This window comes from Phlebotomus papatasi, chromosome 1 (assembly GCF_024763615.1).
Source record: "Phlebotomus papatasi isolate M1 chromosome 1, Ppap_2.1, whole genome shotgun sequence".
Classification (NCBI taxonomy): Eukaryota; Metazoa; Arthropoda; class Insecta; order Diptera; family Psychodidae; genus Phlebotomus; species Phlebotomus papatasi.
In genome coordinates this window covers 21056295-21200473 of record NC_077222.1, presented here as the reverse complement: position 1 = coordinate 21200473, position 144179 = coordinate 21056295, and the positions used below count along the sequence as shown (strand labels likewise).

The window sequence follows — 144179 nt, the reverse complement described above, 5'->3', positions numbered from 1 at the left end:
TTGTTGTTGTATGTGTAGTACTTGACTTAACCGTAAAATTCAATGAATTTACTGTGTGAATTTGAGACTTATTTACGGCGAATCGAAGCACAATTAACCATGATTAGTTAGAAAAAAATATCGAGGAATCCACTATTTACTCAAAGTATACACCTTCCTCCTTAAACAATAAAATATTTATCAGTCTTATCTAAACATATCTTCCACAAATTACAGACAAAGAATAATTATATTTATTTGTTAAATTTTCCCCGGTTTCTCCTACAAATTACCAAACCTTCGGATGACCAAAAAACACTCGAAAAAGTTTGCATCTTTTTGTTCGCTCTCCTTTTTCTTTGCCTAACTGAAAGAGTGTGAAAGAGTAAAAAAATCTCAAAATCCAAAAGGAAATTATGTTCAAAATTAGTCCATTATTCCCTATATAATTTTTTTTAATACTATCGTTCAATAATGTTTTTTTATACCTTTTAATTTCGTATAAAAAGCACTGAATTATTTCTGTTTTTCTTTCGTTTTTGTAAAACACAAAAATTCATATTTAGTAATATGTATTTTTAGAGTAAGTACATTCAAAAACATAGCTTTGAATAAATTTTAGTACAACGCTCGCTGATACAATCCACAACATTTTTCAAAGTATTTGCAATCTAAATCGACGCAGAGTTATATTGAATAGAACCATAATCACAATTCCTCATTTTGAAAATAAATTTAAAAAAAAAATCTCAATTAGAATAAATGAGTTTCTCAAGTTTCCTAATGTTTCTGATGATTTTTACATTTTGAAACCTCTACGAAACGAAAATAATAATAGGATTCTAAAATAAAATCACTTTACACCGGGATTAATATTAAAATTTAGCACCTACATATGTGCTTAATTTAAACTAAATGATTGATACATCTCCACCTGAAAAAAATTAAAATTATAATTATCAAGTGGGTAATGAAGGTTCTTAAAACCATTAGTTACCTGCACATGCGACTACAGCATTGGTATCTGCATCTATTACAGATACTTCTACTCTAACTGTGACACCAGAAACAGGTGATTTGGCCTCTATTGTAAGTTCACCGATCCTTTCCCCTGAACCTTGGAGAATAGGACAGCCTCCGATGACATGTTCACAGAGATTCTTCAGTTCTTCCGGCTGCTCTATTTCGAATTCTATACCAAAGAGAAAGGTCCTCAGAGTTCCTTTAAGACTATAATGCGTTGTCGGTGAATTGAATCCTGTTCGTAAGGTACGGCTTGATCCGTTGGGTACAGAACAAGCCGTCTTATCACATCCCTCAACCCATATCCAATTTGGCACAAGAGGTCTAGGTTCAGAATAAGAGTTCACACCTTTTGATAAAACAATTTAAAAAAAAATCTTTAATAAAGTAGGTTCAGTAGAATCCTTCTATTTTCAATAATTTATTACACGGATAGTGAAGGATATTTCCCGCTCTTGCAAGAACTGGTAAAAGAAGTAGCACAAAGCAAAATCGAGACATTCTATCGCGTCTTTTGCAGAATGGTAACTGAACTTCTTTCCAAAGGTGTCACAAAATTTATAGAAAAATCACGGTAGTGTTTGGGCATGATTGTGTACCGGAAAAAAATCAATGTCGACGCAGGAAATAAAAGCAGTACAGCAAATTGCAAGAATTATCCGCAGTGCGTGAAAATCTGTGGAATTGAGAGCTTATTGAGAGTGGCGGAAAATCCATTTAAATAAAAATGAATTTTCACAAAAAGACACACTCAATGAAATTGCTATGTATTTGACAATTCACCTACTCAGAGATTCACCATTAAAAATTGAACAAAGACAATGGATTTGATAACATCGTTGATTGACCACAAAAATATTTCCGCAGAACCATTTAATTTCAATGTGAATTTTTATCAGCAGAATTTTCAATTTCTCACTTTGTCTGCTCCAAAAAAAAGGATGAAAGATTGTTGAGTATAAATACACATGAAGGCAAAATATATAATGGCTTGTTCGAAATATAAGAGGTTTAGCAGAGACACATTAAAATCACATTAAATATGCAGGAAGCATATGAATCCACAGCATCATGATTACGAATGAGCGAGCAAGAGGTAGATACATAAGGGCTTACCGCGCTCCATTATACCAGGAAAATCCAGGATGTGGGGGAGAGAAAAGTACCAGGCTCAACAGGCGAAAGGGCAGAGAATTGGGATGTCACACAAAATACCCAGGCGGAGATGCAAGGTTGTTCATGCCCAGTATAAATCGCTTATACGAAATATACTCAGAATAATCAGTTCTTCTTACCTTGGGCTATATTCTAAAAAAATTAAGATTCCTAAAAATGTCGCACAACCTTAATGCTAAAGAGTAAGTGTGCCAAACTTCGGCATAGTTGCATGCAAGCGTCAAAGTCTCAAGTTTGAAATGTAATATTTTAAATTCAATTTTTTTTTATTCTTTCTTCTGAAAGAGTGTTGCTTGGAACCTTGTAAAGACTTTCCCCTCTTTATTTACTCTAAAATCATTCTTAATACATTTTAAAATAAATAATAATGTAGACATAGCTTTGGTGCCCTATTTCGGCCACCTTCATTCTCATAGTTCCTTGCCCTTCGGGAATTCTTCCAATATTTTTTCACGTCATCTCGTTTGTCGAAGCTTCATTTTTTGTTATTCTTTTGCATTGTATAATCACTAGAGTACGTAAAAACTTAAAGGTTAATGGAAATTTGAGGAACAAAAAAGGTGGCCGAAATTACAAGCTGGCCGGAATTTGGCACACTTACCCAATGTATTTTTCAAAGTTTTGTAATTTTATATAGATGCAACAATATTATACAATAAGAATTTCAGGTTATTACAACAGTCTGCAGCATATTGAGCAGTATTTTGATAAAAATGCGCGAAAACATCTAAATTAAAACAATTTTGAAATTCAATTTTTTAAATTTTACATGGGATTTAGTCTAGGTAATGAAGCTCAATTGTATAATGCTAAGATCCATTTACAAATAGAAGAAAAAAGTCTAATTAGCTACACCATTTCAAAGGTAGTCCACTTCCACCTAAGGGAGACCAGTAGGGGTATTCTGTAGCGATATGACAATATCATATGACAAATTTTCGTAGCAAATTCGGAAGCAGGATAACATAAGAGCCCTATAAGCATCGAATGGCTATTGCAAAGAGCTCTGTGAAGCTCTGAATAACGGATATAAGTCTTATTTTGAATTGAATTATCAGAATTGGTCACCCAAAAGTTTAAAAATTTGCCATATGACATTATCATACTGCTTTAGAATTGCTCTACAGGGAAGAATTAGCCATAGTAAATGACACTTTTCTTTGCCTATAACTTGTGAAACACTTATTTGATACAGATTGATAAATATTTGAAATAATAGGGAAGGGGTTAATAATGAATAAATAGTATTTTGCTTAATATTCTTTATAAAGAAAACTAAATAACCCTCCGTCTTACTCTATTTCCATGACTACTTCTGGCCCGGTCGTACCTAATGTAAAGTGGTAGTGAAATGGTATTGGAAAGACGAAAATTAAGAAGTTATAATATCATTCGACTTTTTTTCTGACCATAAATGATTATTTTACTAATCAAAATCGATTTGTTTTTCTTAAAACCTTTGCTGAATAACTAACCGAAATTATTCCTCTTGTTGTCGGGATTTTCCACCGATAGCGAAATGGAGCTCGGCTGGTGGATACCCTTCCTAGTTCAAGGGAAATTCATATTTCCCGCCTCTCGCTCCAAGCAAAGCCTTTTACTAGCGGTATAGTTGTGTTTCCAGCCTTGGGGGAATTGGCTGACAGGAGACACTGTCATAGTAACATGGTCTGAAACCATTTGGATGGAAGCACAGAGCTGGGTCGCTGCCGAGGAATTGATCACGATAAGCCTTGGTCTCTATAAGGAATCTTTCAGGGCAAAATGCCGGAATATAGGGGAAGTGTGCCAAATTTCGGCCAGCTTCTAATTTCGGCCACTTTGAGTGTAATTTCGGCCATGGAAATTAATTAATTAAAATTATGTATGGTATATTCGAATAGTCAATGAATTAATCTTGCTGTTAAATATTTATTCATTTTAGGATGCATTAACACAAAGACCGTTAAATTTTAGGTATCATTTGAATTTAAATTGCGTTGTAAAAACTCAGTGTGGAAAGAGGTTTACAAAAAATGTGACAGATCGATTGTGTTTCTAGCAGTCGATTTGTGGTGAAGTGCAAGAGGTTTTCCTTCAGAGTTTTTCATGAAAATTGATTAGTTTTCATTAAAGATTATTTTTATTTATGTTAATAGTGAATCAATCTTTAAATTTCGGGTGAAATTTCCCAGCTGGATCCTGTATTTCGCGTAAAAAACTATATACTTTATGAGCGTCTCTCCGGTGATTTAGTGTTGCCTATTCCGGCAATATCTTTTGCTTTCCTAAATTTCTTATTCATTTTATGTTTTTCTTTCAATTTCTGAGTTCTACAATGTCCAGAAAAAAAGAGGACAAATTGCTACGGGAATCTGCGCGTTAATTTGAGATGCTACTCTTCAGATCTTCAGGGCAAATTACACGGGAGATCTCAGGGCTTGTGGGTCATATGTATTAAACTAAATATTAAACTCGTTTCGTTTGACGTTTTGAAATTTTCTATACGTTTCGTCACAAAAGGTGGTCAGAAAAAGGTAGGCGGTATTTCACTCAAAGTGGCCGGAATTGTACCCAAAGCAATGTCCATATTATTATTAATTTTTCAATATTTTAGGAAGTGATTTAAAGAAAACAAAGATGATAAACTAGTTTTCAATGTTCCACACAACCTTCCCGAAAAGGAAGTAACAAAAAATATCAATATGAATTAAAAATATTGCATTTCAAACTTAGGACTTCGGTGCTTATATGCAACTATACCGAAATTTGGCACACTTACACTACTCTATTGAAAATTTGAAGCCTAATACACTAGTTTAAAACTAAAAAAATAATTTTAACCATTAACTATGATATATTTCTCATATTTCATATATAAATAATAGTAATTTATTTTAAAAATTATTGTAATGTTCCTCTAAAATCTGACAATTATCATTTCAATGATTTTAATTCAAACCCGATTTGAACCGAAAAATACCCAAAATAGATTAGGAGTGATAGAATTTATTTTCGAACAAAAATTACTTATCGGTTAATATCCGGCTCAAAATTGCCAAAAAATTTCAAGACCCAAAGCCCAAATATTACCCCATCCTGTTGAGAAATATGCTCAAAATATCCGTGAATCATAGATTTATGAATATTTTAACAAATTATTGAGGTACGTGGGGCAATAGGGCAAAAAGTAGTTGGAACTTTTATCATTATTTGTTTGTCTAGTCAACTTTTTCGAAAGAAATGTCCTGCGGGTATGCAAATTTTCTGGATGTACAACAGGGGAAACTGGGGCACCACCGAACACGGGTGACACTGAACCCATCGAACACCGCGACTTTTAATAAAATATTAGACTTCAGGACGAGAGCAATATATGAGTTCAGATACTGAAAAAATTGCCATCATAGTCCAAGTTATTTTGGAAATAAAAAGAAGTTTGGTGATGCCCCAGTTTTTTTGATCTTGACAATGTACATAATCTCGGGATCTCCTGTATTTATAAATAAATAAGCTGGTTCCTCTTCAAAGACTTTCTTATTGATTAACTTGGGGAAAAACACCTTCTCAAGAAACTTTTAGCAATTAATGCAAAAAAATAATTTTTCACGGAAGTAAAACTTATAATTATAAATTATTTTGAACTCAATATTAAGCTTTTATTTTTTAAGCCTAGTAAAAACATTTATGTAAAGTTATATAAGTATAGAAGTCTTTTGCATAAATTTCCCTCACCAAATCCTTTATTGCGAAAGTTTACAAGCTAATAGCTAAATATTCTAGAGTGCTAACCTGAATTAATTTGGGGCCTTACTCTTTTTTCGGAGTGCAATTCAATCTCTCATCTCTTCGATATGTATTGGAACCTTTTAACATATTTATGAATTTATGACAATGCTGAAATTTGAATTTCTCAGTGATGATGTACCGAGAAAATGTTTTTGCCATCCACCCTAGAATTTTCCTTTGATGGGATTTCTTTTCTTTCAGCCATTGATCGTTCTTTTTTCGCAATATGTTCCGAGTGGAAAATGTCACAAAAATAGCACAGATGTACAGAAGCAGGAAATTTTATCATGTTGAAACCCCAAAGAGTATATTCTCATCTTTGGTCCTTGGTGGATTAGGTGAAACGCTTGACTAACTGTCAACAATCACAAGGATTACCTTCAAGTAATTCGACCACGACAATAAGGATTATTAATTCTTCTAATGAATTTCTCGCAGAAGCCACATCAACGGGGAATTTTTGCTATCTAATCGGACTATTCTTTTATCCACCCTTCGACATTATGTAACCTTCTTGGTGAGAGTTATGTCCATTTTCTTTGGATTCAACCCTCCTTTCATATACCAAACAAAATCAATTACACGTGAACATTCCGATGGGTGTTAAAGCACCAAATAAAATCGAGATATCTCTATTAGAGAATGTGAAATAACACTCACAAATAGAGACATTTATTCACCCCATCCTAAAGCCAAACCCTCACCAATCTATATCCTCAGAGAGGGATTGGGAAAAAAATCTGAGTGAGAAAATAGGAAAGAAATTGCTGTGAAGCCCTAAAATTTCCATCTTCGTGATTTTGAAGTACGAAATTGGGTTACGCAGATTTTTTTTACAACACGCGCCGAAATTCACTCTTCCTCAATTGATATCAACCCCTTTTGTATTTCATTGAATCTCTTGACTCCTCTTTTTTCTTTTAGGATTTCGGGGTATACAACACCCCTCCTCGAGTACCAGAAATTGTTAGACAAAACAGCCAAGGAGGGTTGAATATCGGGGACTATGAGCTGAAATCTGCGCTATTTGGATTTAACAGCCAAACCTCTAATACACTAAATAAACAGATGGTAATTTACATTTCATGGTCGGTTAGATTAATTATGAGGTCGGAATCTTGCAGTAATTCGATACGTTAATGGATAAATTTTTGTTATTATTCGCCTTAAGTTACTCCCTGTTGCAGCTAGTGGTTTAGCCATCAAAGTCAAAACTGTTTAATGCTATTTCGCTGAAGAAGAGTGGCAGAAATATTAATTAAGGGTTTGGCATTTGTACACAATTAAGTGATTACATTTCCATTGAACAATTTTCATACGTTGAATAATTTAGAAAACTTGTAAAGGAGTTGCAGAAGAAGTTCTGCAGAATTTTATCCTTAGATAAAGATCTTTATAAAAACCACAGTGTTGGATTTGTATCATTATTCTATTATTTGAAAAATACATTAGCTTATTCAAATTACTGGATTTAATATCTTAAATATGTTTTTTTATCAAATATTTCATTTAATTTTTTTTAAATTTTATTTTAAAGAAACAGACAAAAATGAGACAAAAATGCTATATTGTTTAAAATTGAGGCATTTTTATCGCAATTCTAGGACAGAGATGTCTGTTGGTAACATATATAGAGAATTCATTAGTAAACTAAAAAATAATAATATTAATAATAGTTGACGAAATATTTGCCAAGACACCTTTAACATCATATACTAAAATGGAAAGAAATATCTTAAAAGCATTTTAGAAATACAGTACGACTCCGATAGAGTCAACTCCTAAAAATTTAAAACACCGTGAAAAAAATCTGTAAAATTCCTGGTTTAATGTCAAACTTTTACTGTGTTATCACACTTGCGCATTAAAATTTTAATATGATTCACATTAATTGTCGCTGGTAGGAGTCTAAATGTGTAATTTGTGTTTGAATCATTTTATATTCAAAATTTGATCTATTTGTTGATAAAAAGGTAGACTTGGCCCGCAAAATTTGATATAAATTGATTTATAGCATTAATTGCGAAAAATTAATGCGATTTTCTCTTTAATTTTTTAATGTGAAAAATATTTATGCTTTAGGTAAATTTGAACTTAGTTTTGCAGGCCAAGTCCACTTCTTTATCAATACCCCAAATATTAAGTGACTCAAAGCCACAAATAACATATTTGGGCGCTCACAAAAGCGACAATTAATGTGAATCACATTAAAATTTTAATGTGCAAGTGTGATAACGCCATGGAAAGGAATATCTTAAAAGCATTTTAGAAATACAGGACGACTCCGATAGAGTCAACTCCTAAAAATTTTAAATACCGTGAAAAAATCTGTAAAATTCCTGGTTTAATGTCAAACTTTTAAACTAATTTTGTTAAGTAGGAACTTGAGAAAATTTTAACGAGTGAAATAGTATATCAACAACTATTAATAACTTAGAATATTGAGTCGTACTACCGTCAAGTGCGCTAATCTGGGCGCTTCGCTATGTCGATCGTTTATGACTACGCTATCTAGATAATCCACCTAAAATAATATTTTTATTTTTATTTCCGTAATATAGTCACTACAGTAACATAATATAACTATTCAACTTTGAGAAAAAAAACAAAAATAATATTTTTATCCGTTAAATAAGTGAGTGTAATCGACCCATTTCAAACTTGTGTCAGCTGGGTTCTGTATAATAAAAACTTTCTTGCAGAGATATTTTCGCTTGCGGTTGATTGAAAATATTTATTGTTTTTTTCCTTGTGAAAAAAAAATCCAAAGGTTTAATTAAAAGTGACGTGCAATCATACCCCTACAAGTTGAGTAAATCGATGTTCATGAAATAATAATATTTTATAAAGAAATTAGTGAATTTGTGGCTGTTTACATTTTGCTCCAAAATGGGCACTTCGCAAATCAAGATTTCTTTCCAGGAATCGCATTGTTCAAAACTGTTTTAGTACTGAAGGAAAGAAAGGAATAGATTCCTAAGAACAAACATTATTCTAAAGAAGATCTAAAGAATGCCTTGAAGTGTATACGAGAAGGTTCTACCATAACCTATGCATCCAAAACATTTAATGTATCAAAGGCGACACTGTACAACAAATTGACTGGCAGATACCCGGAAGAGCGCACCAATTGCAGGCCAAAGACGCTTATGCCCTAGACACATTTACGACTTAAGCCAAGAAGGGACTTAGTGGAAAATGACCGAAATGCACTTTAACCATAATTTTTAATATAATTACACTAAGCCGTCTCGCGGCTAATCCTCATGTCTATCAAGGCCTTTACAAAAGAACACGAAGAACTTGTCATGTGGATCCTGGGATGTGCGGATGGTTAGCATCCCATCGGGAAGGAACAAATTCTGAACAGCGTCAAAATTATCTGTGAGACCTTCAAAATTCTAAACTATTTTACGGATGGAGGGCCTGGAGGTGTTTGGTTCAGGAATTTTCTCAAGCATCATCCAGAGCTCAGCATACACAAGCCAAAGTCTTTCTCATTGGAAAGGGCTGTGCTTACTGATGAAGATCTCACGGAATGGCTTCAAAATTGTCGAGAATATTTCACAAAAAACGATCTGCTGACAATTTCACTAGACTGGGCTTTTAATTTCGACGAAAGTGCCTTTTTCTTGACACCAGAAGATGGAAATGTATTGACCAGAAAAGTTCATGTGTTGTGCCAGCTTTTAAAAATTCTGGATCGAAGGAATGTGCCACAATACTCTTCATGGTGTCTGATACTGGCCAACTTGTTCCTCCAATGATTGTTAATAAAACTGGTATTACACCAAAGACTGCCTTTCACATTAAATATCAAATGAAATAATCCAATAAAAATTTTAAAAATGTAATAAAAAATTATTTTCTCGTTTTAATATTAATTATATAATAATTATTTATATAATATTAATTATTTTATTCAATTAGCGAAAAGGCGATCCACTGAGTGAACTCTAACTTATTTCAGTATTATCATTATTTTATGAATTTTCCTTAATATTTTTAATCAACCCCAATAGGGATAAGCGGTTGAAAATGAATGAATGAATTTTTAGTAATGTTTATGTATTGTATTTCTGAATGAAACAGTGAATAATTTTATGGATTTAGAAGAAGTAAAAAAGAATATCATCAGTCCAAAAACAAGATTTAAGTAGCACTATACAGAAAACGATCCAGTTACCGCACCTTACTATATATACCAAAATATAGGGGAAGAGGAAGAGTAATATAAAAAGCAAAAAGACTGTCTTATAGGTTTTGTAGAATACTGACTTAAGAGAGGATCATCGCAGAGAGCAAGCCATCTCTAACTGTTTAGCTTCTACTGACCACAAGCTTTCGAATAACTAAAAAAAATAATTTTCAAAAAAGAAAGAAAGAAAGTAAACAAATATAATAGTAAATAATCAGTATTCATGAAAACTGTACCGCTCACTCTGCTGATCATAATGTTTCGTTTATTTGAATTACTTTTAGTCTCTTTAGTTAGTCCGTATATAGTAAGGCCATGTAACTCCGACGATTGCAAAACTCGGATGCCGCGACCGATTTAACTCCGATACATCCACTTAAAATATAATTTATATTTTTATTTCTGTAATTAATTACTGAAGTATCATAATATAACTATTCTACTTTAAGAAAAACCAAAAATTATATTTTTATCGGTTTAATAAGTGGGTAAAAGAAATATTTTTTTAAGCTCGGGTCAGCTGGGTTGTGTACTAAAAATTTAATTTCTGAGAAAATTTTGCTGTTGACAGCTCGTCGCTGGAAAAAGTTTAGTGTTTTTTCTATATAATAAAACATTATTTGCAATCAAAATTATCAATAAAAGTTAGTGTAGTTATTGATCTACAAGGTGAGTAAGAGTTTATTGATAATATATTAATAATTCATACAGAAATAAGTGATTTTTGTGAATGTTTACATTTCGATGCAAGTCGGATGCGGTGAAAGTCAATGTTTTGGTTCAGAATTTGCATTGTTCAGGACTCTTTTTCTGTTTCAGATGCCAAAGGGAACAAAAGAAAAGACCTATAAGGACAAGCCCTACTCTAAGGAAGGTCTTAGGAATGCCCTGCAGTGTGTACGAGATGGTTCTACCATAGCATATGCATCCAAAACATTTAATGTCCCAAGAACAACACTGCACAACAAATTGACTGGCAGATACCCAGAGGAGTGCCCCAATGGCAGGCCAACAATTCTTTCAAAAGAACAGGAAAAAGAACTTGTCAAATGGATCCTGGGATGTGCGGATGGCTGGCATCCCATCGGGAAGGAACAAGTTCTGGACAGCGTTAAACTCATCTGTGAGGTCTACAAAATTCCAAACCATTTTACAGCTGGAAGACCCGGAGACGTTTAGTTCAGGAATTTTCTTAAGCGTCATCCAGAGCTCAGCATGCGCAAGCCAAAATCCTTCTCATTGGAAAGAGCTACTGTTACTGCTGAAGACCTCACGGAATGGTTTCAGAATTGTCTTGGATATTTCACAGAACACAACCTTCTGAGCATTTCACCAGACCGTGTTTTTAATTGCGACGAAAGTGCCTTCTTTTTGACACCGGAAGATGGAAATGTCCTGTCCAGGAGAGGTTCACGTGTAGTTCCATCTCTTAAAAATTCAGGACCGAAGCAATGTTTCACAGTACTCTTCATGGTGTCAGCTACTGGCGAACTTGCTCCTCCAATGGCTGTTCATAAAACTGACATTACTCCAAAAATTGCCATTCACAACGCAGAAGGATGGAAAATGGGAACGTCACCACAGAGTGGCTGGATAGATGGGCCACTTTTCTATGCTGGTCTTTATTTCCCGAAAATTGTTTTCCAACATTCAGAGGAGTCCATTATCAATAACCAGCACGATCAGGCCACCGACAATAATCCTTCAAATGATCCAGTCATCCCTGGAAACCAACTCTCTGCAACTTCTGAGACTCAACCGATCTTCGACACACTAAAACAATGCTATTTCTGGCCAGGAGAAATTCCAAAACGTCGTCAGAAGAAGAGGGTCAAAGCCAGCAATGTCAAACACCAGTATATTGTATCTTCCGAGGAAATTATCGCGGAACAGGAGGAAAAATTGAGGCAGGATTTACAAAAAAAGAAAGAAATTGCTGAACGGAAGTTGACCAGAGAGAGGAACAAAAATATAAGGGCAGAAGAAAAGGAGATAAAACTAAAGGAGAAACACATGGTAAAGGAAAAGGCTCAAATGCCAATTGAAGCTGAAAAGAAAAAAACGTGGGAGGAAGTCAGCCAAAAAAACCGAGGAAAAATCAAAGAATTGAGTGCAATCTTAAAATAAATAAAAATATATATAATTAAATAATAAATTAATGAAATTAATTGATGGAATAAAACTCTAAAAAAATGTTTTTGAAATAATATCTTCTCATTTTTATGCATTAAACTTTTCCTTAAAATGAGCATCCGAGTTTCATCGAATTCAACGGAGTTACAAAAAAGCATCGCAGTAACATTCTTGCGCATATATTAATATTATCGTAATTTTATTAATTTTCATCAATATTATTGCTAAAATTCTATTTCTATTATGATTCTAAATTAAACAAAGAATAATTTTATTGATTTGGAATGGCGAAAAAAATATTTCATCAGTCCAAAAACAAGCATTAAAGTCGCACTCTATGAAAAGTATCCGGATTACCTCTCTTTACTATATATAGAATTTTCAAGTTTAACAATTAAATATCATAAGAGACGTATTTAGCATCTGAAATGTAACAAGTTTAGATACAGGTCTTAAGATTGTGGACAAGGTAAAATTGATTGTGAACTAGATTTTTTTCTTTATTTAATTTTTATCTGTTGCAGTGTTCATCAGAAACTGTTTTTTCTGCAAAATTAAGGCTATCAACTTCTTCCAAAAGCTACAATCTTTAACACAATCTGTCTATATAACTCAGAGAGAATCTTTTGAACCTTTAGAACAGAAAATGTTCTACGTTAATCTAATGATATAGAGTGAAAGGTACACCTATTGACACTTTAAGAACTCGTATCAGGACCTATTGACGTCCTATTCTACCATTTGGAATATGCAATTTGAACACTTATCCTTATCGAAAAACGTAGATTAATGAAAAAACGCCATATTACTTACATTTTATTAGATACATTAAATAAATTTCAACATTTTGACAAAAGTGTCAATAAGGATATTGTATTGTATTGTATTTTATTACCAACCCTGTCGAAGAGGTGTTCATTCGACCCTAATTGTAGCCAGAATTTTTTTTCTATATTTTCGGGATAGCCTTTGATTACTATAAATTATTTTGCTAACTTCGTCATTTTTTTAAATATCAGTAATGATTTCTCTTTCAGTGACATTGTATTTATTGAGTTTAATTCATTTAATGAAAAAGTTTTTTTTAAAGAGTTCTTTAATTCATTATAACTTGCTGAACTCTTAAATTTTATTATTTCTTCTATTTTCTCTTTATTAGGGTAAAGTGATATAATTTGGAATTAGTGTTACAAGTTGGACAATTCGCCGGTACAAGTTGGACATGGCTTTTTTCTTGACAAATACAGTACAAAATTTATTTCTAAGCACAAGGAACCAAATTATAAAACTAAAGCATTAAAAAATATACAAATAAAAATGAAGTACTAAATTTATCAAGACAAAAAGCCCTATCCAACTTGTACCACTTTACCCTATTTCTGTGATTTAAAAACTTTTAAATTCAAATGGTTTCAAAGCAAGTTTGGAAAAGAAGAAGGGGTCATTATCTCTTAACTTACTCGACTATATACGGTCTAGTGGAGTATAAACCTTAAATACCTGAAACTTCCTCATGTCGATTTATCTAACTCCGGTGTTAGAACATTTGGGTATTTCCTCTTAAAATACTTTAAGTTAAATATACACAGAACTTTCAGAACAACTCAACTAAAATCTTTCGCAAATAATTTATTGCGTGTTTGTTGAAAGACTTTGAAAATATACGCACTTCCGGGAAAATACTAACAGAAAGGTCAATGAATTACCCTCAAGAAGACTCTAATTGCCATAGTGTCTCTGTCTTTAGTCAGGACAATTATTCACATGGATTTAATTGCGAAATGCATCAGAGTTATTTCTCAGGAAGTTGTCAACTTGCAAATGCAAATACAATTTCTAACAGGTTGACACATTTTATTCCAGGAAAATGTACTTGTACATCAATTCTTTACCACTTTGCCAACCTACATTTCCTTTGAACTAGAAACTCTAGTAATGTGGTTATCTTAAAAATTTTATTGATAGGGGGTTTTTGGGGTTCGTTGAGTTGCTGGGCGTTTCAAAGCGATAGGAACATTCCAAAAATGGTAAACCCGGGGAAAGATACAGCTTGCATCAGGAGATAGTGTCTATGGATTTGTGCTGTGCAATTCAGGATCAAATGTTGCATAATTAAATTGAAAACTCTGTATTGAGTACATTGAGCATGAATGCACAGCTTGATGATGCCACTTTTACCCACTCTTTTGCTTCTAGGACAAAATTCTCTGGGTGTGCGGAAAATGTTCTACTATTAAATAATTCAATTACTCAACACGACATTTAGCTGGATGGTTGAAAACACTGCAAATGAATAATAGGAAAATTAATAGACAATTGAGCAAAATGCTGCCTGGGATATTTGTATAAGGGAGTACGACAGGTGAAAGGGATGTAATATTTAATAAACTCGTGTTGATTGAAATACCAGAAAAATTAACACCCATTTTGCACACGAACTCAATCATTTTTCTCCTCTCAAACATTTTCCATTAGACTTTTTTTTTGCGTAAGACTTTTCACATCCAGCACCAAACAAAAGAGAGTGGTAGAGGGAATATTGAAGACATTTTAGTAACAGGGAAGATCTCAACCCTATTGTAATATACTTCTTAACGAGGCACCGTTGAGAAGACTTTTTAATCGTGCCTTGTCGCTTGCACTCACCTCATTAGTATATTGTATACAGTATCCTCCTTCATGTTTTGGGTAAAAATTGTTAAGCACCTCAATGGTATGGAGGTTCAAACGATGAGAACAGACGACGTTTCACATGGAATAATTGCATTCCATGGAAAATTCTTCTTTGTGTACCTGGCCAATGCAGATATTTCATTAAAATTTCATCATTCACTCCTATGGTTCTGTATCAATTATGCCTCGTTTCCTCTGCTATCCGACAATTAGTTAGGACATGGGATCAATTTTGATGAGTGGAGAAAGTTTATTAAGACATCGCTAAATAATGAGCCGAAGGATACGAAAACCAAAGGGGAAAATCTTTTAAAATTCTCATATACTGGTAAATAACTCAGTTGAATTTAAATTCATAATATATAATTTTAATTTAATTAAAATAAGTTGTTTATTTTTATTTTTTACTTCAAGTTTACAATAATATAAAATGTTTTTTAAACAAAACTATATTTTTTAAATAAATAAACAAATAAAATCTATAAAATATTTTAAATGTCTTAAGGTAAAGTGATATAATTTGGAATTAGTGTTACAAGTTGGACAGTTCGCCGGTACAAGTTGGACATGGCTTTTTTCTTGACAAATACAGTACAAAATTTGTTTTTAAGCACAAGGTACCAAATTATAAAACTAAAGCATTAAAAATATACAAATAAAAATGAAGTAGGGTCGTAGGAACGTCTTTTCGACAGGGAACCCTATTGACACTTTTGTCAAAATGTTGAAAATTATTTAATGTATCTAGTAAAATATAAGTAAAATAACGTTTTTTCTGTAATATACATTTTACTATAAACAGAGATGTTCAAATTTCGTATCCCAAATGGTACAGAGTAGGGTGTCAATAGGTGCTAACACGAATTCTTAAAGTGTCAATAGACATTCCTTTCACCCTACAAAATTTATCAAGAAAAAAAGCCATGTCCAAATTGTACCATTGTCCAACTTGTACCACTGTCCAACTTGTACCACTTTACCCTATGCCTAACAATTGTTTTTTCATCGTTTTGTTCTGGAGGTTTCATATCAACAGTAAGGTAGCGGTGGACCAATTACTAATTCACAAATTGTCAATCTATATAAAATTTGAATACAAGTATCAGCATCAAATATTTTCAAAAAGCATTATTTAGGAATAAAAATTAAGAATTGTAATCAGAATTTATTGTGTTACGAATGTTAAAAGTTTTGTATATTAAATTACAAAATAATTTTGTTACAAACTAAGTATAAAACATATTTTTGGACAATGAAGATCAATACGATGGAACATTTTACTTTTTTGGTTAATAAAATATTTTATTTTATTTTCATCTGTAAAAATAAGAAATTTAATGTAAAATGTTTTCTAACCTTGCTTTAGCTTTTAATGAATTTAAACATTATTGAAAATTTACAATTTCCTTTTTTATTTGTGATTAAATGATCCCGTGTACTAAATTTACATTTAAATTTAAATACAAATCTAAATATTACAATTTAAGATCTTGCCTTGGAGCGCTTTGCAATCGAATCCAAGCATCTTTCTGATGTAGCGGAGGATGGACAAGCATGAGTTGTTATCACAGAAAAAAAATTTTGTAAAATTGTTCGTAAATGTTTGTGAAATCCTATGGCAGACGTACGGAATGATCGTGAATCGTATAACCCACAAACAAGTTCGTAAAAGTTTGTACTTTTCTCACAAACATTGTTCGTAACATGATCATTTGACGAACATTTTTTGTACTTTTACAAACATTTGTTCGTAAATGTTCGTAAACACACAAAAATATGATCGTAAAATTTTGTCATTTGTTCGTAAATTTTTGCCAGACAAACAAAAAATTACGAACAAATTTACGCTAAAATTTAGCATTTACGAACAAATGTTGCTAAAAGTACAAAAAATGTTCGTCAAATGATCATTTTACGAACAACGTTTGTGAAAATAGTACAAAATTTTACGAACTTGTTTGTGGGTTATATGATTCATTAGCATTTCGTAAGTCCTCCATAGGATTTTACAAACATTTACGAACAATTTTACAAAATATTTTTTTCTGTAGGATGTCATGGTTTTGAGAAATGAGAATGATGATGATGCCAGACAAGAATACTTGAACCAAATTAATATTTCCTACACCGTATACATAATTGTCTCAAACTTTACATAATTAGGGGAAAGTACTCTCCCTTCGAACGTCCATGCCTTCGAATAATGTGAATTATCTTTTATTTTTGTTAGAGACTTATACATAGGGTCGGAGGAACGTCTGTTCGACAGGGAACCCCTATTGACACTTTTGTCAAAATGTTGAAAATTATTTAATGTATCTAGTAAAATATAAGTAATATAACGTTTTTTCTGTAATATACTTTTTACTATAAACAAAGATATTCAAATTTCATATCCGAAATGGTATAGAGTAGGGTGTCAATAGGTGCTGACACGAGTTCTTAAAGTGTCAATAGACGTTCCTTTCACCCTAATTATAATATAATTTTCAATAATTGATAAGCTAACTAATATTTAATAAAAATGTGTAAATCTCTTAGGGAAAATAAAAGAAAATTCACATTATTCGAAGGCATGATCGTTCGAAGGGAGAGTACTTTCCCCTATTATTAAGGGGAAACTTTATTTAAACTGTTTCATTCTATTCATTCTTACTAATCAAATTTATATTTTTGAATTTATAATTTTTAATATCCGCAAACTTTTGTGCCTAGAGATAATCCAATTTCAAGAGCTATGTTGAGAGCCAAACCTTCAAGTCTTTAAAGAAAAGCCTGTTACCTTCTTCGGACGACTTAAACTTGGAACAAGTCAATTTTAACTGCTCGAACTCCAAGAGAGAGCAGTTTCCATTTTCTACAGTAGGTGTCAAAAGTTTGTTGCTTCATGTGTGATCGGAAAACCAGGTGCGAAAAATGATAGAAAAAATTACTTTTTCGAATTTTTCTTTATGGAAATGAATTTCTTGTAATCCGTAGACCTTATTTATGTATTTCGAAAAAAATAATTAATTTTATACCATTTAAAAAAATATATTCTTTTCCAGACGTGGATCATTTTTAATTCGTCAAAAGTTTGTTGCCTAATTTGAAAAACTAATTCAAAATAGTCAAAACATGCAACCAACTAAATATAAACCAGTTACATTTGAGGTTTATGTCATTTGAGAGGCAAATGGTGGGTTTGAACATTTCTAAACTTGTCAATAGGAAATATATGTGTATAAAATTATATAAATAACAAGAAATAATCTGTTTTTTGATAATTTAAAATTTAGGTTAAAAATTGAAAATTACAAAAAGTTGAAAGAAGGGAAATTGTCCAGATATACTGCCGGAATGAATCTTGGTCATCAATTGTTTAATTTTATGGAAAATCTCTACAGGATATACATAAAATCGTCAAAATATATGGTGATAAGGAACGACCACATTTAAAAAACGCTACTGGCAGACCTAGGGTTTCGACTCAGGGGGTCGATAACAGCATTATAAGTATCTCTGATAGTGACCCTTTGATGTCTGATGTATGATCTAACAATAATAGGTCAATTATTCTATAAATAAATACGAATCAGTGACAATTTTATAGAAATTCACCATCAAACATTCAAATATTGCCCACCGGTCGAGTCGAGGAACCGGTCGACTCGAGGGCACTTTACCTTATAATGGGTCAATTTCATTTAAAAAAAAAATTAAAATGAATTGTTCGCGGCTTAAGTCGTTTGAATGTATCGCACTTTCCCTTACTGCTTAAACATTACGCCACGCCCTAAATAATTCTAGTGTAATTATTGCTTAAACCTTTTCAAATTTTCTTGTAAATGGAAAATTAAGCTTTTTGTAAACCTATCAAAAAATAATAAACTTATTGTCCTATAGCACCTTCCTTAGTATACATTGCAATCAAATTTAATTATGAGCGTGGTCTATTTTTCAGTAGAAAGAATACTTAACTTTTGTTGCAATTAATACAAGGGTTGGTAATTTTCTTATATAATGGAGAAATATATATATTTTTAAAATCATTGCAAATTAAAAAAAAAATCAATAATTTAGTAGTTAGTCACAGGCGTGGAGGGTATTCAAAATTGTTTTCAGGTAGAATAACTTAAAATTTCAAAATTATAAAGTTATGAATTTAAAGGTTTATGCCAAATTCTGAAATATATTTTAAATTAAAAACTGTAGGGGAGACTGGGGCAAAACTTGTCAAAACGCATATTTAATTTTTCCTCGAGCTCTGAGAAAACTTAAACGTTTTATTTTACATCATTCATCCTCGAATCCCTCGTAACTTTGTAAGTTTAAGAAGGTTCATGAATTTTTCATGAATTTTTTCTGTTGATATATTCATATCACTGAATTTTCAATATTTTTAATGTAGTACACATTTGATTAAAGGTTGATTAAAATTCAATTTTATTAAAATCAATATTCAATAGATTAAATACCAAAATAAATATGAACTTTCAGAAAAATGGTGCACTCATTACCATACAATAAATATCTGAAAATGTTCAAAAAAAAAAAATTAAATTAAATACCAAGAAATATCAATCAGATTATGATTAACCCCTTAATTCCACAGGATATCGTTGGGAATATTGAATAAGCATCTTAGTCGATGAAAAATTTTTCAATTAATTCTCTCTTGAGAAATTTTCCGAAGTCATCGAAGTATAAAAAAGGCTCAAAATGAAAAAAAAAATAAGGCAAATGGCAAGAGGTCATCTTCAGTCAGCCCTCGGAACACGATGAGATTCTCTTCTGTGAAGAGATTTCCAGGAAAATTTATACTCAACCTCAGACAATGGTCTTCCTCATGTAACACAAAAAGAATGGAAGCCCTCCTTTCTCGAGATCATCCCACCATACTCATCATTCCCTATAATTTTTTTTTCTAATTCCAATAATACTCATGTGAGTCACGGATGGGGATGGCAAATCTCCTCAATAATCTTCTTACGATGACAAAAGGACATATTTTCGCTACAAAGTAAAAATAAAATTATTTATTCTCATCCCCTTGCAGGAAGGAACCTTAACATGTGAGGGATTGGAGGAGTGACGGAAATTTGCGGGAAATTCTCCGAATGTGTCTGCAGAGAGTTGGAAAATGTGAAAATTTTTGGGGAGACATTTCAACAGTCTGAAGATCTTTGGGGTGTCTCGTGTCAATGATGGAAAATCCACTCTATGGTATTCAATTTGTCGCTTTTGTCGGCAGCAACTAATGTCATCAACCAAAGAGATTTTCCCACACCTTTCCTCCAACCATTTCAATCACCCACTGGAGATATCGAATTTTCTATTTTCCATCATTGGAAATTCTTTTATCAAAGTGATCCCCGTGAAACAGGAAGATGAAATTTACTGCACTATATCCTACGAGAGAGAACATTGGAGAGGAAATCTAAGGCAGGGTAAAGAAATATGTATAACATCACATCCTGAGTGCAGGAGTAAAATTTTATTGATTTATTGATTAACTGGAGACATAATAAAGTACCTAAGAAGAATGCAGGAGTCTCTTGAACAATATGAAAAGTGTTCTTACCAAATGATAATGCTTCACAGTTTGCTTTTTGTGAGTTTTATTCTTACTCAAAATAAATCTCAAGCGTTAGAATCGAAGGAATAACTGTTGAAATAACTGTAAAAATGTTGAAATTTATTTATTGCATTTAATAAAATGTAATAGGGTCGAAGGAACACCTGCTCGGCAAGGAACGCCTATTGATAATTTCGCCAAAATATTAAAATTTAATTAATTATCTAATAAAATGTAGGCAATATGACGTTTTTTCATTGATAACGTATGGCCAGTGAAATCTGCACAAAGTTCAAACACAATTTTCTAATATTTGTACATAGTTTTATTATAACCTTTTTACATGTTTTGAAAGGTATATGTATGAACTTATTTCAGGAAAAAATCCGGTCCGATCCGATGAGCTTTTCGGCACAATCGGGGAACTTCCGCCATTGATGTCGAAAATGTAGATGTTGGCATCTTCTTCAACTCTCGTTTTATTTTTCCCTTCAGCGTGACTTCGGTTTTGGGTCGAAAGTTTCGGGCATACACCTTTCACTTAATATTAGCCCAAAATGATTTAATAGGCCTCAATTGGGGGACGTTAGGGGGAGCTTTCTTCCTTCTTGACAACAGGTATGTCAAGTTCCTTCAATGCGTTCATTGTCTTCCTTGAGTAATGGCTGGGTGCTAGGTCTAGCCAGAAGATCACATTGTCCCTTCGATGATACTTATTGATGAAAGCTTCCAGCTTAGGCAAGCAATCTCTGATATAGACGTCAGAATTTTGCGTTAGACTCTTTGTGAGGAACACGGGCTCAGACATTCCAGCAGCACTGATTGCAAGCCACAAAAGGACCTTTTTTGGGTACTTAGTATGCTCAACGTACTTATCTTTCTTGTCTACATTGTCGTCACGTACATAATAATACTGGCCCTGCCACTTATTACCATCCATGGTGAAATAGGACTCATCTTCCATGACACAAACAATGTCGTTCTGAGCGTGAAAAAACATTTTGAATCAAAAGAGGCAAACGAATTTTCTGAGTCTTTTCCTGAGTTTCTGAGACAGCTGGCTTCGGTTTTCTGGTTCTCCTCTTGATTCCCATAGACTCCAGATACTTCTTCACAGTTGTTTTGCTGCATTCAAGTTTGTTACCAATCCCACGGTACGACTTTGCAACTCTATTGGATGTTAACTTTGAAAGTCGATCCCTTAGCTCGTGTAGTGATTTTTCGCTTCGCATAGTTCGACAGGATGCTATAAATACTCCTTCGCGATATTCCCATAGTCACAAAATGTTTTACGACTTCAGATTTATTCAATGTGGGATGACTGTCCTGAAAATTGCAAACTAATTGTCGTCTATACTCTTCAGTATTATTTGTGGGAGCCATGTTTCCTAACTAAATCTAGCAAAACTTTTATGTCATGTTAAGAACACATCTGGCAACACTGTAAAGTGGTATAAAAGTAACTGGTATACATTTTAATTTTTTTAAGCCTTCAAAGTTTTGTGCAGATTTCACTGGCCATACGTTATTCCATTTTCTCTAAGAGTAGATGTTCAAATTTAATATCTTAAATAGAACAAAATAGGGTGCCAATAGCATACAATACGATTTCTTAAAGTACCGATAGGTGTTCCTTTGACCCTAATATGAATTTTTTTTGTAATCTACCGTTTCCTTTAGAGACAGAAATTCAAATTGTTTATATCCTCTAATTAAGAGTAACAATAGGTAGAGCATAATCAATTCTTAAAATGTTAATACGTGTTGTTTTCACGATACTACAAAATTTTTAATGAAGTTTTTTTTAATGCACAAACTCAAAGAGAGAACAAGACGTATATAGGGCAAATGTCCTAATACAAAACCACTTCTAGATACTTTAACTTTGACAGAAGCTTCAACACATTAAGTTCATATTTTTTCTGAAGAGAATTACATAAATTTGCTCCTTGATTCATCTAGAATGTTACTGTTTAGTAAAAATTCTTTGGATATAATTTAAAAACTTCTCAAATACAAGAAAATCACACAAGTGCAAAATGCTTCCTTTGGAAACAAATTAATCCAAATGGAGACAAGAGAAAGTTTCTAATTGCAGACAAACAGTGCAAGTGAAACCGTGACGACAAGCTTCCAAAACCCTGTTAAGTTGCTCTTGTGTGCAGGATTTGTTCTTATTCCTGGTCTTGTCTCCTTTCCCATCTAAAACAATAAGAAAATCTCTCCAAAAAACTTATATTTCCGGGGTTTCATATTGAACCATTTGCAGACACTTCAGAAAAAAACCCTTTTTGTTCACGAAATAGGTAGGGGAAAGTCGTCTGCCTTCAAACGAAAAATGGAGTTCCAAATATAAGATTTTTTTCTGAAGAATCCACAAAATGGATTTTATTTTCTACTACATCAAAAAATTCTCTTGTTCATTCGGCGTATATGATTATCTCATTTAGCACTTGCAAGTCCTCAGTTTTTCCTTCTGAGGAAATTAAAAAAGTGATGTCGATTTGTATGAAGGCAGCTGGCATAGTCTGCCTTCAAACGCGAGGCAGCTGCCTTTAAATGTTTTTTTTCCACTGAGAATATTGAATCAATAAAACTAAATGGGCTATAAATGATTGGATTGAAGCCTAACGCACTCACTAAAATCATCACTGCAGTCAAAAGACATTAAACAATAACTTTTCTTCACATTTTTCTGAAGCACTGTTTTGCACATGAAAATTTGGAAGAAAAAGCCATTGAAGTTGAAAATTGTCAACTTGAAACATCCCGGCCGGAGCAAGATAGCAGGTTATAAGTATTTGTATGACGTTCGTCAGAGAAAAGTAGGAGTTCGATTTCACATGTTTTGATGTATGGAAAGATGGGATTTAAAGGCACACGACATTTGCATTTAAAGGCTGCTGCAGGGTGATATTTTCAAATTTTTGCCACCCACAAAAATTGTGTCATCTGAACCAAAATGTATTAACAGAAATATTAAGCCTGATTAACCTTCTATGTGTCACAATGGAAGATTTATTTGTAAAATGATTTTTACTATGAAAAATCACATGATTTGTGGAACATCAAAATTACAGTTTAGAGCTCATTTTCATTTTTTTTTGATCTAGGATCTAGGAAATAGGAGCTAGGCTCTCCTTTTTTGATGATTTGTGAGGATGATGGATAGCTACCTAATAGTTAATAGAATATAATTTATGCTTTTGAGAACAACGAAAAAATCGCAACATTTGAAGGCTGCTGCATTTAAAGGCAGACGACTTTCCCCTAATTATTTCATTTGAAAACTTCACGTACCGTTAACAATGAAGATTTGCACTTAATTTAACTAAAATTTGCCAGAATACGACATAAATGTTAAACAAAATGAATAAACAAAAGTCACCTCATTGTGTTTTTCATTGGAAAACATGGTCGATCGATGAAAAATTCGATGGCGAAAAGGTACACTTTTCGCTTTATTTGGAGAAAAATTAACTAAATAATGAAACTATCGTATTGAAAATATATAAATTAGTACTTTATTTATCATGAAAACAATGACGTTTCCATTCGGAGCATCGAAAATTTCCATTTGGAGCAGGTTTTGAATTAGCATAATTTACCCTACTGCCCGCTTTCTTTTAACTTGTCACCGCCCTGGAACTTAAACGGTAAAAAATATCAACTTCCGATCTTCGGTGACCTCTAATACAAAAATATCATCTCTAATCTGTCCGAAGTTCTTTCAATGGTTTTCGGATATGTTTTGGAGATAACCCAGGTTTACATTTTTCTCATATTCGAATTTTCTTGAATTTTCGAAGGTCAAAGTTCAACCACTCTGAGTCTTAAGGACCCTTTTTTCAACCGATTTGCTTAAGTTTAAATTTTTGGAAAGGTCTTAAATTTTCAAATCCGGATGCATCGGTATTAATTGGTAATCAATTGGTCAAGTAAACGTAATTCTTTAATATTTAGATATAGATTTTTAATATTCGTTTTTAATTGTGTGTAAGTATGTTAGATAATATTAAAATCGTTCTAATGTATATCACTTATAATTCAATTTTCTAGTTCCAGTTTTGTACTTCGTTATTCAATTTAATCGATAGTAAACGGGTATACACCCAAAGATATTGAAAAAAATATTTGACGGACAGCTCCATCTCTTTCAAGCATTCCGCAAAGCTAGGACTCTTTGCCATCTTCTTTTTTTTACTTGTGGCATTTAGTAACTTGACCAAAAACTAGACGACCACTTCTCGTTGAATTATTTTCGTTATTATTTGAATAAAAAATTAAATTATATTGGGTTATAATTTTAATTATACATATTGTTGAAGTCTATAATTTTATGAAGGCCCCTTTTTGATGTTTGGTATTGATTTAAATATGTCTGAGGATCTGAACTCTTTAAGGACAATGGGACACCGGTATCCTAAAAACAAAATCAATTTTTTGACAATTTCGAAGACAAAATAACTTTCTTCAGTCAAAAAATTGTATTTGTTCTTAGGCACCACTCATCCTTAAAAGATTAAACCTTATTAAAAATGGTTAAAGAAAAGAGGAACCGAAAAAACGACCGAAACTTAATTATAAATTGAAATATTTTATGAACTCCGTTACATAGAGTCAATCTATCATTCAGACTATTCGTGCAATTTATGTTAAAGAAAGTATTAAAAAATATCAAGAGATTTTCCAATCTTTCATGATGTAACAAAAATTAAAAAATATATATCTTTTTAACAAGAAGAAATCTAATATTCTCTGTAAAATGTTTTTGTTTAAAAAAAAACTAAACTAATTTAGAAAAAACTCAAAATATTAACAAATTATTAGTCTTATTCTATACTGAAAAAAAGAGGGTGCGATTAAGTTTCTTTTCCTCAGAACTCAAACACTTTTTAAGTGTAAAAATATATCAACATTTTTTAATGTTAATTTTACATTTCTTTATGGGTAAAATTAAGATGAAAAAGGGTTATTTTAACACCTAATATAACTAAAAAGGGTAAATTTACACCGATTTTTGATCAATACTGCAGGGTAAAATTAACATTTCCGGAATGTTATTTTAACTTTTTCAGATCTCTTAAGTGTAATTATTGTTAAAATTTTGAAAAAATGTCATTCAAAGTGTGGTGTTTAAATTCCAAAAAGGAAAATTACATGATTTAATAAAAAATACATGATAATTTCATTTTATTTTAATAATACTTGTCTTATTTTCTCCTGAACTCAAATTTTAGAAATACAAATACAAAAAAATAGTAATAATTTAAGAAAATCAGTGAACATTATTTTAATAAAATGATCTCTACTTATCAAATTATTTATAGAAAACATATTTAAAAAGGTAATCAAAAATTACAATAATTTATAGATTCATGGTAAAATTATTATTGAGTTTTATCAAAACAAAAGCAATGAACTTTTTTTTATTTTAAGAAACGCTTTGCGTGCATAAGCATTTAGATTTTTCATTAATCAAAAATTAAAATTTTCTAAACTTTTGCATTTATTTATACTATTAATATTTTAATTATTTATAATTTTCTTTTTATCCAGACTGAATATTTTATTGTTATTAAAATTCTTTACAATTTCATCCACACAATTTCTCAAGAAAATTAAATACTGGGAAAGTTTGACAAAATACTGTCTGGATTCAATTTTCAATAAAATAAACAATATCAGCTAAATTAGATTATGTAATTTGGATATAGTTCAATTGAAATGATATTAAATAAGTGTATAGTCAGTGTATGTAAATAAAATAATAATGAAATTGGGATTCTTGTTTTAAAATTAGTCTGTAATAAATTTGTTTTTGCACAAAAAGAAGAATTCTCTGCGAATTTATTTAGGTGAAACATCCCTAGTTTGTCCAAAAGGTACCACGGGTACCACATTGTTAAAAGAACATCACTTGGATGACCAAAGCAAATGAACAGAACTGACCATGTAGGGACTTATGCCTTGATTGTCAAAGAGTGTTTTTCCACCTTCAAAAATTCAGTTCATCTCTTTGGGGGGTGGATTTTCGAGTGGAAAATTGGTACAATTTGCTGCAATGCAAAGAACTCTCCAGCATCTAATTGTTTGTGTTCTCTTCATGGGAAGGAAAAATCTTCACACTCTCCCCAAGGGACTCCTCCTCAGCTGACCCAAACCTGGAATTTTGGCTGAGGGGGAAAGCGAATTTTATTGTGTTGCTGAAAATCATGTCCCCTCGTCAATTTTCATGCCATAATAGACATTCACATTCCTGATGCTATTTCAATTTTCCCACTCGCACTCTAAAGAGAAGGGAAATGCCATCAGCGACCATCATAAACGAATTCTTCCATTGAGGGTTGGATACTTCAGGAGAACTAAATGACAAACAGGGGTGGATTGTCGACCAAGTGAATGACGCCAATTATGAATCTCAGTTAATTGACACAAAATTAACTTTCAGAAGAAATTGACACTCCATGTAAATTAGCACAGTTCACTAATTTGAAGACCTTGTCCTGGACCCGGCGCCAGGGTAAAAAGCTATCGAACATGGTACTTGAGCTGCTCCACAGATCCTCTCAATTGAAATTCCATTAGGCTTAATTTATATGCATAGCCAATCTGTTGAAGTTTTATGCGATTTTCCACGGTACTTGACTCACATCAGCCACTCAATACGGAAGTTTAGCTTCTGCTGCAATTTTCCCGGATGTCGAACACGCGATTCCAGAAGGGCTAGAGTCACCCTTGGCAGAATGCTTCGGTAAATATTTTTCGATTACATCATATTTGTATGTAAATTTTTTAATACAATAACTCACCCCTTTTATTTGATCAGCAATTATCAACAAATTTATATTTTCAACTAATATTCCGCATAAGGGAATGGGATTTCGAAGTTTGAGGGGAAAACTATACAAATCAGAATACACGGATCACATTTGAATTGCTTTTAAATCGTGAAATTGATTAATAAAATATTACATAGTTACAGTATGTGCACAAATTAAAAAAAATATATTTTTAAATAATATAAATTATTTAAAATCGGATTTTATGTTATTTATCTTAACAATTTTCTACATTGTAATGATTTTTCTTGAAGATTTTTTACATAAAATACAATGTTACTGTATCAGCCAAAAGTTTATTGACAATGCTATGTTGAAGAAATCAGGTGGAACATCAATTAATCAGGTCTTTTTTAACATGTTTTAAGTATAAATGAAAACTTTTATCTAGATTGGACTAGATTACACACGAAATCTTATAAGCTGCCCATTTATACTACCACTTTCTCTCAATCTACGCTTAATTTTCGTAAGAGTAAGACCTGTAGGGGAAACTGGGGCATCACCAAACACGGGGTAGCACCAAACACTGCAATTTTTTAATAGGATATTCGACTTCAGAGGACAAGACTAATAGAAATTTTTAGTCCAAGTAGTTTAGAAATAAAAATTAGTGTTTGGTGCTACCCCGTGCTTGGTGGTGCCCCAGTTTCCCCTATCTAATCCAGTAACCAACTGATGCTGAATATTTTGAACAGACATCACGCGAAGACACTATCAGAGGTGCTTACAGTACAGTTAACAACCCTCTAAGTTGAAATCCTGGGTATGCCAGTAGCGTTCTTCCCTCGTGCTTTATCACTATAAAAGAGAATAGTCCAAAGTATATATGGGCGCTTGTCCCGGAATCGACACAAACGAGAGTATTCGCATTTTGTAGGTACTGAACAAGATTTAAAAAATGCCAGAACCCAGGACGATAAACGCTGGGAATCCTTTCTTTATAAAAGCCTTTATGCTTCCAAAAAATCGCTGTTTTGACAACGAATTGTACAAGAACTGCTAAAACGATCTTGATGAAATTCGGTGTAGGCTCAGTGTATGACTTAAGCTTTTTATTCATGTATACCACCCCCTTCGTCCACACTCCATTCTGGTATCCTCCATACGAAAAAAGAACACTTTACCTTATGACTTCTTTCTGAGAGGAGGTAGGAAGCTGAAATAAGGCATGGAAACAAGGCTTAAAGATGACTTTTTAACCATGCATACCAACCCCTTCATCCAGCACCCCTTCTGGTAGCTCCAATACAAAATGAGAGCATTTTTGCCTTATAACTCCTCTCTCAATGATCTTTATTCAAGCATTTTCAACAATTTTCACAAAGATTTCTTCGATCGAGCTTGACTGATCCGCATTAGATTGGGATTTGTTTAATTTTTCTCGATGTAAACTATGTTGTAATTATAGAATTGTCTTAACTCGCACTCTTTCGAATAATTTAAAAAAAAATGGAAAATAATAAAAAATAGAATCTGTACTTTATTCGTCTATATTTCGATAGATAGGGGAAAGTGCCCATGCTTGATACCATTGGAAGCTTCGTAATGACTAAATTTTTTCTATGTTTCTCAATAAATATGACTCCGCAATATATTTTAAAAACTGGCCGCTTTCCCATAGTTTTTAAAATATAATTGCAATGAGTCACATATATATTGTGAAACATAGAAAATTTAGTCACTACGAAGTTTCCTATGGTATCAAGCATGGGAACTTTCCCCTACTTTTAAAGACACTTGAAGTTTCCTCGTGAAAAATTTGAACTAATTTACTTACTTACTTCAAACAAATCCACATTGCAGAAAACTAGGCGTCAATATCTATTAGAATACGCTAAACCTAATACGACAAAATTTGGCACCCGTGGATTGACGTACTCCTCTATTAAAGCATTCAATGAATTCTTAGCAACAAATCCACAAATAAATGAAAGAAACTTTATTCAACACTTAATGATATCATCTGCCAATCAAACGCTAAATTAATAATATTAAAATTTAAATATTTAATTAATTTTTATCACAACTCTGTAGCACTTCCATTTTTTTTCTCGTCTTGTTAAGCATCTGATTGTATGTTCTAAACATATCTGTCTTTTATATTAAAATGTATAATATTGTATAGTCCCAACTTGTTGCATTCAACCGGGGCATTAACCAAATAAATATTCTATTCTATTCTATTCTACTTACTTAACCGGCGCTACAACCAATTACTGGTCTTGGCCTGACTCAGGACCCGTCGCCACTCAAACCTGTTACGCGCCACTGTTCTCCAATTCCGCACCCCTAATGAGCTGGCGTCGTGGTTCACGCGGTCAGTCCATCGGAAGCTGGGTCGTCCACATCCTTGCGCACCAGATGACTAGCCCACCGGAGTATATTGAGGCGTTTTTGCCTGACGTCAGTTACCTCTCGGTAGCGCTCATACACCTCATGATTGTATAGGCTCCGGAATCGTCCCTCGCCACATATTGGGCCAAAAATCCGTCGTAAGATCCTCCTTTCAAACGCGGCTAAAAGTTCGCAATTCTTTTTGCCGAGGACCCACGTCTCAGACTAATACGTGAGGACTGGCAGGATCATAGTCCTATACAGCAATAGCTTAGTCTTTATACTTAAGGTTCTGGACCGGAAATCTCACGATAGACTGAAATAGGCTTAGTTGGCTTTCAGCATCCGTACGCGGACTTCTGATGAGATGTTGTTGTCAGCCGTGATTATTGACCCAAGGTACACGAAGGAGTTGACAACTTCAAAGTTGTAGTCCCCCATCGGGAACCTTGTTTGACCAATGCTCTCCATAGATGTTGCTGGAGTTGCTGCTGACGAGACCACTATGTACTTTGTTTTGTCTTCATTTATCTGTAGCCCCAGATTTCGTGCCGCATGCTCAATGTGGATGAAGGCCTCTTGTACAGCTCTGGGATTGCGTCCCATAATGTCGATATCGTCAGCCTCGTCAGCATAGGCTAAGAGCTGCGTGGACTTATTGAGTATGACCCCCCTCATGGTCACGCCGGAGTCACGGATCGCTTTCTCCAGTGCCAGGTTAAAGAGGACGCACGATAGTCCGTCCCCCTGTCTGAATCCGTTGTTCACGCGAAACTCTCGTGACAGCGATCCGTTCGCCTTTACTTTGCTCCTCACATCGGTCATGGTCATCCTAGTCAGTCTAATCAGTTTGTTCGGGATGCCGAATTCTCTCATGGCTTCGTACAGTTTTACCCTGACTATGCTATCGTAAGCTGCTTTGAAATAGATGAAGAGATGGTGATTTAATTTTCTAGAGATTTGTTTTATTAAACTTGAAGACAAAAGAATATTCTACTAAATAATGAAAAAAAGATCAATTTGATTTTTTTTAAATAGTTTAATTAAGGAAATGTCTTAATTAATCCTTAATAAATTTCTGACTTAATAGATTCAATATAGTAAGTCTGTATTTCAATTTTGAAATTAAACCAATGCATTGTCGAAAATCTAACAATATACAATAAGTTTGCAAACCTCGACTTGAATTTCCGATTATTCCTTGATTTTATAAATAACTCTTAAACGACATAATTCTTTTTTGTTTCAGGAAATAAAATAAATAATAGTGAAGGTCAACTAATGGAAATATGTTGCATGAAAATCAATATTCCTTCAATCCATTATAGTTTCTTACGCTCGTGTTTATTTCATGAATAATAATAAATTATTAACAATAATTGAACAATTAAAGAATTTATAGGCTGCATATGGCCCTAGTCGCCTCGCAGCCAAGAAACTCGTTTTGAAATTTATAAGCAAATATGTCAAACGATTCTTACATAATTCAAATTTTTAGCAAGAAAAATCTAAATAGAAATACAAATTTGACTAAGAAAGTCAAAGAGAAATATTTCAAAATATTGTCAATCTAATCTAAATCGTCTTTTAAGAACTTCAGCAGATTTTTTTTAATGATCAAATTATTATTTGCAAACAACTTATTGGGGAAAGTACTCTCCCTTCGAACGTTCATGCCTGTAAAATAATGTGAATTTTCTTTTATTTTTCCTAAGAGACTTACATATTTCTACTAAATATTTATTAGCTTAATATCAGTTATTGATAATTATGTTATAATTATCTGTTGGTCTCTTATGGCGTCTACACACTAGTAGAAATTTCTTTAAAAAATGCTTTTTTAAAGAAATTTCCCCTATTCTTGTAGGCAAAAAAGGCAAATTTAAAAAAAAAAGGTGATTTTTGACGAAAATTGCTTCTAGTCTGTAGACAAGACACCATTAAGAAATATAAAACAAATTCAGATTATTCGAAGGCATGAACGTTCGAAGGAAGAGTACTTTCCCCTAGTAGAAAAAGTTCTTTAAGAATCAAAAGTTTTTTATTTATTCATTATTGTACCTGAAGACGAAGCTTTAATCTAGTTTATTTACATTTAATATCTGCAAAAAATTCCACCAAGGAAACCTCACTTGAAAAAGTGTACAAAATTTAGGAAAAAAAAGAAAAAAGTTTTCGGAAAGAAAAGGAAAAGAACACTCTTAGAAAAGTTTAGACGTGATTACTAATGAAAATTAGTTGTTCGGGCGATTATTATCAAATCTATTTAAAATAGTTCTTATATTCTTAAAACGTTATACTCATAATAAATTTATTAGTAGTGAGAATATAAGACAATATTTACGTGGATAAGTTGCGGCAATTATTTCATAATGCTTTCATACAATTATATGTGATTGTGTTAATTAAATGAAATCATTATCCCAACTAATATTGGTCACTAATGCCTTTTAGTTCTCACGACCAATGTAAATAGATGGGCCTATATTTTCATAAAGTTATGACTACTTTTCCAATAGTAAAGAGTGGTGTTTATTTTAGTAATGCGTTGAAGCTCTTTCAAATTTTAAGCAACTAATAAGAAATATGCATCACAATGAATGCTATATAGTAACCACAACTAATATGATATAGTTATTACAGCCAATAAGATGGGTATCAACCCCATTTATTTAGTAATTGGAACTAATATGTTATAGTACCCATTACTATTTTGATTTAGTTGTGATAACTAAATGAAAAGGATACTTTAACTAACTGTGGTCAACTATTTCATTTAGTTACCCAAACTAAATATATAGTTGGGTCTATATTTACTATATTTTATAGTTCTAATAACTACATATGAGCTTATACGAACTAATTTTTTCTAAGAGTGAAAAAAGAGCAAAGGAAAAAAAGTGAGAAAATGTTTAAAAATTTGTATTTGAATTTAAAATACTCAAAGAAATTCACAAGCCTAATCAATTCTTACTTGGATTTCTTTAAGTATTTGTTTTATGTTGAAATTCACTGGTATAATAAGAGTTTAAACACTTATCTTCTAAATTCCAAGAAGAAATTTCTGGATGATATTGGTGTCTAAGGACAAAATGTCCATCTTGGTAACATCTAAAACATATCCAAAAATGAAAAGTATCGATAGTATGGTTCTTGAGATATTTCCAAAAGAGTGTTTTCCGAAAGATCCAAGAAATGGAGGAGAATGCAAGGAAAATCGCAATCAATGACGAAGAGCTAAAATTCCAGTTTTTGGTCCTTATGCACAAAATACGGAAAACTTTAAGATTGGAAAAGGACACGCTTGTAAACGAAGTACAACTCAAAAGAAGTTTTTATAAAATACATAAAAAAACAGCTAAAAAATGAAGCTTTTTATAATAAGAAAAAAGATAAAGAAGGAAAAAAATAAAAGGAAAAAAAAAGAAAAAAAAAGAAAGAAAAAAAGATGTGTACAAAGTTCTTGAAGTGATGTACCCTTGAATTCCATTAAATTTTATTTTCAATTTTGCATTATTTATCAATAAAAAATAATAAACTTGGAAGCTTATTTCTCTATGAAATATTGAATTCACTTTTTCCATTTGCTAAATTACAAATGTATCATTTTGATAGGTGCACTTAAATAATAAATATTGTATTTCATATAATGGGCCTTTAAATAAAATGGTGTTTTAATCATTTTACAAATTGTTTCCTAGAAAGTACTTTCAATAAATTTTTCAAGCTTCGTCGACATTTTTTTTTTTACTTTACCTGACAAAAGTGGCATTGTTAAGCATTTTCTATTAGCCTCAGTTTTTCTTCTTAATACCTCTAATTCCTTTTTCTGTGGCAGTTTTGTCTTGAGACAAGATAGCGCACATCACACATGTCAATATCCAATTTTCGCTCAATTTTCTTCGGTGCCAAATCCAATTTTCCAACGTGAAAATTCTAAATTGATTCTGACTCTACTTCCACAGTGAAAACAGCTACTTCAACAACAATAGTGCTGCATCGAATATTTCCAATATATATCGTCAGGTGGGAGAAGGTGAGTATTTTAGGGGTATGGGATATTCCTTGGAAGAAAAGCTCCTTTGAGCGGGAAGGTGGTTAGATAATTCCACTGTGTCTCGACCCACGGCAAGAAATGGGATGGGGCAAGGAAATCCTAAGAAAGACAACATTTCTGTGTTTTGTCTGATTAACAAGATTAGATGGAAGAATTAGGCTACCTCCCTCACTTATTCATAAGCTATTTCGGTGAGGATTTTCGGTTAGTCAACTTGACTTTTTCCACAAGGGATAGAAAGCAACTTATTCAATTACCTAGCACCACTCTGCCGACCTACACTAATATGAAATCTCGTCCTTCTCTGCATTTTCCCATATTGATTTACTCAAGAGTGCACTTTTACTTCTTCAGCACAGAGCTTTTATGCCTTCGAAGGCTCTCTCTCTGCAAGTTAAATTTTTATATTTTTTAGACAAGGCTTTTATAGGAAAATTCATACAGAATTTTCAATGTAGACATTGTCAATTATAATTTTAAAAGTATTTTATTGATTTTAGCAAGCATATTTCAAAAATGTTTCATAAGAGACAATACTGAAAAATAAAGGGCTTAGGGTAAAGTGATATAAGTTGGACATAGTGTTACAAGTTGGACATGGCTTTTTTCTTGATAAATACAGTACAAAATTTATTTTTAAGCACAAGTAACCAAATTATAAAACTAAAGCATTAAAAATATACAACTAAAAATGAAATACTAAATTTATCAAGAAAAAAGCCCTGTCCAAATTGTACCATTGATTGTCCAACTTGTACCACTTTACCCTACTCTAAAAAAAATCTTCAAATTAATACGAAAAATTTTGTCAAGGCGGCGGTCAATTGGATCTTACTAAAAGTTTGTTAAGAAGCTTTTTTCCCTATTTTCGTCAAATTGATAAAAAATATTTCCTTTTGACAAAATCTTAACAATATCCATTTGCCAACTTACCAAAACTTTCTATTCAAATTCTATTAAATAATAAGTTTATTGAAGATTATTGACTATAACAAGGTGATTGAATCAAATTCAGAATCTTTCCTTGGAGCGCCTTGGGATCGAACCCGAACATCTTCTTGAAGTGGCGGAGGATCAACAAGCGTAGGCTGCTAAATTAGAGGTCATCGGCTCGCGACCCCAATAGCGATAAGCTATTGAAAATGATGAATAAGTTTATTACTAAATTATTAAATTAATGAAATATAATATTGAATAATATTATATAAAAATTAAATAATAATAAAATAAATAAATAATAAATTTGTGGCAACAAACAAAAGATGGTTAGTCAATCGATTTTGATTAATAAAATAAAACTTTAATGGGTAAAATATTGAATTTTAGAGAATAAGTCAAGTTTCTTAAATTGGGTCACTATTTATTCCCAGTACACTGAAAAAAAATTGTTTGTAAAATTTGTATTTCTTCGCAAACATTGTTAGTAACTTGATTAGGATTACTTTTAGAAACATTTGTTTATAAATGTTCGTAAACACACAGAAAAGTGTTCGTAAAATTATGTCAGACCATCAAAAATGTACGAACAAATTAAATAAGGGTGGCAAAGCGTCTCAGGCTTTGCGAAATGATCGAACTCATGACTTAGATACTATAACGCAAAAGTACTTTCGCATCATTTACCGTTTACCGGTTCTCAACTGATTTGAACCGATTCATAAATCTCTCAAAAGATTACCCAAAATAGTTTTAAATGTAATAGGATTGATTTTCAGATAAAAATTTTTTATCGGTTATGAACCGGTTCATTGCTGATTCAAACCCGATTGGAACTGGTTCAGTTTTGTCGGAAATTCCAAGACCTTTCCAACGACCCCAAACATGACCCCATTCGCTTGATAAATGCGCTCTTTAGTGTCTTTTCAAACTTTGACTTTGAAAACCGTTATTAAAATGATTCGACGCTATTTCCGTATATGGACGAAATATTCGCCTGGGTAATCTTTAAAACATATCCAAAAATTAGAGAAATCGCACAACGCGTTTTCGAGCAATCTAAAAAAAACATAGTTTTGGAGGGAAAGGGGAGGGATGGGGGGAAAATGAGGGGCATATTAACGATCCTTGGGTCGCCTTGGAGGTCCCCCGAAGGTCCCAAGTCTCTATCTCTAACCGTTTGGCCTCTAGAGCTGGCGACACCCGGACGGACAGACGGACAGACGGACAAAGAGCGTAACGACATTTCTCAGAAATCGTCTGAAACGTGAATATTTGTTGAGAAAAGTGGTAGGGATTATCTACTACTCTCTCCGTAGAGTTCGAGCAGTAAAAACAAATAATGATCGTCAAGTGATCACGTTACGAACAATTTTTGTAGTAACAGTTGAAACTTCTAAGAATTTTCAGTGAGTAATACCATTTAGAACCATTTATACTAATTACTAATAATATACTAATTTACTGATTTTTCTAAATATAGAATTATTAACACAAAAAGTCCAGAAGCCTATTAATTTTTTAAATGAGTTTTAGCGTTTTTGTTGATCAACGAAAAAGAATCTCAGCTGGAACTAAAATCATATGGATAATTTATGAAGAAAAAATGTTTAATTATGCAGATGTAGATAGTAATATTTTATTTATTGACGAAAGGTTCAGGAGTAGGGGAGACTGGGGCAAAAAGTCACAAATCGAAAATTTTAAAATTCAATATCTTCCAAGATAAATAAGATAGCGGCTTACAATTTTTCTATTTTAGAATTTTACAAAGATTCTTTTCTCCAGAAATCCTTTTATTAAAAACGCCCACTTGGGGTAAAAAGTAACAAAAGTTATGGAGCAAAAAGTAACAAAAACCGAAACAATTTCTGATGTTCCACGGTGAAAAGAAACGTCAATGCTATGTGTCTCCGCTTGTTGTTTGCATTGGTCAAACGATTTGCAGTCTTTTGTGTGTGTGTGTTTTTTTTTTGTAAAATAGCCTAAAAAGCGCTTTTCTCGCTCAGATAGAGAAAACGGTGCTTTACAAAGGTGTAGAAGAATAAATTTCCAATTAAAATATTCAATCTAGGTATTTTACTTAAATTTACGCAAACCCGTAATAAAGCGAATCAAAATGTGATAGTATCTTATGCCTGATACTATTTGCCCCAGCATTTTTGAGAATGATCACAAAATTACCTTTTAGAAAACGGCTCGATAGATATATTTCCTTACAAAATAGAAGAAAATGACTTTCACAGAGTTGTAGAGCGGTAAATTTCCTATAAAACTGTGCTAATTAGAAATTTTGGAGGTACTCGGGTAGCTTGTAAAAAAATAAAATATCCGTTTTGTGACTTTTTGCGCCAGTCTCCCCTACTATTTTTTTACAGCGTCCATAGCCGTCTTACTGTCAATAGAGTACTCCAAGGCTAAACGACAGGCTCTTTATAGATCATATAAGCTAAGATACAATAAATTGATCCAGTTAAGTTTATTTCCAGCTCTACAAAGAATTGTGAGCTCTGATTCATTTATTGGAAATATGTAAAATCCATTTCGGAACGCTCTAAATTTAGTTTATGGACACGCAATGAGTTAAGTGCTAAATCTCCCGCTTTCTGGTTCGTAGATTCCCGAACTACATTTTATAATTTTTATATAAAATTAAACCGTTATAACTCAAAACCCGATACTTGATTAATGCAAAAAATATACCTATTAGATTTAAAAAGTTTAGTAAATTTGTAATTAAATTTTCAGTAGTGCACCAAGTGGTAACTTTACTAAGTTTAGGACTTCGGATTCCTTTTGAAATAGAGCCAAATGCAATGTGGGACATATATAAATATTAATGTATGCATAGTGCTTTCCTTATTCTCCTTTGGGACTTTGGCAAAGGAGTCAATGAAGAAAGAAGTCTTTGGAAATACTACCTCTAGGGAAAGATGCAGTGGAACTTGCATCGAATCAGGGATTAAATGAAATATTGAGGAGTGTTTTATTCACTATTGATAGATCAGAGAAAGCATGGAGGAAGTATTTGGAATTTCGAGTCAGGCAATACGTCTCAGAATGCATAGAATAATCGTGGATAGTCTTTTGATCAACACCCACATTGGAACATCCCTACATCCCGAATTGCTCCATTCTCTTGGCTCCAAGCTAGAAAATAGCTCCAATATGGGGAATCCACAATTGAGAGGGAGACCCCGAATCCGTTGAGGCGGGCACAAGTCCCATGCAATTGGCATCCACCTGTTGCTCCTGTGGACTTTTTGGGATACTCTCGCTCCGACGCTACGAGGGCGTTCCGACTATGCGCATCGACGCAGACTCCTGCTGCCAAGGGGTTGAACAATTTCACAACATTCAGCCACTCACTGAGGATGCCCTCGAATGGGGGTGGAAAGTGCATCAACAGCAATTTTCCGACTGACATCCCGCCAGTGTGCATCGGAGTGCGGATGACGGTAGACGTGACCAACTGAAGACTCCTTGGTGACCAGTGTCTAAATTCTGGAGATTCTGAGTGCGAGTGAAAATGTTCTCCTATCAAACCATGCAAGTTCCCCCTTTGGAATCATATTTGGCTCCCATGACCTATCGTACCAGTGATGTTCAAGCTCCCCTGGATCTCTCTCTGAGATCTTCTGGACCCATAACACCTCCATCAACACCTTCACCACCTAGAAAGCGAATGCGGGCCCAGGATGCAAATCAGCAACCAATTGCTGAAGAGAGTGAAACTCTTCCTGAGGAATTCTGGCGCCATAGATTTGGCTACTTCGACGAAGAGAGCCTACGCCCAATCCTAGGCAATACCTCTCTCAGCAATCGACTTCTAAAGGCCTCTTCTTTCGTGGATTACTTCCTCCAAGACACTCCAAAAGCTTCCAAGGAAGACTCTCATGCAACATCAACAGAAGAGGAGGAAGTCTTCGTAGACATAACCAGTCCTGATGACATTAACATTCAGGAAATTGCCACTGAACCCCCAGAAGACATACTCACAGATGACGAGGAGGAAGTCAGCCTAGATGACAAATCCGATTCAATAATTGATGTTTGTGACTCGGTGCCATATATCCAGGAAATAGGGAATTACCCATCAAAACCAGTCGATGCGGAAGATGAGGAAGATGAAGAGGAACGCGAGCAAATGGGAATACTAGATAAGGGGAAACTGTGCTTCAAAAACAAAGTCTATCACCACCAAGCGATTGAAGGATTTGCCAAGCTTTTTGAAAAGACTTTCGAGACTTTACCTGAGGATTCAAGCCTCCCAAAAATTCCCGAAGAGCCTTCGATAAATTCTCATCAGTCAGGTAATGTTAGGAATGAGATAAAGAAGAGGATGAAGCTGAGGAAAGCTACTTTCGATGAGGATAACACGAGTCCTGTATCTGGCACTATCATCCGGAAGTTACGAGATGATGAGGAACTCGTTGTTAGGAAGGGTGATATAGATCCGGCCTTCAATGTGGTGGAGATCACAGATGAAGCTAAACAATTGCTAGCAAAGATCGACAACAAAATCGGATCATATATTTGTCAGCTCTGTCGGATTATGTATGAAGATGCCTTCCAGTTAGCTCAGCATAGGTGCTCTAGGATTGTGCATATTGAATATCGGTGCTCAGAGTGTGACAAAGTGTTCAACTGTCCTGCTAATTTGGCCTCACACAAGAGGTGGCATAAGCCAAGAGCTCCAAATGGAAGTCAATCAAAAAAGCCCCTGCCATCTACTCCAAAGGTTGTTAAACCACAGGTAAGTTTAATGAAAAAACATGCCAGGTGTTGGTTTATGAAGCCTAAACGAAGATCAATAGTTTAACCGAGCCATCCCAGTCGTAAGCGGTGGTTGTATTTTAAACAACAAGCATAGGGTTGTGGCATTAGGGGAGACTGGGGCAAAATTTGTCAAAACGAAAATTTCAATATTCACTATTTTCTAAAATAAAAGAGACTGAGACTTTAAATTTTTATTATAAATAGCCTTCATGAACCTTCTTAAAGTAACAAAGTTTCAAGGGATTCGAGGAAGGATTATGTAAAATAAAAAATAATGAAATTTTGAGCCATATTTTTGGAATATTTGGCTTACAGATAATATCAATACTGATTAGCTGAATTTAAGCACATTTCTCGTTAAGATAGAGAAAAATTATCTTCGACAAAGTTGTAGAGGATTAAATTTCCTATAAAAATATGTCTATTTTATATTTTTAACGTTTCCGAGAGTAAAACGTCACAAATTATCCGATGACTGACAAAATTTGCCCCAGCAATTTTGAGAATCTCCACAAAATCGACGTTTAGAAAATGATTTGAAAATCACATTTTTTCGAGATAGAGGAAAATAGTCTTCTGCAATGTTGTAGAGCAGTAAATTTCCTATAAGATTATGCTCATTATAAAACGTTTAAGTTTTCTCAGAGCTCGTGAAAGAATTGAATATGCATTTTGACAAGTTTTGCCTCAGTTTCCCCTACTTGTGGCCTGTCTTTACTTATGGTCTCATCGCAATTTTTGTCAGAAAATTATTCCGAAAATAAAAAAAAGTGTTGTGCTATCAAAACACATTTTTAATTTTAAAGTTTTTCGAACTCGTTTTGTGACATTGTACAGTTTTTTTTTTGCAAGGAGCCCTTAAGTAAGGTCAGGGGCCACAAGTATGCCGCCACCCTAAGTAAAATATAAATTTTCGTAAAAATTTGTGTCGTATTTTCGATAGAATAAAATTTTATTCAAATAATTGTACTTGATATAAATGTGATACATTGGAATTATTTCTAATATCTCAATGCATATAGCAATCTGGAATATTAGTGCATAATGTAAAAGCTGAAGTCCAAAAAAGAAAACATTGGCCTAAGCCGCACACCATGTAGAGATAAATTTATTAAAAAAAAACTATCGCATATTTTATTTTTAATTTGAAATTAAGGTATTTGTTATTTAAAAAAAACCCTTGTCAATACAAATAAAAATTAAAAGAATTTGCGGTAACGGTCTGAGTTTTTTATTTTTAAATAGTGTAAAATATCATCAGAAGTGATGAACAGAGTTATTTTGTCATAAAAACGGTAGAATTACGAAAAAGAATTAAAAAATGAAGTAGCAGAAGTGATATATATTTTTATATATATATTAATGTACTGGGCAATTTCTGCCATTCCGTACATTGTTCAGTTTACAAATTTATTACAGAGTTTAGTGTTTTGTGAAAAATGTCCAGTCCATTCACTGAGAAAAAAACGGGGATGCCATTACCTTTTTTTCCTCAGAACTTTAACACTTTTTAGGTGTAAAAATATATCAACATACTTTAATGTTAATTTTACACCTTTTTAAGGGTAAAATTAACATGAAAAGGGTAACTTTAACCCCTAATACACCTAAAAAGGGTAATATTTACACCGATTTTGGATCAATAATGCAGGGTAAAATTAACATTTCCGGAATGTTATTTTAACTTTTTCGGATTTCTCCCAGTGTTCAGACGCTTCAATCATTTGCACCGGGCGGGACTCTAACTCACAACTGTGACAGTCGAGCCGAGGGGTCACACCGCCCAAGAGCCGAAAGCTCTTACCAATTTTTACCACGGACCCCCTCAGAAGTGATATAGTACACACAGAAAAATTTTGACTCTAAATTTAAGAATATATAAGATCCTGGGAATTTAAATTGGACGTGAATCCCCGAGGCGTTTAAGTTTAGAAGCTCTGAGCAAAAGAAATGGGCTAGAATCCCTAGCTCTTTCAAGTAAAGAGATCGGGAACTTAAGTTCAGCATTAAATGAAAAATGTCTCCAGATTTGCAAATTACAATTAAAAATAAATTATCAAGAATTTAGAATTAGGGCATTGGCATTCATTGGATGGGATTTAAATTCCTGGGTGTTTCTCTTTAAGAATTTTCCATTTTTCTGTGTGTATACAATTTTTCCATATTTTGCATTCTCATTAAATTTTCAATTGGTAAGGGGTTACAAATTCTACAAATACGATGTTATCAACAAACAATACTAAAAGCAGGGGCCTCTCGATATTTCATTTTTCCACACGTTTTTGCATAGTCGCACCGAAGACTATTGGCAAGTTATTTCTAAAAAGAATTGGCTTACCAGTTTAATATTTTTCGAAACCGTACATTAAAAGCTATCTAAAAAATACATTTTATAATGTTTGCCGAAATTATATAAAAACTAGGAGCAAATTTTTTTAAGTCGCGGTGCAATATCTGCAAAATTTTTACAAGGAAAAGTGAAAAATAGCTTCCTTTTTTATTAAGCTTGATGGGCCTCTGACTAAAATGCCCTAGACACACTTACGATTAAAGTCCAAAGACGACTAAACTCATTCATAGCCAAGTCAGTTCCTGACACTCTATAAACGAGGTTCAATAGTCATTTTGGTATCCGCAAAACATAGCTTTAAGGTTCATGTAATTTATTTAAAATGAAACTACAGTGCTCGCTTGGTAATTCGGATGATTGGGAGACAATATGACAGATGTCCGCTTCGTAATCCGGATGATTTTTTTTTAATTTGTTCAACGTCTCAAAAATATAATACAATGTTTTTTTTTCTTCTAGAATTAGAATAAAAGTTTTAAAGAAGTTTAATAAGACATAATTAGAGAATTCTATGCTATTATACTTCATTTCGTCGGTTGCCTCAGCAACTGTGCTAACTGCATCTGCTTTGTGTCTGCATTCATTGCAAACGCTGCGCAGCGATGCGTTGCTTACAATGAATGCTGACACAAAGCAAATGCAGTTAGCACAGTTTATTAAACAAAAATATCACAGGATAATTCATTTTCATTGCTGATTTGTAAATTTATTACACAGTTCACGTGCAATAATTATTATTGTTAATTACATTATTTGTGAGGTGCAGGCTATCTCGCGAATTAAACCAATTTAGGTGATTTTAGTGAATAATTCTTATTGTTATACGTGAATTGTAAAGTAAATTTTCAAGTAGTTTCATTTTCAAATGAGTATATTAGTGCATTTTAGTAGAAATATCTGCACATAAACCCACAAAAGTTATATTTTGTGAGTGTCAGTTATTTATGAAGAAAAAATGTTTAATTATGTAGATGTAGATGTATTTAATATTTTGTTCATTGATGAAAGGTTCAGGAGTACTATTTGTTTACATCGTCCATAGCCGTCTTAATGTCAATAGAGTACTCCAAGGCTAAATGATAGGTTCCTTATAGATCATATCGACGCTTCCATTTCATACTATGTTATCTCAGAATTACAAAATTTCAGGAGAACCATTTTAAGTTGGCGACTTCCTATGCTGCCTGTGTAAATTTTTTTTCGAAAAAATGGAATATCTCGTTATCCGGGCGTCGGAAGACCACCAAATTTTCACCAGTAGTAGATCTCGGTCCCGGGAACAACATATCTCTCGGAGTAATAAAATGCTAAGTCGACTTAGCATAGTATGGAATGGAGCCGTCGATATAAACTAAGATAGGGGGAAGTGGGGCACCTTTGAAAGTGGGGCACCTTTGAAATTGGGATTATTCTCCTGTGGAACTGAGCCATATCAAAATGTAATTTAGCTTCTCAATCTGTTTGTGCAGCTAAATTATAGCACGATAGGTCTCAATTTTATTTAGAAATAGGTGAAAAATCCCAATTTCAAAGGTACCCCACCTTCAAAGGTGCCCCACTTCCCCATACAATAAATTGATGCAGTTAAGTTTATTTCCAGCTCTACAAAGAATTGTGAGCTTTAATTCATTATAATGGAAAAATGTAAAATCCAATTCGGAACGCTCCAAATTTTAAGCCTCGTTATTGTTAAGCCTCGTTTGTAGTGTATCAGAAACTGACTTGGTTATGAATAAGCTTAGTTGTCTCTGGACTTTAGTCGTAAGTGTGCCCAACACATAAACGTATGCCAATCTAAAATTAATTTTTCATAATTAAACTAAGAAAACTCGGAAAATATCTAAAATCTAAACGTTTTTCAGAGTTTTTAGAAAATGCATTTTTAGCGAAAACTTTGAGCACTCTCTGATTTTTCATTAGTATATATTTTATAGTTTTATAGTTAAAATAAGAAAACCCGAAGAACATCTTGAAATTTTTTTGGTCTCTATTAGTGATAGGAACAAAAATATCCAAAAATTAAGGTAATTTTTCTGACGATACCGATGAATAATAATTTTCTTTCTAATGAAAATATTACGTAAGAGTTTTGTAGTTTGTATTTCCAAAAGGGTTTGCTTAAAAAAATAGAAGTAAAAAAAAATATAATCAATTTAAGGTAAAATGATATAAGTTGGACATAGTGTTATAAGTTGGACAATTCACCGGTACAAGTTGGACATGGCTTTTTTCTTGATAAATACAGTACAAAATTTGTTTTTAAGCACAAGGAACCGAATAATAAAACTAAAGCATTAAAAATATTCAAATAAAAATGAAGTACTAAATTTATCAAGAAAAAAACCCTGTCCAACTTGTAGCATTGTCCAACTTGTAGCATTGTCCAACTTGTACCATTGTCCAACTTGTACCACTTCACCCTATGAATTTAAGAATTTAAAAAATCGTCATTTTTGAGCTTAAATATTTACTACATATCAAGTAGCTAGAGACTTGCAAAAAATATTCTAGATTCCTTACACATTCTACTTTACAATTATGTACAAAGCTTAGAAAAAAATAACTTTAGGTAGTTAAGAAAAATTATTTTTTTTATGGGACACCGGTGGTCGAATCGCCCTTAAAGGGTTAAGCTATGGGGCTACATTGGTATACGATGTTTTCGCATACTTCCAAAAGAAACTGGGCTTTAACGTTATGTTATCTAGATAGACAAAACAATTGTGGATCTACATTAAATTATCGTAGGGAGGTGTTTCATTTAGCTCAAAGTATCTTTAAAAAAAGTTTTCAATAAACTCTACTGCCCCTTAGATTAATAATTTAATTTGCAGAATATGTACTCTAAGTCTTGCAAATTTAAGTACATCATTCTCATTTTTTTTATTATTTTATAAGCAATGTGTTTGTTTCAAATTTTTAGGTCTTCATAGATAATTGATAAATAGACAATAAATGAGTAAAAACGCTAACATTACGAAACGAATCTAATCTTTGTTCTAAGCGTAGGGGTATGTGGTGCACCTTTGGAATTGGGATTTTTCACCAATGCAATGTTTAAGTGGGTCTGAATTATATTATAATGTGATTTAGCTTCTCATTCTGTTAGTGCAGCGAAATTATATAACGATAAAGCTCTATTTTATTTAAAAATAGGTGAAACATCCCAATTTCAAAGGTGCCCCACTTCCCTCTATATTGTTTTGAATAAATAAATTACTAGGCTACCGATAGAAAATATTCATTTTGTTTCTAAAAAAAATAAACTAAGTTTCTTTTCAAGATGAAATTAATGTTTAAGTTTTCTTTTCCAGTCCCAGGAAAATTCATCTTCACCCCTGACGACTAGCTACGAGACCAATTGTACCACAGATGTATCACAAGATGCCAGTTTTCCGTGCTCTCTGTGTGGAAAAATATTCCGACGGCAGCCCTACCTGAAGAAACATATGCAATCGCATCAGGAAATGTATCCGGAGAGTCAAAACAATTCTTCACTTTCCACGGCTGATCCCTTGGGAATCTACAAGAAGACAACATTTCCTCTACAGCATCCTCCTTCACGCCAATTGGGATATGACTACTCCCGGTATTACAATCTCAATCACATGCAACTGGATGACAAAAGGAGATTCTCATCAATTAGTCAACTCTACTACCAGCAACGTGAGAGGTATTCTTCAGCCTTCCAGTTTGTTCGCAACCAAGCATTTGAAGCTTTCAATCTCAAAAGGTAATGCAAAAGTAGAAGGTTCTAATTGAAGTAATTCATTAATACATTCAATAACTTTGTAGATCATTTGGCGGAATTTCACCCAATTTGATGATGTCACCAGACAAATGACAACAAATTCTGAGGCCAGTACCTCGTCTGGCCACTCCATGGTCAACCCAGCCACCTCCAACCCAAACACAGTCAACACCCTTTTCCCCGAATTACGTAGCAATGCAGAATCCCTATTGAAATTATCACACGTATCTTTATACTCCGAGAGTCTCCCTTAAAATTAGCAAAAATAATCGTGTAGTAAATTAATTGAAGATACAATAGATTATGGGAAGCCCTAAAAGTTTCTAATAGCTTTCCCCCTACCAAGAAATATGTTGCTTGTTTACCACAATTTTAAGTACTAATTTATATTGTGATATTATGTACATAAGAGATTTATTCGCAATAAATGGACATTTAAAATTCTATCTACAAGAATTTTGTAATTTTTTCCAATATTCATATAGCTATTTCTTAGAAAAAATGCCACAAACATTAACAATCGACTGTATATTTTTCCGTGTAAAAAAAAGCAGAATAAAAAATGCTTCCAGTTTTCACCCACAATTGCACCCGTTCGAAGTGTTTTAATTATTTAGAGAAGCACTTTTCCATCTTTCACGCACTCTGGAAAAATGTCACCGATGAAAGCTTCAACACATTTTGCACTACCCCTCATCCTCTTTTCGTATTGGCTTACTATGAATGGAAAAATTTATTATTTACCATTGAAAAACCACAGAATTGATATAATGTATAGGACAATTTTTCCACTTATAATCCTCTTTATATTATGGTTATACTCCGTAAAAAAGGGTGACAATACGTTCCATGCTTTGCGAAAGGCTCGAATTCGTAACTCGGATGTTATACCTCAAAAATACTTTCACATCTTTTACCGTTTAGCGGTTTACGTTTACAATCTTTGAGAACCGATTTCTTCTGAGTAATACAAATACCGTAAATGTGGGTGATTTTTCCTCTGTAGATGACCTTGTCCTGTTCATAAAGCTTTTGTTTAATACTAATGTTTAAGAACGATCCTCACCGGTCAGATATGGTAGATCGGATCGGTATAGGCCATCCTTAAGTGCTTGAATTAAAAATAGCTCGCGAACAGGAGAGGGGCAAAGTCACCCACGGAAGATAAAGTCACCCGAATCTACGGTACTGCAATAGATTTTCGGATAAAATTTATTAATCGGTATATAACCATTTCATTGCTGATTCAAAATCGATTGGAACCGGTTCGTGGTTCAGGTTAGTTGAAATTCCAAAGCCTTTACAAGGAGCCCAATCAAGATACCATTCTTTTGAGAAATACCCTCGCTACATCTTAAACCACTGAACTTGATCAAGCATTAGGATTTTTCGATATTCTCGTATATTCTCGCTTAGGTAACCTCAAAAAGATTTTCAAAAATGAAAAAAATAAATCGCACGTGGTGTTTTTGGTGCAATCCCTAAAAAACGTGGCTTGAACGAGAGAAGAAAAGATAGAGAAAAATGAGGGGCACGTACCAAAGTCAACGTACGGGGGTTCTCCAAATGTCCGAAGTCGCAATCTCTTATCGTTTTACATCTAATGATAGTAATATACGGACGAACAAAGGGATGGACAGCGTGACGACGAATACCTCGAAACCTCAGATTTACAAAATTCTACCAAAAAAATATGACTCCTTACGGGGTAATACGACTGACCTAGTGCCTTAATAAACTTACTGCTTGAGACGACAGACGGCTTCGCGGGAAAGTTATTTGAATGTTGTCTAATCGATATTTTGATTATAATTTCGTTAAGTCGTCTTCAGCTTGGTTTACGTGCGTAGTTTAAAGTTAATTATTTTGTTACTGGAAATATCCTAGCTTTAGAATTAGAATTAGAACAACAAGTCCATCCTATAAAGGCATAGCGATATTGGCTTAACTTTTCTAGTTTCTAATCACTTTGATTTTTTTTAGAAAATGTTGATTTAGAATGGGATATTAAGGATTAGCGTTTCATTAGATTCTGAAAAATCAAAAAATACATTATTATTTAGGATTTTTACACCTAGTGGAACTGGGTTAAATCTCGAGTCTGGAGACCGTTTAACCCTTTAAGGATGAGAGGATAAAAAACTGGAGGCCAGAAAAAATCAATTTTTTTTACTTCTTATGGTGTCTACACCCTAGAAGCAATTTTCCTCAAAAATTTCCTTTTTAAAAAAAATTCCAACGTTTCTGCCTACAAGAGGGGAAATTTTCTTTAAAAAAGCATTTTTTAAAGAAATTTCTCATAGTGTGTAGAAGCTTTTAGAGCAAAACTTATAGAAGACGGTAGGAACTTTTTTGGAACACCGGTGTCCCTATCGTCCTTAAAGGGTTAAAGAGAGATATGTATATATTTATAACTCAATATTAAAGAATTATTATAATGCTCTCTCTGTAGAATTATGCATGTAGTTTCTCTTCTCCGGTACCACTGACGTTCTGAAACATCATAAATCTTGGAATTAATGAATATAACAAGGTGGGGTTGCCACATTTTACACAACAGAGAAAAATTTAAATAATTAAACTTGATTTAGTAAAAGCATTGTCAAAGACAGTGGTAAAAGTCATTTCAGTTTTAATTTTCAAAGTTTATTATACTTCATGCAAGAGATAACTTTAAACAATCTTTTCATGCAGTGTTTCCGGAAATTAATGTGCATCTTCATATCTTTGAAGTTGTTCAAAGAACTCTCAAAGTTTATTAACGCCAAGCATTAATTTTGAGGCTCGTAAGGTGCAATACCGCAATATCCAGGAGAAACAGCAATGCATCCTATAAAATATCATAAGAATTTCTGTTTCTAAAAAATCCACTCGTGTTCAAACATTTTAAAATTCAACTTACTTAAACCTCTTGGACAGTTGTAAACTTGAGAAAGACAAACACTATCGAAGGTTTTGCTTGATCCATCAGCATAGTAGCAGCAAAAACGGTTAGGTTCAACCAAAATAGGACAAGCTGTAGGGCATGGCGGTGGTATGGCGTAATTTTCGGACACTATGCCATAAAATAGAACATTCGTAAGAATTATACTTGAGTATAATTTTAAAGAATCCAAAACAAGATATTTTACCAATAAAAATAGCAATTAAAATTGCAAGACACACGAAACGTTCCATTATAACTGGAAAGAAATCAATTAAAGACTGATGACAAATTCTCCCGATAGTTTCTTTTTATACCATGTCTTTAGTAAGTCTAGATTAAACAATTTATAAAGGTAAATAAAATAACCAGAAGAAGATGATTTTGACCTCAAGAAGCTAACGCGTGTCTCCTAGTATTTAACCAAGTGCTATAAGTAGAATATTATTCATTCGAGAAAAGATAATTTTATTATTACTAAATTTTATATGAAAGTAGTGTTATATTGTTCTGAAGAAATCTATGCCTAGTGTTCTGCTGAAGCAGATTCTTCTTCCTGATATTCTTCTGAACCAGATTCTGAAGCTTCTTGTTCACATTCTCCCAATCCAATTGCAATGCAGTCTGTTGACACAAAAGAGAAATTTAAAAGCATGAGTTCATTACGGATTTAGGTAAATTAGTGAAGTGTAACACGCATTTAATAGAAAAACTATCCCTTTCTAATTATATTCTTGAAAAGAAAATAAGGGAGAGTCTGCTTATTTGGGACATGATGGATTATTCTTTGATTATTTAAATAAATGTGACAAAACACTAATCAAGTTATTTTAACAAAGTCTATTCTAGTGAGTATTCTAAGCCCTAGGGTGATGTCACCACTTATCGCCACCTATAGTGAAGTCGAAGAAAAATCATATAATACGAGTAATAAAAAGGATATCAGGAAGAAAAAGCAACGCTGAATATATTTTTTAATAATATTTTCCAAAATAATTGAGTTTGGGCCTTTTCAAGGTGGCGAAAAGTGGTTATTTTTGAATTTTTAATAAATATATTTTTTTAAGTAATCCACCGTTAAATAGAGGGACTATTAGTCTGATATATCTATAGACAACATATCTAAGTGACCTTGTGTCAAATTTAAGTTACTTTATAATAAGGGTTTAAAAATTATAATCAAATTAATTTCAGTTTTTCCTAAAAGTGGCGATAAGTGGTTACTCTACACTATACCAAATTTCAAGTTAATTTTCAAGGTTCTGAAAATAATTCCTTACAGCCAAAACATGAAAAAATGTCTAAAATATGCTATTGCCGGCTCTCCCCTAAATCCTCGTAAATTTTTAAATGAATTTTTTTGTCCATTATTAGCTTCATATTGGCTTAAAATAATTATTTAAAAAAAATATGAGATTGTGTGCTTCTAAAATTCTTGAAGAAGCTTCAGTCAAATTATTTAGGTCACGCCCCTTTATAGGTTTATTAAACTGAAATTGATCTTTTATAAATTCCTATAATTTTCAAAATTATTATACAGTCCCCTTTTACTTAACTACCTGGAAAAAAAAGATTTCAAGGAAATTTTACACAATAATAATTTTAAGCCACGCCCCCTTTAGAAGTTTTAGACAATTTTTAGTGATTTTTTCCATGTTCATTGAATTAAAAATAATTAAAGCGTATTTTTTTTCATAATTAGTGTCTACTAAAAGTTTTGATAATAATTATTTATTATTAAAGCCACTTGTAATAGAGTAGTGAAATTTATCTCTTTTAAATACTAAAAATAAATGTAATAATAATAATAATAACATTAACGAAAATATTATATAATTATAATATTTAATTTAAATTATTAAGAAATCAAAATCATTAATTACGATATCCTATACGACTACTAAATATTAAACCAAGGCAATAGAAAATGTTAAAATACCAGGCTGTTTATCTTAAAGTTTACATCCATTATTATAAATTACCACACTGAAAGCCTTAAATTTTTGTCAATTTTCCAGTAACACAGTTTAAAGTACATGCAACTGCAAAAGTTTTTGAGAAAAAAATCAGAAATTTGTATTACATTCGTTCTTCGTACTAGGACGATTGTGGGCGTGGTCTTTTTTATTGAGAGAGAACTTATAGAATAGACTATATCAACTTTTATTTCGTGACGCTAGTTTGATTACGTGGTATTCTATCATTTTCTTGTTTGACACTGCAAATCTAAATTCAATGTCATAAGTCCTATCATTAGTAGGGGAGATTGGGGCAAAAAGTCACAAAACGGATATTTTGTTTTTTTACAAGCTACTCGAGCGATTCAAAAATTTCTAATTAGCGCAGTTTTATAGGAAATTTACCGCTCTACAACTTTGTGAAAGTAATTTTCCTCTATTTTGCAAGGAAATACGTTTATCGAGCCGATTTCTAAAAGGTAATTCTGTGACTATTCTCAAAAATGCTGGGGCAAATAGTACCAGACATTGGGTATTATCATATTTAGATTCGTTTCATTACAGGCTTCCGTAAATTTGGAAAAATAACTAGGTGACATACTTTCATGGAAAATTTATTCATGTACACCTTTATGAAACACCGTTTTCTCTGCGAGAAAAGTGAGAAAACGAGAAAAGCGTTTTTCAAACTATTTTAGATAAAAACACACAAAAGACTGCAAATCGTTTGACCAATGCAAGAACAAGCGGCGTAACATGGTAATGACGTTTCTTTTCGCCGTGAGACATCAGAAATTGCTTCGCTTTTTGTTACTTTTTGCTCTATACCTTTTGTTACTTTTTACCCCAAGTGGCCATTTTTAATAAAAGGATTTCTGGAGAAGAGAACTTTTGTGAAATTCTAAAATAGATAGCGGATTCGTATTCAAAAAATCCAAATTATTTAGAAAATATTCACCAGTGCATCAATTTTGGAAAATAAGTAGGTAATAATTGATATCTTCTGCAAGAAAAATATTTCCAAAATAGGGCTAAAAGTTTCGATATTTTTTATTTTCTAAATTCCTTGTTCGAATTCTAAGAAACTTACGACATTGAAGAAGGTCTATGGAGGCTATCTATGGAAAAAAATTTGAGCCGCTATCTTCTTTACCTTGGAAGATATTGAATTTTGAATTTTTCGATTTGTGACTTTTTGCCCTAGTCTCCCCTATACATTGTTAAAATAAGTAAAGCTCCTTAAGGAGGCGTGGCCTAAAGTTATATGGCGAGTGTCCTTAGGGTCACAAATTTTTGGCGAAACTTTATAGCAATTTACAATTAATATTCTAAGGATTTGTAAGGAACACGCCTTAAAAATCGTGTAATACTTTTTTACAACACTCTACGGAATTATGAAAAGATCTATTAGTGCATTCCTAAGAATACAATTTGGAGAAATTAAAATATTAAAGCAAAAGAGACATTCAAAAACCAATTTAATTCAACTTTCTTGAAAGATTCTTAATGGGATGAATAGTTTGCTTATGATGTTATAGTGTAATTATATTAAAAACATCTTGAGCATCTTACATTTGTGATTCTCGCAGTTGTAATTTCGGAGATGGCATAAACTGCAGAAAGTAGTTTGAGTATCATCGGGAAAATGGCAACAAAGAGGATAACAGTGATCTTCACAGGGCTGTGGACATGGACTGGAGTCGAATTCATCCTCTCCTAAAGATAATGAAGATATTAAATGAAATGATAAAAACAATAAAATTATGCTGATTTACCAAGGCAAAAAGAGAAAAACAGAATAAAGACAAACGTGAAAACTTTCATTGTAAAAATACTGGACAACATTTTCCAATTAACTCCTTTTATATGAAGAAAAAATCTTTGACCTACACCACTATCAATGTTTTAACCATATTGGTACAATAAAATTTAAAATAATTTTATCATTCCTGTTTAGCATTCAAAAATCCGCGCGTGACCTCATGGTTAACCAAGTGCAAACTTTAGTCTTAAAATTGTGTGAAAACATTCTGAAATACTTTTTTATTATCTTTTGACTAGCAAAACATGTTGATTGTTCCACTGCACTAGTTCAGAATGCACTAGACAACTTTTAATGCTTGATAAATTTTTATCACAGTAATAAAACATTGTTATTGCTTCCAATAAATCAAATATATTTATTCCATTTAGTATTTCGAAAGCTACAATGAATAGCCGAATTGTTAATTTTTAATCCCATCTTGAAGGATATCTTCAAACATCAGCCATGTATCACATTTCAGTAAGACTCATCTGACATTGACTCTGAGGAAGAAGAATCACATTCTCCAGGATGCACAGACGTAGGATCTAAATAGAGAGATAGGCTATTGAACTATTCTATTCTAAACCTTTCCAATTCTTTTCCAAATCTTACGGCGATTTTTTCGACAGTTGAAATAATCTGCATGACACTCATTCTTAAAGGTTTTGTTGTGCCCATGTTCGTATACGCAGCAAACTGGTTTATATTCCGTTGTACATTCTTTGCGACATTCCGGATCTGCTTCGGTTAGTTGTCCTGAAATAATATTTTAAACACAAAAAATATAAATTCAGAACTGCTTTTAAGATTGAAATGACATCCATGATGAGATCAAAACTAACCATAGCTAAGAGCAAGCAAAAGAATTGCACCAACCACTAACAGTTTCATTTTGATCACAAAGTACTCCAACGAACTAATTAAATTCGTCCAGATCTTGGCCTATATATACAAACAGAAAACAAAATAACTTTAAAAAAAACTGTGTCGTACCGAAAATCCCCAAGTGATGCATACTTGACGAAGTGCTGTAATTAAAAGCTATTTCAGTCTTTACGATATCTAAATAAAAAACTTCTAGTTAGGGTAAGTGTGCCAAATTCCGGCCAGCTTGTAATTTCGGCCACCTTCTTTGTTCCTCGAATTTCCATTAGCCTTTAGATTTTACGTACTTTAGAGATTATACAATGCAAAAGAATAACAAAAAATGTAGCTTCGACAAACGAGATGACATGAAAAAGGTATTGGAAGAATTCCCGAAGGGCAAGGAACTATGAGAATGAAGGTGGCCTAAATAGGGCACCAAAGCTATATCTATATTTTTATTCATTTTAAAATGTATTAAGAATGATTTTAGAGTAAATAAAAATGGTAAACTCTTTACAAGGTTCCAAGCAACATTCTTTCAGAAGACTAAAAAAAATCAATTTGTATTTAAAATATTACATTTCAAACTTGAGACTTTGCATGCAACTATGCCGAAATTTGGCACACTTACCCTATACATAAGAATTTTCTCATTAATTATTTGTGAGTCATTTGTTTAATATGTCTATTCAGAATACAATTTATAGCCCTTTTTAATGTAAGATTTCTTGATATTTCCTACATCAAGAGATGAAAAATTAAACTTACACTTTTTACATCACATTGGTACACATTTAGTGAATCATTGATGATATACAACATTGTGTATTTTTATTTTATTTATATATTTTTTTAATTTAAATTATGTCACGCCCCCTGTTACGTATTCCATGCATGCGCTACATTTTATAAATCGTACTAACAACCAATTGAATAAAATTTTTAAAATACTCAACAAGAAAGAATTAATTTATTTTCAAAAGCATAAGCACAGAAAAAAATGTTTCCATGAACCACCAGCGCCAAAAGCCACACCCTCATTTGTGATTTGGACTCACCCATATCCGCTGTATTTTAAGTACTTAATAAATGGCTTGGAAACCGCATGATACCAACCATGAAGAAGACCCAAACCAAACACCAAAAATTAATTCAAATAAAAAATAAATGTTTCTAAGATTGTACATTCTAATATCCATCAAGTAATATTTACTATCCGGATAATAAAAATTGCTATCCGAATATTAGAACCTAGGGAAGCCTTAAGGTAAAATCTAATACCCTAGACACATTTACCACTTAAGCCGAAACTTAACGTTCCCATTTCTGATTAATACGTCTTTTGGTTTAAACCCAGAAAGGGTATATAGTTAGTGTGAAACGATGGGAATTTAGTCAAATATTTATTTTGATTATAATAACGTTAAGCCGTTTCTCGGCTTAAGTCGTAAGTGTGCCTAGGGCATAAATAGGGTGAATTGCCAACAATTTTTGACTGTCCGATCTGATATTCCGGTTTTTCTGAGTGACCTTTAAACTATCCGGTTATAAAAATTTCGAATGGATGATTGTAAATTTTACCATCCTAGATTTCTCGGTGTATGATTAAACATTGAAAAAAAAAAATAAAAATTCTCAATTTTTAATGGTTAGGGAGATATACTCTGTCTTCATTCACTGAGAAAATAGAGGGTGCGATTAACATCTTTTTCCTCAGAAATTTAACACCTTTTATGTGTAAAAATATATCAACATTTTTTAATGTTAATTTTACACCTTTCTAAGGGTAAAATTAACATGAAAAAGGGTACCTTTAACCCCTAATACACCTAAAAAGGGTCATATTTACACCTATTTTGGATCAATACTGCAGGGTAAAATTTACATTTCGGGAATGTTATTTTAACTTTTTCGGATTTCTCTCAGTGTACGTTCTCCTACTGGATACACTTCATTAATAATTGTTAAATTGTCTACCAAAGAAGAATATAATTTATTCTCTGAAAATCTGTACACTCACCTGTTAAACCAGTACATAATGCTATGCCTTTTGATACACTTCTAAGTATAACTTTCACACTCAATTAACCTAAGTGCCATCTTCTATGTTTCAGAAACCGCAAAAACAATTTCAATTGTCTCATATCCAATTACCAATGTATTTAATATTTTATTTTAAAAGTACACATGTATTAGTAATTTATACATTTGGGGTTAGAATGTATCAAACTCCTCCTCGACACCTCAGAAGGTCTTCACTGGCGCAAGTGATTAGCGGAGTTCCATTGAATTGCAGAGTACCCAAACTATCAATTGATCGCAAAACTTTACAAATTACTGTGCTGTATTCATGAATATCTAATGGACTTTCTGCAATTGTTCCTCCATGCACCTGAATTTTCACACGAAGACACTTTTATTGCCTGGGATTTGTGGATATTTGTCTTTTAATATTTGCCAATGGACTGCAATTGGAGGGGTTGTTTTGGGGTGGTCTCATGAATAAAGGACAATTTGTTTGTTTGTCTCTGACAACTGAAATTTCCGGTAAAGATTTTTCCCCATTCTATCCACACCCCAACCCCCTGGTGATGGTCATTTTCCGTGAAAAGACATTGTCTCAATTTTCCTTGAAGCTTACCTTCGTTTTTTTTGCAAAATCTGGGTAGGAAGAATGATTGACAGGCTCAAAAATAAAATGACCAATATTGAATTTCATAGGTTTAAGTGGAATGGGGGATGAAAATTGCTTTCCCGCCGTTTTTCCTGGGATGGTAAAAAGATATTCCAATGTGGAGGGAAATGTAGCTTCATCGCGCTATTTAGCAGTAGCTGAGACACTAAATTCGAGTGAGAAGAACGAAAAAAGCTACCCCAGTAAAAATGGTTGCGCCTCGGCTGAGCGACAAATTCCAAGTGTCTTGGGAATCGTCTGTGGAGCTTTTCACCACAGTCGCGTCGCGCATCTCTCGTGGGGAATTATTCCGCCAAGATACTTTGATGAGAAAATGAAATCCAATTTGGAATATATAATTGCGTACTTTTGCACGGTAGAACCTCAAGAGACACAAATCATATCTGACACGTGACTATGGGTTGTATGTTGTGAAATATGAGTCAGCGTGTCGCGCTGAGGAGTGTTGATTTAATAGCTTACATAGCCCATCAAGTTGACAATATTTTCTTCTAACCCAATCCCACAGCACAGTGAGCAAGTCAGGCATCTGGAGCACCCAAGGAAAGGTAATTTGAGTAGGTTTCTATGTAATAGAATTCTCACATATCATCTGTATTAATGATTAATTTTACGTAGTCCAGTGGAAGCGACGTTAGTCGATTTTTCTCTCCTCGCTCTTCTTTTTTTTTTGTTTAGCCCCTTATACCCATCCCGCGGATCTGGTACATAAGATATATCGAGAATTGTCAGATCACTTCATCTTCTTGCGTTCCTCTCATTATTTCACAATTTCTGTTCTCATGTATGGGGAGAACCCGGTGAATTTTGTGCTAAATGTAGCCTTGAACCTCAATTTTTACATACAATTCTGTGCCATTCTTTCTGCTCCCCCTCAATCCTCACCATATGGCTTAGGCCAGGGAAACAATAAAAACTAACACCTTTCGTACCACGGGAATAGCATATGAGAGGCTTGATGCTATAGAAAAGCTAGCAAGAGGAAGCCTATAAGTCTGTTTGAGCTCAGAAGAACTGTGATTCTTTAATTGAAATATCAAAAGTCAATTTGGACTGGTTACCAAAAGAGTTTTAAGAAGGCAAATATGTCTAGGGTTAAAGAAAAGTGGTGTGTTGCATAAAATAATTGATTTTGCTCATGGCTAAATTCCTGGTTATACTAGACAATTGTCTAATTGAATAAAAACATCAAGGGAATCTGGAATAAAACATGGCAATTCTGAAATTTTAAAATTCTATATTTTCAAAAAAAAAAAAAAAAAGATCGAGGTTTCAAATTTTCACTATAGAGTAAAGTACTCTCCTTTCGAACGTTCATGCCTTCGAATAATGTGAATTTTCTTTAAGTTTTCCTAAGAGCCTTAAACATTTCTATTAAATATTAGTGAGCTTATTATCAATTGTTGTTGATAATTATGTGACAATTATGTGGAAATCTCTTAGGAAATGTAAGAGAAATTCACATTATTTGAAGGCATGAACGTTCGAAAGCAGAGTACTTTCCCCTAGTTACAGTGCCGCTCAATATTTTGAAGACACCTATTTTTTCATCTTTTCTCACCAAATTTTAATTAATAACCTTTAAAACAAGCATAAATTACAACTAGTGCAATCTGAAGCCCCATATCTAATTTAGTTTTACAGTACTGTCTCTCTATATGCACAGTTTGGGTACTTTTTTTGACAGTTCTCTCTCTGAATATGCACAACTTTTTTTGAAATTCCCAACGGTTTTTTTTTCTTTCTTTTAATAAATTATCATTTTTATATTCTTCTAGAATTTCCCGTGTTATTTTAAATATAATATGAGACAGAAAAAATAAAATTAAGAAAATTAAAAACAAGAAAAATTAGTTAGGGGAAAGTGGTCTGCCTTTGAACGTAAAATGATGTTCAAAATTTCAGATTTTTTGCAGAGTAAACTACAACATGAGTTTTACTTTTCACTACACCAAAATATTCTCTTGTTCATTAAGCTTCTATGCTTACCCCATTCAGGACTCGCAAGTCCTCAGTTTTTCCTGGTGAGGAACTTAAAAATGTTATGACGATATATTCAAAGGCAGCCTGCATGGTCTGCCTTTGAATGTATTTGGGCAGCCTTTGAATCTTAATTTTTCACTGAGAATATTAGGGCTGTAAGATTAAGTGGCCCATAATTTATTAGCATGAACCCTAATGCACTCAATAAAACCACCACTGTAATCAAAAGTCATTATACAACAACATTTTTTACATTTTTCTGAAGCACTGTTTTTCACTTGAAAATTTGTAATAAAACGCCATTGAAGTTAACAAATGTCAGTTTGAAATATCCTGGCCGGAGTAAGATAGCATGTTATAAGTATTTGTATGACATTCGTCAGACCAAAGTAGGAGTTCTATTCTGCTCCTGGACAGGAAGCTGTCAGATGTTTCAATGCATGGAAAGAGAGGATTCAAAGGCACACAACATTAAGATTCAAAGGCTGCCGCAGAGCAATATTTGCAAACTTTTATCACTCACAAAATTTGTCTCATCTGAATCAAAATGTATTTGGAGAAATACCATCCAAGAATAACCTTCTATGACTCACAATAGAAGATTTGTTCGAAATATTATTTTAATTATGAAAAAACACATGAATTGTAGAACATCAAAATTACAGTTTAGAGCTCAGATTCGTTTTTTTGCCCTAGCACCTAGAAAATAAGAGCTAGGCTCTGCATTTTTTGATGACTTGTGAGGATTATGAATAGCTATCTAATAGTTAATAGAAAAGAATTTATGCTTTAAAGAAAACTGAAAAAATTACAATATTCAAAGGCTGCCGCATTCAAAGGCAGACCACTTTCCCCTACCAAGAAAATAATTTTCTTTATTACTTTTTCAAAATGTAAACAAATTGATTTTGAATGCAACCGACACAAAAGCTGTGCATATAGAGAGTGTACATATAGAGAGACAGCACTGTACCTTTTTTGACAGTTGGTAGTACTGTATCCAGTTTAGATACTCATATCCAAAATCATCAAAAATAGATACTAACATTCAATTGAGTATTTTGTTTATACCAATTACGCAAATTGTTCAATTCCAAAAAATAATAACAAAAGGGTGTTTTAACAACATACATTTGCTTGTTTTTATATGAAATAATAATAAAAACAGTTATTATAGGGCAAAGAATAGTTAAATAAGAAACTTGAATACTTTGTTTATAATTCCATGGAATAATAATGCTAAATGGGTAAAAAACGGTGTCAGTTACCTGCAAAACTCAGTATCATGGTTTATTAGCACAAAGAAAATGAATCCATTAGAAATATTGCACAAAAATTAAAAGTTTCCATAGGCGCTGTTGAGAATGCCATCTAGATTTTCAAGAAAACTAATGACCCAGCCTGGAAAGTCTTTAGGGGCGGACTTTATGCTTTAAGGAAACGAGGTCCACCAAGTCGACCAAGTGCGACTTGAGTCAAACCAAGACCAGCAATTGGTTATAAGGCCGTTTACATTGTACATTTAAGGATCTTCCGAAGGGTTTTCCGAATAGTAACAGAAGTTATGGAATCTTGTATGGAGCAAAATGTGTTAAAAAATCTGAACTAACAGAATGAATTCGACTCCAGTTCGCCTTGTAAGTAAGTAAGGCATTATAGAACCAAAAATCTTTTTATTTGCTTAAAACGCTCTTTTTTAAAGTTAATCCGGTATTCGTCGTGTGGTAGAGGAATAGCCCAGAATAAAAGTCTTTTCTTCCCAGAGCTTTCGATGCCCTACGCACCTTCTACAGCGGCTGAAGGAAAAATTTTTATTCAAAAATTAACATTGATTTACATCAAATCTTATCCACACTTACTCGAAAATGTCACAATGTTAATTTTTGAATAAAAATATTTCCTTCAGCCACTGAAGAAGGTGCGTAGGGCACCAAAAGCTCTGGGAAGAAAAGACTTTTATTCTGGGCTATTCCTCTCCCTCCCGACGAACACCGGATTAACTTTCAAGAAGTGATTATACGTCGGTTTTCCTTATTGTTAAAACGCTCTTAGTTCTATCACTGAAATTAACTTATAATAATTAAAGTGACGCACTCTTGATGATCTTAAGAGCTTCTATAGGAATTTCAACAGAAAATTCCCACTTTATCGTTCAAAAGTGCACTAAAAGACTTGTCTAATACTTGGTTCTATAAGGCAGCTCTTTTGTTTTTAGGGAGTGTCCTATGACAATAAGCTATTTAGAAATATCTAATCTTAAGGTTTTTTTCAAGCTCGTAAAAAACCAAAATATAGGGCAATGGGCAAAATAGGCAGTGTAGAATGAATGGCTAAATATTTTTCTTGGTATTGCATCTCATGGTGGGAAATTTTTCGTTGGCTGTGTTCAATACGAAGTCACATGATATCAAAATATGGGGAAAATCCATCGACAAATGTCTTTGATTTGCATGCTTTTAATTTTTTTGCTATTTTCATTATTCTTTGTAAAAAGTGTCGTGATTTTTTGAAAAATATACAGTCTTTATATATCTCTTAAGTAATTAAAATAATCGAAAGTGGTGCAAAGTTAATTTCAAGGGTGGAAAAAAGGGTGTTTACATCCTCCCCAGAAAGTGTTACTTCTACCCCAGGTATTTTGTGAAAAGAGAAAAATGCACAGTGAAACAAATTTTATTTTTATGGAAAACTCAATTATTTTTCAGCATCCACATTACCTTCGATATATTGCCTATACCCAAGGGTAAAACATAAGCAGAGAAATATATTCCAAAAAATAACTGTGTGCTTGGAAAATCACCTCAAATTCGCATCTATCGAAAACGTTTACATGTGCCCCAGTCTCCCCTAGCTGTTTTCTTAGAATTTGAGGAATTGGATTAACTATTAAAATATAATATTATAATTGGCCAAATTAATTTATAACACATTGAAAAAAATGAATTGTGCAAAGCATAAATCGTCCGAAGGTAGCGCGCTTTCCCCAATTTAAAAAAGATTCTAAAAATCATGGCTATGAATACGAGTTTAATCTGGGATGTACGATTGAACTACAGAATCACAGTAGCTGTGAATATGTAGTATCAGGTAAAATATCCCAAGTAAAGTGCCACTTCCGGGAATTATTTTTCCAGCTTCTTGTCCAAATCATCCAGGGGGAAAAATTGAAGGTTGCGCTATAATTTTTCTGTGGCATTGCAAAATCTTTTGGTTTGCTGTATAATTGTGTAATTGGCATGAGAATTTCTGAGATGGATAATGTTTTTTTTTTCTTGTTACCCATCAAGTATGGCCAGAATATATAAGATGTATTCTATGTCATTTCTGTGTACCCATCAATTTCCCTCTGGCTCCCCCGATACACCGCCATTCTATTGTATGGCCTGTCGAAATACATACGAACCAAAACAAGTTGAAATCCTCTTAGTGTTCAATTGTCTATCTCTCTCTCTCACTCTCTACCAGAAGATTCTATTCTATTCTAGAGGCCAAGGTCATCACTTTTTACCAATACACTGGTGAACCCCTCATTCACGCTCCCATATACTAGCATTTGCCGTTGCAGTGGTATTGGGCTGTGAAAAATGATTAGATTAAATTCAGGGTCGCAATTGGGAATGAGGTGGGAAACTTCCTGGGACACACGTCCGCCCCCCTCGGCACTTTGTCCACTTGGGTATGGTACTTGTTCTGCACAGGCCTACTACAGCCCTGCAGGCTCAAGGTACTTAATGGGTGGTATGATGTGATCTCAGGAAGACCTTGAGGCAATGGAGAAGTGCATCAGAGAGAAGGTCCATCTGGCAGTTGGAGCAAAGTGCAGAAACTCACACTCTGGTGCTGTGAGTCACATCCCATCCTCATCGACCTCCAACATCAGCCCAAAATCCGTTCGAATGTGAGCGTGCTCTGGGTGGAATTTCACTGTGTTTTTCAGCCCCAAAGCACACAAGTTCATCCGCTGGTACCGAGCGCAGGCGCACATCGATTTTCCAGTGCTTTTCACTGAACACAACTCTGTGTGTTCCAATCATTTTTCGCGGGCCTGTGTCTGTGTGTGTGAGTTGCTAGTTTCCGAAATGACGTTGGAAAATTCAATGTCGCATCAATTCATATCCCAGTGAAAATTTCAACAAGACACATCGCAGAGCTTTCAAGTCCCTCAACCAGCCTACTACCTCAGATCCTACCTTCTACTCTCCCTAGCTAGAACCTCCTCCAAAACCCTATCCCAAACAGTATTTTCTTTTTTTTTTTGCTTTTTTTTCATTTTGTTTTTACAATTTTTTTATCCCAGTTGTGTAAGTTTTTCAAAAAAAACCGTTGACGCAATATATACAAAAAATTGGTTGGGAAGCCAAATTTTAAGTGTTTGATAAAAGTAACTAGAAATTTTTATTAGTGTTTCAAAATATTATGCAATTTCTCCAAGTGACATTGAACACAGCTGTACCAGAAGCCGAGCTAGAGATCATCAGTATCTGAGGTAAGTTTATAGATTGTTGTCTTATCTCCATCCATAATTGCACTTTTACCCTTGACATCCCCTGGTAGAAAAAGTCATATCTAGCAATAAAAAAAAAAATAAAGTATGCCCCCCTGCCGTGCCCCCTATGAACACCACTAAAATTAATCAACACACATACTGAGTGAATTTTCTAAATGCGCAGTTTCTGAAATTGCTGCCACCTCGCCAGTGCTGCAATTTATTGCCATTTCGTCCCCCTTTCGATTTAGCCCAAAGTGAAATTCCACCTCATCCAGATACCCTAATACCCATCTATATTACCCCTGAGCCTTGCTCCGACCCCTACAAAGTCACAAATAAAAAATCAACCTCATCCACTACTGTCCGGGTTGTCAGGGTGGTTGGAAAATTTTCATGTAGTCCAATGAGACTTTGTGGTGTGATCAATTGTTCAAATATTAATGTGGTGAAATATAAACATACACACACACAGCCACACACAACAAAAAATTGAAAAGGCCAAGTTGAGAAAAGAAGCGGAAAACCAAAGCGGTGAGAACAAAGAAAATTGGACAGAAAAAAAGGAGTGTGGAAAATTTTTCTACTGGGGTGCGCGCCAAAAAAAGGGGTTCAAAATGCAAAATAAGAATAAGAATTCTTCATAGTGGCATTTGCAAAATGCATCTGGCAAAAGTATACTATGGAGATATCCCCGGCTTACCCCTAAAATCCTTGAACTCCCCCTATTCAGTATCGATCGTGTGAGCAACCCCACAATGGGCGCGACAACCCCTCTTTGGAGAACGATTACTGGCTTCTAACCCGTTGTCTCCTTCATCCTCTCGTCGGTATCCCAATGACTCTATATTGTTCCCTAATGCTCCCCAAGGATAAAGCCTGCAAATACTCTAAGGACATCTGAAGAAGAAAACCCTCTATCTCTCCAATTACTATAATAACCACACCGTACCAAAAAAGAAACTCAGAAAAAACTTAAGAAGACAATTCGTAAGATTTCAAGGAATTATCCCTGGAGAAATAACTAAAGAGATAATGGTGTATTATTATCAATTAACACATACCCCAAACAGAGAAAACAAAGGACACTCATGTAGGAAGAGCATATTCTCATGAAGAAAATTCTCTTCCATTTTCAGCACCTTTTACCTCTTTCCCCCCGCCCCCCCTTCCTCAAGTGAAGAGGTCACCGAGGGCGAAGCGTAATGATGGCAAAAATAGAAAACAATCATGAGCAAACATGCGAAGCATTGGATGGAATTACCAGGGAATTATGTCGAAATCGATGGGCATTGACATTCAATTATTACTTTTTGCTCCTCTCACCCAGGAGTAAATTTTCCTCCCATTTGGCAAAATTTCCAAAAACAAATCCACCAAAACGTGCCACAAACCCAAAATACCATCCATTCCTCCACCCAGAAAAGTAAAAAAATTTGATCTTAACCTACATCAATGCCGTATAGTTTAAAATTGGGACTCACTGGGAATGAGAGAAAATTTTCAAGGATTGGTCCATGGAGATGGGGTGGGGACATGTCCCCAGGAGTAAAAGAGACAGACGCAAATCTTATCGGGATGCACACCGTATGAGATAAAATTTTCCAGCCTGGCAACAGCCACCTCGATGCACGTCGAAGGTCAGAAATGCAAGACCCAGTGATATCCCCATGGACATATTCCCCTCCTCACACACCCCGCTAAATTTTATTCCTGATGGGCGTGAGTGATTTGGAAAATCATTTCCGGTCGCCAGTTTTTCCGTTTCATTTTTTTTTCTGTTGCCATTAACCACCCCTCTTCTCCGGAAACACGCGCACAGAAAAGAAGCCCATGTTTTGCTGCCAGTGACAACGGAATAGCCCTGACCTTGCTCTGCTTCCAGAGCCTGCGTCAGCATCAGCAGCCCCGGACGATCGATACGGCAGCATCGTCCCTCCCGCTACAAAATTTTCCAGCTCTCTCCAGCATACAGGAAAATATTATGGATGACTATCTTCTAGCGCGTGCAGAATATATGGGAATATTTCCCACCCATTGCCACACATGTGGGATAACACCCAGCCACAGGAATGGGAAAATGAGAAACTGGGAAATCAGTCAAGGACTTTCAATTGATGCTTCGTTCGTTCTTTCCATATATACCCTTACCTTCAGGAATGCACTGTGTTCAAGCCACAAATTGAATTACGTGTGATGAAATATCACAGCATTATTAGCACTAAAGGAATTTTCAATAAGGAGGAAAGTAAAGAAAACAGCCCTCTATAAAATATTAATCACTTTAAATAAACCTACTTTTTAATCATGACACAAACGTGCATTTCCTAGAACAAAGACCTTGAGCAATGAAAAATCTTCTGAAAAAAGTGCGAGGAATCTTTAAAATTGTACAACATTTTTTCCCGAAAATATGTCTATCCCAATTTTAATAATTCTTTTGTCTTTAGAAAATTTAACAACTTAACCTGAGGTGACATGATAACGTATTTTCGATACTATCGACTGTCGATTCTGAAAAATTTAAACGATAGCTGCACTTCCTGTAACTAATATAGATGTTTATCAACAGTCTCATCCTTTTAAGCATGTCTCAATGAATGGCCCAACAATCCGTAAAAGTCGATATTCACTTAATCTAACAGATATAGATTTATCGATACTGTCGATTCGATAGTGTCGAAAAGTTATCATTTCACTCCTGATTTTCTCCTGATCTGAAATAAACTTTTTAATAGTTCAAGGTCCTTTTAGAAGAATATTACGGTCTTACGTTGACTTTCTGTATCACTCAACTTATAAATAAATATAAATAATTATAAAATGACAACTTGGGCTAGCGACCGCCACTATCCTACTATTGATGGTTACTCATAGACTTATACGGTCTTCAGGCTAAAGGTTTAGCCCAATTCCCGAAGGTCTCAAAATCAAAAATAGTGAAGAAATTCACTAGAATCCCGTATAATTTATCATTAATATCCAACTCTAAGTCAAAATTTTTCAATAAATCTTAGGGTCGAAGGAACACCTCTTCGACAGGGAACCCCTATCGACACTTTTTGTCAAAATCTTTAAATTTATTTAAAGTGTTTAAAAAAATGTAAATAATATGACATTTTTTCTTAGTCTACGTTTTCTGATATTCCAAATGGTACAGAGTAGAGTGTCAATAAGTCCTGACACGACTTCTTAAATTGTCATTAGATGTTCCTTTCACCCTAATTGAGAAGAATTTAGAGAAGGCCATATGGCTTAGCCTTAGATCTGAAGCCCTACTAGTCTTATGTCATGAAATAATTAAACACTTTATATTTAAAATTGGATTGTGATTTTAGGTTATTCAACGGTTAGTTCAAATTAAACTTCAAAGTTCAATGTGACATTTCGATCTGTCAGCTGTCATTTAGCTATCAAAAGCTCTATGACAAAATCAATTTAACTTAAAAGACATAATCCCAAGTTACATTTTATTTTGTAGATCGTATTTATAGAATTTTGTCAGAAATGTCCTAGGTAGTCCTACAACTTAAGCCGAGACTTAACGTAATTATAACCAAAATAATGATCAGACTACATTCCTATCAGTTTGCTACTTAAGTCGTCTCTCGACTTAAGCTGTGAGTTTTACTAGGGCAAAATCGTTATTGTAACAAGCGGAGGAAATTAAACCAAAATCCCGAACACCAAAATCCCGAAAGGGACAAAATCCCAAAATCCGAAATCTCGTATGTTCAAAATCCTGAAAGGGATGAAATTATTTGGAGGATAATGTATAGAATATGGAGAATACTTTCCCAAAACACAGAAAATTTCCCTTTACCTCCAGCAAGCGCGGATTCAATCGTGAGATTGGCTATGACACTTTTAAGTATTCGGGATGGCTTTTGGGATTTTGGCATTCGGGATTTTGACCAGGACCCGAAATGAACACATGTTCATCGCGTATCCATGGGCACATGAGCGTCCGGAAATTGGTTAAGCTAGTATAGCCAGTCAGTCAGAACTTGTGGCTTCTAGCTCAGTTGTTAGAGTACTCGTATAGCTAACGAAAGGTCTCTAGTGGGATCCTGGCTGGAGTCTGGAATTTGAGTGTAATTTGCTCTGACTGACTCTCATTGAATTGCATTGACCCTTTATAAGTAATTCGGAATAAACTAATCAGAGTTCTAGAACTTCTTAAAAAATAACAATTAAAAGTCATTTAAAAAACCATTAACACTAAACCTACCAAAACCGGCAAGAAGACCGGCCAAATTAACCGGTTTATAAACTTTTTAAACGGTACAATGTCGCTATCAAGCTTTATGAATTTCTTAAAATTTGCATGTAATATATTTTTTAGTGTTTAAATTTTATTATTTTCCTGTTTTCCAAGAAAAAAATTGTTGAGTATCCTACCCTACCGCGGTTTGTCATTTAATCGAGCGCACTATATCACCAAAAACGGTCGGTATAGGTTTAGTGTTAAACTAGGGGCCTCTCGGCATTTAATTTTTCCATACGTTTTTGCATAGAAGCACTGAAGACTATTGGAAAGTTTTTTCTTAAAGAGAATTGACTTATAAGTTTGATATATTTCGAAATCGTGCATTAAAAGCTATGTAAAATACATATTTAAGTGAAAAGTAAAAAATAGCTTCATTTTTTATTACGCTTGATGGGCCACTGGTTAAACACTCTTCTATAATGCAGCCCGTCTGGTTCTTGGGATCCAGCCTGGTTTGATACTTAAAATCGTACAAAATCTATCAATTTTTTATTACAAACCTATAATAAATAAAATGCTCCAGATTTTTTGTATTGCTTTTTTTGGAATTGAAAAACGTTAAATGAAAAATAGATAAACACACATTGGGATTAATACAATCCAATCCTATCCTGGGACTGACTTGCTAAGTACCTTGAGATTATTGCAATTGATTTCGGGATTGAGTTTTGGGACTCCTTAGAAACCGTTCAACTCAAAAATGGAGATTGATTTGATAACGCCTTTTAATTGATATTTAAGTCATTTTAATATTACTTCTGTCCTTTTAAATTATCGATCTGATGGCATCTCAGATTGGTTCCATTACCAATCATTTTGGCATTGACTTTATACTGATGTGGGTCTAGTGGGATCTACTATACCAAATTCTGGAATTGTTTCAGTCCCATTTTGGTACTGATCTATCCATTGAATTCAATTCTACGGGGACTGATTTTAAATATTTTCGTCAAAAATTTAGTGGTAAGAGGGGTTTTTACTGCTCTACTCCCTTACTTGATTTCCCTGAAGCGTAGTGCAAGTGTGCCAAATTTCGGCATAGTTGCATGCAAGCGCCAAAGTCTCAAGTTTGAAATGCAATATCTTTGATAGAAATTGATTTTTTTATTCCTTCTACTTAAGGAGTGTTGTTCAGAACCTTGTAGACAGTTTATCGTCTTTATTTACTTTAAAATTATTCTTAATACATTTCAAAATAAATAAAAATATAGACATAGCTTTGGTGCCCTATTTCGGCCACCTTCATTCTCATAGTACCTTGCCCTTCAGGAATTCTTTCAATATCTTTTCATATCATCTAGTTTGTCAAAGCTACATATTTTGTTAGTCTTTTGCATTGTATAATCTCCAGAGTACGTAAAAACTAAAAATTCATGGAAATTCGAGGAACATAAAAGGTGGCCGGAATTGCAAGCTGGCCGGAATTTGGCACACTTACCCTATCTGATTCTTGTACACTTGGTTGGTTTTCGAGATATCTTTGATGCAAAGATATCTCGATAAATCATACTATTCGAGACTACAGCTCCTCTGGTGTCAGTTTTACAAATTTCATCTATTCTAAAGAATTATAGGGCTTTCAAAGGCCTTTAGTTCTCTCCATATAAAAAATTATATCGATTCAGTGGAATCGGAGCTATAGTTACCCAAGTACCAAAAATAGCAAAAATAATTTTGCCTATACTGCAGGCGAAAAAACACAATTGATATCAAAATGATACGAATTTTTGTTGATCATGAGACCCAATATTGCTTTTTAACTTTACTTTAACTGCCAAATCGACTCATTATTGACATTTAAAATCAAGCACTCTTAGAAAAGTTTAGACGTGATTACTAATGAAAATTAGTTGTTCGGGCGATTATTATCAAATCTATTTAAAATAGTTCTTATATTCTTAAAACATTATACTCATAATAAATTTATTAGTAGTGAGAATATAAGAAAATATTTACGTGGATAAGTTGCGGCAATTATTTCATAATGCTTTCATACAATTATATTTGCATGTGTTAATTAAATGAAATCATTATCCCAACTAATATTGGTCACTAATTCCTTTTAGTTCTCACAACCAATGTAAATAGATGGGCCTATATTTTCATAAAGTTATGACTACTTTTCCAATAGTAAAGAGTGGTTTTTATTTTAGTAATGCGTTGAAGCTCTTTCGAATTTTAAGCAACAAATAAGAAATATGCATCACAATGAATGCTATATAGTAACCACAACTAATATGATATAGTTATTACAGCCAATAAGATGGGTATCAACCCCATTTATTTAGTAATTGGAACTAATATGTTATAGTACCCATTACTATTTTGATTTAGTTGTGATAACTAAATGAAAAGGATACTTTAACTAACTGTGGTCAACTATTTCATTTAGTTACCCAAACTAAATATATAGTTGGGTCTATATTTACTATATTTTATAGTTCTAATAACTGCATATGAGCTTGTACGAACTAATTTTTTCTAAGAGTGAGCCAAAAGCATTCCTTAAAGAAAACCCTCATACACCGCAATCAATGAATTATAAAAACGTGATCAAAGATTTATGGTGCACAACAAGAACCCCCATTTGTGATATATAAACTTTAAACATATGAAAAAGTTCTCTTTTCCACGAAATATAGAAAAAAAATTAGACACCCACGTAAAGGTGACATACAGGTGAACAATATTTGTCCTTTGTTGAATTGAAGCTCAATAAATCATGAAATCACTGCTCAACAATTCATCTAGGTGGATTTTTTCAGAGAAAAAAGGACACAGTCGGAAGAATGTGATGAAATTCAGAATAGTGACTAACCCCTTGATGGATGGGAAGTTTTTTTTTGGGGAGTCGAAGAATAATTTGCATGAAAAGTGTGACTTCTGGATGATGCTAGAGATTATAGCTTATGTAAGATTTTTGTGTGGGAGATAATTCTACTCAATTGTTGAGTCATCCAATCATTAATTCACATTGGCACATACAATTATAAATAAATTTATCATATTTATAACTGCCTAACGTACGTGCGTCTTCAATTGCAACTCATCAGAAAAAAAAGCTCTCCGGGACTCCCATATATTCTCCAATTAAATATATCTACTTTTGTATGAAATTTCATGCTAAGCATGAAAGGATACATGAAAGGGTGGATGTTGAGTGAGAAGACTTTTATAAAAAAAAAATGTGAATACTTGATAAAAATTGCAATAAGATGAAAATAGAACACATTTTGATGGCAACAAATGCGACTGGGGAGGAATATGAGGTGGAACAAAAAGAGGTTTTCAAAAGCTTGCACCTGCGTAGTTGGACCTTTCAATTAGAAAGCTTTTTCCCATACCATCCATGTTAGCAAGTAAAAAAAAAATAGAGAGTATGAGTGAGATGGCAAATGGCGATAAAGGTGAAAACTTAGATATTTCTCCTCATTCTAAAAATCCACCCACAATACATCCAACTTTTTTCTACAATCATTCTATATAGTGCTTCATGCACAATGGCAAATTTTCATCAGAGAGCAAATGAGTATATCATGAGAATTGTACCTAAAAATACAATTCACATCGGGCCCCATTAAATGCGGATGTAAAATTAAACTGATCCTGACCAAAACGTGGGCGAAAGAATTTCTCTATACACGCGACGTTCTGGAATGTTTAAAATTCCACACAAAATTTACAGCAAAATTTTCACATTTGAAGGAAAAATTGCCAGAGAGAGTGACAGAAAAATGAGGAATAGAGAATGAAAAGCTCTGCTCTTGGCATTGCTAGGCATTCAAGTGTGAAAAAGAGATGAAAATAGGCATGAAAAAAAAATAATGATAAAATGCCAAGTTATTCAGATGATATTTTAATGGTTCTCTCGTGTGGCGTGAAGTTTGACTCTGCTATATAGATTTTTTTTACTTGTTCATCCGGAGGGTGATGTGGATGGAAAATGCTACGTGAACTTGTCACACCGATTTAAATCTTAGAGATATTGCCAGAAAAAATCCCACATTGTCAGTTCTTCCCCAACACACTCGTCAATTATTTCGGATGTTTTAGAAAAAAAAAGAATGTGAATAGCAAAAAAGATCTTACAATTCAATGCCAGGGCTTTTCGCAAAGCGCTAGGATTCTTTGTTAAGCATATACAAAAGCAAAGTGTTACAAAAACTTTATCTAGATATCACTATATCAAAAATTATGTTTGGAAAAAGAACAATGTTACAAATTCCGTTGAGCAACTGTCATTTCAAATTCATCTTACGTTGACACTTCGAACTGTCAGCTGTCACTCTAGAATTTAAGCATGTTACTCATTATTTTCAAATGATTCAAAAAAATTCAAAATAGGATTTCAATCTAGTAGGGGAAAGTCGTCTGCCTTTAAATGCAGCAGCCTTCAAATGTTGCGATTTTCTCGTTGTTCTCAAAAGCATAAATTATATTCGATTAACTATTTGGTAGCTATCCATCATCCTCACAAATCATCAAAAAATGGAGAGCCTAGCTCCTATTTCCTAGATGCTAGATCAAAAAAAAATGAAAATGAGCTCTAAATTGAAATTTTGATGTTCCACAAATCATGTGATTTTTCATAGTAAAAATCATTTTACAAATAAATCTTCCATTGTGACACATAGAAGGTTAATCAGGCTTAATATTTCTGTTAATACATTTTGGTTCAGATGACACAATTTTTGTGGGTGGCAAAAATTTGCAAATATCACCCTGCAGCAGCCTTTAAATGCTAATGTCGTGTGCCTTTAAATCCTATCTTTCCATACATCAAAACATGTGAAATCGAACTCCTGCTTTTCTCTGACGAACGTCATACAAATACTTATAACCTGCTATCTTGCTCCGGCCGGGATGTTTCAAGTTGACAATTTTCAACTTCAATGGCTTTTTCTTCCAAATTTTCAAGTGCAAAACAGTGCTTCAGAAAAATGTGAAGAAAAGTTATTGTTTAATGTCTTTTGACTGCAGTGATGATTTTAGTGAGTGCGTTAGGCTTCAACCTAATCATTTATAGCCCATTTAGTTTTATTGATTCAATATTCTCAGTGAAAAAAAAAACATTTAAAGGCAGCTGCCTCGCGTTTAAAGGCAGACTATGCCAGCTGCCTTCATACAAATCGACATCACTTTTTTAATTTCCTCAGAAGGAAAAACTGAGGACTTGTAAGTGCTAAATGAGGTAATCATATACGCCGAATGAACAAGAGAATTTTTTGGTGTAGTTGAAAATAAAATCCATTTTGTGGATTCTTCAGAAAAAAATCTTAAATTTGGAACTCCATTTTTCGTTTGAAGGCAGACGACTTTCCCCTATACATAAATTATTTAAATAAAATTGGTATAAATTTAATATAACCTAAAAAAAAACAAAAAGGCCTTTGAAAATAGATTAAAAAAAAAACTTTCGATTCTTTATACGATACTAATTTAATTCAAATCAAGGACAGTATGTCCTCTATACAAGAATTAGCCCTAAACATAACGATTGTGATGTTGGACTGAGGAATGAGTGGAAGACACATGATTTACTGCCTAGGAAGGGAATTCCAAAGAATGACACCTTGCATAAAGAAAGAATTGCAAAAATTGCGACTCCCTGATCTGGGCACACGGAGACACGAAGACCTAGCAGAGGATCCAGGAACTACGAGCTCTTCAAGATACCGGGGCTTACCGGTGCAAAGAAGTCGGGAAATAAAGTCCACCACACGAACTTCAAGATAGGAGAACAGTGGTAGACCGAGAATGCAGTTTGTAAAAACAGAAACACGATCATCACTAATACTGATACTGTCACTAATCACTGACTGAGAAAAAAAGAGGGTGCGATTAACTTTTTTCCCTCATAACTTTAATACCTTTTAGATATAAAAATATATTAACATTTTTTAATGTTAATTTTACACCTCTTTAAGGGTAAAATTAACCTGAACAACGGTAACTTCAACAACCAATACACCTAAAAATGGTAATATTTACACCGATTTTGGATCAATACTGCAGGGAAAAATTAAAAATTCCGGAATGTTATTTTAAGTTTTTCGGATTTCTCTCAGTAATGAGACAGTAATAAGTCAGAAGGCTCTATTCAATAATAACCTTTTGAAGAGATGAAGCCACTTCAATGCCAAGCGAAATATGTTCGAAAACCCAAAGTGTAATTTCATATATACACCGCTTTAGTGTGACTGTTCTAGGATTTCCAATATTCGGTATTCTTTTGACACTTCAATTGTCAAGAACATTAACAACAGTTCGAAAACATTTCCTGTCAAACCAATTTGAAAATTAACTGGAAATTTAAAGTACAATTTCAAGTATCGTCGCGTCGATTGAATCAGCAGCTGTGCAAACTGCATTTGCTTTGTGTCTGTATTCCTTGTAAACGACAAGCAGCGATGCGTCATTTACGATGAATGCAGACACAAAACAAATTCAGTTAGCACAGTTACTGATCCAACCGATCCAACCGACCGATATTCTGCGCTTTAGCGCTGCCTGTTCTCGATTTCGAATATTGGGTATTCTATTGTAACTTTAATCGTCAATAACGTCAACAAGAGTGCGAAAATGTTTGCTGCCAAACCAATTCGAAAATTGATCGAAAATCTAAAAAATAAATTCACATATTCGTCGCTTTAGCGCTGAATGTTCTTCGATTTCAAATTTTCGGTATTCTCTTGACACTTCAATCGCAAACAACAGTACGTAAACGTTTGCTGCCAAATCAATCCGAAAATCGACTGTAAGTCTAAAATACAAGTTCACATATTCGGCACTTTAGCGCTGGCTGTTCTTCGATTTCGAATATACGGTATTTTTAACACATAAGGCCATATATATTCGAATCGTTACCGTATCTTCGAATCGGCGAACTCTCAAATTGAGAAGGTTATCACTGAACGTAAGGAGTATTGAGACTTATAAATATTAACAAAAATAATTGAAAATTAATCATTCGTATTTATTTATATTGAAGAAAGGCCATAGGGGAGACCAGGGTAGAATTATCTACCAAATGAAGTTTTTTATTGCGTATAATTAGTACAAAAAATATTTGTGGGAGGCTGATAAATATTTTGATAGTTTGGAATTAGAAAATTTACATCTGAAAATAAGATTAAAATATCTTCTATTTAAATATTGGTAGATTTGCTGACAAATTTGAATTTAAATTGTCAGTTGAAATTTAACTGTCAGAAAAAATTATTCTCTACCACATCAAAATATGTATTTAAACTTATAAAAAGTAGTACAAATATTTTCTTAATTTAGATACAATTTTTTTACTTTTCCGACAGAATTTAGACTAATAATAACGATTACTTCAAAGAAAGTTCACAGACAAGGAAATTAACTCTAACTTTAATAATTATTTAAAACTTAAATTTGTTTAATAAATTCTGTTATTATGGCTCCGGCACACCTTTTAGATCAGGAAAATTTCATGTAATTGAAATTAGAATCCCTGTCTTTCTCACATGTTTTGCATATGTCTATCCTACTCTTTTGGACTCTTCTTCTTCTATTAAACATCACAACAAATTCAATTTAGCTCAATCGAATTTGGAATGTGAAAGAATGGGATAGACATATGTAAAGCGTGTGAGAAAGAAAGGGATTTGAATTTTGACTTTATCAAATATTCCTGATCTAAAAGATGTGGCGGAGCCATTATCATTAGCTTTCATTCAAAACAAATTACTTTATATTTTATTTGCTTTTTTTAGCTCCAATCAATAACAAAAAGCTTATTAAATCTGAATGATCAATAAGAATAAATAATACAATACGTATATTTACTATTTATTAGGTAAGGCGATAGCAGTATTAGTCAGTGGTATAGTTAGACAGCGAAGTGTTATAAGTTTCCCTTAGAAAGAATAATGAGCAAACTATTATTTAATCAGAGTTGGGTCGAAGGAACACCTATTCGGCAAGGAACATTTATTGGCAATTTCGTCAAAAAATTGATCTAATAAAATTCAAATAATATGTAATTTTTCATTAATTTACGCCCTCCTGTAAAGATAAGTGCCAATAAGTGTTCCTTCGATCTAAATTAACTACCTTCCTAATCATTAAAATATTTATTAGCCTGATTGAAACATGTTTTTCACAAATTTTAGACAAGGAAGAAATTCAATGACTGGCTAATATTCTACCTCGGTCTCCCCTAAAAAAATTATTTATTCTTTTGTCAATTTTTGCAAAGCATTCGATGTTGTTTTAAGTTCAAGTAGATAAATTGAAAACTTTTAATAAAAATCTTAGAAAACTGGCAATTACTAACTTAGTAATGTTATTTTTTATAAACTAAAACTTTAAATTTTTAATCGCCCTATTTAAAAATTTAAATACTAACCGATAAAAATACTGCTTTCAAGCTTGAAAATCATTAGAGTTCTTTATCCAATAAACATGTAAAAGTCTTTGTAATGTTTAACAAAAAAAAAACTTGGCAATGATGTAGGTTGTTGCTAACATTTCATGAATTAAAGCTTCGAGCAATATATACAACAAACGACACACAAGCACAATTTCTGTGACGGAAAAAATTCCCATTTAAATATTCTATCGTCGTTGGATTACGTAAGGCAGTCAATTGTTTGAATATTGGTGCAATTTAGAATGGCAAATTGCATTTAAAGGCTCTTTAGTTGAATTTTTATCGCTCTATTGACTTACTTACTCCATTATTTACCATTAACATTGGTAACAAAATGAAAATTACAACACCATTGATTTTTGGTGTTGAAGAGGATCTGATGTAAAATGAATAAAAAATCTGCAGAAGAGGTTATTTTATTGACCAGGATATTATGAGATTAATATTGAGCTATAAAATGGTCAAGAAAATGTTAAAAAGTGTACGTGAGGGAAATTTTTGCTTGTAAAATTTCATGTGATTTTCCGCCAAACTTGAACTTTTCCCGTGCCTGAAGCTAAGCGATTTTGTGGTGATTGAGGCACGGTGTTAGAGCCATAAATAGCATCACATTTAAGTGGCTTCATCATGGTATGAAAACATTAATATAGCGCTTAGAGTAGAATTTTTCTTTTTTTTTTCTTTTTTTTCTGTATACACCCAGCAAATTCTATTTATCCACATTTATTTCTAATCAAGCGACATTTTCAATCTAACCCTCAAATATATAAACAACCACTACCATCTTCTTGGCCAGAACTAAGAAAATCATTGTGAAAATATAAACACTGAGGTAGAACCACCCACCAACTTTTGGGAACCTGCCCATGGTAAATCGATATAGAAGTTTCAAGAAAGAACTTTCTTCGTCAGCATTGCTGCTCCTGTCGAATTTTGGCACGGAATAGCATCTTCCGATTCCACTTGAATGCCACAAGTTGACTCTACAAAGTTTTCTCTGCTCTCCAATTTGTTCCAATTCCAAAACGCCTCCACATGATGCTCGAAAAGCCCTAGTATTGATTTTCAATTCTTCCACCAAGTTCTCAGTTAATCTCCCAACCCTTCCATCCCAAGTTACGACCTCGATATGTAAGCATTACTCTGGAAAATTCAATTGCAATTTGCAAAACTACCCTTAAGCTCAAAATACAAACTAATAATATGCCCTGGATCTCCATTGGTAACCAGCATACGTAATAAAATTTCCAGGGCTTCCCGGTACTCTGGAATCCTTCAAACCTGATAATATTATATTAGAAGAATAAATTTTCCTAGGCAGAGTCATAAATACGCAAAGTTTCAATGAGGTTATTAAGGTAAAGTGCCCTCGAGTCGATCGGTTCCTCGACTCAACCGGTGATCAATATTTGAATGTTTTAATGGTGAATTTCTATAAAATTGTCACTGATTCGTATTTATTTATGGTATAATTGACCTATTAATGTTAGATCATACGCCAAGTATTAGTGCAAATATAAATAAATTGAATAAATAACCTTGTAAATAACTCTACCGGTCGAATTAAGGAACCGGTCGACTTGAGGGCACTTTACCTTACTTAGGTCCTATTAATTTCGTTTGATGATATTTCTGTATTTCCACTAACGTAATGAAATGGAAATACTACAAAATGAATGCCTAAGTTACATATGTCGTCATTACGTACAGTCAAACTATTTATTAGCACAAATAATCTCATTTACAAAAATTAGCGAAAAGTACCCATGTTTCGTACGATCCCAAGCTTCATAATGACGACATTTGTCCTAAGTTTCTGAATTTAAAAATTATGGGAAAGTTGCGAAATTTTATTAGTATTATTAATAATTATTATTAATTATTGCGAAGTTACATTTTTTTCAGGAACATAAGAAAAATCTAGTCATTACGAAGCTGGAGATCGTACGAAGTATGGGCACTTTCTCCAAACGTAATTTAGAAGTTCAGCAGTAGAAAAATTTTCAAAAAAAGTTTTGACAAAAGGATGGGCCTCGAGTGGGTCAGTGGATAGAGTAGTAGCTCTATGACTGCGAGGTCTGGGGTTCAAAGCTGAGCAGCAGCAGAAAAAGATTTCTCATGCCATATCGGCTTTGAATTCGTCCAGTGAATGAATGAATAGTAATGTCAATGGTGCATATTGACAAAAAAGTGAACCGCCTAAACAATAGAGGCTGGTACGAGAACGAGTTTCGATGTGAAAGTGGTACTTCAATCGATACAAATATTCGCTGTCACTGATCCCAAACACACACCGAGAAGGGATGCTGTGATATAGTAACGGCACTGACTGCTCACAGAGCTGCGATATAGAGCGGCTACCCGTATCGGGGGATAAGATAGAATAGGAGTGGGGAAGCATAAGGGGCCCAATTGGTGGCCTGGATGCATCGGAATATCCGAAATGGAGAACTGACCCCTGGCAAAATCTTATCTTATCTTATCTTTGACAAAAGGATAATAAAAATGTTTACCTTTTACCTGAAATTATCTTACAAGCTAATCAATAAAAGTATAAAAGTAAACCCCAAATTGCTCAGATCTAAATTTAGTATTTTACTGACCTAAAGTTAATTTAATTACTTCTCTTCTTATACTATTTAATGCAAGATTATTACAATTGCAGAAATATTTAAAGTAAGGCTAATCTAGAATTAATTGTATATATGCCCCAATAAAGATTTATGGTCAGACTGTCCATGGAAATGTCTATAAATTTGGCCAAAGTCAACACAACCAAACAATGAAATATGGTAAATTTTAAAATGTGAATCATAGAATTTTTAAGAAATAAACTATTTGATGGATTAATGCAGTCCAGAGAGAATAAAAATCATACAAATTTATGTGATACGAGTAGACTAGGGTAAATGTCCTAATTCAAAACCATTTCCAGACGCTTTAACTTTGACAGAAGATTCAACACATTAAGTTCAATTTTTTCTGAAGAGAATTACATAAATTTGCTCCTTGACTCTTCTAGAATTTTTCTGTTTAGAGAAAATTCTTTAAATATAATTTGAAAACTTCTTAAATACAAGAAAAACACACAAGTGCAAAATGCTTCTATTGGAAACAAATTAATCCAAATGGAGATAAGGGAAAGTTTCTAATTGGAGACAAACAGTGTAAGTGAAACCGCGACGAAAGGCTTCTAAAACCTTGTTTAGTTGCTCCTGAGTGCAGGATTTGTTCTTATTCCTGGTCTTTTCTCCTTTCCCATCTGAGACAATAAGAAAACCTCTCCAAAAGAATTATATTTCCGGAGTTTCCTATTGAACCATTTGCAGACACTTCAGAAAAAACCCTTTTTGTTCACAAAATAGGTAATTATTTCATTTGAAAACTTCACGTATAAAGATTAGCATTTAATTTAACTAAAATTAGCTAGAAATATGACATAAATGTTAAACAAAACGAATAAATAATAGTCACCTCATTGTGTTTTTCATTGGGAAACAAGGTCAATCGATAAAAAAATAAAAAAATTAACTAAATAATGAAACTGTGGTATAGAAAATAGATAAATATAGTAATTTAGTACTGTATTTATCATGAAAACAGTGACGTTTCCATTTAGGGTAGCGAAAAATTTCCATTTGGAGCAGGTTTTGAATTAACATAATTTATCCTGTCCGATGAATTGTCTGCAAATTTTCCACTTTGGTTGTAAAAAAAATTAAAACAATTTTTTTATTCAATAATAATAAGTGAATAAATCATATTGAACATCAAAATATTTGAAAAAAAGTAACAACAAATTCGATTTTAAATATCCCAATAAAATATCATCAGTAGAACTGCCCGCCGAAATGTCCACAGATTTCTACAAAACAACCATCAATTTTTGAAATATCAGTCGTAAAATATGATAAATCTTTAAATTTGTATTAAAAAATCTCCAAGAAATAAGTAATTCAAGAAGACAGATCAATTGACATCATATAGATTTTTCATAGGACTGTCTGATGAAATGTCTGAAAGTTTTCCATTTTGATTATAGGAAAAAATAGTTTTCAACATTTTAACAAAGAAATTTAAAAAAAATCTTATTGAACCTCAAAATATTTGAGAAAAAACCAAGAATAAATTAAATATAAAATATCCCAATAAAAAATCAACAGTGGAACTGTCTGACGAAATGTCTAATGATTTCTGCAAAAGAACCATTAAGAAAGAGTGAAAATGTCGACCATAAAAAGTGATAAATTTCCGAATTTGTAATAGAAAAGATTCCAGAAGTACGTTGTTTTACAATAAAAGTCAGTAGCAGTTGCCAAAACATCATATCGATATATCATAGGACTGTCTGACGAAATGTCTGGAAATTTTCCAATTAATACGAAATTATAGGATGGAGAGGATAAATATAAATTTTATAAAAAAAATATCACAACATAATATAAACAGTGGAACTGTCGGAGGAAATGCCCACAGATTTTTTAATTACTTTCTGGGACAGTATCATTAAAAACACTTTGAAACACCTCTCAGGATGAACAATTGCAAATGCATGCGTAGAGTATTTCATCATCCTATTCTCTAGAGTTTTAAGCACTTGAAAGTCCTTCAAATAGGCCACGCCCTATAATGCACACACACATTTGCTAGGGAGAAAGCTCCAGAAAGCCTCCCTTCCTATATTCTGCATCTGCATGAAAAAGGGATAAATTGGTGCAACCTTGCATATCATGGGGAAATGCTATTGTGTTTGTTACCTTCCATGATGCAAATAAGGCCTCCCACCTATTTTTCTGGACTCTCCAGGCTTGATGACAATTGTTAGTGCGTGCATTAACGGGAGCTTTTTATCGGAAATTTCCAGGGATATGAGTTTCCCTTGGGATCCGGGACTCATCACCCCCAAAGCTGGAATATTTCTCCAATATTTTCCACAATGGTCTTTTCCTTTGTTCTCTAGCCGGCCGCCCAAGAAAATTCCTCATCCACACTCCATTGGGGAACTGCGTCGTGACAGCCAAAAATTTTGCTGGTATTCGTGTGTTTGAAAGTAAACATTGAACAAAATTCGGCTATACTTTTCGAATGCGCATATGAAATTCCCCCCGCAATTATTTTGGCGCTGAACGGGCGGAGGTATGGACTGTTTGGGCAAGACACGGAGGCGCTCAAGGGGTGAACTACGGACCAGCGCGCTAGTGATGTGAGCAGAATTCAAGTTCACTGTCAAGGTCGCATGGTGTTTCGCATGCGCAGTCTGCATTGCAGACCGTCAATTGAGCACAAATCACGAAGGGAGACACCATACAGTTTCACTGTTGCAAAAATTCATGGTGGTTCAACGGATGAGTGAGAATAAGCCAATTCTATATTCACATGCGAATCTACTCACTCTTTTCTCACACGCACACTCATTCGACATCTTCCCATTTATGCATCAGTATGCGTGTCCATTTATGTGTGTGAATGGAAATATTTTGACGCACAATGGAAAAAAGTTTGAAAATTTTCTGCAAAACACTATCCCAGAGAGACATTTTCAGGATATCCCTGGAAATGTCCTCGGAAGTGTCCTTCAGCAGATGCCCTATTTATAGGGATAATGTATTAATTATTCCAAATTTTCCCATATTTTCTATACCAATTCATACGTAATTCTATGGATTATAATCTGTTTTTACTCTGCGCATACATCTACTAAACGGACCTGCTCATTCCCTAACACAACCTACTTTTCCATTTTATTCGGGCATTATCTGTAGAAAAAAAAATCCCCCCTTTTTGCACAGGGAAGATTCTGTTTCGCACAAGGGGTGTTCAACTCCTCCAAATAATTGATGGTCTGTCTGAAAATTTGCATATTCTCTAAATAAATACAAAACATTTCAGGGGATAACAAATATTCCAATATTATACAGGTTGCACAATTTATTCTTTTAAAACTGCTATCTAACGAATAAATGAAATAGAAAGTGTTTTTAAATATAATTCGGAATTAGAAAATTTGAATTTTGATATAAAAAAAACCATGGCGATAATTTTTGAAAGCGTTTTGGGATTTAGTACAAATTTAGTACACCTTTGATGACATGTTCCCAGTTAACATACATTAATTTTTGTAGTTTTTAAAAGCCCAAAAACTTTTGAGATATAAAAGCAAATTTTTTTTGCATGTAGGGGGAAGTGGGGCACGTTTAAAAGTGGACCACCTTTGAAATTGGGATTTTTCACCTATTTTTAGGTAAAATTGAGCCTTATCATGAAACAATTTAGCTGCACAAACAGATAGAGAAGCTAAATTACATTATGATATGGCTCAGTTCCATTTAAAGATAAGAGAAAAATCCCAATTTCAAAGGTGCCCCACTTCTAAAGGTGCCCCACTTCCTCCTAATTGCAAATCTATGGCACAATGATTTTAGTACAATTGTATACTAAAACAATATTCATATTACTGACGCCTGAAAAGCTAAAAAAAAACCTACAAAAAATATATCTTATATATAATGATTAAAAACAATATTCAGTAACAAATTAACTTAGAACAGGCATGTACTAAACCAGACTAAGCATAATCTTTTTTTTATTTTATAATATTTGAAGATTTATCAATGTTACGGTGAATATAGTAATTTGTATAAACTTTAATGAACTAAGGTTACATCATATTCCAAGACAATTTAGAACATTACTGTTTAGTCTAGGAGTTTATTTAGACCAAATTCTCTCAAAGTAGGGAGGCAAAAAACTGAGGTATTCCAATTTGTGTAAAAAGTCTAAGTTCTAGTAGAAACTGAAAATATTCATCAAAAAGCAGTTTAGAACATGGAAGTTCTAAGGCAACATACTGTGAAAAACTTCATCATTTTCTGCACCTATTTGAAATTTAGTACACTTTCAATATGTCCACAAGTGAAGAATTTTTTTTAAATATTTTTAATTCTTTTCAGAAGTTGGTTTAGAACATGCATGTGCTAAATTAAGGAACACTTAATTTTTCCGCTGTTGCAATGTTCCGAAAAATTCGTATTAGAATACAGACGTACCTTGGCTTTTTCTTACTAATAAATACAAACTTATAAATTTTTTTAGTACTCATATGGGCATAGTCAATAAAAATAAGAATTGTGATTCTCAACCAATATCTTATACACAGTAAAACTACAAATAAATTATATTTTCAGTCTCTATCTCCAAGAAATGGTAAAATTATATTAGGGGAAAGTGCCCATGCTTTACAGGGTCCCAAGCTTCATAATGACTAAATTTTTCCAATATAAATATGACTCATCGCACCCACAATTTAAGAACTAGGGGATATGGTCCTGTTTTTAAAATATATTGCGTAGACCCATTTATTCAGTAACATAGGAAAAATTTAGTAATTATGAAGCTTGGGACCGTGTAAAGCATGAGCAATTTCCCCTACAAATCATTTTAGAACATGCATGTACTAATCCTATAATCACTATATAAACCTGTAATTTAGCATCATACATCAAGGTAATATTTAAAAAAATTAATTTAAGATATTGTGTAATTTAATTAAAGTTAGTACTTAGTACTAATGTAGAATTTAAAATGTGAGCCAATAGAATGCGAGAAAGCATCCGTCATACTGAGTATAAATTATTCCCGTCTGGTGCCTTTTATTTCAAATTTCGTTTTCTTTAGCCAAAAAAGCCATAAAATTGTACAACATCTCAAAATTGAATAAAATTGTTCTTAATAAGTTTCCGTTTTGAAAATTTGCCAACCCCTGAATTTACCTCTGTGTGTGTCATCAATTTTCCATCCTTTGCGCACAAATACTGAGAAAAAATCAGAATGGGAGTCAAAAACGCAAACAGAGTGTATCACTGAGAACGTCGGAGCCACTTGGCGGGTGCTTTTGCCACAGTAAAGAACGCAAATTGGATTTTGTGCAGGAGAATCAAGATCCGGAGGGAGATTTGGCTTTGTAGAAAAAGTGTGTGTGCGTGTGTGATTCACTCAAAGGGGGGCCCCCAAAAGCTCCATTCCATATTCCATCATAGTTGAGATGTGATCGTCCCGAAAAGCGCTCTTGAGGACATTTCATTGAGGCGTCATTGCGTAATTCCAAAAGATATCGCGCGCAATTCTCAGTTCATTGTGAAAAATAAACAGAGTGTAACATCTTAGACAACAATTTCACTGCCAAGTTCAAAATCTTAAATAAAAATTGCAGAGACATAGTCATTTTGTGAGACTAAACATTTAATTAGAAACTGTACTACGTCAGTCTACATAAATTTGCGAGAAACAATGCTAAGGAAATTGTTATAGAATATAGAAAAATAGACCCACTAAACACAGAAAAGAGAACAAAGTGTGTGAAAGTGAAGAAAAACAAGTCATCGAAAGTGAATTAATGAGTGTGGCACATGATGGAAGAAAAAGCTCTTGGGAAAGCTTTCGTTTCATCCAGGTAATTATATCTCTTGAGAATTTGAGCGGAAAAATCGCACACGTAATTGGGAAGGTTTTTTTTTTGGCTTGGAAAAAATAAACTTGAGAGGAAAATTCACGCAGTCTCATGTATCTCAAGGGAGGATATTGGATATATTTTAAGCCAAAAATAGCTCATTTAATCGTCCATGAAAAAAAATGTCTGAAATTTTTATAATGAAAAATTTAATTTATTAAAAACAAACAATTGATCGTTTATTATTTAAAAAAATAGTCTCTGTTGTACAAAGGCTCATAAATACTTATAAAAACGTTTTTATAAATAGATTTAGCGAGATAAAAAGAATAAAAATAAAAAAGATATTAATAAACCGAACAACTAAATTTCTAAATTCCTTTTAGTTAGTTAGTGATCTGTAGGGGAGACCGTGGCAGCATTAGCCGCGGATAGAATTAGACAGTGGTATGTTATAGTTTTCCTTGGAAGGAATATTGAAGAAATCACTATTTATTCGAAGTAAACACTTCCCTTCCCTCCCTTCCTATTCATTTCCTTCCCTATTGAAGTGTAAAATGTGAATTTACAAATAAAATTGCATTAGACAAGCTTAATTTTTAAAGAATTCACTTTTTTCAAGATTAAGCTTTAGAATAGAAATGTCTCTCTCTGTGACGTTTATTAAATTTTGACATATTAAAATAAATGTCAAAAGTACACTTACAACGGAAATAAAACTGAAAACTGCTAGAATTAGTATTGCCAGATGGAAATATCCAGAAAGATTCTCAATTCCGAATTTCTGTTCTAACAGTGTTGTCACATAGAAGATTAATATGAATATTAAGAAAAGACGAAAAAAGAGGTGCAGAATGAGCTAAAGTTTTAGATTAATTATTTTCTGTACAATCTGTAAAGCAATTCGAGCAATGTTCCATTCGTGCCAACTGTGTTTAGAATACTTTTCGAGCACGTCTGCCAACTTTGTATGCCAGTGTTCAGGGTTGGCAATTGCATGTAAGACGCAAGATCAAACACTTGCTACTTTTTTATTGCAGTACAGAAAGCACTATTTATTGATATCATCCTTGTGATACCACAATGAAACCTTAATGACTAAAACTGTTTGTTATTGGATATCATATGTATTTGTACTTAATGTGCAATGCTAATATGATCTAATCTAGCTAATATGATATGTCAAACTGCTAGAATTAGAAAATCCAATTATAGTAAGTTGACATTCATTAGCTAAATATAAAGAGACCTTGTGGATGCAAGAATGAATTGATTAAAAATATATCGTCGGTTGCGTCTACCTCTGTCGTATCTGCATTTCTTTTGTGTCAGCATTTGACGCAAGAAGGGACGTCTTTATTATAGCTCACACTGAATGCAGATACAAAACAAATGCAGATACGACAGAGGTAGACGCAACCGACGATATATAACGTAAAACTTACAAAATAAGCAAACTGCAAGAATAAGAATTCCCAGATGCAAATATATCAAATGTACTTGATAACAGTAATACAGATGGCTGTTAATTTTGAAGCATTAAATTCCAAAACTATTTCAGAGTTGCACTTACTGTGCAATATTGTATTTGGGATTTCACGTGAAACTGCTAGAATTAGTGTCTTCTGGTGCAATTACATGTAAATAGATTATTCGTGCATTCCAAACTATTGCGGTTTTGCAATATAAAATAATAGTATTTGTTGTTTAATGTGTGTAATTCACTCTTGATCTTAAAATGTCAACTGCTAGAAATTAGGAAATTTCTGATTTAATTATACTTTGAGGCATCATACATTATAATCAAATGCACCTTCACTTTACTACTCGGAGTACTTACATATTCCAATAATATCAAATTGCATCGACTTAATATATTATTCTAGAATAAAGCTTCATCTACAGTGAAACTGCTAGAATTAGGATTACCTGATGCAATTACATAGGCAAATCTCTTCAACAGTTTTGTTTATTAAATTTAATGATATATTGTATATTGTCAGTTAATCCTAATGAATATTCCAATAAAAGGCGATCTACCTCACATGAAATTCTGTATAAAGGCTTTAATGCAAAACTGCAAGAATTAAATTTCCTTTATGTAATTATAGATGTGTTTTCGGAGAGGGAAACTCCGTCCGGATTCGGCAACACTGTTTGTGGAGTTTTCAACCCAAGATCAAAAACTACCTCTTCTTCAGAGCTTTCGACACGCTCTGTGCCTTCCTCAGTGATCGAGTGTTGTCAGAGATCTGTGGGTTTCGTTGGATAGGGGACGTTATGCATTGGCGGGAAGGTTCCAGGATGTTCACAAAAGATCTCAACGGATGCACCAGACACTCTTCGGTCATTCGGGGACAACTGAAGTTTTGGGGGCAATGGACATGTCATTAAGTTTTGTCCATTACCCCCAAAACTTCAGTTGTCCCCGAATGACCGAAGAGTGTCTGATGCATCCGATGAGATCTTTTGTGAACATTCTGGAACCTTCCCGCCAATGCATAACGTCCCCTACCCAACGAAACCCACAGATCTCTGGCAACACTCGATCACTGAGGAAGACACGGAGCATATCGAAAGCTCTGAAGAAGAGGTAGTTTTTGATCTTGGGTTGAAAACTCCACAAACAGTGTTGCCGCATCCGGACGGAGTTTCCTTCTCCGAAAACACATCTATTATCTACACGGCAATTTTTCTACAGTATGCAATTATATTTCCTCAGCTGTTTTGCGATTCTGGTTATTCAAATTATACCTAAAATTTAACGGTCTTTGTGTTAATACATCCTAAAATGAATAAATATTTAAAAGCAAAATGAATTCATTGACTATTCGAAGATTATATACATAATTTTAATTAATTTATTTCATGGCCGTAATTACACTCAAAGTGTCCGAAATTAGAAGCTGGCCAAAATTTGGCACACTTCCCCTAAATTTAAATAAAATAAATCTAAATTGAATTTTTATTTAAAATTGTTGATCAAAACGTGATGATCAACCATACTGATTTATCACGTGATCAAGACAGAAAGAATGGGAAGGAAATGATAATTTTATGAAATTTTATCTAGACAGAGACATTAAAAACCAAAACCGTTTATATTCTAATTTAAAACATCTGTTCATCTTGTGCAATTTATTGTAATGAGATGTAGCATTCCAAAGATAGTTAATAAAGCTGCTGCCTGTCACAACAACTTGACAACTTTTTATAAGTCATTTTAAGTAAACAGTATAAGTGTTATATGATTATTATCGCTGATATTCTACTTTAAGCAGAGAGTTCTTATCAGTTGCAATATTATGCAATTACTATTTAGTCTACCACAAATGTTTTCATATGTACATTCTAAGAATTTCCCAAGTTAATTTTCATATTTTAAATAGTCAAGTTTCAAAGAAGGTAAAAAATACATTGAAAACTGCAGTAAAAGTAACAAAAGATGGTTTAATGGTGTTGTAAGGTAGTTTTTCTAATGTAAAAACGGAAATGTTGCGAAAATTTTAAACTGGAAAATTCCTCTTGTATCTTCTAATGTGATGTTCTCTCTCACTTCCTCAGTTCGTGCTTCTCAATATACAATTTCCTCGACTGAGGCAAAGGCAGAATTGTGGAGCTGAGAGTGTGAGATGAGGAAAACAGGCAATGAGAGGGAAAACTGTGTGAGAGAGATAAAATGGCGGGCGGATTTAGCTATATACACAAATGTGCTTTTTTTTTTAAACTCTAGGCACTTTGCAAAAGCTCAGCATAGGGACAGAATTGAGTAAATTGCTGGGAGAGTTTAGCAGTTTAAGGGCGATTTTCCCAGCAAGAATTCAATTAGTGGTTGATATGTTTAGGGGAAGAAAAAAATATTATAGCATCCCCCCATGAGCACATGCCATTTAGTTCATTTTTGTAGCCTGTGGCATATTTTGCAATCGATTACCACTAATTAAAACGTTGCAGCGCTGTTATCAGATTTGCCACTCTTATCAACTTTTCTAAATGGTAATTTAATTATTGCGCCAGCGACGCAAATGTGAGTTTATTTTTTTTTGTTATGCCATACCCTGGACAGTACGGCTACATAAATAAGATTTGCCACTCACACGAGGCATTTCTGCAAAAATTGTAAATATTTTTCTTCCAGAATATGCGATTGTAAATTCTACCATAATATTGTAATGAAAAATAAATTCTGGACTCACAAAAGCTATTTTGCTCAAAAATTCTCTCCATCTTCCTCACACTCCCATTTGGATTCCATTGAGAATGGGGAATGATAAAAAAAAACTTATCGGAGAATTCCCAATGCGTCATTGTGTTTGCTATATAGTGCTATTTGTTTTTCATCAAACCACTCCCCACTGTTAGTACGGTTTATGGGTGCAAATTTTCGGGGAATATATCCCTCTTTGACAACTAAAACACATATTTCCTGGAGGATTTCAAAAAAAATCTGACATCCTTCTATACACAGAAAAAACCAACTACCACTCTCCCCTAATTGATTTATTTAAAAAAATATATATTTCCTTCGTTGGAATTTAAAATTTCCCTGAATATGCAAGAAATTAAATGAAATACGTCAAAGACTGAATATTCCATGCAATATTTGCAAAAAAAAATTATCATTTTCAATATTTATGTCAACTATATCTTCTTGGAAATTATCCTCTTTCCTCCATTCGCAATAACTAATAAACTTGCCATTTAATTTGCGGTATTTCTCTGTAATTCTCCAATAAAAATCATCTCGGGTGCAATTAAAGACTTTTAATTGCAAGATATGATAATAACTTCTTACCACAAAAATTCTAATTAACGTCGAATGATGTTTTTGTTTCAAAATCACGTTCAGTTTCACTTGGCTTCTGAAACGGGAATGTTTGGAGAATTTATTTTCTTATTTTGGATTGAGATAGGGCGATGGTGCCTCTTATAGCTACTTCAGAAATTTATTGATCGCTACCACTGTTTCTTTCTACACTTTTCTCAATAGGAGAAAGCATGCTACCAGACGCAATTAATCAATCAATTGATTTGATCTATTATAATATTATAATTTAACAGCTAGTCCAGTGCCTCTAATTTTCTGAAAGAAAAACCATGGGTCAAATCCTTTCAGAACATCCAAAAACATTGAGTTGCCCGAAGATAGCGCGCTTTCCCCTTCAAGGCGTCTTCTAAACGGGGAGATTTCGAAATGTACCGGTGAGTCTCGGGAAATCTCCCCTAGTGGTTCATGCCTGAAATAAATTTTTTCCACCCTCTGTTATAAATTCTCCAAGTGTGCTCTAACTAAAATAGGCAATCTGGAAGACTTTCTATTTTATTTCGAAACGTTTCAAACGTCAATCACACAGTGTTTTACAATCAAAGAATTTGGTAAAGAGTGGTAAAGTTAATATTTAAAAATGGAGCTTTCGAAAAGGGAGATTTTAAGTGCCGAAAGATAGGCAAAATTACACCAGTCTAAAGCGCAATGGGGGACTTTTGTGTCAAAATGACGGTTTCGAAATAAAATCTCCCCGTTTAGATGCTCCCTAATTGTTTCATTCACATTTGGAGTTTAGAAAATTAGAAGATCAGTTTCGAAAGCCAAAAAAAGACATTTTTACTTCTCGCTTCGTCCGCATGGTGGCCATGATGTTGGCCGAAGTCTTCCTATTCGAATTTCAAAGTGTTTCGTGTGTCAAAATGTATAGGGAAAAATTTCATATCCGACAAAAATTCCATACATGACCCATTTCAAAAATGATTTTTATGAATTAGCTCCCCCACCTCATCGAGTTCAGTCCGTTTTCACCTAAACTAAAACTCCCTGTACCTGTTTTTATTTTTTTGGGGTAAAACTCAAAGCAAGAAAGTTAATTTCACCATAATTTCCTTCATAATCACTGAATGGTTTTTTTTACCCATTGCTAAGAAAAAACCTACGTGAAAACTAGTATTATCAATGGGGTCCAGAAATCGTTGGAAGTGTAAAATCTCTCAGGGAAAATGAATCAACTTTTTCCAGAGCTTTTGGCTCAGTCTAAAATTCTTCATCAGTGGTCCTTTTACCAGCTTCTTAGTATAATATTCCTAAATTTGCTCTGCTTTTTGCGAAAATTTGGTTTGAAAATTCGAAATTGAATTTGAATACTTCGAAAATCAATGACGGTTTGTGCAAATAGAGTTCCTTTGGATTCAAAGTCAATTCCAACCTCTGGGAAGAAAACGATGGAACATCTCTACAGCCAATGAAGGCATTTTCCATCGTTTTCATTCAGGAGGAAGATTTAGAATTGACACTAAGACAGCGATGGCCGCTCGATGTGTGGGAAAAACAAAGATGACAACAAATCAAATGAAATCAAATCAATTTACTTTTTATCTAATACACAATTCGGGAATCAAACTCCGGAACTGAGCTCTTATTTTTGTATAATTTAGCTCCACAAACAAAAAATGAAGCTAAATTACATTATAAGACGTATCAATTCGTAAAAAAACGAATAAAATACCCAATTTTAAAGATGCCCCACTTCCCTCTAGATAGATAATTCATTATTAACGGCTTAAGAATGCAGTACATTTTGCTTTAGGTCTGATCTGCGATTCTACGAATCTCAGAAACAAACCACTACGGGTTATTTTCTAAGACTCACCGGGCCATAGGCCAGTATAGTGAAGGGAATTTCGAAACACCCTCGTTTACGTGATCAAAATAAATAAGAATGCTTTTCTCTAATTTTTCTTTTTTCGTAAACTTCGTAAATCTTTTAAATACGGAATTATATTTTCTTTCCAAACCAAAAAAACAGTGAATAGGGGAAAGTGGCCTGCCTCTGAATGCGGTAGCCTTTGAATGCTTCAATTTTTCTCTTATTTTCCAAAGCTAAAATTCCATTTTGTTAATCGAAGTTAATAAAAAATAGTTAATAACTAGAGTTTACAAAATAGAATTTTTACTTTGAGAAATAAGAGGAAAATTCAAACATTCAAAAACACAGTTAACAGTTAATAATTCTATGGATTTAGAAGAAGTAAAAAAGAATTTCATCAGTCCAAAAACAAGCGTTTAAGTAGCACTCTTCGGAAAACGATCCAGTTACCCCACCTTACTATAATCCCATTAGGTGCGTTATCCCGAATTGAATAATCTTGGACACTGTGTTTATTCTGTCTTTGTTAAAATTGTAAGATCAAGTAAATTCCTATGTAGAATCTAGAATTCCAAACCTTTAAATTTAATTTATTTTTTAATCTTCAAAATATTTAAATTTATTTAAAGCAGTCTAACTGACTTTATATTTATTTTAAGAATTATAAGCTAAAATATTTAAATGGTTTTTAAGAGCTCATTTGTATTTTCCAATAAACATCTAGAATTTCTTTTAAGCTCTAACCTAAAAAGCAGCAAACTTAAAAATTATTAAAATAAAATTAATCTAATTAATTCTTTTTTAAAAGACCTTATTTTAAAAACGTACCTATTACGTATTTTAAAAACGTATTATGCCTAAATATTGGAAAATTAACAATTTTCATAAGATTGCATAAAATGAAGCATGGCAATAAGTGGTTTCACTATTCTATATCCACTTTATAAAAGTTTCCTTAAAAAAATTAAGATTAAATTCATATCTCTTATTAAATATTTTTAAATAATCCCCTCATTTTCTTGGAATTAACACACAAATGCGGATTTTATTTTACAAGCTGGAAAAACAAGGCTAAACTTTATAACCTTTAACTAGATTGACATTCAGAACTCAGAACATTTAAAAAACCATAAAGAATTTTTTTTATCCAGAAACTTTGCAAATTATTTTATTTTTAGACAAGGCATTTGACATTACCATCTTAATAAGCATAACCTCATCGGGAACATAACTCTTCTGCTTATATACAAATTACAATATAGTATTAATATAATGATGAAAATAGTAATTTATTAAATATCTTAATTATATAACACTGGTATCCAATTATTCTTGTTTTGAAGAAGAATGACCTTTGTGTCTAAATTATTTACTTCGGATCAACGGCATGAATAATTTTACCATAAAATGTTGAGAACTTTATACATTAATGAAGAAAAAAATTACCAACCACAGATTTAATTGTCTTTTGCATAAATGAATTTGCCATATCCAAAAGCTTCAAGTATTTCCTGAGAAAGCCTCAAAAGCTCTTTCAAATTGCAGATTTTTATTTAATAAACTTATATTGTAGCCCATATTGTGTATTATTCCGAATATATATTAAGTTAAATGCCATCATCATAATCTTGTGTTGTTTTAGATGGAAGAAAGATGACTGTGGGCGAGATATTTACATTTTCACTGAATTTATATAAAATATGTTATTTTTTTCTCTTCCTTTTCGTCTGAATCCATTTAACATCCCATGAAATTGTCATATTCTGGCCACTTTTGAGCAAAATCATTCTGCCTCGCCTTGTGGACGAGAAGAATCAATCATTTCTTGTACCATTGAGAGTCTTACATAATATAGAACCGAGTAATAAGGAGGTAAAAAAAATATTATATAAGATTGAAAATATATTGAAGAGAACGAGTTTTCTTCATGAGATAATCAAAGTGTGGTCGCGTCCTTTTTCGCTTCTTTTGCTCGAACTCGATGAGAGAGTAATTAGTGTAATCCATCAATTTTGATTTACTATCATTTATTGATTCCGTACATCTTCAAGGTTTATGGATTCTCTAAGTTTTGATAAGACTAATGTGGGTTTTTATAAATTCATCTTTTAATATTGATATTTCCTTTTGACCTAGAAATACTCTCTGCCGACTAAGACTTTTAGGCCACGCCCCCTTTAAGATAAATGAACAATGACAGTTTCTATTCTTGAATTTATGAGGATATCGTTGATGTGATAGCGCTCAAGGAAGATGTTTAGACTACCCTTTAGGGCCTTAATGGTCACTACACCATCTTTAAGACCCAGAATGAAAGAAAGCTTGCGAAAACTGGGGTGCAAAGTCACCCATATTTACGATACTAAAATATTTAGCATACCCCGTGTCATGGAATGGTAGAATGCTTCCTCTTTATTGCAAGTATCTTAAGTACAAATCCCTTTTAGGTTACGAAGAAACCGTCTGAAATGAAAGGTCTTCAGTTTGCTATAGTTGCAAACTGCACGTGCCATTTCATACTGAAGATGGGACTGAGGGATCCCATCTACGAAAATGAGGCAAAATTCGTAACCTTTTGACTTCAATGAACATGTTCTCTTAGCACTTTATTGTTCTAAAGTGATTTTGCATTTAGAACACGATTATAGAACACGGCGAGGACCTGAAAAAACCAGTCGAGACATGAATATAAAGAAAGGTCGATAATGCAGAAGCACTTGAGAACAGTAAAGTGTTAAATAAACGTTATCATTCTTCATGGGAACAGCACAATAATACATTTCTTTGGTCATCTTTCTGATCTTTCTTTACTAAAAATGTATTTTTTGGAATGGCTGTGATTGCTTAAGCTTTCCGAATAGGTTTTAACCGATTATGATCGGGTTATGGTGCTATTCGAATAAAAAATTAATATGTTTTTTCACCACTTTACTCTCCTCTTGTGCTTCTGTGTTATCGATTTTACTTTATATAGGTTCCTGTCACGACTATTTGGTGGTTTTAGAATACGAATGGGACTGGGGAACACAGTCGAGACAGGTACTAGCACAAAGAAAAGTCGATAATGCAGAAGTTCTTGAGAACATAAGAGTACTAAAAAGACATGTTCATTTTTTCACTGGAATAGCACCACTATTCTATTTCCTTTGAAGAATGTATGTCTTGACCTATGATCAAAATTTCAGAAAATATTGCTGTGACAACAACTACGAGCATTTTATCAAGTCTTTTTCCCTTCGCTACCTATGCTTTTTTCTTCTTATTGGCGCAAATTCACTGTCTCATTCTTCATCCAGAGTCTTTTTGTGTAAGAATCTTTATATTTTTTTTTTGTTCTTCACGCCATACAACAGTGAGACACTCTACCAGAAACCTGATTCACAATTTGCTATTGAGAATAATTGTGGACGGCATCCACTTATGAATTCCTGTACATATTCATTTTTCACATACACGCATTTTTTAAGAGGTACATTGAGATTTTTCTCGCACAAAGAATCATTCTTGACTTCCCTCCGCAATTTGCTCGTCATTGGACCAACGAGAGGCAAAGAACAAGTCCCGAAGATGACGAAGAGCCCAAAAAAAGAGCCTCCCGAATTCAAAAAATCTCAAAAAGAACCTCTGGCACTTCTTAATCTTAAAGCTTCTTCGATTCACAATTTACCTTATGGTTATTCTTTTCCCATATTCTTGGGACATGAAACTTCCATCATTTGACTGTACAATAACGATGATTCTTTTTTTTTATTTTGTTCACTGTCACAAATTTTTGCTGACATCTCCGTGACAGGGCATGGTTCTGAAAAATACCCAAAATGTGCTTCGTGGTCAGAGAGATCACAAAAATTGACGATGAATGGCATCAAAAGTCCCGGGAAAAAATATCCAATAGGCTCGCAAAACCATCATCTCCCTTCACTTATTCTCCACAGCAATTTGACACTAATTCAATTCTAATTAAATACGATACTCTTGAACATATATTTTTTGTTTTCAAAGAAATATATAGCGAAAAAATGGACACAGTACTTTTCGCCAAATAATAAATATCCGGCCTGTGGCCTTGGTCTGAGATATGTACATGAGAGAGAGGAGTATCAAAAGGGGTCGCTTATTGCAATAATTCTTGTACATTCTACCACCTTGTGTCCTCGAACTCTTTCAAAAAGGTCGGTGAATGTGAAAGAATGACTTTCAGTGATATTGAAACTAATTGTTTCATGTTAAATTTGCAGAATTATCGTTGATTAGTGTGATAATTTAATTAACTCCATGGCGCTTGCAGTGAAGCCAGAAAGTCGGTAAATGTTCAGCGTTTTACCAAAGAAGGAGAAACACAAATACTTATTTCTAAATTTTGGAAATCAATAATATTCTAAAATAGGGAGAAATGGGGCTACTTTGAGCTGTGAGGCTATTGTATAAAAGATTTTTTCGCATACAGTAGAGTTCCACAAATTTGAACATTTTGGGGGTATAGATGACATTTCGTACTCCTCAAATTTGAACAATATTTCCAAAAACGTAACGGAATTTATGTGAAATTCACTTTTCCTAAATTAAGAAAAATAACTTTAAATAATATATCAATGTCATTTATTGTGAAATAAATGGAAATTGTTGCGGAAGTTAATATAATACGATAATATTGAGAAAATACTAGAGAAAATTTTTTCTGATTCAGAGTCCACGCAAAACTTTCTTCGCATAACCTCAAATTTTGCATTTTGAATTCAACCGTGTCGGTCGTTCGAATTTGAGGAGTTCAAATTTAAGGAACTCTGCTGCATTTCTAAGGGAAACTTGGTTTTAGTATGATGTAATTTGGATAGATAAATTAATTGTGGATCTAAATAGAATAATTGTAAGGACTAGCTTTATTTAGAAATATGTGAAAAAATCAGATATTAATGTAGCCCCACCTCCCCCTAATGTTTAAATTAAAATGATTCTCAGAACATGAAGTTGTTTTATATGAGATAAATACTGTTGATAAATATTGCTCTAATTACTCGACTGCTCCTATAATTAAGCAACAATAGGTTTTGTTTTAATATTCATCATGGTAAGATATTATATTTTGCTTTATTAAAGAAATTATTGATATATACTAGCTAGGCGGCATAAAAATAGGAAAACTGATAGTCATCTTTTAATATATAGAAAAATAAAATATATTATATAAATAAAAATTTTGAAAGACGCAATTAAAGATTAAATGCCATAAAATATTTTAATCTTATCGCGTTTTCTGAATAATGACTAATACTTGAAAACTTTAGAAGCCGAACAGTGGGAACACCTTATAATATTAAACACTTTATTGCATGTGGATTATGTTTACATTTTAAAATTCCTTTAAATATTACTAATAAATATTATATTATAATAAATAATAAATATTACGTACCGAATGCGCTGTTATACAAAGAAATTTTAATTTTTATCATGGAAGAAAAATAAATTTAAAAAAAAAAACATTAAAAACCAATTCTTTGCGATAATCCATTATGCTTAGTCGGTTTAGGCAGTTTAAATATTATAATATATCCATAAAAATTGATATTTTTGTGTTTAATGCAAAAGCTCGATCAATTAAAATAAACACTAGTCACACGAAAATGATGAAAACCATAAATCATTTCTGAAACAAAATTTGTATTGCAATTTTAGAAATGCAATTAATGAAAAAATGTCAATGCTGAGAAAAAACCAGTGATCCATTTTATAAAGATGTGATTCTTAGATTGCGAATTCGGTGTGTGAGGAATCTTGAAGGGATTTTTTTTTTAAACTAATGCTTTTTTTTCAATTTCCACACAAGTATATAAAAAAAACTTTAAATTTATACTATATTTAATTTATTTATATATTTGATTTCTAAATAATAATAATAATAATAATGAAATATCAATTTTCCTTAATCAGAATTATCTGGGTACAGCGGTATGCAATTATTTTGCAAATCGTATTTTTACAAAACTAATTTCTAATTTTTTTTGAATAATTTTATTCAAAATGACTTCATTTTTATCCCTTTTAGGTAATGTAAGGGTCTTATTTATACGCACAAAAAAATTATATATAGTAAAATATTCTATTTCAGTCATCCAAAATGTTAAAATGATCTGAAGTTACCTCAAATCGTATGCGAGATCTACAAGTAGCTCTTCACTTCTTAATTTTTCCCTTATCGTAATATATTTTGCTTTTTTCAAAACTCAGAACCGAAAACTCAAAACTTAAATTTGAATGATCAAATTCTAGTTTGAAAAAAAAAATATTTTTTCAGTTTTAATTCAATTTAATTTATATTTAGATTCTTGAATATTTCTGGCTTTGTGGTGCTAATGAGAAATTAGGAAAGTAGGGGAAACTGGGGCACCACCAAACATTTTAATCGGATATTCGACTTCAGAGGATAAGACCTATAGGAATTTATAGGCACTATAGGGATGCTTGTCCATTTAAGAAATGGTCGAGATCGTCCAAGTGGTTTAGAAATAAAAATTAGTGTTTGGTGGTACCCCGTGTTTGGTGGTGCCCCATTTTCCCCTAGGTTATAACACGATTGCCGAATTACTGCGCAGATTACCTTGGGAATCTTGCACATTCTCTGTAAATTGTAAACCAAAATTATAACGAAAGAAAAGATACTTTCACCGTATCGTTCTAGGAGTTGAAATCAATGCTGCGATGGTGTTAATCGCATTGAAGGTGGGAAAGATCAAAAATGAAATGAAAATGAATCCAGTTCAATTCAGTTTAATTCATTTTTCAGGCACTGAAATGCATTATTTCCAAATTGAATATTGTATTGACCGTATTGACCTTTTCTACCAATTACTGCGCAATCTGATGCAGTAATTATGCATTTTTTAAAATTACTTTTATTCTAAAGATAAGATCTTTATAAGTTAAGTTGATTTTAAGGGTCTTGAAGATTAGTTTATTACCAAATTCACAATTATTGAATGATTAAGTATTTAAAAATTTTGGAACGATTTTGTCGAAAGTTAATTTCAAGCTAAGCCATAATATTTTTAGTAAAAGTATATGACAACAAAACGATCTATTATTGGTTTTCACGTAAATATATGACTTTATGCCGAAAGAAATGTGAATCTTTTGTTTTCGAATAAATCGAAAATTTTTAATTTTCCTGTGGAATTTTTTCTTATATTATTTTGTGATGTAAATTCGATATGGGGTTTTCTTATTTATTTTATTTTTCTTCTTATATATAATATTTTAATTTTATTTAACATGAAATTCGAATCGTCTCTGTTCCATATTGTTGCTATCAGGTAAAGGTATTTATTTTGTGAAAATTAAAAATCTTACAGATTCCATAAAATACCACTGTGAGGACTTAGTAGTTCTTGAAGAGATTGTAATAGTAAAAAAAATTAAAAATCCATAAAAATGCTTTCGTTTAAATAAAATCCTATTTTATTGGATTTGCACAACTAAAGCTTATTGTGGTTTTGTTAAAGATGCTTTAAAATTTAAACACGTGTTAGACAATATCTGTCAACCCTTAAAATTCCTACATATTCTGCCTGTTATGAAATTATTGATTAAAAATCATTAAAACCATGTATCCAAAGCTCAAGCCTTAATAAGCTTTTACTATTTATTTGAAGTATTAGTGCTAGAAAAACCCAATTTTCTAATCTGTTTATTGAAACAGAAATCGATAAACTCTTTTCTTAAAAATTGAGGGTTACCCCTGTTAGCTCCCATTTCAAATAGTTTTAGAAAGCTCGCGTCTCAAATCCTTCACGAAAGGAGATGAAGCCAAATATTGTGAGCTTTTACCAGGCGTCTCCATTTCACCAAGCAACGAATTCAGGACAATGGTGACCCAAAAAAAGACATCAATCACCATTATTATATGCCCTTCTCCAGTGTGACTATTAAAAGTTTCGTAAAAGTTCTCTTATTGAGTTCGATCTTCGTTATTCGCCAAGAAATTACAATTTGTGAAGAATCCCCGTCTCTTTTGGCAAAGATTTTGCCGGATCTGTACCCAAAATAGCCGTAAGAGGAGAAAATGTGTGTCTTATTTTGAGGAAATTCCATCATTTCTGACCACAAAACGTCACGTTCATTTAATTCTGAAAAAGTCTTTCATCATTTCCTTACTTATCTCACATGAAATTTTTCCATCTCAGCTTTTTGAGATGCATCATCTTATGTAAGAATACTCCCTCTTCCCACACAATTCAATGGTGGCACGAGCTTTTTTTTCTGCAATCCGCGAAAAGATGCCCCTTGGATGTGTCTGTGAGCCACAAGGCGAACATATAAAAAAAAACAGCCAAGCAGCAATTTTTAGCAGCTGATCGCGCGTGACGTCACTGGCATTCATCATTTTCTCTACAGCTCGGGTATTTATGTAGTTTTCTGAAAATATACACAGAGTGGAAGCGAGAGGGACTATGCCAGCTCCTCATGACCCCCCACAAATCCCCAACCTTAGAAGATGTTTGGCACAAATGGAAGTTCCCCTGTCGACTGTGCCCCTTGCCCTCTAACTTCTTCACACAATATTTGTATCTTCCGATAGAACAAGGGGAATTGTGTTCTTTTCATAAGGCTTCTAATTTGACTCTGTCTCTGTCATACATCAGAAAATGTATATAATACACGTTTTATTTTCATGTATCTCGTGATGATCGAGCCGTTGATGGTGTTTGTGCGCGACCAGAAATTAAATTTCAATGTCAATGCTGCTCTAAATATATAATAGAAAAGTTGGTGCGCATGTGTTTTGTGCTGTTCAACACCATATTCTTTCCAATTGTGAAATATATTTTCCATTCTAATACATTATGTACAGCGAATTGGAGAAAGAGAACTCTCCCTCCATTTCATGCATGTTTAGAGGCAAACGAGGCTATCTGGACACAGGGATTTGACACTTAAGTTGTAGTGTTAGAAGGAATTGTAAAGGACTGCAAAGGATTACAAACCGATAATTGGCAAACTGCTTCAGGATTTAGCTGAGCTTTTGTATATAGCAAAAAATATGAGAATGGTTGTTTGATGATATTTTCTATCATTTGAGACAGTTTAATAGAGTATAAATTCTATTCTAACTGTCTCGAAGGACCAGTAGGGGAATTCTGTAATACTCTGACAATACTACATAATAAATTGCATTCGAATCTCAGGAAAGATTTTTCGAAAATCTCATTCTGTACCCGTGACATTGCCATTTAACTCTTTAAGGACGATTGGAACACCGGTGTCCCATAAAGAAAATAATTTTTCCTGACTACCTAAAGTTACTTTTTTTTCTTATGTCTGTACATAATTGTAAAGTAGAAGGTCCAAAGAATCTAGAATATTTTTGCAAGTCTCTAGCTATTTGCTATGATGTAAATATTTAAGCTCAAAAATGGTGAATTTTTAAATTCTCTAATTCATAATTTATTTTATTTATTTTTTATACTTCTAATTCTTTTTAAGCAAATACCCTTTGGCAATAAAAACTACAATACTCATACGTAATGTTTTTCATTAAAGCTATAATTATTATTCATTGGTATTGTCAGAAAAATTACTTAAAATTTTTGGGCTATTTTTGTCCCTATCGTTCATAGAAGTTCATAGAATACACCGAATCAGAATCTGTTGGACTTTTCAAGGTTAGATGTAAGACTTATCATTGATTATGTTTCTGAGTTTAATTTTTATTGTTGATTTTCAGTCCGTAAAAAGTGTCTCGTCGTTAAAGGGTTAGCTTACGTGATGTTGTCAGAAGTCACATATTTGAAATTACAATAAATTCAATTGGGAATGAATTTTATTAAACAAATCAACCAAAACGAACTAAATTTGAGTAATATCATTCAAGAGATTTTGATAAATCTTATCAATTTGTCTACCTCTTGGCATATAACCATCCTTCGAAAAGCTTCATGTTCCAAATATTTTCAAATTGCTTTCTCAGTTTTTTTTTTACATATCTTTTTATAACTTCGAATTAAAATAGAAAAATTGAGAGATTATTTTACACTCAAATGGAAGTTTGAGAGAATAAAACATCAGTTTAAAAATCCAAAGAAACCTTAAACTATTTTTACTATTTGATAATTCCGCTATATGTATGTCTCATGTAATTTCCTGTTCGAAATTCGAACTTTACAATTTTTGCAATTTGTTTTTTACGAACATTAAAGTAAAGCAACCCATAGTATTCCAGCTTCATTACGTTTTTATTAGATCATTGAGTAACTATTTCAAGCTTCTTAGTATGACATTTTATTAATTTTCCCAACCTTGCTCGAAAATTTATTTTTGAAATTAAAAATTCAGATTGATTTTTCGAACATATACGAGATTTATAATATTTTGTGTATGCAATATGAATCTTTTGCTTCATTTACAGCTTTCAGTTTAAAAAAAATTCGAAAATACATTCTTATTTTTAGTCTCTTCGACGTATGTCTCAGTCTTCACTTTGGTGAAAACTTTCGAAACTCAAAGAAACAAGGCTCATAATATTATTTTGCACTAGAATTTCCAACTCCTTTTAATGTAATATTTCGATAATTTTCCCAACCTTGTGCTAAAATTTTAATGTAGTTTGAAAATTCGAAATTGTGTTTGAATTCTTCAAACATCGATTAAATTTTGTGCACATTAAGTTCAATTTACCTTTTATCCAAGACGCTATTAAGGATTTGAATTTCTGCACAGATCACACAGATTTCCTATTTTGTCCAAGACACATTTGGAAGAAATAAAACAGAGGATAAATAAATTTTGTCTCAAGAAATCAACAGGAAGAGAAATTTTACCTGGCTCGTCAGTGCATGACGCTGTGTCTCATTTTTTTTTTTAAATTCTAAATTAAATTCTAAATAAAAAAACTAAATTTTTAATTCATCTTTCTTTAAATGAGTCTATTAAATTTATTTTTTAGTATATGTTATATTTAATTTCACAGTTTCATTGCAAATTACTTAAAACAAATGAATTAAGAATTATAATACATTAGGTATTAAAACAAGGCAAATTTTCTTTGATCATCAACGGCTAGCTTTATGTACATGTACGACTTAAGTCGAGATACAGCTTGACGGAATTATAATCAAAATAATAATTTGACCGAGTTCCCATCTGTAACATAATCAGTAGGGTAAATGTTCTAATTCAAAACCATTTCCAGACGCTTTAACTTTGACAGAAGATTCAACTCTTTAAGTTTAATTTTTTCTGAGAAGAATTACATAAATTTGCTCCTTGACTCTTCTAGAATGTTACTGTTTAGTGAAAATTCTTTAGATATAATTTCCAAACTTCTTAAATACAAGAAAAACACACAAGTGCAAAATGCTGCAATTGGAAACAAATTAATCGAAATGGAGACAAGGAGAATTTTCTAATTGGAGACAAACAGTGTAAGTGAAACCGCGCATCTTCTTTCCCATTCTTTCCCATCTAAAACAATAAGAAAATCTCTCCAAAAAAATTATATTTCCGGGGTTTCCTATTGAAGAATTTGCAGACACTTCAGAAAAACCCTTTTTGTTCACGAAATAGGTAATTATTTCATTTTGAAAACTTCACTTACCGTTAACAATAATGATTAGAACTTAACTTAACTAAAATTAGCAAGAAATATGACATAAATGTTGAACAAAACGAATAAATAACAGTCACCTCATTGTGTTTTTCATTGGAAAACAAGATCGATCGATAAAAAATTCGATGGTGAAAAGGTACACTTTTAATTTTTCTCAGAAATAACCAAATTAAAATTTGTCAATATGAATGGATTTTCGCTCTATTTGGAGCGAAATTAACTAAATAATGAAACTATGGTATAAAAAATATATAAATATAGTAATTTAGTACTGTATTTAGCAGGAAAACAGTGACGTTTCCATTTGGAGTAGCGAAAAATTTCCATTTAGAGCAGGTTTTGAATTAGCTTAATTTACCCTAGAGGTCATTAAATTCATAAACTCTTTCGTCAACATGGAATATTATCAATGTTCTACCCAGGGGGATGACATTATCTCTGTAAAATGTGACCAGTTTTAGTGTAAATTTTTCCCTGTTTTCGTACACATTTTACGAGATATCTCCAAAACTACGTACGTTGCCAATTTGCGGTTTTCAGTTGCTTTTTCGTTATTAAAGTTTCTTTTATTTTGTATTAGTTTTATTTGCTAATTTATTCTACAATGACAGAAAACAGCTAATAAACTCAAAAGTTTTTTCAGCACGCTATAAACATATGAGAAACATAGCAAACGTCATCCCCCTGGTTCTACCAAATTTTTCAGCAAATATCATTTCATATCCGATGTTTATTATCTATCTTGCGGCTGCGCCTAAAATATCAAATCTGTCCGAAGAGCCTAGGTTCTCCGTATACTTCAATTTAAGTAAATAAATTACGAAATGTGTGGCCAACATTTGGGGCATTTCCATCTTTTTCTCTTCCCCTTCTGCCCAAATAGCCCTCTCTCTGTCTCCCTGACATTTCTCCATTAGGTTTGAATGGAAAAAAAAGTACCAAGAAAATATTACTTCTTATCACTTTGCACAAGATAAATATTCTATATATAGTGACTAAAATATATTCTGTCTAAAATGTTTCGATCGATTGTTCATGCCTTGTATCTCTCTGTCTCTTTGCAGATTATGTACATTATATACATGAGAATGAAGACACCCAGCATCGATTTGAATGCATTCTCCGAGCAACTTCCAATCCATGTCTTTCGAGGCACGTCCCATGGAACTTGTTCAACTTGAACTTGAAAATTCTCGGGTGAGTCAATATGTGTGTACCAAGTCAATCGATACAGAAACTCTCTGTTTCCTCTCACAAATACTTGCGCAGGTGAAGCTAAATGTGAGAACAAGAAAAAAAAACTAAAAAACAGTGAAATCATGTGTTGAGTGAGGAGAACCACATTCTACCATGCAGTAATTTTGCCAACTCAGTCGATGGCGAAGCACGATTTTTCTCACATTTCCCCGAAACAAGTCTCCCAAAAACAACTAAAAGCTCTCCCTTTTGCTTCACTACTATCAACCCCTTGGTCCCCCGTCTAAATACTCCGTGTTGGTGCAATTGCATGAAATGTGTTGTGAAAATGGCTCTATAGTTTTCGCTCTATCGACGATTATGTACTTGAATTTTGCAATGTGAAACCCCTCGCGAAGTGTCTCGGCTAAATCACTGAAAGCTCCCATCCTAGACACATTCAAGCAGATTTTCCACCAATATTTTGTTATGTACATTATTAACGTTCAACATCCAGCCAATTTTACGATTTCTGATGGCTTTCATCCCAACACAGTGCACCCTTGTTAATTCCTCCAGACCCCAATCCCCCACCAAAATGTTCAACGTGATGTCCCTACCCAATTATTTGCTTCTCAGTTGCCGGGATACCCTCTGTGATCACTCTGCAATTGAGTAGTGAACACAGCTGGTGGTATCTCAGTGACTGGGTGGGCGATAAGCGGCTCTAATGAATCAATAATTGACGGGTGGGTGGGTGTAAAAGCTCCCTAACCCACCCAAAAGCCCCGCTGGGGTATGATATTGTAACAAATTTGTCCTAAATTCTCATGAAATATTCATCGATATTTCCCATATAGATAGCTTAAGAACTCAATGTAGTTGTGGTTCAAATAGGGATGTTTCAGGTACTAGGGGCCATTTTAATCTCTCTCCACGAGAGAAGGGTTCCTAAACCCACCAAAATGATATAGAGAAGTGAATTTATGTTATGGTGTGGCATTTGTCACGCATGGCAAGAAATTCAATTTATATTTATCCCATTCTATTTCACATACATTATTGATTGGCCAATCGGCAGAGATATTATGTATATAATGTTTATGAGCTTATATATGATTGGGAGTATAAAAAGCTTCCTGAGAAATAAAATGTTTTTATTTCAATTGACAAAAATATTAGAATTTTTTTTAATGTGAAAATACGTTTGAAAAATATAACCAGTATAACAGCCTTATTTGCAAAGTGATTTAAAATAGGGAAAATTATTTTAAAATCCGGTTAGTGATAGTGCGATTTTAATAAACTCTTCAATAATGTAGGGACCAATTTATTGACTCCAAAAATCCAGTTAATGCAAATCTTAACTTCTGAAAATGATTTTTTTTCAAGTTACAGCTGTTAGAAGTAACTAATCACAGTTGTGTTTTTTAAATGGAAAATTTTGAGTTCAGTGTTTTGATTATATACTATTATTTTCAAAAGAAAATGATAACTCAAACCAAATCCAAGCTATATATGTACATATCTATACCCTTATGGCTCCGGCACACCTTTTAGATCAGGAAAATTTCATAAAGTCGAAATTCAAATCCCTTTCTTTCTCATATGCTTTGCAGATGTCTATCTCATTCTCTCATACTCTTCTTCTTCTTTTGAACATCACTCCAAATTCAATTTAGCTCAATCGAATTTGGTATGCAAAAGAATGAGATAGTCATATACAAAACATGTGAGAAAGAAAGGGATTCCACTTTCCACTTGATGAAATTTTCCTGATCTAAAAGATGTTCCTGAGCCATTCTAAACTTACCGACCATTTTTGGTTGTTTTTTGGTTAATTCGGTCAAATGACAAACCGCAGTAGGGCAAAATACTCAACAAATTTGTCTTAGAAAAGAGAAAAAAATAAAATTTAAACTCTATAAAGTTTGATAGTGACATTGTACCGTTTAAATATGTGTTAATTTTAAACCGGTCAATTTGGTAGGTTTAGTGTTAATCATCTCTTCACGGACTCTTCAATGTTAATTAGGATTATTCAGATTTGGTTTTCGCTTACTATGTGGCAGCACAAACAAAAATGGCGCTATTTCAAAGAAATTGTGAAATTAAAGGAGTTAGCTAAGATCATAAGGATATCTTATGACCCCTATGACCATCAACATCCTACATGATATTTTGGGTATGAAAAAGCTCTTAGCATAATAGATGACGCGTTTGCTCACGTTTGACCAAAACCGAAAAACCAAAAAAGAAGTAACATTGCACGAAATTAGGTTTTGAACTGGTCCTTCAGCCATCATATTCGCAAGACCATGGCTTAGGAGAGTTGTACCCGATGGATGGCTTACCAGCTAATAGTTAACCTCAAATAACGACTTAATTTCTGAAATTTTGGCCACTTTTAGAGCATTTTTAACAGACTTCTTTCGGATGGGATAAAAAATGGATGATCGTTGAAAACGCTTTATCGATTTTATCAGCATTCTCTTGATAAATGAAATCGAATTTGAACAAAAATATCCTACTGACTTATTTAATAACCTGTTAAGTCAGAAGATCCAGTCTGAAACTAAGATCAAAATAGTAAAATTTTTAGAATTGTTTTTCTTTATTTCAAGAAGCTTTCGATATTAATTTAAAAATTGTTATTTTGAGAAATAGGGTAAAGTGGAACAACTTGGACAGAGCTTTTTGTCTTGATAAATTTAGTACTTCATTTTTAATTGTATATTTTTAATGCTTTAGTTTAATAATTTGGTTCCTTGTGCTTAAAAACAAATTTTGTACTGTATTTATCAAGAAAATAGCCATGTCCAACTTGTAACACTAATTCCAAATAATATCACTTTACCCTATTAGTTTTTTTTTGTAAGGAAACGCACTTTTGATTTCATGAGAACAGTAATAAACTTTTTTTTTACCTGATCTTTTATATTAATTTTAACGTGAGCAGTAATACCAATAAAATTATTGAAATTGTCAATCAATCAATTAACGTTTTATAATGTTATAAAAAATTCATTATCACCGAAATTATTTGGTCAGTTGGCAACCAAAACTTGTGCAGAAAATATTATTTTAGTAATTTTTATCATTTGCTGAGAATATTATTTTAGTATCTCTATTAACTTTTAATTATTTCTCACATATCAGTTTTTTTTATGTATTGTTTTGTTAATCAATATCGTCTCTGTCTGTTAAATTGAACATCAACATCATGCCCAACTTGAGTAATACAACACAAAGAGTGATCGCCTCTTAGGAAACACCAATTAAAATGTTAAAAAATCAACAAAAACTTCAAATTAGAAATTGTAGTTATATTTAAAAAAAATGTATAATATAACCCTTTAAGTTTGAAACCTTAATCTTAAGTTTGAGAAAGCGGATCTAAGTATTCGAACATAAGTTACAATTTAAGATTCAAAAATTGTCCAAGATTTTAAAACTTAAACTTTCAAATGTAAACATTTATAAGAAAAATAAAAAAAAATCTTATAGTCAAAAAATTCCAAAAAATAATGATTTGAGATTAGCAAGAAATATTTTAATATTCTTATAAAATATTTAAACCCTAGCTCGTTCTCTAGTTGGCTAAAGGTTAAATGTCATTTTAGGCTTCAATAAATTAGAAATCACAGAGAATAAAATATTTAACGAAATTTATTATTAAAATTAAACTTGGATGCTACAGAAATTTAGAATTTAAAATAAATTTTAAAAGCCTACACAGTAAAAATTTTTGGCTGCTTTACCATGATTTTCATTGTAAATTTTACATTAAACATGTAATCGTGTGTACTAATACACATTTCTGTAATTTGTACACATTTTGTCTGAAAACTGTTTAATTTTTACACCTTTCATTTGAAAACTGTGTAATTTTACACGAAATATGTAAGAAAATATACAAAACTGTGTAATCATTCCCAGTTGATTACACGGTTTACAATAACATAAAATTTAAATTACACATTTTCAGATTACACGTTTTGTTGAAATACATAATTTATGTAACTTTACAATAATAATCGTGGTAAAAAAGCAAACCAACGATTATCCTTGTAATTTTTTTTACTGTGTAGGGATTTGAGTAAGCTCAGTGACCATAGCACTGGCTTCGTAAACTAGAAGCCATCGGTTCGATCCCTGGTCGAGCTTTGTCCAATAGAAAAGTTTTGAAACAAATAATTTAAAGCAATAAAATTCAGGGCAAAAACTAGAAGAAAGTGTAAAGATTAACAGACCAAGAGAAACGATAAATCAAAGAGTATAATTAAAGAAAAATAAATAATAACAAATTTACATAATTCCCTGCATACAAACTGGGTCTTATTATATACTAAACTATGCTTAAGAATTTATGCTACAGATTTCAAGTAAGTTTATAGCTATTTGATCACTTAACATTGCATTCTTATTTCCGTTTTAATTATATTTAGCATTAAGCAAAGTCAAAACTGACAGATATTTTTAAATTGGTCGTCAGTTGATTAACAATTGATGTAGAATTCAAATCACAAAATTTATTTAACTCATTTTTGTATTTATATCAAAATCCTGACATGCTTTTAACTAACAATCGCAAATTTTTCATGTGCTGTCACCAAGTTAATTGCCTATAGAACTAACGAAACATTTCAAATGAACTGTTTTCTGTGATAAATTACGGATTGAAATAAAATTACCAAAGACATTTTTAGGTAATAGATATACCTCTTTAGAATTTTCTCTCATGTGAAACATTTTAGCAAGTTCTGAATTTACCATGTCTATTGTATTTTAAGTCTTTAAAGTGACTTCCGCAACGCTTGTCGTGTCAATTTTGCAATGGGGATTCCCTGTTTTGACAAGAAAAAAAAAGATCTTCAAGATTCTCAAGAAAGACTATAAACTGAGGTCAAAATGAGGAGAGAAGTGAATGAAAAGATATGCTGAAACATTAGAAAAGCTCAATGTTTAGTTCATTTGTGTTCGATTGCGCATCAAATGCACTATTCTTACGCAACCGTACTTCATCGAGGCACTTGGCTCTGTGTCAGCACAGGCAGATATTAGTGTCCACCTTGTGCTGCTATTTATCACATGAATGTGCAATTATTAATTATAATATGAGCTTTAATGATATATTATCGCTACTAAAAGATCAAACGCCCATTTTTATACACTTTAGCCTCCCTTTCTTAAATGCCAAAGAAGAATCTCTCGAGAAAATTGGCATTTTGCACATATTGCAATATATTGTCCTCCCCCTATCATTTCAAGTCCTATTTAAAAAAAAATAGTATCTGTGAATAATTAATAAAGTATTCTGAATGGCTATTTTTTTCTTACACCACAAACTAACGTCATGAAATAATTAGTTTAAGCACCATTGTCATTCAATAAATTATAGCAATTTTACACGGTTGTGTCGAAACACTGAGAATATTTTTTTTAAACCTCTTTCTGTCTTACTCTTAGTCCGTCTATTTATGTGGTAGAAGAGGGTAGATCTAATACTTCAAACTTAGAATAACAGAGTGGAGCAATTAAACTATATTTTTTTCATTAAAATTAATGAAAAGAAAAATTGGATCAGACAATACAATATTAATTGCAGGCTAAAAGTTCTAATAAATTTTATTAAGGTAAGTGTACCAAATTCTGGCCAGTTTGCAATTCCGGCAACCTTTTTTATGCCTGGAATTTCCATGAATTTTTAGTTTTTGCATACTCTAGAGATTATACAATATAATAAAATAACAAAAAAATTAGCTTCGATAAACTAGAAGATGTGTAAATGACATTGGAAAAATTCCCAAAGGGGAAAAAACTATGAGAATGAAGGTGACCGAAATAGGCCACAAAAGCTATGTATAAATATTTATTAATTTTCAAATGTATTAAGAATTACTTAGGAGAAAATAAAAATGGTAAACTGACTATAAGGTTCCAAGCAAAACTCCTTAAAAAAAAGTAACAAAAAAATTAATTTCTATTAAAAATATTACATTTCAAACTTGAGATTTTGGCGCTTGCATGCAACTATACCGAAATTCGGCACACTTACCGTATATCTTGTAAAATTCAACTTGAAAATAAATTGCTAATATTTTTTTAAAAAATTTACTTAAGATATTTTTAAGATATATTCAACAAAATACCATAAAATACTTAAGTCTTATCGGGCTTTGGTGGTTGGCTATAGTTTTGAATGTTTCAAACGTGTTTAATATATTGAACCGAATAGCTTTAATCAGTCTCTTAAAAAAAATGAAAAATGGTTGCAACATAAAAATATATTATCTTATTATTATTATTTTTTAAATAATAAGGTATGTGTCCAGCACCTTTCCTTTAAAGAATCATTCAAAAATGATTTGAAAAAACATATTTCCGTATTCACAAATTATTTCTTAATAACTCTGTTTTTATTTTTTTATTTTTCTTTAAACACTAACCAAAAATATTAAAAATTCACAGAAGAAAGGAAATTAAGATTTTACAAATTATAAGAACCAATTTTGTAAAAAAAAGGAAATATTGCATTTTCCAAGTACTATTCATTCGATTTATAAAAGAAAGGAAAGTAAACACATAGGTAAATATTTAAAAATAATATTAATGTTATAAAGACTATAATTACTATTTTCTTAATTTATAACAATTAATGTTTTTTTTTAATCTTTTAAGTTTTTGAAGATATTGGCGTAGAATGATACCTCTGAATTGTGGCACCTTTTAACAGCGCTTTTTTCTACAAATTTTAAATAGGACTGAACCTTAACCTAATGTAATGTAATTTCTTAATCGGTTTATAGTACTTAATTATATCACACCACTCCCCCCCTATCACAGGACCTGTTTAGTACTATTCCATCTCAGAAGTAGTAGGTACTTGAAATTTGTAAAGTCTTTAACCCGATGTTATATAAATTTTTTTAAAAGTTATACAGATCTTGTAAAAAAAAAATCGAATAGCTACAAAATTGATTTAGAGTACAATGGCATGGATTTGATCGTTTTTTTAATATGAAATTATTTATTATTAAATTAATTTTTAAATTCAATTACCAAGAAATTCATATTGAGCCTTCTTAACAAGTTGAAATTTTCTTGCAAAATGTAGAGTTACAAAATAATCAATTTTTTTTTCTTGGTGTCATTAATCTTATAGTATTATTACGAATGTGATCTTCTAACTAAACTCCGCCCACAAAATGAATTTAGCCACGCCTCCTTCATTTTATTAAATTTATCTATTTTCTAAAAATATTTTTTGCGCTATTTGTCGATAACTTATACTGAGGAAAACATATTAATAATGTCACATAATTACACCAAAAACTATTTTTTTATTAATTCTAAATTGAGTAGAAATATTAATTATTTAAGAAAATATCCACTATTTATTTTTCTGCTAAAAGTGTCCCTTGCAGCAATTTCACTTTCGAAAAACAAATAATAAATCAAATTTAACAATATTTCATTTTCTACTGCAGCATTATTAAATGCAAATTACTAGGTGATTCATAAATTTAAATAGAATGTTATGCTATATTTTTTGCACTTTCATTGCCACACTCTGTACAAACAATTTAAAGAGAAAAATCAAGTAGAAAAAAAGCTTTTCAAGATGAATTTGCATAGAAACAAAGACGAATGTTCAGATTCTGGATTGTTATGTAAAATATAGTGAAAAAAAGACAGATAGAAATAAATAAATAGAAAAACTTGCGAGTCAGTTGAGACTTGTGAATCCCACGTTACAGCTGACTCATATATTCAATCTCCAACAACTAATTGTAAGGTGATCTTAAAGTTGACAGTTTGTTCAATGTATACCCAAAAAAAAACAATCACCTGAAAATTAAAGAGAGTGTTTCCAATTGACTGTGGTACAGTGTTGCAATTGGGAAGAGAGAGAGAGGATAAATTTGGATCAAATTCAGTGTTTAAGTGACAATTACAGAGGTAAAAAAACGATTTTGTGTAAAATTTATAATTTGGGTGCAATAAAATTGGCCACTGATGTGTTCAATTTGAATTATAGCGTTCATAACGATTAAATCTCCCGACACAGTGTCTATTTTCGTGGCACATTCTCGGATTTTTGGGGGCCTCGTGGGCTTTTTTGCACCCAACAGTTACCCGAAAGTTAATCCTCATGCAAATATTTGGGTTGACATCTGCTGCATCAGCACATACAGTCACATCCAAATGATTTCTCTGGCCCAAAAATGCTTGGGGAAAGATTTAAGTGTGGATATACAAATGAGTTAGTATGCCTCGATGGCACAATTTTGCATGGGCCAATTGCCCAAAATGCACTTGCATCGCCCCCCGTAGACTAATTCCTCAATCAACCACGAGGTTATCATTCGAATTGACTCTCTTTTCATCGTCTATGTCGACACGGGGTCACTTTCAAATAAGACTTCGTCAACTGTCAGATTTTGCTAATTTTAGTACACAAGATACAAAATCAAAGAATTTGTTGTATTTTGCAACTATCTACAACATTGAATAAAATTGAATATAATTGAAAACAATTTCCGTTGAAACTTTTAATTTCTACACATATTTAACACAAATAGATTAATTATAATTAATTAAATAAATAGACTAATTATAAAAATATGAAAAATAATTTATAGACGGTCTCTTTGTTCTTGAGACCAAAATCTAAATAAAAATTGAGAACCTAATTGAGGGACCTGATCAATATCCCTAAAGCCAAACTCCCGAAGGCCAAAATCCCAAACGCCAAATTCCAAAAAGGTTAAATTCCCAAAAGCCAAAATCTCAAAAAGCCAAAATCTCGAAAGCCAAAATTCCGAAAGGCAAAATCCTAAACGTCAAATACTGAAAAGGTTGAAATCTCGCAATCAAAAATCCTAAAAACCAAAATCCAAAAAACCAAAATCCCGAATGCCAAATTCCGAAAAGGCTAAAATCCCGCAAACCAAAATTCCAAAAAGCCAAAATCTCGAAAGTCAAAATTCTGAAAGGCAAAATCCTGATCGCCAATATTCTGAATGCCAAAATCCTGAATGCCAAAATCTCGAAAGCCAAAATTCCGACAGGCAAAATCCTGAACGCCAAATACTGAAAAGGCTAAAATCCCGAAAGACAAAATCCCGAAAATTAAAATCTCAAAAGCCAAAATCCGGAATGCCAAATTCCGAAAAGGCTAAAATCCCGAAAACCAAAATTCCAAAAAGCCAAAATCTAGAAAGTCAAAATTGCGAAAGGCAAAATCCTGATCGCCAATATTCTGAATGACAAAATCCTGAATGCCAAAATCTCGAAAGACAAAATCCCGAAAGCCAAAATCCCAAAAGCTAAAATCCCGAAAACCAAAATTCCGAAAGTCAAAATCCCAAAATCCAAAATTCTGGATTATTAAAAGTGTCATAAGTAATTAATAATTAATTAAATTAATAACTTTCTTTCTTTTGGGAAAGAAATTAATTTAACTCACCAAAAATAAGAAAAAAATCATTAAATTTCATAAGACAGAAACGAGAGGAAAATATGCATGAAACACTGCAATTCTTAGTGTTCTTCACAAATACGGTGTTACTCTCTATCTGACGTATTATATATACTTCGAAATAGCCATTTAAGTGATAACGTTCTGTAGAAAAATCTCTACTCGACCACTCTAAACATTGAGATAAGAATGAGAGATTGACCTCTTCTGTGAAATTAACTTTCTGCGAAATAATAGAGATTTTTTCAAAACATTCTTAACAAATTAAGTCTCTTTGATATTCAGAGATAAAGTAAGAGACTTTTTTGCAAATAAATAAGAAAATTATTGGCTCATATTACTAAGTAATTTTTTGCCTGGAAGCCGCACCATAAACCACACACTAAACAATAGGCCACGCCCCTTTTTTTATAATTGTAATAATTAAGGTTAATATTGATTGGTTTTACAATTGTCCAATAAAGCTTTCTCTTGCTTAATTGTTTAGTGAATATTATTACAACTAAATTTTTAAAATATAATAATATAAAAATTAGTGGTTTATTTATTTATTTATTATAACAATAAGTACTCTGGAGATAATGATTGTCTTGAAAGGAAGTTAAATCTAAATAAATAATTAAAGATTGAGTGTTAAGGTTTACCGCCGTCTTAGCATTTGATGACCAACCTACATAGCAAAATTGAAAAATGATCTTTCGGACATCGTAATGCGTCGTTTGAAACATCTGTGTTATTTAAAAGAGTAACTTCTGGGGCTAAATAAAGGATAAAAATCAAATATTTCTTCGCGAACTAAATTAGTACATGCATGACTGAAAAAATCTTTATGGTTTTTCCTAATAGTCGTGAGTAAATTAATAAAATGTAATCTTCGAAAATTCTATTAAAACCTTTTCAAAGCTTTTGGTTATAAATGCGAATAATTACTAAAATGACCAGAATATTTAGAACATGTACTACTAGTCAAAAAAGGCCATTTAGAAATCCTTTTCAAAATGATAGATTATATTTCATCATTTGAAAGGCACACTAGTGCCTCTTGAAATTTTGTAGGCACATTTATCACGATAAGATGTATTTCACCGTAAACTTAATACTCACAACAGTATATTTTTTACCCGAGCGAGCAATAAAGACGACTTTTACATTATTTTTATTGGTTTTTGATTTAGTCTATTATTAAATAAACAGAAAAAATAATAGTTTTAAACGATCCTCGGTGACCCTTTTAGATACATAGGGGAAGGTTTTGCACCTTCGTAACGTCGCAGGTTCGTAAATGTTGATTTTTTTTTCCAAGTTACTAAATGAATATAATCCATGGTCATATATTCTAATAGCTAATCCCATACCTTACATTTCCTGACAGACTTGGGAGCCTAGGACTTTGTCCTGGATCCTAGGAGCAAAAATAAAAAATGGGCCTAAAATCGTAATTCCGATGTGTATTATTTTATGCATTTTTTCACGCTTAAATAGTCTTTTCGAAGAAAAACAACATTCCAAGTTATAGAGGGTTTATCAGGGTTAATATTCACCGTGAAAATCTTTCGCTCGAAGGGGGTCGTTTTTGTGGGCGGAGGAAAATTCACAAAGATTGCCTTCTCTGCAGATTCGTAAAAATATCAATCAAAATCATTGACTACCAACTCTGTGAATTCCAGACTGTTTTGGGTCACACTGTGCATGCCGTTCTGGATATTTTGACCCATCCAGAGATTCCACTGAACAAGTTGACAAGAAAATTGTGATATTACAACATTTTTCAAGAAAATCTCGAAGAAAGACACGCACTAGTTTTTCGAGTGTCAAAAAACATGTGTTTAAAAAAATTGTTTAAAATTGATTTTTAATGCGTGATACCTCCTACAAATGGTGAAAACAAGTAGATGAAAGTTCCATCTAAGTAGTGATGCACAAATTTTTGTGTCCGATGTAATGTTTTCGGTGAAAATGAGGCCTACAGAGGTTGGAAAAACTGGTACGAAGCAGAGTTAAACCGGACACATTCATAAAAAATGCTACTACATTTTCATTTACCTGTAGAGGAAAATCCAAGGACTTCCAGGAATTTTATGTGGCAGAATTACGAACCCAATAAGTAAGAGATTTTTTTTGATATAGTGATATAATTGATTCGGTTTGTGTGGTATTCAGTAGAAAATCTTAAATCTTGGACTCCTTTTTTAATACGAACCTGCAAAATCTTCCCCTAGATAGATATTTTATTATCATCAAAGCTCTCTGGAATAATCCATTACAAAATTTATATAAAAAAAGAAATTTGCAATTACTTTTTCTGCGGCCACCGTCGTCTTAGCGTTGGTTACCAACCTAATCCGGAGTGAAAACGGTGGAATTTATTCTTAACATTTCTTCCACACAATCATTGCTATTTTTTCTTTGAAATTTTGATAGCCTAACTTACATGGAAGCAGCTATAATATTCTTAGAACATGGAGCAAATGTTGCACATTTCAAGGGTTTCCCATTTCCCAGTGGGACGGCAAAATAAACAACCACGATAAGCCATTAACAAGGTCATTTCGTTGCAACTCAATCATTCTGCTCTCCTCCCATTGGAGACGCCTGGTCATTGCCAAATAAAATTGATCAAAGAAAATTCTTTATGTAAGAAAAGCACATGAGGTCAAAAGGTCTCTTCAGATTCTTGCATCAGGAGAGTCCTTATATCAAATTTCATGAGAAAAAAAAACAGCTAAAATCGAATTGTTCAATGGAGACGCCTGGTGATGCGAGATACTTTGAGAAGTTCGTAAGATTATAAAGTTTATGTTTAATGGGTGGATTATAGAGGCATATAATGGTTCTCTAAGTACTTCTGTTTGACATAATTTCTATGTTTTCACTGCCAAAATGCATAAAAAGAACGTCGGTATGTTGTGTGATATGTATTTGAGGCAGTGGATGCGCCTGGTGATTTGTTTATCATCAATTATCACGTCAGCTGAAGGATTTTACTATGTGTATCTCTGTCTCATTGATATTTTCCAGGCATTGTCTGCCTGGTTGAGTGTGAAAAATGACCCAAGAAAAGCCCAATCGCGAGATTAAGAGGAAGACAATTGAGCAGTGGGGGCGCCTGGTAGAGAGATAAGTCTGATCAGGAACTTAAGCATGAGGCGCACGCGCTGGCGCATTTTAATCGCTCAATGGGCTCAACAATGGCCATTGCGAGAGCACAGAAAAAACGTTCTAAATTGTCCCAATTAAACTGCCAACACGTTTAGAACCTACAAATGTAGCTAATTATATACTTGTGCCACACAATATTGAGTGATCTCTTTTTTTTTATGCCCAACACAGCCAGATGTTTGCACATATTCAGACAGTTGCATTGTGTGTTAGTACAGTGATAAATTTGTCCTACACTGGACCACCTGATGGGCTAAAAATTGAGCTGTATCACCTGAATTTTCTGCTGTCTGAATTTATCTCACTAGACATTCTGGGAGAGGATGCAGTGATTGAGGGGCGTGTATGAATGATGCTTTTCCTCCATATATAACAAACTAATTTGAGTAGCACCTCAATGGTGTATGCTTGTGTTGATGGCTCAAAAATATACATAAATAGCGTGTCTAAAATGTAGAAATCACCTTGTACACCATTTGAGCAATGTCATAGCCACAAGCTCACATAATAGTTGTTGACTTGTGCAGCGGCAGCAATGTTGTGTGTGGGAATCTCCTCTGTAGCCGCCCTGTTTTGTGGTTGTTGCGTAACGTGAGACACACATTAGTAATTCATCACATTTTAAACATTTGAACACTGCAATATTTGCTCAATGTGACTTGAAAATAGGAGGAAAGACAGAGATAGACTTTAGATCTAGCACGGATATTGTTTAAATTCAGGTGTGGAATTCTTTTATCACATGCCTCTTTTTTTTACTGACTAAATACATCACAGATTGTGCTTTAGAAAAGAAAATCTGAAAAGAAAAATCGAGCACACTTTAAATTTACGATTTTTGGATGGTTCTTATTGTTGATTGAATCGGAAACACCCTGCTCTTTTGTGTCTGTGAGGCACGGAAAAAAATATTTAGAAACACTACATAAAATCATTATAATTTCGTCATGATTTTCATCTGGTTGAAAAAGACAAGCATTAGTCATACGAGGGATTGAATTTTCTGAAAATATTTCGCAGTTTCGTGAAATTTTGAAATTTTTCAAACAAAATTGGAGAAAGTTTTATTTTAAAATAGGGCACTCAATGGGTCAATTGGTAGAGCACTCGCTCTATGATGCAAATGTTCCGGGTTCGAATCCCCTTTAGGTCACCAGGAATTTTTCTGGCGTTAAAGGGGTTCGAATTGCATCCAGTGAGCCTCACTGCATTTGATTCCTTGGGCATGGGACTGACAACCTCATCCCGTACAAGAAAAAATAATAATTCATGTCTAGAAATCCCCTTGCGGGAAGGCCTTGTTCCTTCATGGAATGTTGTGCCAGCATTATTATATTATTATTTATTTTAAAATTGATCTCCACTTTAATTTTGAGATTAAGAAAACTCAAAATTTTTAGGTAAATTTTTAGTGTTAAAATTAAATATTACATTTTTTTTGACAGATCGGCACGAATAGTACCTCACGGTGACAGATCGGCGCCGATAAAATGATCGTTCATTCGGTGCCTTTTTAGAGAAAATTCATTAGATCTCGAATGAGATAATAATTTTTTAATGATTGTATCGACTATCGTTTCCAGAAATTAAAATGATTTCTCTACTTTTCGTAGCTCATTGTATATATTTTGTCGCTTGGATGAACAATTATCGTACCTTAATCGTCGCTCGTCATCTAAATCGGAAATTCTTGTTAGTTTCTGTATACTGAGAGAAATCCGAAAAAGTTATAATAAAATTCCGGAAATGTAAATTTTACCCTGCAGGATTGATACGAAATCGGTGTATATATTATGCTTTTTAGGTGTATTAGGTGTTAAAGTTACCCTTTTTCATGTTAATTTTACACTTAAAATTGTGTAAAATTTGCACTAAAAATATGTTGATATATTTTTACACCTAAAAAGTGTTAAGGTTATGAGGAAAAAAAGTTAATCGCACCCCCGTTTTTTTCACAGTGTACTTACATACTGAAAGGGCGTAGTGCAGAAGGGGCAAGGAGGGGTCGTTATCTTCCTACACAATATAATTATACTTGAAGAATACTGAGATTTATCTTGCCAGGACATTTTCACTTCGGAAAAGCGCCTTGACTTCCTTGAAAGGTCTTTCGTTGAATTTTATGAGCTTTCCAAAATACCCTAAACAAATCAATTTATAATAAAAATGAATTTATAACGAATTTTCTAAAGCATGCTCGTTTGACATACAGATCATTAGAGCTATCCATCCTGCTTACACAATACATTAATTCGCGGAAACCAACAGAGCGGCGGTGGACTGTTTTTCTCTTTCTTTGAAACATTGTTAAAGTATATATGTAATTTTGTAAACACGGCCTAAGCAAGAAAAATTAGATTTTCTGTAACGGCTTATATAACCCATAAAGAAGGATTTTGCCTCTGGAGAGAGGTCACCAACACTAAGACGGCGGTGGACGTAATAGAAAGAAAAGTAATACAACTATATCTGTAAATTGTCACGATTTAAAAGCATTTGTCGCTGAATATCTATTTATCTATCTATCTAATCTATCTAATTTAATATTAAAAACTTCAAAATTATATTTTTGGGAGGAATTAAAGAAGTTTTTAACAAAATTTCTTCGAAGAGAACTCTAATATTGTGTTAGAAGAGCTCTTAGGGAATCTTTCAAGCTTTCCACATCTAGCCTCAAAATAATCAAAATCTGTTATCAAATTTATGGCGAAGTTTTGAAAGAAATTTTACAAAAAAAAACTTTTAAAAGAAGAAAAGTATCTTTCTTAAATAAACCTTTTTCTACAAGGGAAAGTCTTCTATATTCTACAAGGGAAAGGATTCTAGATTTTGAGAGTTAATAAACTCTCAGCTCACGAAACCCCCAAGGTTCATCAAGATTAAGTTTAAATTAGGCGTTAAAAACACACCAAAGAATTTTTTATTGGAATTTCCATTATAAAAGGCCATATTTTAAAAGTGTTTTAAGAAAATTTCAAGTGGAAAAGTTCTCGGATTTGGTAAATTTTGAACAAATAGCTTGAACTTTTCTTTTCTTTTAAACTAAAAAAAAAAAAAAAGCCTTTGAAAAAATAAAGAAAAAATTTTAACAGCTACCAAACCACTTTGAGTAATCAAAATCGAACTAAAACAGGATTTATGCAGATTTTTCAAATCACGTCTAAAGCTCCTAAAGCCTGTTTAGGGGCTTTAGGGGGTTTTATTTCATTTAAAATATCATTCCAAACTACTAGCTAGATATTATTCTAAAAACGTAATCGGAAAAGCTTTTCAGAATCATGAGAAAGTTTTGTACAATTTTTCAAGAAATTCTTTTTCTTTGGCGTTCGTAGAACGTTCATTTGACTCGTAATTCAGGGTTTCTCTAATTTTTCCGAGGAGATCGTTTGTGTTAAGTTAACGGTAGCCACACCTCAATCACATTTGAAGTATATTGATAAAACAATTTTCAAAAAAAATGGAAAATAAGTAAATTGATAATAAAGTAAATTGAATTATTTTATTTTTTTTTTTAAATCTTATGGCATCTACACACTAGAGCAATTTATGTGCATATTGAAGCAAATTCCTTAAGCTTGTGTAGGAAAAACTCTTCAATATGGACATAATTTTCTCTAGTGTGTAGAGGCCATTAGAGTTACTTAACCTAGAAAAAATCAAATAGTGATGGAGACTTAGCTAAATTGAGCAGCAAATGAAAAAAAAAATACTTGGGTTATTTGCGTTATTTGATAAATATTTCAGAAAACTTGTAATTGAATAGCTAATTACTACTTACGTGTACTTATTGTACTATCTAATAAAGTAAGCTAAACAAACATTAAAACGCTGTCGTACAGGTTATGTTATTTTGAGGTTATTGGTCACTAATCTTAACCCTGCATCAGAATATTTTGATTTATAACTAAGCGAAACGTATCACAGCCTAAATATTAATTTAAATACTTTCGAAATAGACAGAGGTGTTAGACTTGATAAAAACACTTTCAAAATAACCTTAAATATTTATATAAATTGTAGTAAATGTTTTTTTTTGTTTTTTAATTTTGTGAGAAATATAGATAAGCGATATCATAGGAAAGAACATCTTTCTATTTTCTTATCATGTTACAAAATTTTCTGCACGATCTGTTGTGATCCCCTAACCTTAAAATTTCCATGATGGGTTGACAAAATTGAAGAATGTTTGGCAAGCAATTCATTTTTTAAGGTTAGTTAATTTTTCAAGGCAAGCCATAACCAACATTTTATTTACTGTTTATTACTCACTTGAGGCAATGCTTTGCATGTTGCATTGTAAGACACTTATTTAATTTTATTTTAAAACCATTTACGATCGCAATTAAATTTTCAATTTAAGTATCGTGAAATTTTCGCAAAATATAGTGTGAAAATGAGGAAAATTCTTGGAAGAGTAACATAAATTCCTGGTAGAATCCTCAAATTAAAATGAATAGCAGTGGATTATATTAAAAATATCTCAAAATAGATAGTATTTTAGGTGAATGTGTAAAATTTATTGTGAGCTCTTATACAACCATCAAAAAGTCTTTCACGTTTTGCGCATGATAAACCATGATAAACTCTTGGGCATACATTCGAAAGAAATACCAATAATGGTAGATCAAATACAAAATACAAGTAATAAAAAAAAATTTCTTTCAAAATAAACAAAATACTCATCAACATGGAGCATCATTGCAATAATAAAAAAAAATGCAATAAAAAAGTAGTTTAAAACACGAACAGTGAAAATTGATCATGTGTATCTCCAATTGTATTTCAGTGCTTTTTGCAGTGGCTAACAACACGATCATTTCACATGAAATTCCTTTATTTTTTTCCTTCAAATTGAGATGAGCGAGAGGGAAAAATGAAAACATCACGTCTTACTATCTAATCAGAAAATCAAACTTTTATTGGTAACCAAGAGAGAATTGGAGGGATTTGTATTTGTATTCTTATATACTTTTCAATTCTATATTTTTTTCCATACTTGCTTTTATATCGCCCCACGAGAAATTCCGTAATTTCCACGAAGCAATTTAGTCAATTGAGAGTCTCGTGAAAAACTTCTAGTTTCTAGTACATGGTTTCACAGTGTATTTTGTGAGTTAAGAATATAAAAATCCAATTGGTGTGTGATTGTGATACAGTGATAAGTTGAGGGAAACGTTTTTTTCTCAACCACATGGCCTCTGAGGCAGTGATAAAAGTGCGCTAAGAGTGTCACACATTTTGAAGAATTCCTGCCAATGGGCTCGATAACTAATCGAGAGCAATCAAGGTGTCGAAGCAGGTAATAAAAGTGTTTCTAAAATATTCTCTAAGGCTGTTTTTAGAGCCACTGATATTGAAATTGAGTTGGAAACAGAGGTTATTTAGAGGACAAAACTCTAAGAATTTTCTAATCATTTTATGATTCTTTGAAAAGCTGCTAATTACATTTTTTTTTATTAAAAAAATCTTTGGTGAAGTCACAATAGAATCACGGTGGAAACCCTGCATTTCTTTAATTCGGAAAGGATAATTATAAAAATAAAATATTAATGAATTTTGTTTGGTCTAACTCATATTTGTCTGCCGCCACTTGTCTGTTCCTTTAAACTTGAAAAATTATATAATATTTTAAACCCAAAAACAATAATCTCATCAGATAACTCTAAGTTAGTTATTTGACATTAAATGTAAAAAATATACTTAGACTATAATACATTCTCAAAAGATTGTAAAGAATCTCAGGTAACGATCATTGAATTTCATTATTTGGGCTCTTTAAACTAGAAGCTAGCATAATTCCAAGCAAAAAATAAATTGCACAAGGTTGATACAATAATATCTTTTAATAATTTAATGTGTTATTCATTAATTAAATAGGAAGCCCTTGGGAAAATCTTTAACTAGAAGAGGCAACAGAAAAATTAAAATTTGTAAAAGATCACCACTCCCATAAAATTAAAGTTTCCTTTAAAATCGTATTTAAAGCTATTTTGTTTCAAAACCGGAATACAAGATGACTAACACGATCTTCAAATCTAAAGTTTAGCCATATGGCTTAACCCTTTCAATTTCTTATCAAGCAAGTTTTTTGTCATCATTTTTATCCACAAATTTGAAAAACCGGTAAAATTGAGCATTATTTAGGATTGCGAAAACTTCGGAAACTTCGGAAACCAGCCTAAAACCATTAGGGCCTTGACAGACCTGAGGATGAGCCGAGAGACGACTTAGCGTCTTTATATTAGAAATAATGGTTAAACTACATTTCCATCATTTTCCACTAAGTCGTCTCTCTGCTTAAATCGTAAGTGTGTCTAGGGCAATAAAGAATACGAGCTGCAAGCGCTTCAGGTCTAAACTTAAGCCATATGGCTTAACTAATCTCTAAGCACGATCTTTGAGAAAATTTTGGTTTTGGATTGAATATTGAAGAGAAATACTAACAAATTATTAAAATACCTTGTTATTTATAATCTCCGAGACTAGGCTAACTCGGGTATCAGCATATATAGGCTTAACCCAGGTCCCAGTATATCGATTTTTCAAGATCAAACGAATCCTTTATTTTTGATATACAATCCTAAGTCAAAAGTTGTCGAAGATCTTAAAAATTTCTAGTCTTAAACACGTGAAAGAGCCTGTACAGGTCAAAGGATTAGCTAAAAAGCAAGAAGCGTATTAGCGCTCTTAGCGTCATTGTAATTAATACATAATTAACTACATTTCCCTCAATTTTCTGCAAATTCATCTTGACTCATACTGTTGTCTGCATATTCCCTAACGATCATCGAAAAACCAAAAAAGCCATCACAAACTAAGAACTTTTGTAATTTGATCAATAGAACATGTCCCACACTTTTCGAATGACTTTTCGAATATTTTTTCAAACAAAAAATTACCGAACTTTGTTTAATTATTTCCTCTAACGGGTTTTATATTCAATCCTTTGTTTTGAATTTTTTTTATTAAAGAGCCTAGCATTGAAAACTTACATCAATGTGATTTTTTGGTTTTATAAAAATATTTAAAGAGTTTAATATTCAATTTCCAATAATTTTTTATTTATTATTTTAAGGGTCTATATACCACACAAGGAATTATCTGAAAGATTTATCCCACATAATTGAAAAAAATATGTTGGTTTAATATGTTTATCAATTCATCTAATTCCATTTTGTCTGAACAAAAATTTTAAAAAGTCAAGAACTTAAGAAATTCTAATTGTAAAAATGAATTAAAAAGGAAATTAATAAATTGGGAACTGATAGGAGTTAATTGGATGTGAAATTGAACTAAAACCCTTTGTGATTCTATAAGCGACCTTTAAAAAACTTACCAGTCTTTCTATAAGTCTGCATGCTTCTATAACATATTGCTTAAAGAATTCTACAAGACGATAAAGAAAATGGTTCGTAAAAACGAAATTTCGTTTTAAATGAAGTGGAAATCTAAAGTTTAAAACACCTAATATTGTCGTTTGGGCTTAAGGGGGGTGCCTGAAGAAGGAGATCAAAAATAAACTGTTTTTCGTATTTTTTAAGGAAAGAGAAACCATCAAGCTTCAAAAAATTTTTGGTACATGTTTATACAAATTTAAAGTAATATTTTTTTCGAAAAAAAAAACATACTAAATAGCGATATAAAGAGTACTTCACTGGAGCGCTTGGTTGGAATAGTCCGTAATTTGCGGGAAAAACTCCGTTCATAGTTCTTGTGAAAAAAAAACCTCAAAAAATTCTAAATTCTCATGAATGTATTTCATAGGTAAATCAAGAAAAGCCATAGAAAAGCGTCAAAATGAGCCTTTTTGATTTTTTTAAATGCATATTTTTGGATAAAATATTGACTTTAGCATGCTTGAAAAAAAAATTAAACGTTTTTAAACACAATTTAGTTTCGAATTTCAAGCATTTAAAAGAGAATTTAGAACTGGAGAGAATAAACCTTAATTCACTTCAATCGGTCCAAAGGTTTTCTTTACTGCAGTAGAGCCTCTCAAATTCGAACGCTTACAGGGTATGAATGACGAATAACATATCTCACCTCCCAAATACGAATAAAATTTTCAAAACTAACAGAATTTATGAGAGGTTAAATTATGTATGTTTAATCAAATGCAATGCATTTGCGGAAGCAGTAGAGAAATTGTCCACAATACAATTTTTCTTATTAAAAGATCTTATTAAAATTTTGTCAAAAGGATGTTGTTTATCAATTTAACAAAACTTTCCCTTAGTCTGTATGAAAAAAAATGTCATTTTGACAAATTTCTCTTGTTATTTTGACAAAACTTTTTTTACTGCTCGAACTCAAAGAGAGAGCAGTTATATAATTGACTTTTTTTCAAGTTGTTACTATCCTAGAGCTTAAACGGTAAAAGATATCGACTTCCGGTCTTCGATGATCCCCTGTGGACATTATCTGTAGACGGCATTTTTTCCTTTTTCCGCTATCGCTCCTCCAACCCCACCGAATCCATGTTTTACCGGTTTTAAGTCACATTTAATATTTTAGATTCAGATTGTAAAAACTCTACTGTATCTATCCTGCCAATTCGACAAAATCATAAAATGAAAAATGAAGCTTCAAATGCTTCAAAACTTTGAATGTTTGCCCGAGCGGTTGCAAATCTACTCGGCACTCCTTTGCTTCCGCCTCTGTAGTATCATTGAAAATACTTCGAAAAGGCTTCTAAATTTTTCTTGGGTATATTCTTCGATACTTTATCTATCGAATTATTTATCGACTTTTTGCAACTTGTCACTATCCTAGAGATTATACAGCAAAAGATATCGACTTCCGGTCTTCGATGATCCCCTGTGTACATTATCTCGGAAGGTCTTTTTTACTTTTTCTGCTATCGCTCCTCTAACCCCATCAAATCCATATTTTTTGGTTTTTCTTAAAGTCACATTTAATATTTTAGATTCAGACTTAAGAAACTGTACTGTATCTATCCTGCCAATTCGACAAAATCATTAAATGGGAAATGAAGCAGCAAATGTTTCAAAACTTTGAATGTTTTCCCGAACTTTTGTAAATCTACTCGGCACTCCTTTGATTCCGCTCCTGTAGTATCCAGGGGCATGACATTCCTTGTTTCCCATACGTTTATAGCGCGCCGAAAAAACTTTTGGGTTTATTAGCTGTTTTCTGTCACTGTAGAAAGAACTAGCAAAAAATATAAATGCAAAATACAAGCCAACTTAATATTGAATAGGCAACCGAAAACCCCAAATTGGCAACCTACGTAGTTTTGGAGATATCTCATGGAATGTATATGAAAGCAGGGAAAAATTTACACTAAAATCGGTCGCATTTTTTGGAGCTAATGTCACCTCCATGGTAGTATCATTGAAAATACTTTGAAAAGGCTTCTAAATTTTTCTTGGGTATATTCTTCGAAAGTTTATCTATCGAATTTTGGCAATAAAAAATGTTTTTTTTTTGACCTCGCAATTCAGGCACCCCCTTAAAGTGATCACTTTTAAGTTTCTTTTTTATTTTAATTTTTATTTCTTGGGAAAATAACTATACTAAAGAAGTGAAGCAGTTCTAAAGCCACATTTTGGGTTCTGTCGTAGCAAGTGAGCCGAAAGATAAGTAGAGTACCTGATGATAAGAAATACCAGGAAATGAATTGCCTGATACTCAATAAAATTGCATTATCTTAAATTTTTCAATATGATAGCTGTATAATGTGATTGAGTTTCGTAAGTGGGGAAATTTTGAATGAAAGTTCGTTTCTTTTGGGGAAACATAAGCACCCCTTATGAGTGAAAGTTCTTTGCCATTAGCGATTCACAGCTACTGTGAGTAAACAATGCTTACCCGCAGGACTTTTACTCAATCGAATATCGCAGATTTTCCCTCAAAGCTCCCACTTGCGTGCGGTTGGTCTCTCTTACACCAACTATCTCGCTTTGGCGTCGGCAAAATGCACAATCCGATCGCGTTGGAGATTAATTTCAAATGGAATCGTGTGTGCTTGAGCTGTTGGCAGTTTTCCTCTCTCGCAGTCGTGAATTTGCTCCGGAGTGCGCGAGTCTCTTTGGGTCCAGGAGTACTAAAGAAAAAAAAGCCAATTGTGCGTGAGCTTTTTTTAATCGGGCGGCAGAGAGGAGAGCTTTCGATCACTCCCACTGAGACAGTTTTTTTTATCGTCTTTAATTCTTTCCGCTGCGTGGATTGGGGAGTCTGTGTGTGCGCAATTTTTGTGCGAAAGTATTAATAAAATAGCGCGCCTCTTCAATCGCCGAGAGACTGCGCCATGATTTTTCATTGAAAATTTTTGCTTGATGGGAAAAAAAAGACAAGCACGATGCAATCCTCGCGGTGGCCACTTCAGTGCTAGTAAAATCATCGCACTGGCCAGTGATGGTGCTCACTGACCAGAGTGACCATCTATCAGTTTAAAGAGTGCTCTCTAAAACCAACCATCTAATACAGTTGATTAAATAGAAAAAAAGCCACAAATGGATATTCTCGCCTAAACCGAACGATATAATTAAATTTTTGGACTAAAATACTAAAAAGCACCCAACGAAGGATTTCACCTACAAAAAAAAATATACCCAAGAAAAATGACCACCACTTTTATTGGATTAACATCTTAAAAGCGATTCTTTCTTCTCATTTTTTTTACGTGGAAAGCGCGCTTGAGGAGATTCTCGCGATTAGCAATTTTCATAGTCACGATTTCTGTGAGTGATTGAAGATGAGAGGTGGAAAATCACATCATAGTCTCTCTCACTTTTTATCCAACCTATTTTTTTTGGAATTATTTATTTCGTGGCATTATTTATTTGGAAAGAGTGAAAAAGCTGTAGACAATTGTGTGACATATTCAATGGGCAATTGTCTGCCAAATTGTGAGACAAAACCAGCCTCAAAAAAAAACTCGGCAAAGAGAAGAAAATGTGGATACAAATTACCATGTGATTTGATAGTTTTGAATAATATTGCTCAAATTGTGAAGAAAAAAAAACACCATTTACATTGGAGGGAATTTGGGTTATGAAACTCCAAGAGCATATCGTTGTATAGTGACAGTTAGCTAATAATTGGTGATAATTAGCTATATAGCGACTCTAATTGAATTTACTGACTCGTCTCTCAGTCGAGTGTTTTGAGTGTGTCATCGTTTTCCACATAGCTTTTGTGCTATATTTCCCCCAACGGAAAAAGCTCCTACTAAGAACCTACGATAAGCTCCCTTCCAAAAAGGATCCAATCCCACTGAAAAAATCATGTTTTTCAAACCATTGAAAAAAATCTTACATTATTAGGCACACGACGCTCAAGGTCTACCCCATTAAACTGTGTACACAATACGTATGAGAGATACATTATTTTCCCCCCATTTCATTCACACATTTTACACATTACAATGCTGCTGTTTTTTTTTCACTATTCTCCTCCACACGAGAAGGAAAAAAAGATTTAGAAAAAAAAATTGTACATGTTATGCAATTGGCAAGTTTGAATACAATTGCAAATTGCATTTGAACTTATGCACTTGTTGATGGTACTTTTTTCAAACTACCTTCATGTCATTCTCCTTGATTTTTGCACCCTCAATGCCCTACATCTGTGACCCAATTCCACCAAAAGCTCCCCAAATTTAGCCAACTCGTGGGATTTCTTAGTAACTCGCGGCAGTTGGATGAAATTCATGAGCTAAGAGTCATTCATCTAGTTGATTTAATTAGGCTGTTGACCTGAATATTTTGTAGTTTTAATCGTAAGTGGATGTTTATGGTGCCATTAATGCACAAAACTTCTAAAACGATCAACTCTTTGAATCCAAATTCAAAATTAACGGATCTTTTTTCAAGTTCTGCAAACTTCAAGTGCTAAAATTTTACTAAAATTTAGAAAAAATAATAAAACGCGTATTTATTAGTTGTTTATGTTGCGATTATGACTCAATTAGTCAAGGGAGAGAAAATAACCCAAAAAGCAAAAGAGCTACTTCATAGAATCAAAGCTTTGGCAAATCCATTAAGGAGGTTCCCCTAATTATAAAGTCAAAACAGGTCTATACTTTTTATTGCCTAAATAGATAGATAAACTACTCTGAAAAAAATATTTTGTCAAATTAACAAGATAAGTTTGTAAAAAGGATGTTCTTCTATACAGAATACGGAAAAGTTTTGTCAAATCGGCGGCAAACTGGATCTTGTTAAAAGTTTGTCAAAAGAGTGTTTTTCTATATAAAATGCAATAAAAAGTTTTGTCAAATTGCTAAATAACATTCTTTTGACAAAATTTCAACAAAATCCTTTTTCTCATTTAACAAGATATTTTGTTTAAGAGTATCTAAAAATACATCATAAGAGTATCCAAAGCCAATCCAAAGTATTTCTGAAGATACAGAGACAAAAGCAAAAGTAATTTGTAACTATTTTGTACCTTTAAAAAAATCATTTAAGCACTTTAAATATATAAACATGTACTATAAATTAAAAAAAAAATGCCTGTTTCTTTTTCTTTAAAAAAAATTGCGAAAAACAGCTCGTTTTTAGTATACTAATTAGGGTAACCCCCTTAACTCTTACGTCTTTATTGGGACACTGAGTACCCAAAGGGAAATATGGATATTCTGGGAAAAACTTTGTTTTTGACCATTTAGAAATGATAAAAATTCGATTTTTAAGGATGATTACACACTAAAAGTATGTTCAAATCTAGGATATTTTTGTAGGACCTGAATTGATTCCTGAGCTAAGATATTTTTGATCAAAAAATCGCAAACAGATTTTAAGAGTATTGGTTCTGTAAAGAGCTTTTAGTAAATTGTACAAAACAATTGAGATGAAAATGCTTCTTGGGTATAGTCACGTCATAAGTTATTGAGGATTCTTCATGAAAAAAAATCTGGATGCACCGAAAAGTAGGGTAAAGTGATATAATTTGGCATTAGTGTTACAAATTGGACAATTCGCCGGTACAAGTTGGACATGGCTTTTTTCTTGATAAATTCAGTACAAAATTAGTTTTTAAGCACAAGGAACCAAATTATAAAACTAAAGCATTAAAAATATACAAATAAAAATAAAGTACTAAATTTATCAAGACAAAAAGCCATGTCCAAATTGTACCATTGTCCAACTTGTACCACTGACTGTCCAACTTGTACCACTTTATCCTATCACAAAAGGCACCTCTTCTAGTATACCTCTTTTGCCCGTAATATCTTCCCCTAGTATTTGAAACACTCAGAGCGAAAGAGTTCTATCGCATAAGCATTTCTTTACTATAAAAGTTCACTTTACAAAATAGTCTAATTTTAATAAAGCCCAATGCAATTTTTAAAGACTTATCAGTAGCGATTACAAACTTTCAAAAAGAGAGCAACATAAACACTAAACACGTTTGCAATATTTTTTTTTTTGCAAATTCTACATGAATAGAAAGCTTGAGGCTTGTAGATGACAAAGAAATTTTAAGAAATATTTGAATCTGCGTAAAATTCAGACCCAGAATCATTGCACAGCACAGCGAATGCTCTATCATTTATTGTACTACTTAACCTGAACTCAATTATACGATAATAAAATTTGAAGAGAAAAATAGAATATCGTAATGAGAATCAATCCGCATTTAGTCAATTCTAGTTTAAAAGCAATGAAATTATCATAGAAAAAAATGAACTTATCAAAGAGACAATCACGCATTTCTAATTTAATCTGAAAGAATTTTGAACTACTTAAATTTTGAATTACTTGTGGATAATACTTAAAGCTATTCAGGACCGTAAAAATGTTTCAACGATTAATTTATATTAATCCAAAATTATCCAAAATAAAATAAATTTTGAAGAAATTCAATGAAATGCTGAGGAAATTGCAATATCATTCTTAACAGAAATGCATTGAGAATTCTTGGTAAACTTTCCTTATTTCGAAGTATTAATATTTTTACTAAGGTGGAAGACATCAAGAAAAACATGAAAAAAAACTTTAAGCCCTTAAAGCTAAAGTATTCGAAATTAAAAGGATAATGTTTTAATTTTATCTTTTTTACTGCTCGAAATCAACTAGAGAGCAGTATATTTTCTATATAGCAATTTTGAAAAATTGATTTATTTATTAATAACTCTTCAAACAAAAGAAAACTAAATAATCTTCCAATTCTAATAAAAAATGAAAAGGGAAATCCTTCTCTTGAACATTTTTCTTAGCATGTTTCTGTTCTCAAGTGCTCCTATATTGTCGACCTTTCTTTGTGTTGGTTCTTGTCTCGACTGTTTTCCATAGTCCTCAGTGAGAACAGTAAAGTGCTAAAAAAGCGTGTTCATTTTTTATTGGAATAGCAGTATAATCCAAGTTTCTTAAACTCTCAAAATTCTCATTGATCAATTGCGTTTAAAATTTATGCAAAATTCTGAAAATGCATTTTATTAAAAAGGATTCTTTTGTAGAATACTAAATTTTGATGATACTTATTGAATTTTGAACAACATTAATTTAAAAATATCTTTTATGGTTAAATTCGTTAAATTAAATTGACTTAAAAGCAGATTTTTTGAGGAATTTTCTGAAATAAATCATACGTAATTTATTGGCAAATTTATAGCAAGCACTAAATTTTAAATTAGTAACGGTTTTCCAAATTTAGTACTTGAACGCTCATAAAATGGGCAACCTCCTCGTGATGACTAAATGACTCAAGAAAATCTGATTAATTATAAAAAAGAAATGTTTTAAAAATTATGCTGCTTTAATATTTAACATAATTTACTAAGCAAGTAACTTTCTCAATTAGTTGAGAAGGAAATAGTGAAGGAATGGTCGAGATAGTCCAAGTAATTTAGAAATAAAAATAAGTGTTTGGTGGTGCCCTAGTTTCCCCTATTCAAGTATTTCAAGACATTACCATAAAATAACGGTTCCATATTATAACAAATTTAAATTTGACGTAATTTGATGACATTTTAGCCATAATTTCACATTTAAAAATAACTGCCATGCCATAAAAGTCTTAACAATTGGAAAGGAGGTTCTGTAGCAGAAAAATGGCATATTTAACTAGGTTATAGCCAATTTTAAAGGATTTTCGCATATTTTAAAGTCAAGTTATGATCACGATCTTCTCGTGTTGATTGAAGCTACCCAAATTCTCAAACATCAAATAGCTGTAGGAAAATGTAGTGACAAATGACCAGTAATATTTCTTGCACTTCTCCTACCACAGATTGCAAGATGATTGCAAATGAGCATCACAGTGAGAAAATTCCATTGAATTTCTCGCTGCGATCGCCCGCGCGAAAAACGTTCCGAATTCCAATTCATTTAATGATAGAGACACTTCTCGGTGTTTTGTAGGAAAATAAATAAAATAGCTCTCTCTCTTTCTCCCAATCTCGTACATTCCAATTGCAAATGCAAAAGAAATGACACACTTGAGACACGCTGGGAGCTTTTTTTGGGGGAAAGCTTCCTAATGTTGAAAATTGAACGATCTTGCTAGAAAATTCACTTTTATCTCTCTCAATGATCCCAAAAATAGTGAACAAAACACCTCTGGAAGTAGAAAAATACTGATTTGATGGAAAAAAAATGTCGGATAGCGTGCCAGAATTGCAAGAAAAACATCAATTTGTAGAGAGAGAGATAGAAAAAGATGTTGGCAACGTCCAATGTTATAAAAAGATGTTAAATGTCCGAATCAAGTGAAATTTTTCCACTCTACTTACTCACCGTGGTGTGAGGTGAAAACTAAATAGCACATCCAATAAATAATAAACAAATTGCATATTCAATATTACATTGAAATCTGTCAAAAATCATGGATATATTGAGATTTTGCATTGAAAACTGTTAAATAACTTTAAATAATCTGGTTTATTTTGCTTGTACTAAAATATAGGTAAATATTTTTCACGAAGTCATTAGAGATTTAGAACAAGTATGAAGCTAAGGAAGTCTAAATGTCATCATATTTATCTTTCACAGAAAAAAATACGAATTGTTTTCAAGAAATTTATTAGTACATACATGTACTAAAAAATAGTATTTTTCGAGTTCATATTCGTTTTTCTTCTCTTTAAAAAAAATGATCCCGCTTTTAAAAGGTTGCGCTTGAAATATTATGCATTCTTGAAAGTTTAGTTAAATATATAGCACGTGCATGTGCTAAATATGCAATTTTAAAATAAATCCAATAGACAATTCAATCTTACAAGATAAAATGTGAAGAAAATATGAATCATTAATTTAAAAAAAAGTGTTTAAGAAATTCCAGGGATCGAAATAATTCATAAGAGAAATTGTTATTTTTGAATGAGTTAAATAAAAGTTTAGTACACTCTTGTGGTAAATATTTATATCAATGTGAAGCACACGTTACTTGTTTGACTTTGTTGCCAATATTAATTTTATATTTACTTTTAAATGAATTTGAAATGTTTTAGCGTTTATTAAGCGATTACTTTATAAGGCGAAGTGGGGCTACATTGACATACGACTTTTTCGTATATTTCTAAACGAAGCTGGGTCTTATAATTATTTTGTTTAGTTCCACAATTGTTTTGTAGAGCTAAATACCATTACGTTAAAGCCCTTCAGCGTTTTCAATGTAGCCCCATTTTCCCCTAAGAGCCGCACTGTTTTCTAATGTTGCAAATTCGTTTTAAAATAATTGCAAATTAAAAGAAGAAAAAATACGTAAGAAAATATCATTCAAAAATGAAACCTTTCTGTTACAAGATTTTTTAGAACTTCATGTACTAAATGTTTTTCTCTTTCACTGATGTTATTTTATATTAAATAATCCTAAATATTTCTTCATATCTATCGAGATTGGAATCCAGATTGAAAGAAAATTTCCAGATATAGAAAGAAAAAAATATCTATACTGAAGAAAAATGTTAGCACATGCATGTACTAAACAAATTAACAGTGGAAATGTTTAGTTATGAAAAAATAAAAGAAACATTCTACGAATATATCTTAGCAGGGCTTTAGGGTGAGATCATTCTCAATTTCTTCACACATGAGCAATATTAAAGACAAGATCTTAAAAATGTCGAAACATTTCTTTTAGTACAAATTGACGAATATAGGAAACAAGTGTCTAAAATGACAATGAGGCAGGTTATTTAGAACTGCGTTTACTAAATATCAAGGATAGAAATGATAATAACAATGATAAGGAAAATCAGGACTGATAAAAGTATTTAGTACACGCATGTACCAAAGAAATTTAAAGTGGGAATTTTGTATTTTCGTAATGATTTGCATAAAAATAACAAAGCAATTATACGTAAATATTTTAGCAATGCTTTTGGAGTAGATCATCCTCAATTTCTTCACACTTGAGCAATATTAAGGACATGTTCTAAAAAATTTCGAAACTTTTCCTTTAACACAAATTGATAAATGCATGAAACAAGTGCCTAAAATGACATGAGGTAGATTATTTAGAACTGCGTGTACTAAATATCAATGATATCAATGATAAGGAATATCAGGATTGAATAAAAATATTTAGCACACGCATGTACTAAAGAAATTTAAAGTGGAAATTTTGCATTTTCGTAATGATTTGAATAAAAGTAACGAAGTGTTGTACGTAAATGTTTTAGCAATACTTTTGGAGTAGATCATACTCAATTTCTTCACACTTGAGCAATATTAAGGACATGTTCTAAAAAATGTCGAAACATTTCCTTTATCACAAATTGATAAATACAGGAAATAAGTGTCTAAAATGACAATGAGGCAGGTTATTTCGAACTGCGTTTACTAAATTTCAAGGATATCAATGATAAGGAATATCAGGAGTGAATAAAAATATTTAGCACACGCATGTACCAAAGAAATTTAAAGTGAAAATTTTGTATTTTCGTAATGATTTGCATAAAAGTAACGAAGTGTTGTACGTAAATATTTTAGCAATGCTTTTGGAGTAGATTATCCTCAATTTCCTCACACTTGAGCAATATTAAAGACAAGTTCTAAAAAATGTCGAAACTTTTCCTTTAGCACAAATTGATAAATACATGAAACAAGTGTCTAAAATGACAATGAGGCAAGTTCGATATTTATTAAGCTAAAGGTTAAATTGTCATATTTATAACAGTATGACTAAACAGGATAAACAGTATCTCAGACATGTTCTAAAAAATTTCGAAAAATGTCTTTTAGTACAAATTGACAAATATAGAAAAACAATGGATGAAATGACAATGAGGAAGGCCTCAGTATATAATAAACCAAAGGCTTAATTATTTATAATGTATTAGAACATGTTTTCAATGTAATATCTCCATAATGTGACAATCACAGAAAATATTCTTGTGTCTCTGAAAATTTTCAATCTTGCCATGAAGAATTTTCTCAAAGAAGTTGAATTGTGACAGTTGATTTTAATGAAAATTCCACCTCAATGTCTCACATTTTACTTTAGGAAAAGAGAAGAAAAACTACCGTGTTGTGTATTCAATTGAGGAATAATTTTGGGATTTATTCCTGGGATTTCTCAACTTACGTCCCACCCCTCAGCCCTGATCGCAATTTTCGCGAGTTGTGTTGAGCCAAATGGTGGGAAAATTGCATAATAGCCTTCGAAAATGCACTCACGTCCACACGATCACATTAGAAAATCTCTCAGTGACAAGTTTCACATGAGGCAAGATCCCATTTTGACCCGGGGAGAGAGACTTTGGGTGAAAATATTAGTGTGGCCAAAATGCACATTTTCACAGTTTTTCCCCTCCCCCTTGCCCATTTGGGTGACCAAAAATAAATCTCGTAGAGCACTTTCAGACCCAATAACCTCATCATTTTTGCTTTTAAACTACATTCTCTCACAAGACTTCTAATTCAATCAAATAGCAATCATTTCACCTCTGGCACGGATCTTGTTCCCTTCTGGGCGATCTTGTTGAGATTTAAAGTATACAAAAGAGAGAGAAGAAAAAAAAAAGAGATCGCGCGCAATTTGTGACACCCATTTGCTTTGGTGATCAAGGTGATCCTTCCGCCTTCTCACAAGGAGAATTGGTTGTGCGCTTTTTTTGCAACTCTTATAGAATATTTATTAGAGCTTGATAGAAGAGATTCAGTGTCTTTTCAATTCTTCGTGACATCGATTGCAAATTCTACAATTGTGATTCTCTCTTGCACACGCAGAAAAAATTGTGCAATAAATGCGCAGGCGTTCTCCCCATTAAAACAACTCTCTGAACTCATTTGTAAATCCAATATCAAAAAGTGGTGATCATTTTAATACAGCTCATTATGTACTGCATAACGCGGCGGGATAAATCAAGTGAAATAAGAAAAGTTTCTTTTTTATTTTGGAATGAAGTGCGCGCGCTAAAAGAAAAGTGATCAAATGCCTTCCAGTGCCATGATCGTGTGATGAGATATGATCAGTTTTGGAGTGCGTGTCAGGTGTGCATTTACATCAAAAATTTGTGATCTCTGTAAATGCACTATCTGGTACGACATTCCAGAATAAACAGTCGCCTTGTTCTGGATTATCATCATCATGAGGATCAACCAACGATCGCATCCTGGATATTTTTTCTGCAATATATTTTTTCAAGAAATTTTTTTTCCTACATTGTGTACCATTTATCGAGAAAATATACAATTTTTTAAATTAACCATATACCCAAAAAAACTGTCTTTTTTCTCAATTGATCCTTGATCTGTCGATCTTTCGCACGTTCTAAAAAATTCAGCATGATCGTTCATGGCAACTGCAGGAATGTGTCTTCTAGTGATCACGATTTGGTCAGGAGGAAATAGATGCGATCGCAGAATGTCATCCCATTGAATTGGGGAGTGATACGACGATGATCTCCACGCAATTTAGCGAGGATGGTTTAAAAATAGCAAGAGAGGAGAAAGAAGCATTAAAAGCAGCACGAGAGGTGATCGTCCAACGACAAAAATCACAGACAGATCATCAAAAAGAAATCCAATAGATATAAAAATGAAGCAAAAAGAGAGAAGTTATGTAAAAAAAAAATAATAAAAAAAAAACTTAAGAGCAATAAAATGTGTTATTTTCAAACTCCAAAAGAGATCGCGAAAGAGAGAGAAATGCCTCACCTTGTGCGTGAAGCAAATGCTACTCATGCGTATCATCTTTTTCTCTATGGCTCATTCCCATCTCCTGTCGCTGCATCATCACCAACATCCACAAGATAGACAGAGATAGTACCCCACGTAGAGTGAGATACCCAAATTGAAAATTCACATTAAAAACCATCATGAGCAATTTGTTACGCATATTTTTCTAGTCACTGCCCTTCATATGCATCATGAGCAAAAAGCTCTCGAGCATACGCTCAACGGATTAAGCTGCCCCTAAAAGCAGCATGAGGCAAAAGCTCTCGATGCAGGTAGGTAATTTTTTGGTGCGCCAAAAGTAACCCCAGAGATGCAACATACACCTCCCAATTTGACAAATTTCTTGGCTATGCGCTTTGGCAGTGTGGTTAGCTGGTTGTGTACTTAAAATCACAGCCACTATCTTCACTGCCGCGGCGAAAAGCTCCTCTCAACATCTTGTTATGTCTCCCCCCTTTTCCCTCCCACCGCCCCCCCCCCCCCATGCAAAACATTCTTTATCATTTCTAGCATTTAATTTTCCTTCATGAATGTCAATTATAATAGATTATTTACATTATACTCTCCACCGCATCATTCACATGAGAAACAGATGAGACATAATAAAATAAATAACTTGTCAGCTCATAATAAAAAATAATCAATAGCATTGCTATGCTAATGATCCAAATTCTTTTAAACACTTTAGAATAATCCCTCCTACACTTCCTTTATCCTCTTTGTACAAATGGATAGATCAATTGAGAGATTTAATCACAAACTTATGATTTTCAATGACAAAAAAAATTTCTCTCAACACTCTGAAAAGCTCATTGGTATGGAGTTGATGCCGTTGATGCATATTTGTCTGATTCTTAATTGTGATGCAATTAGCGATTAAATTGCTATTGTTTCAACTCAACCGGTCTCCGGAATAACTAAAAACTCTTCTCGCAAAATCAAGGCTCAACGCTTTGTGATACAGAAACTGCGAGCTTAATATTGCAAAAATTCAGAGCACAGAGTGAGAAAAAAAGCACAACAAATTACAGGCCTTGGATCAAAAGTTGCACGCAAGTTTTTTTTGTCTAATAGTGCAATCAAAATTGCAGTGTAATACACTACTTTTTAATTAAAAATTAAGGTTATGAGGTAAGATTTGAGGTTATGTTAGACCTAACCTTAAAGCAGAGGTGTGTAAGTGTAAGAACTAAGAACCGTTGAAAACGAATAAACGTCAAAATAAGTTTGCTCATAGCGTTTTGACCATTGACGAACAAGCTTTATTTGACGTTTTTTCGGTTTCAAACGGTTCTTGCACATCTCTGCCTTAAAGGAATCGCAGAAAGGTTATGAGTTCAGCAGGAAAATTGTGTAACGATATGACAATGTCATAATAACAAATTTTCGTGGTATCCAGTAGACTCTCTCAATCGGCTCTTTTTGAATCGGGCGCAAAATTATGTTGACAATTTTCACGTTTAATTTTAAAGAAAATTTGTTCAAATTCGCTGTAGTTGCTCTTGTTTTATCGGGATTAATTAAATTTGAGCGCTTTTTGTGGAATTTACAATGATTTTGATGCCCAAATCTCTCGATAATTTGGATGACATTTTGCCCCATGCCCAATTGAGAGAGAGTCTACTGCAAATTCAGAAGCAACGGTGGGATGATAACTTTTCGATACTGTCGATAGTATCGATAAATCTCTATCTGTTATATTAAGTGAATATTTGTATTAGCTTCAGAAAAAAGAGCTCTATGAAGCTCTTTGTAATATATTTGAATTTAATTTTCGACTAATTTTTCCAAATTTACCACATAAAGTTTTTTAAAAGTCATATGACATTGTCATATTATATTATAGAATTCCCCTACGAAATAAGTCCTAAAATGAGATTTACTAGTCATATGGCATGTAAGGCGACCCCAATAGGGATAAGCGGTTGAAAATGAATGAATGAATGGCATGTAAGTACACACTAGAAGCAATTTTCGTCACAAACTGCCTTTTTCTTGAGCCTAAAAAGACTCTAATATGATGTCAAGTTTGAGGCCCTCTATCAGTCATAGTTTCCGAGATAATAAACCTTAAAGTTTTCATATACCTTTGTCCAAATTGAACCAAATTAGCATTAGGTCCGAATAAAAAAAAAACTTGTTTGCCTAAAAACCGAATTTGCAATGTAAGAATCACCTTTCTCTGAAGGGTATTTGGGCTTAGAACGTTAAGAGATTATCCAAAAAAATGAGGTTATGACAGGAATAACCTGAAAAAGAATCACGAGAGATCTTATAGAAAAAAAAACAAATGAAGGTGGCGGAACTGAATTGGTTTTTTTAGGACAATCTGTGTTTCAGGTGAACCCCGGAATCTGTTGATGAAATCCTAGAAACAACTACACAATTTCAGCAGAACTTTCGACATCTATTACATCTTCCTCAGTGATTCTTTGTTGGTCTTTTCTTCAAGATTATTGTTACTAATTCCTATACTTTCTTATGCATTAGTTTTTTTTCTTTAATTTAGTTAGGAGACAATTTTCTTTGCACAGCAAACGGACTGGTACAGTCAGTACCAACTAATACAGACCAACCAAGAACCACTAAGGAAGATACGAAAGGTGTCGGAAAGTCCTTGTGAAATTGTGTATTTGATTCATAGAACTTGATCAACAGATTCCGACGCTCACCGTTAGGACAGATCGTCAGTTGCCTCAGCAACTGTGCTAACTGCATCTGCTTTGTGTCTGTATTCATTGCAAACGCCGCGCAGCGATGCGTTGCTTACAACGAATGCTGACACAAAGCAAATGCAGTTAGCACAGTTGCTGAGGCAACCGACGAGATAGTCATAAAAGAAATCCAGTTCAAGAGATCTTAGGTTTGAAAAAACTGATAAAATTCCCACTACTGGAAAGTGCGCTGCTTTCGAACGATTCAAGCTTCGGACCTCTTCTTTTTTCTATGTTTTTAAAGGATTTGACTCATGGCTCTTTTCAGAAAATTTGAGTCATTAAAAAACATACTGAAAAAACTAGTTGTTCGAAGTTTAAGTCGTCTGAAGATAGCGTACTTATCTTTCGGGTTTATTTAAAAACAAATTAAATTGATTTACTCGCGGATATCTTTAACCTCAGTTATACGGGTTTCAGATCATAGGTTTAGTATAAAGGGGCTTAATTTCTATAAATTCCTAAAGAGCAAGATTTTTGGAACAATTTCTATTTAGGATTGGATATTAACGGCCAGTGATACACTAAATCTTGGAAAACAAAAGCAATGAAATCACTTTTTCTTCGAACTTCGACACATAACTCAGGGGAACTGGCCTAAAACTTTAGTGTGAAATCTGTAATACCAACATATGAAGCTTAAAATAAAGATTATTAGGTTACTAGACTCGATTACAGCGAGGGCGATTCTTTGTGGAACCGCTACATCCAAGCCTCCTTTTGAGCCCATTATGCATCTCCAATTAAATTAACCCCTATTAAGGGCAAGATCCCGTCTGACCAGGTAAGCGTGGATTATAGCCTCAATTAACCCCTATCTTTCATACCTTACTTTTAAGAAGGTCCCATACAAAATACCCCTTACTAAATATATGTGAAGGACACTGTTTTGCGTTCATGGTGGTGAGCAGCGGAACTACGAAAATTATGTTGCCGGCCTTGTTGCTCAGCTGTCAATGACAAGATGGAATATTTTCCAATCATTTTATTTGTTTTTAAAATTATCGCAAAGATTCTCAGTGATTTTAGTGGTTTTCTTTTTAATAATAATAATAAATGTGAGTGGGTGCGTTTCGTCTAGAGAAAAGTGTCGTAGTAACTATAAACAAATTTCCAACCTTGAAATACGTGTTCTTATTTCCTTTCGGGGGTATTTTTTAGGAGACAATTTTTTTCAGAATAGTTTTTGCTTTTCTAACGTGTTAAATTGTTCATCCTGGTTAAATAAAACATATTCCTATCTTTGTAGCTTCTATCATTTATATAAAATTCGAAGGTGAAATCAGGATGTGCAATTGACAGTTTCGTTCCACCGCTAATGATGTATGTGGCAAGATTCAGCCCTTAATTTGTGCCTACCACTCGGATCTTGCCGATGTGGGCTAAAATAGTGCCTAAAGCTGGGTGTTAATTAATGGCTCGAGGCTGGGTCCCCCTTACCCTGTGTCAGACGGGATGGTTCAAGCCAGCCCGTTTTTCATATAAATTCCATTAAACAGGGCGGGGCGGCTTTAACCTTGATAGGTTTTCATCAGACAGCACCGCTTTTACACAGCATCACCCGTTTGGTGTTACAGATTATGAGGTTAGAATTTAGCAAATTACAAATGACAAAACTAATTGTAAATTGCAGATAGCAAGATAATACAGATATTCCAATTGCTGATCGTTCCTACAAAATATTGATTCAAGATAAAACGATTCGAAGTTAAGGCTATTTAGATCCTCGAAAATCCTATATAATTATCTCCAACTGTTTGGCTTCTAGACCTAATCAGGACCGAACAAAAAAACGGAGTAAAACCATGTCTTTTGGATTGCTCTAAAACGCGTGGTGCGATTTTTTTTCTTTTTTGGTTATGTTTTAGAGATTACACAGGCGAACATTACGTTCTTATACGAAAATATTGTTGAATCATTGCTAATAACGATTATCAAGGTCAAATGTCAACAGAATTGTATCAGATTTGGGCTCGTTGGAAAAGTCTTGGAATTTCAAACAAGTTTAAACCAGTTCTAATAAATCCTGAACAGGTAGTGAACCGATTCATAACCGATAAGAAATTTTTATCAGAAATCAATTGTATTTCTCTGTAGGGCAGAATCACATTGTCAATAAAATGCTCGCTGTAGCCTCACCGTACTTTGTTAATTTACGCATTTTCATTGCAATTCTTATGCAAATTTTCCATTACCGTATTACTTTATGTCATACTCGGTGGCCCTAGGCGGAATTAATATAAGAAAATTGAAGAAATAAAATGAAAATTTGATAAACGGTGAGCAAAAAAGTACGAATTATTTTCCTTACAGGTTTTTTTACTCACCGTTTATCGAATTTTCGTTTTATTTCTACAAATTTTCATATATTATTTTCACAGGGCCACCGAGAGTGATATAAGGTAATACGGTAATCGAGAATTTGCGTAAGAATTGCAATAAAAATGCGTAAATTAACGAAATACGGTGAGCATTTTACTGTCAATGTGATTCTGTCCTAAGTCATTTTGGGTGATCTTTCGAGTCATTTATGAATCGGTTCAAATTGGTTGTGAATCGGTAAACAGTAAATATTGTGAAAGTACTTCCGAGGTATGGCATCTCAAGCACTTCGTAAAGCCTGGGACACTAAACCACCCTTTTCGTATATTAAGTAGTTAAGTAAAAATTTTCCGAGAAAACTTACTGGATAAGAAATAAGAGACTTTAATCCATATGACTAAACCTCATGGCTGAAACCTATGTAAAGATGTCAAAAACTAGGATATATTTTGTAGAACTTGGATTAATTCCTGAGCTAAAATATTTTTGATCAAAAGATCATGATTGGTTCATTGAATATGCTGCGGTCCCGAAAGAGTAAGAGAGTATCCTCAGCTTTTTAAGATTTTAGTTTGTTGCAAAGTTTTGATGTTTATTGGAATTTTTGAAAATAGTGTTCTTCGAACAAATTGACCAAACTTTTTTCAAACTCTATAAGTACGTTCTTTCAACAAACTTTAAACGAACAGTGATATAAACTTTTAATCAGAGTTTCAAGGTGTTTTTGCAACGATTTGCCTCTGAGGTTAGTTGTAGTGCTAAGACGCCAATGGACACTTGGAAAGGGATGAACCCCAAAAATGTAAAGAAAAAATAAATCAAATAATTATTTTCAAGTTCTTTAGTATTAGGCTGAACATAACCTCTTTATCGAATAAGCTACTAATGGAATAGGTTTCCTGGGCTACCTAATGGCCTCTATACACTAGAGAAATTTATGTCCTTATTGAAGCAAATTCCCTACGCTTGCGTGGGAAAAACTCTTCAATATGGACATAATTTCTCTAGTGTGTAGAGGCCATAAAGGAGAAAATATAAATACAAAATAAAAGCCAATTTAATAACGAAGAGGCAACCGAAAACCCTAAATTGGCAACCTACGTACTTTTGGAGATATCTCGTGAAATGTGTACGAAAACAGGGAAAATTTTACACTAAAATCGGTCGCATTTTTCAGAGCTAATGTCACCCCCCTGAGTTTATCACTATTAATCAATTAATTATTTTATAATGTATCCTCTGACGCACAGGCGGGAAATGGTTAACACTGTAGTTGGATTAGGATCACTGCTCGTAATTTGCAGTCATTTTCGACACTGAAGAAAAAAAGTTCATCGTAGACCACCCAGAAGCGCCTGCCCGTGTTCCCGGGATCAACATCAAACAGTTGACTGATACTCTGGACAGTTCTCCATGAGATCCCCAATCAGTGATATAAACTTTTAATCAGAGTTTCAAGGTGTTTTTGCAACGATTTGCCTCTGAGGTTAGTTGTAGTGCTAAGACGCCAATGGACACTTGGAAAGGGATGAACCCCAAAAATGTAAAGAAAAAATAAATCAAATAATTATTTTCAAGTTCTTTAGTATTAGGCTGAACATAACCTCTTCATCGAATAAGCTACTAATGGAATAGGTTTCCTGGGCTACCTAATGGCCTCTATACACTAGAGAAATTTATGTCCTTATTGAAGCAAATTCCCTACGCTTGCGTGGGAAAAACTCTTCAATATGGACATAATTTCTCTAGTGTGTAGAGGCCATAAAGGAGAAGTGTAGGAAAAAATTGTATTTTTTACGAGAAATTTGTAATTCTGCATTAATTCAAACCTGATTTGCGTGCTTGTAATTTTTAGTCCAAGACCTGTAAAAGTGCAAATTATTACGTATATTCGATCTTTATGAAGGTGAAAAAGATTGTTCAAGAATAAATAAGTTAAAATGAAAAAAATGGTTAATGCAAATAAATTAAACAAAAAATCTTCTCAATTGTCTTACCAACAATTTTCTTTCCCCACAAATATTCTCACAATAAATGATACAAAATTTTTGGTTTCAGAATAAAGGGTCATCGTCAAAGAAAAACCTATGTTTTCTTCCTCAAAAAGGTGAAGTACAATTTTCATTAATTTCTATTCACTGTATACACGTATTTGTTTTTCTTTTCTCTCTAGGAATTATTCTTTAAACATTTTTGACTCAATTTATTTTTGTCCATTTTACAATCCGATTAATTTAGTTAATTTTAGGATATATCTTTTTCATTATTTCCAGAATTACTCCTCGATTTATCAATAAAGGATTTATAACATTTAACCAATTATTACAATTTTGCTATAATTTCGTTATTTTTTTTTTCTTGCGAATTGGGTTTGGGCCTCTCGAGTTTGAGATGGCACGTGAAACTCTAGCGTTTAGCGATTTCAATGCAATTTCCATGTTTTGAAATTGTTTAGCCTAATTGATAATTGCGTATTTTCACCTAATTTTTCATTAATAGCTGGTGTATATTGTTAATCCAATTTTCTTTCTGCGTTTGCAGCAAAAAAAAAAACAAAACGGCAATTTTCGCTATACATTTTTTCTCTCTTGTTTCACTGAATTTCGTGGAATTTTCCACACTCTTGATAATTTATTTTGTTCACCTATTGAGACGAGAAAAAAAATCTACCATTTCTTCTGATACTCCCTAACCATACACTTTTACAATTAAATAATTGGGACTCCTTTACTTTGTTGCACTCTGTTCTTTTTTTTTTCAATTTTATATTTTGCAAGATGAGAATAATGGAACTGTAAAAATTAGCACCGCCCAGAAATAAGATGATCACTCCCATTCGTAAAATAAATTTAAAAAAGTTAGTGTTTTGTTTTTTTTTTTTTTTAACTTAAAGTTTCAACAGGGAATCTGTAGCTACTTCTAAGTAGCCCACAAAAGTTAAAAGATAGACACATTCAAAACTGTTCGGCCTACAAGAAATTAGACCACGCCCCTTGGCTACTCATGTAATGGAGAAGGAAAATTTTGGAACGTTTGAAAATTAAAAATGTAGACAATGATGGATTTCTCCCTACACAGAATATTTTTTGATATGATTCGGAGGCAATTTAGCGGACATTTCGATCATAGCTAACAATAAACATAAAATTCGCCATTTTGATTTTTGTTTTTTCAAATAAAAGGGCTCTAAAGCGCTTATTTCTCAATCAATTTAATCAAATTTGGATTTTTTTGAAAGGTTTTGTAATTTCCAATCAGATTGCATTGGCTCCAATTAGTTTTTTTTTCATATGTTTCCCATATGTTTCTAGCGAGCCGAAAAAATTTTTAAGTTTATTAGCTGTTTTCTGTCATTGTAGAATGAATTAGCAAAAAATATAAATACAAAATAAAAGCCAATTTAATAACGAAGAGGCAACCGAAAACCCTAAATTGGCAACCTACGTACTTTTGGAGATATCTCGTGAAATGTGTACGAAAACAGGGAAAATTTTACACTAAAATCGGTCGCATTTTTCAGAGCTAATGTCACCCCCCTGAGTTTATCACTATTAATCAATTAATTATTTTATAATGTATCCTCTGACGCACAGGCGGGA

The 144179-nt window shown here is 32.9% G+C and overlaps 2 protein-coding genes and 1 long non-coding RNA gene across 4 annotated transcripts; 2 read left to right on the top strand and 1 right to left on the bottom strand.

Annotated features, from left to right (window-relative positions):
- Window positions 1-854: 854 nt before the first annotated feature.
- Window positions 855-1526, bottom strand: LOC129798246 (uncharacterized). Its single transcript, XM_055841284.1, has 3 exons — window positions 1431-1526; window positions 977-1351; window positions 855-913 (listed from the first exon to the last, which is right to left on the bottom strand). The coding sequence occupies exons 1-3, from the start codon at window positions 1501-1503 to the stop codon at window positions 891-893; spliced, it is 471 nt and encodes a 156-aa protein (XP_055697259.1). The 5' UTR covers window positions 1504-1526; the 3' UTR covers window positions 855-890.
- Window positions 1527-38112: 36586 nt separating this feature from the next.
- LOC129798193 (zinc finger protein 473 homolog) lies at window positions 38113-46017 on the top strand. The gene is made up of 3 exons (XM_055841218.1): window positions 38113-39435; window positions 45123-45541; window positions 45604-46017. The coding sequence occupies exons 1-3, from the start codon at window positions 38209-38211 to the stop codon at window positions 45650-45652; spliced, it is 1695 nt and encodes a 564-aa protein (XP_055697193.1). The 5' UTR covers window positions 38113-38208; the 3' UTR covers window positions 45653-46017.
- Window positions 46018-61759: 15742 nt separating this feature from the next.
- On the top strand, window positions 61760-112013 carry LOC129798252 (uncharacterized). Of its 2 annotated transcripts, XR_008751402.1 has the most exons (3): window positions 61760-62278; window positions 102700-110773; window positions 110853-112013. It is a non-coding gene; the product is annotated as an uncharacterized LOC129798252 (long non-coding RNA). The 2 variants fall into 2 exon arrangements; XR_008751401.1 differs by having other exon boundaries at window positions 102700-112013.
- Window positions 112014-144179: the final 32166 nt, after the last annotated feature.

Coding starts and splice junctions, on each gene's coding strand:
- LOC129798246 (XM_055841284.1), bottom strand. CDS start 1,503: ATGTCTCGATTTTGCTTTGTGCTACTTCTTTTACCAGTTCTTGCAAGA. Junction 1,352..1,430: donor AAATATCCTTCACTATCCGT/GTAATAAATTAT, acceptor TTTTATCAAAAG/GTGTGAACTCTTATTCTGAA. Junction 914..976: donor TGCTGTAGTCGCATGTGCAG/GTAACTAATGGT, acceptor AATTTTTTTCAG/GTGGAGATGTATCAATCATT.
- LOC129798193 (XM_055841218.1), top strand. CDS start 38,209: ATGTTCTCCTATCAAACCATGCAAGTTCCCCCTTTGGAATCATATTTG. Junction 39,436..45,122: donor CAAAGGTTGTTAAACCACAG/GTAAGTTTAATG, acceptor TTTCTTTTCCAG/TCCCAGGAAAATTCATCTTC. Junction 45,542..45,603: donor GAAGCTTTCAATCTCAAAAG/GTAATGCAAAAG, acceptor ATAACTTTGTAG/ATCATTTGGCGGAATTTCAC.